Below are 144,179 nucleotides of genomic sequence, written 5' to 3'. Positions count from 1 at the left end.
TCCAGGCATATCCTCATGTTTCCAGGCGAAAACATCTTGGTTTTTCCTTAAGAGGGAAATCATCTTCTTTTTCTCCAAAATTGGGAGTGTTGATCCTGTCTTTAATACCTTTGACAAATCTCCAGGGATGACCTCAACTTCTTGTGGTGTTTCTGATGGTTCGGAGATGGGCTCTAGTTCATTGATCATCCATATGTGATTCTCCCCATATGCTAAGGTAGCTTGGTAGCACTCTCTTGCCAGAACTTGATCTCCTCTGATTTCTCCTACCCCATGGGCTGTTGGAAATTTCACCTTCAAGTAATATGTTGACGTCGCTGCTCTTAGCCTGTTAAGTGTAGGTCTTCCCAAGATGATGTTGTATGTTGAAGGGCAGTTAATTATGAGGAAATCAACTTCCTTGGTGATCTGTGCTAGGTAAGTGCCTGCAATCACGGTTAGAGTGGCGATGGCCCTAGGGATGATTCTATCCCCAATGAAGCTCACTAGAAGAGAGGTGAAAGGCTTGATCCTTCTTTTGTCCAGTTTCATCTGCTGAAACACAGGTAAGTAGATGATATCTGCTGAGCTTTTGTTGTCAATAAGTACCCGGTGAATGTTGAATTCTTTTACTCTGAGCATGATTACCAGTGGATCGTCATGGGGTTGTCTAATGTCGCGACCATCTCTCTCTGAGAAGACGATATCAGGTTCGTCACTCCTTAGCATCTTCACTGGAGAAAGCCGTGAATGGACACTATATATTTCTTTCTCATGGGCTTTTTTTAGGGACTTCAGCGTTCTACTTGCCGTCAATCCTCATGAGATCGTCTTTATCTCTCCTACAGGAGGTTTGTTATCTCCTGCCTCTCGATTTCTATCTTTATCGTCATTTCGTTGGTACCTTTTAGGCTCTGTTTTCCTGACATACTTCTGTAACTTTCCTTTCCGGATTAAAGTCTTCACCTAGTCTTTTAAATGTCTACACTCATTAGTGCGATGCCCATGGTCCTGGTGGAACCTACAGTACTTGTTCTTGTCTTTTCTTTCCGTTGGAGCACTAATTGGCTTCGACCATTGCAGGGAGGGATCGTCCCTTATCTGCATCAACACTTGCTCAATTGACATTATTAGAGGAGTAAAGTTAATGAACTCTGGCCTTCTATCTGGAAGTTCCTTCTTTCTTCTTGTGGTTTGCCCAAAATTTTGTGTCTCCTGCTTCTTATGGTGATTGCTGCTTGTTCCTTCGTCTTTCTTCCTTCTTCCTTTCATTTCTTTTACAAGCACCGCATCTTTTGCATTCATGTACTTCTAAGCTTTTTGAAGCAATTCCACGACTGTTTTTGGTGGGCTTTTGGTGATTGAGAAGAAAAAATCCCTAAGTAGCAGCCTTGCTTGGAAAGTTGTTCGGATGACTTGGTCTTCAGCTTCGTCTACCTGTAGTAGCTCCTTATTGAATTGGGTCACGTACTGTCTTAGTGATTCTTCTTCTGCCTGTTGAATATTGAGGAGATGACCAGTTGGCTTCTTGTGTTTTTGCCCCCCAATGAAATGACGAACAAAACCCTTGCTGAGTTGTTCAAAATTTGCAATAGTTCTTGGGGGTATCTTGCTGAGCCATACTCTGGCTACTTCTTTCAGCGTCATTGGGAATGCCCTGCACATCACCTCGTCTGGGGTCATCTGCAATAGTATCAGTGTCTTGAATGATTCAATGTGATCCAAGGGATCCTTGGAACTGTCATATGATTCCAGCTATGGGAGATGGAATTTCGGTGGGAGGGGACAGTTCAGCACTGCAGTGGTGAATGGTGAATTTGTTCTTCAAATCATCCTATCCAAATTCTCCCCGCCTTTGTCCTTCATGGCACTTCTTAATTCGTCTATCTCCTTCCTTATGTTGCAAAGCTCATTCTCCATCTTGGAGGAATCTCCCCCTGAGGTCCTGTCTCACCTGTTGGCTTGGGAGTTTGATTATTCTTTATTATGGTTTTCAACTATTCGCTGACGTTCTAAGTTTTGGGATTCCATTGTCTTTCACAGCTCTTCATTCTGGTGAGTTAGCTCTTCCACATTAGCTAGAAGGGTCTGGATTTGTTGCTGTTGTACAACTTCTGGTTGTTATGCAGCCTCTGACTCCATCTTGTATTTCAAGGAACTCTTTTGTCATTGGGAAAGATGGCTTTGAATGATTAGCAATTCCCACAGACAGTGCCAAACTGATGATGCAAAAAATCAGCAGTTGAGCTCCTCGTCATAGTGGATGGACAAAGCTGTGATTGGGGTCGTCTCTGTTGGAGGAAAACCTGCAAAAATGAATTGGGTAGAAAAGTAATATGCCAGTGTGGCGTTAGTCAAACCACCTCCGATGCTTAAGTCACTAAGGGAGAAAGATTTTAGAGAGAATTGACTGAAAAGTTATTTTCGTAGAGTATTTGCATGTACCTTTAACTTCTGTTGTCTTCTTTTTTATAGTTGTGTGCCTAATTAATGGGCAATGAATTGCTGTATTTATGTTCAACGGCTAGTGTATTACACAATCTTTGTCTGAAGTTCATAGATCGTTGCTCCGTCTGTTACGCTTTGTCATCAATGAGCGTAATAAATGCGTAACGTCTTTTTTTGGTTAATGACAATCTTAGTTTAATGATGATCATAAATTTCCGACTCATCAACATCCATTTTCAAAACCATCCATACACCCATGTGTTAACTTATTAGCAGATTACAACTTACGTACTCCACACACACTCACACACACAATGTTCCTTTGATTGAGATTTAATTGTTTGATTTCCCTATTATTTTATTTTCATTTTTCTTTCCTTTTACCTTACGGTTTCTCAGCAACCAAACAACTATGGAAGAGAGCAATTATATTATTGAACAGACTAGGCACAATTTAGTCCTTTTCAAAAAAAAAAAAAAAAAGCACGTGTATATTTTTTTCTGTTAAAATTAACAATTTAAGTGATATGAAGATATTGAAATAAAGTTATAATATTGAGGGGTCAACTGTGCATTTCAATAATTCACGATGTTAAGTGTAATTGAACTCCTAGTTTTTTTGAAAACAATTGAATTCCTAGTTTAGATAATTGGAAAAGTATAATTTTCCTCTTTTTTTTCTGGAGCAGGGACCAACTAATGTGTATATCCGGGGTGGATTTGCTGTTATGAAGATGTTCATTGTCTTGATTTCTTGTATTCACTTTTGACCAAGTGGGCTGATTTTCTCCGCATTGTAATGGAGACATTTTCCTTTACACATTTGTGCATAAGTTCACTTCCTCATACTTCCATGATACATAGATTTTGACCCAAACATTAGGGAAAAAAACTTGGAATGTGCTACCAACCAAAGGAGCACTAAAGATTCCCAATCGATGCAATCACTTGTCCACTTTGCAGTGGTGAGCCAGAGACACTCTCATCTTATGCCCAATAGGTAGCATTCAAGTAATGCCCTTTGATTTCACCTGTTTCAGCCTGCGCTTTATCAATTGCTTCGGCAATAGCAAAGTGGCCATTAAGATTCTCCTTCTACAGCTTTAGAAACTCTAGTGATTGGGTGAGTAAAACTTTTGAATGCTAGCAATATCTTACACACAGAATAAAGAATTCCGTCACTTTTTTTTATTATTTGGATGACTCACAACTCTCTTGTTAAGGAGCCTGACCAAACTAATGGGGTTTGTTATGAGCATGGAATTGTGGATTCATTAAATATGTGTAGAACAAATTTGAGATTAAATTGCTAAAATTTAATAGAATTTGAAATGACTTTGAGATTTATATTTTTTAATAAACTTGGATTTAGAATAGATACTTTTAACTCAAACCTGTCTTTTTCTATTTTTTATTACGTGCATTGAAATGAATCAAAGTAGAACGAATGGACCAAAGTGGACCGAAATGTTAAGCTAATGTGGTTGTAGACTTGTAAAAGCGTAGCAATAATAAATGTTACACTTTAACATTTAGATATTAATAGATATATAGATTAAAGTTATTCAAGAAAAAAATAAAATAAAACAAAAGATATAAGGAGAGAGGAATAGAAGATGAATAGAATATATGGTAAAGTGGTTGTAGGAGTGTCAATTCTGGTGAATGCATATCAAGAACTAGAATACAAAGAAAAATACTTCTTCGGTTCCTGGCATCACATATTTGGATTAGATGAAGGTTCTCAGTCACTGTATGTACAGTTATTTGGTTTGTTATTTATGATTAGTGACAAAGAAAGTTGACTATTGTTGGGATGCTTCACAATTATTTGTTTATCTAGATGCAAATATTAGAAGTTTCCGAACTGTAGATATCTTAACTATGAAACAAGCCGTTGATCTCAAACCACATGACTATATGAGTCATCTTTCCATTAATGCTTTTCTAGAAACAAAATAGTGATTCTTTAAACTTAGTTGTTTCAAGTATAAATCAAGATTCTTATGAGTGACAACACAAAGTATGACAATCTGTTCATCTTTGCTTTAACTATTTATCTAAAGATCTAAATATTCTACCTATTTGCATTTAGAGCTCATTAAGATACATGCAAAACAAGTTGAATTTCAATGGCTTACCCAAAAAACTAAAAGATGATATTCAATGTCACAGGATTCCCCAGGTGCATGTAGGCATCTTTGTACATAAGCTGTTGCTTTCTTCTTTACTCTACAACACTCACTTTTCCAATATTTTCTTTCTAACTTGTGTGAAGTGAGCATCCTCGGATTTTCAATGCAAAACGTGCATTCAATGTTTGTGTCACACGTTGCTGTGCATAAAATCTACAAACTATAAAATATGTTCTCTCCTACATATCTCATATATATATATATATGGTTATCATTATCAGTCCTGAAATTTTGAAACAGAAAATTTGGATAAATACTCACCCAGTGCTGGAACACAGGTTTTACATTGAAGTTGAATTTGTCATGAACTCCAACTAATCATTTCTCAAAAAAAAAAAAAAAAACCCCTCCAACTAATCCTAATATTATTCCCAAGGAGATACTCAATTTTTTGCCACCTTAACAAGTACATGTAAAAACTTTAAGCTCAATCAAAGAACTATACCACAATATACAGTAAACTCTGAATTCTGAAACCACAAGCCTTATTGATAAATAAGGAGCAAGGTGTATCTATGGATTTCGGGCAACTTCCACAGATCAGAAAAACAAACCATCTCTCACTTACGTTTGACTATCAATGGGGGGCCGGGGGCTGCAGAGAGTAGTTCTAACACTATTAATTGATCATTTAAAATTTAATTTCACATCAACAGGGAGGGTTGGGCAGCATTAACCACAAAGAAGAAGTTGACCACATTACCATCACTGAGGCTTTCGAAGTTTGACATTGCAGATAACCATCCTAGTCCCTACTCCCTAGATTAGCTCCATCTGTTCCAACATATGACACAGTGATGGCAAGGATGAGTCTCAACACTATTACTTTTTCTCTCCCAGTGGAAGGACTTAATATTCTGTAAATATTGTTACCAATTAAACATTGGGATTTTGTAGATTTTCTGTTAAGTTCTATGGATGAGTTTATCAGAACAATTTATATTATGCAAACTTTATTTGAAGCATCCAAATTCCCTGCTGGGTTAACTTGATCCCAATGAGTTCTTGCTGTGAACCAAATCCTCTGTTCAAAAAAATCATTATCCCTTTAACAAATATGTTACCTTCACTCATAAAAACACTACACTCAGCCACCACCAAACTGGGTTCTGTTTGAACTTGCAGTAAATTACCTTTAGTCACCATTAGGCACTTCTTATTATAACCCCAGAGAAGAAAACATCAAGCAAATTCAGTCCCAGAAGCTCATGTGGGCGATCTGCAGGAGCTGCAATATCAGCAGTCCAGGAGGTTTTTTTTTTTTTAATAAGTAAAAATGTTATATATACGAAAGGCTACTCTATGCATGAAAAACATAGAGCAAACCCAGAAAAGACAAGAAGAAAAAAAACTGAAAAAACAAAAAAGAAAGCCAAACAACAGAATAATTACAAAAGAGAAAGAGAGCTAAGAAAAGAGGGGAGAGAATCACTAGTCGTGAGTCCCCAAGCCCGAGAGACCAATCAAAAAGAATCCCACTAAAAGAGGCAATCATCTGAACACCGGAACTATCCAAATCCTTAAAAGTCCTCCGATTCCGTTCCTTCCAAATACACCATAGGATGCACAATGGAACTAAGTTCCAAATTTGAGAAGAATGCTTCCCCAACCAATTCCACCAGCCAAAAAGCAAATCTGGGATCGATCTAGGCATGACCCAAAACAAACTAAAAGTTTTTAAGACAAAACTCCACAACTGATAAGCCATCTCACAATGAAGAAGTAAGTGATCTACCGTCCCAGGAGGTATATTTTCAAAGCCTAGATTAGGTCTTTTAGCTTTCTCAGGGACCATCCATACATCAAGACCCAACTTTGCAAATCAATCAGGATATTCTCCACACAGCTTTTAGCAGATTCAAAGAAAAGTAGAAGACCCTTCTGCGCAAACTTAAAGTTTTTCCAGTCCATTGTCTTTGAGAACTACAATGTGCTAGGATTATCACTTCATGCCCAGCCCAATTAAGAATCAGCCTTAGTAATCAATTTATTCCCTATACAACTACAATCATTGCTGTATGTTTACACTTTACATACCCCTGAGCAAAAAAGTACACAAACAAACAAATAATGCATGAAACTAACAATAGTCTATTAAAGATCAATGATTCGAGTTCAATAATATCATGTATCCTGTAAAAGGGATCATCCAACCAGGCAGAAATATCATATCAATCAAACCAGAAAACTTAAGCGTTAATATCCACAAAATGAATACCAAAAAAAGTTGAAGCCACAAACTCTGCAAGTTTAAGAATGCACCCAAAGACAGTAAATTACCATTATCAAAGTAGATCACCAGGTTGAGTTTAACTACATATCTAAAAGAAAAAGGAGATACATGATTAGATAAAGAAGTTCTCAAGATTCTAGAATGCAACTATTTCTCTTTCTTTTCTGAGGATGAACTATGGACATATTGCAGGTTGACTAGAAGAAGAATTTGCAGGAAGAAGAGTGCCTTGAGACCTGTGTCTTCAGCATTTAGCAATAATCAAAATAGATGCCATAAGCTCAGGACACAAATACAAAATAAAATGACTTTGGAGTCGAGCTAAGATATGAGATATCCAATAGTACTTAAAAAGGTTGTAAGCAGAAACACAAAAAATAAAAAGTCATGATATTAATAACAAGGAGTCTCCTATTTATTTATTTTTCCCTTACTCATGGGGGTATTGGACACAAACGTAAAATATAAACATGAATCCCGTTTAAAATTAAGAATCCCTTGTCACAGATCAATAACTGAGATTGTTGTCTTGGAGATCACATATCCAAGTGAGAATGGTACATGATAATGGAAATGCTTTATCCAATAAGTGTAAAATGTTAAACTAGCAATTGAATAAAATGTCAAGAACTAAATTTAAGTTGGAACAAAATGTTACAATCGTTCAGCATACCTTCTCAGATTGATGCCCTACCTCTAGATGATATGTCTTACAGCGATACACATTCCATAATTGAGGAACCTTGTCCTGAAATTTAATCACAAACTTCTCCAGAAAACACCTCTCACTAGGTAGTATGAAAGTTGATAGGGACAAATCATTCTTCAGCAATCCCTTAGCTTGCAACAACTGAATAACTGAACATCTAGGAATAATCCTCTTCTCCAAACTTAAAAATAGAACTGAAGGACTTCTGGCAATATCAGCCGATGGCCAACCCGATTTATTCACAAGGAAGTCCATTGCTTTTGTGATCTTATCTTCTGATATAAGCATACAATTTGGCTGTCTTTTAAAAGCTAAGAGAGCAACATTCTCGGACCAACCCCATCTCTTATAAAGCTCCAATTTTGAGTCCAGCATTGGTTTACTCATACTCAAAACCACATGGATTGCTTGGACAAACAATGTTTTCGAGGGATCAAATCCCATTTCCTTAACCTCTTGTACAGCACTAACAAATCTAGTATGCTCAACGAACGCTGTACGTGTCAGATTAGTTACATGGAAAGAGATAACAGATTGAGGCGATCCGAGTCGTCTCAAAAGTTAAATGTTTGGAACCATATTATTAGTGACATTATAACGGGGTGATCTCTTCAAAGTTGTAAGTACTTTCTCGTCAACAAGTAGTACACTCTTGAGGAAATCATAGCAGGGAATAATGTGGTTCTTCAAACTATTTCCTAGTAGAGATGGGTTTGCACAGAGGACCCTAGTGAGATCAGAACTTGAAACCCCCTTGGAAAGGAAAAACTCAATTTTGGGCAAAAGGGTCTTCTCAGGTTTAATTGTAAGCACCTGTGGGATTGACCTGACAAGTTGGGAGATCTGGGTATTGCTGAAACCATTCTCTCTGAGAAGATTAAGCACAGAGTCTGGTTTATCTGGTTTTTCAAAGTGTACCTTTTGGGATGCTAAAAGAGCAGACTTTGGGGACAACCCACATGAGTTTATGAGGTAAGACGCAGTAAAAGAGTGTTTTTGTCTGATTATCAGTTGTTGAGTAGAATCAGATAAATTTATTGATGTGAATGATTTGGCAACAAAGTAAGCATTTTGGTGAAGAAAACCCAGTTGGGTTGTCGTACGTTTGAGTAATAAACCAAACATAATTGAATTGAATTGACTCACCGAGTTTGCCCAATCCAGCAAATGATGGCCTCTGAATTATTCTTCATGTGCTTCAGCTTCAAAGTTCAAACCAACTGTTTCTCAGCAACAAAAAAATTGTTCAAACCAACTTTCACAAAATCTAATAAGGTTCTCAAGAATCTCTTCTTCTTCTTCTTCTTCTTCTTCTTTTTTGTTTTTGTAAGATCTGAAGCATTGAGGGCGAAAGAAAGAAGTGGATGACTGACTGTACGGGCCTGCGGGGTATATGAAGTGAGCGTTGTGCCGTTTTCTTTATTAAACGGTAAGTCGTTTTGTCCTGGGAGAGAGGGTGTGTCAATATATATATATATTTTAGCAAAGTCATTTCTCTTTTGTTAAATCACTGTATCTAGTGAAATAGTTTTAAAAACTGGTATGTCAAAAAACCGGAAAAGTATCAAATTTCTGGTTTTTTGGCCAGTTTTTGACTAGTTTTAGGGTTTTTTACCTATTGAATTGGTATCTAGTTTTCGGTTGTTCGTTCGATCTTTAAAATTATGCAATCTAGTTTTACACCCTATCCTATCTACCATCTGAACTCCGCAACTAAAATTAAAAAAAAAAAAAAAAATGCTTGGATCAAAATAAGATCTTATGTTGATTGTGGTGTACGCATTGTGTGAAAGTTTTGTAAGAGGTTGGTTAAGAATGATTAGATTGTAATAATATGTTATATCTTTGGTTCCAAGAAAGAGTTGTGTTCGATGACCATATTATGTTGTCAAATCTGATTCACTAATTAATATTCTCAGAATTTTTTTGTTCACATTGTAACTTTTTTGTTTATGCATTAAGGTTGGTTGTCTATCTGCTATCTCTTATGGTTTGTCTGCATCATATTGATCAGCATCCGAGGACAATTTTCTAGCTTTTGAATTTCAAGACAATTAGTACACATGGTTATTTTGGATAGGGGATCACCCACTGCTGCCTCATCTTGCATTCTATAAGCTTATGGGATTCTATCAGGAAATTTTTTTTTTGAGCCATATGTGGATTCATTGGGAGATAACCAAGCAAATTTGGAAATTGGGCTTTCATAGGCTCCTCAATTACACAAATTTACAGGATCATTTTGTTTTTTTGTTTTGATGCATGTATTGTCACCATTAGGCTCCTCTCATTATAGGCCCAGAGAGAACGCATAAAGCAAATTCAATCCCCAGAAACTCGTGGACACACTGCAGAATCTGCAAGATCAGCAGCCAAGGAGGTACATTTTCAAAGCCCAGATTAGGTCTTTAGATTTCGCTGGGACCATAAAGTACACTTCTCAGGGACATGCATCAAGACCCAACTTTGCAGACTAGTCATAATATTCTCTACACTGCTTTTAGCAGATTCGAAGAAAATTAGAAGACCCTTTGCCCATACTATAGCTTTTCCAGCCTATAGTCTTTGAGAACTAGAATGTGCTAGGATTATCACTTCATGCTCGGCCCAACCGGAAATCAGCTTTTGGAGTTATCTTATTCCCTATTCTACTACAATCATTGCTTATGTTTGCGTACCCCTGAGCCAAAAAGTACACAAACAAACAACTAATGCATGAAATCTATAGAATATTAACAATTCAAGTAGTTGAAGAATATCACGCATCCCGTTTAGTGCTGATATTGGCAATGAAGAGGCCAATATATGACCAATGAGTTAGTGATCATGTCAATCGCACCAGAAAGCTGAAGTGTTTAATCTTCTAATACAAGTTGAAGCCACAACCTCTGCAACTTTAAGAGTGCACCCTAAGACAGTAAATTACCATTATCAAAATAGATCACCAAGAGTGAAATTGAGTTTAACTACATATCTAGAGAAAAAGGAGAAAATGAGTTATAAAAAGAAGTTCTCAAGATTCAAGAATGTGACTATTTGTCTATATGTTTTGAGTTCTGACAATGAACTTAAGAGAAATCAACAATGTCTAAGGCATCCTCCTATTCAAAATCTCATAAATGACATATTGCAAATTAACTGGAATGTGAATTTTGTAGGAACTTGTGTACTGTGTCTTCAGCATATAGCAACTATCACAGTAGGTGCCTTATAGAAAATAACTTCGGAGTCGAGCTAAGATATTAGATATCCAATAGCACTTCAAAAGGTTGCAAACAGAGAAGCAATAAAAATTGAAAATAATCTAGCCATTAACAAGGAGATTCCTTCTTCTTTTTTCTCCCTATTTTTGCGGGTATTGGGCACAAGTAGAAAAATATAAATGTGAATCGGGACTTTTGTTTGAAATTAAGAATCCATGTTACAGATCAATAACTGAGATTGTTGTCTTGGAAATCACTTATCCAGGTGAATACAATACAGTATAATGCAAATGTTTTATCCAATAAGTATTAAGTGTTAAGGTAGTAACTGAATAAAAAGTTAAGAACTAAATTTAAGTTGAAAGTCAAAAAGTTACAATTGTTTAGCCCCACATAACTACTCAGATTCGTGTCCTACCTCTGGAAGATCTGTCTTACCCCAATACGCATTCCACAATTGAGGAACGTCATCCTGAAACTTGATAACAAATTTCTCCAGAAAATATCTTTCAATAGTTTGTATGAAAGTCAATACGCAAATCATTCTTCAGCAAACCCTTGGCAAGCAAACTTTGAATAACTAAATATTAGGGATAATCCTCTTCTCCAAATTGAATAAGATTATTATAGGATTTCTAGCAATAACTGCAGATGGAAAAATTGCGATCTTCTCTCCTGATAAAAGCATACAATGTGGCCGCCTTTTAAAAGCCAAGCGAGCAACATCCTTGGACCAACCCCACCTCTTATAAAGCTCCAATTTTGATTCCTGCATTGGTTGTCTCATAATAAAAACTACTTGGATTGCCTCGACAAACACTGTTTTCAAGGGATCAACTCCCATTTCCTTAACCTTGTGTACAGCCTCAACAAATCTAGTATGCTTATTCAATGCTACACGTGGATAATTTGTTACAAAAATAAGAGATAGCAGACTGAGGCACTCCAAATTGCCTCAAAATTGAAACGTTTGGAACCATATTATTGTGGCATCAACAATTGTTGAGCGCTTGAAAGTTTTAAGGACTTTCTTGTCAGCAAGTAGTACACTCTTGAGGAAATCATAGCAGGGAATAAGATGTTTCTCTACCTACTCAACAGTACTGGGTTTAAAGAGAGCATCCTAGGGAGCTCAGAGACTGAAGACCCCTTTTAGAGTGGAAAAATTCAATTTTTGGCAAGAGGGTCTTCTCAACATCCCATAAAAGCAACTGTGGGCATGACCTGACAAATTTGGAGATCTGGGTATTGGTGAAACCATTCTCTCTAAGAAGATTAAGCACTGAATCTGGTTTCTCTGGGTTTTCAAAGTGTACTCTCCGGGACACTGAAATAGCAGATTTTGGGGACAACCCACAAGAGTTTATGTGGTAAGAAACTGTAAAAGAATGTTTTTCTTCTTGACCTTGTTGTGGTTGACTAGAATTATCAGGTGATTTCAATGATGTGAATGATTTGACAATAAAGTAAGCATTTTGGTGAAGAAAACCCAGTTGGGTTGTCCTATGTTTGAGTAGTACGAGTCGTGTTGAACAGAGAAAACCAAACATAACTGAATTGAATAGACTCACAGTTACTGACTTTGCCTGATACAGCAAACCTTCATGGAATGATGGCCTCTGAGCTACTCTTCATGTGCTTCTGAGTTTCACAAGTGCTTGAGCTTCACAAAGAGAACAAAGTTCAACCAAACATTCACAAAATTCAATTCAATGGTATGTCGTTTGGTCCTGGGAGAGAGAATGCACTGTTTCTCTTTTTGCTAAAATCACAGGAACCAGGTTCTCTTTGACAAATAACAAACATCTACGAAAGTGTGATTAACCTGAGCAAAAACTCTTTCTTGCAGATACACCAGGGTTTTTCAGGATCTTAAGACAAGTCAAGCACATCTGTGTAGCAAAGAAAAACATCAAAGAATATTATGCAGAGAGGTGCCAGGATGGAGCACACTACTGCTTCTAGAGGGGGTTTAGAACAGAAACAGGAAATGGTGAGGAATTGCAATAGTGGCAAAGTCAAGAGAAGGCAAAAGGTTTTTTGCTAGATGCTTTTAGTGTGTTGACATAGGGTAAGCTTGAGGTGAGACGTCTAGCAATCAGAGAAGCACCCTTGAAAGCAACCCACCTAAACATCAACTCACTCATCATCCTAATTCGGAGCAAGGAAATAGAAGAAATGATCAGAAGCAACAGAATCAGCAAGTGGAGAGCAGAGTGCATAGTTGCAGAAATACGAAGCATTTTGCAGACTTTCTGTGACTACATGCACGCTCTAGGTGGCCTCCACTGGATGTTTTTGTTGAAATTATTGACTCTCTCTTTGTGATTGTATTCTTTGAAAAGGGATAGTACACATCTTACTATGTGTCTTTCTCTTTTCCTTTTCTAATAATATTATTTTACTTATAAAAAAAAAAAGGAAAGATAAATGCTACCATCTTTGCTGTGCATCAAGCTGCACTGCAAGAATGCCAATGTTTAGCTAATCTTGCCTTTAAAAATTTCATGAGCATTTTCTGGATATGTATGACTGTAGTACTGGCTAGAACTCTCAGTTCCGTTATTTTATCCTTTTGTTGTATAAAAAAAAAGAGGGATCCTTTTTCTGTTTTTCATGTATGTATTCTCATCTTGATTTCAAATTTTCTATAAAAACAAACAAAGATAACTATCCTTGGACTTAAACAGATATGTTAAAATGGTGTTAGACACAGCAAACCAGCACACATACATATATGTATATGGACAGCAAAGCAGGGATCTTTAAGTTGAACCAGGATCCACAATATGAGACAGTAACAGCAAAGATAAGTCTTAATTTCTCTCTCGCATTTGAAGGACATGATGTTCCCTAAACATTGGGTTATTGGGTTGTGTAGATTTTCAATTAAATTATATGGATGAGAGTTTATCAGAACAAAAAATCATATGCAAACAATAGATGTGAAACATCCCAAATTCCTAGCTGAGTTAACTCAATCCAAATGAGCTCCTGCTAGGAACCAAATCCTCCATCCAATATGTTATTGTAGCTTTAACAAAAATATTAGGTTCACTCAATAAAACACTATTCTCAGCCACAACCAAACTAGGTTCTTTTCAAACTAGCTTTACATCACCTATGATAATCATTGGGCACTTATTATTATAATACCAGAGAGAGCAGATAATGCAAATTCTGTCCCCAGAAGCTGCAATCCGGAAGGTACATTTTAAATCCCAGAAAGCCTAGATGGTCATTAGATTTCTCAGGGACCTAAAGTTCACCAAACGCCAACTTTGCAGATCAGTTAGGATAATCTCCATGGTCCTTTTAGCAGATTCAAAAAAGACACTTTTGCCCAAACTTGAGTTTTTTCATTCAATTAGGCTTTAAGGCTTAGAATATGCTAGGAGTATACATCATGTGCAGCTCCATTTGGAAACAACCTTGGGAATCATCTCACTTAGAGTATGATCATTGCTATATCTTTGTAGACTCCTGAGCTACAGAGTACACAAACATAAACAAACAAATAATGAATGAAAATTAAAGACTGTACATGGAAGATCAACAAGTCAAGTTGAAAATTATGATGCATCCACTGAATAGGATCATCCAACCAGGTAGAAACAATGAAGAGGCCAGTATAGGAGAGATGGGTATTTGATCAAATCAGAAAACTTGAGTGCTAATATCCACAGAACAAAATCCAAAGAAAGTTGAAGCCACAAACTCAGCAAGTTTAAGAATACATAGAAAGGCAGTATATTACTCTCATCAAATTTAAATTACTCACTGTGAAGTTGAGATTAACTTAATACATAAAGATAAAGGAGAAACATAATTTATAAACCCAAGTTCACAAGGTTTAAGATGCAAGAAGCACCAAAATCATTTAAGATTTTATTTTATTTTAATTTAGTTTGTCATGTTGAGGGTATTAAAAAATTTAATTAGGTATTTTCCATATTGGTTTAGTCCTTGAACCCCACATAACTAATGCTATTGTAATGGTGAAAGACATTAGAATTTGAATAAGAAATTGATGAGTTGGGAATATGTGTTTATCTTTGTTTGGTGGTGATGCCAAACACCCTTAAGTGGTGATGCCTAGGGTTTAGGCAGCTTCTAGGTGGTGAAGCCTAGGGTTTTTATTTTTATTTTTATTTTTAATTTTTTTCTTGTTTATCTCTATTTTCCTGCACTTTCCTACATCAGTTCAAGAATGCAACAATTTCTCTATCTATTCTGAGGATGACTTGTTAAATGAAATAAGAAGTGTTTTAAGGCATCCATTTATTTTAAGTGGCATATTGTAGGTTGACTAGAAGGTGAATTGGCAAGAAGTATAGTGTCTAGAGACCTGTGTCTACAACATATAGACATATCCCATTTATTACAAGGATACTCCTATTAAAGTTTTTCTTTTCTTCCTTTTCGCTCCCTATTTTTTAGGGTGTTGAAAACAGCTACACAAATAGTAAACTATGTGACCATGTTAGTCAGGACATCTGTTTGAAATTAAGAATCCATGTTTCATAATTCATACCAACCACTGAGATTGTTATCTTGGAGAACATGTATCTAGTACAAGATAACGCAAATGCTTTATCCAATAAGTAGAAAATGTTAAAATAGCTACTGAATAAAAAGACTGAATTAAAATTTAACTTGAAGTCGAAATGTTACAATTGTTCAGCCCCACATACCTTCTCAGATTGGCTTCCTACCTCAAGATCTTTCTTACCCTGATACACATTCAACAATTGAGGAACATCGTCCTGAAGCTTGATCACAAACCTCTCCAGAAAACTCCTCTCACTAGGTATTATGAATCTTGCTAGACCCAAATCTTTCTTCACCAAACCCTTGGCTAGTAAAATTTGAATAACTGAACATCTAGGGATAATCCTCTTCTCCAAACTTAAAAATAGAATCGTAGGATTTTTAGCAATATGTGCTGATGGCCAACCCATTTTGTTCACAAGGAGGTCCATTGCTTTTGTGATCTTCTCTTCTGATAAAGCCATACAATTTGGGTTCCTTTTAAAGGCCAAGAGGGCGACGTCCTTGGACCAACCCCATTTCTTATAAAGCTCCAATTTTGATTCCAGCTTTTCTTTACTCATCTTTAAAACCACTTGGACTGCTAGAACAAACACAGTTTTCAAGGGATCAAATCCCATTTCCTTAACCTCGAGTACAGCCTCAACAAACTTTGTATGATTTAAGAACGCTATACGGGGAAAATTAGTTACAAACAAAGAGATTTTAGAATGAGGCACTCCATGTTGTCTCAAAAGTTCAATGTTTGGGACCATATTATTTGCAACATCAGCCCCTGGGGATCCCTTGAAAGTTGTAAGGACTTTCTCATTGACAAGTAGTACGCTCTTGAGGAAATCATAGCAGGGGATTAGATGATTGTTCAAGCTACTTCCTAACAGAGATGGGTTTGAAGATATGATGGTAGTGAGGTCAGAGCTTGAAACCCCTTTAGAGCGGAAAAACTCAATTTTGGGGAAAAGGGTCTTCTCAGGACAAGATAAAAGCACCTTTGGTCGTATCCTGACAAGTTTGGAGATCTGGGTATTGGTGAATCCATTCTCTTTGAGAAGATTAAGCACTGAGTCTGGTCTCTCTGGGTTTTCAAAGTGTACCCATTTGGATGCTAAAAGAGCAGATTTTGATGATAACCCACAAGAGTTTATGAGGTAAGACACTGTAAAAGAATGTTCTTCTTCTTGACCTTCTTGTTGTTGGTGACTAGAATCAGATAATGTTATTGATGCGAACGATTTAACAATAAAGAAAGCATTTTGGTGAAGAAAACCCAGTTGGGTCGTTCTACGTTTGAGTAATAGTAGACGTGTTGAACAAAGAAAACCAAACATAATGGAATAGACTCACTGACTTTGCCCGTTGGTTGTCTGATTAATCCTTCAGGGAATGGTGTCCTCTGAGCTATCCTTGTATTCGGTATTCCAGAAGAGCTTGAGCTTCACAGTTTGAGAGTTAAATCAAACATTCACAGAATCCAACTAAAAAATAAAGCTTCTCAAAATCAAGTCTCGTGTAACACAGAAGAGAGAGAGAGAGAGAGATTGTGCTGTTTCCCCCCATTTGTTTTCGCAGGTACTGTTGGACTCTTGAGAAGAGTCTGAAACTCACGCTTTATAACACTTATCTGTAATGCTTATTTTTTCGAATTCATTAGCTAAGGCAAAATTAAATAGTGATTTGCTCTCATTTGCCAAAAATTTTCTTGCAATGACAAGCATCATGTTAATTTGTGTCTGTGTCTATATATATATATATATATATATATATATATATATTTATAAAGATTTTAAGTTAACTCTACTCAATCATATTGTATGTAATCAAACTAGATAAAAATAAATGAGGTAGAGTGTTATCTATCATTAAGGGTGGTGGTCTAGTGATCAAGGGACCTACTCTGACATGGTTTGGAGAGTGAAGGTCCAGGATTGAAATTCCAAGATAGAAGCCCTAATGGAAAAACTTCACATCTCCAACTCTTCGTCGACTGGTGATCTTATGGGGCTGGATGGAAAATAAATCTTTGCTTGTAAGCTCGATAACAAGTAAAATGTTATTAACTCTAGTTGCCCTTAACTACTTTATTTTTTTATTTTTCAGTAGGGTTGGGGAATTTGTATAAGTTGGGATAACTCGCTTTTTGTTTGCACTTGGAATAAAATGTTAGTTTTAGTTTCATGGTCAAGGTCTCATGTAGTGTTAAGAGCGTTTCAAAGACAATAACATTCAACTGATAGTGACAAGTAACCTATTTTGTATGACAGTTTCTGAATGTAGCGGATCTCATGCTGGTTGTGGTGTACGCACCATGTAGAAGTTTTATAAAAGCCTGATTGAGGATTGATTAGATTGTAACTGGTTACATCACTCTTTTTTGGCTAGGAATTCTTGACACTCTTAAACTAAGAATTTACATGCTTAAGCAACCTTGGGCTTAAACAATACATGTTAAAGTATTGTTAGAGACAGCAATACAGGAAGTAGCCAAGGAACCAAAAAAAGAGACATCAAAGTTGATATCTTTGAGTACGACCAGGATTCACAATGTCACATAATCACATTCAACAAAGAAAACAACTAAGCTTCATATGCATTTGAACGAATAGAAAGGTAATTCTGCTGTCTGCAATAACCAATAACACAAAGGAGGATTTTTTTTTATTTTCTATCTTCAATTTGCCTAATTCCATGAACAGGGGTAATTCAATCTTAAGGAGTAACATACTTGCTAGTTCATTAAATAAAACCTCCTCTTTCTCCCAAGAAAAAAAAATCTTGAGTATCAAGAAATTCCAACAATATAAGTTCAATTAAATTTTCTGTAGTTTCACTTGAAAGCAGCAATCCCATGAACGCGAGGTCTTTGTGATTACATTGTCCTACAATTCAGTACCACTAATATTTCATCTAATTTTATACTCATAATTTGAAGGACACCCATTAGACGACATTGGGCACCACAGAATTATAGTGCTCACCAAGCCCAAATGCATGCTTATGGTATGATAGTATGATACTTGAATTTGATGAACCATTCCCATCATCGGATTTGTACTCCTTCCCCATCTCTACATCAGGGAAGGACCCCGATAATATCATGATATGTTTTCTAAGGCAGTGAGTTAAAGCACCGAGCTCTAGTTGGCCTCCCCATGCCGCAGTAGATTCCACTTCTTTGCAGTAATTCTCAAATCTCTCTGTAACTGAATTATCAGAATCACCCTCTAACACATTCTCTGACAGGAAAAATGGGATGAAATCGGATGCATGTTTCCTCATATAAGCAGCCACCATTTCTCGAAGCTCTTTGTATGTATAAGGAGATGAACCACCAGAGAGGAGGGCTAACTGGTCCTCAACAGCTCGGTAGAGGCAGTGCCCATCTGGCTTTATTTCAGTAACAGTCAAACCAAGGGGTTCAAGCTTTCTTTCCAGTTTCTCATTTTCAACAATTCGATCACTTGTAACGTTGCTCTGCTCTTCTTGGATTCTTTGCTCTCTTGCTGCTTCTTCCTGAGCTCTTTTTTCTCGCCTCTTTGCACTCTTACTGGGCTTTGAATCCCTTGATTGGTCAGGTTGACTGGTAACAGAAACCCCAGCAATTGCCTTCACCAAAGTGTCAATAGTGCCTTTTCCATTTCCACTACTGCCACTATAGCCTAATGAGGCAAGTTCTTTGGCATGGTTTTCTTTAAGCTTAGCAGAAAGTTGAGAAACCTCTTCCTCCACCTGCTTCTTCTTAGCTTTCTGTTCAGCCTTGCTACCTTTGGCTGCTGCCTTTTTCAGCCCAATTTCCTTGTTCTGCAGCTGTGATATCTCTTTCCTGCACACAAACGATAGTCATTTGTGCAAAAACACGAGAATTTCAAAAGGCTGAAACACAAAATACAACAATTCTGAGGGACAAGCCTCAATCACACAAAAGGAATAATAAATAAGAAAAAGAACATTCCTTTCAACCACTGATTTGCAGAGCAGGGAACAGTTGAGGCATACTATGCTCAAATCCACCACCATTGTATTTTTTTTTTACTTTATATCAGGACTGCATTTCATATTATAAGGCTTAGTAGCACTGCCTTATTCTCATAAAGGCCCTCTTCTACTTTTTAATTTAGTAACAGGGATGAGTAAATTAAGCTCATAAGTGTCAAGTTCACTTAGCAAAATTCATCTTTGGATTAGAATCCAACTGTGCCAATCCAATTTAATTATTTCTTCTCCACAATCTTTTAGAAAGGGAAACAAGACATTGGTAACACTGCCTCTTTCAACAAGGCTATGTCTTCTTATTAAACTACCACTTGTATGCTGGAAAACTAGGAATAAACCAGAAGCAGCAAGAAACCATCATTGTTGCAGAATAGTTAAAGGCGTAAATGCACTTTTAGTCCCTACATTTTGACCCGATTTCTATTTTGGTCCCTACATTTTAATTTTACCATTTTTAGTCCCTAAACCAATTAACGCGTTCCATTTTGGTCATTTCCGTCAGTCAACCAACGGAAATTGCTGAGCTGGCTACCGGAAGAATTAAGAAATTATAAAAAATGTCACGTCACCACGACACATCAGCATATATTTTTTTTAAAAAAATTGTCAATTTTAATTAAATAATAAAAATAAAAATAGAATTAAAAACTAAAATTCACATTAATTAAGATTGTTCTTCAAATTATTCTTCATTTTACAACTTGTTCTTCATATTCTTCCCAAATCAAACCCAGCAACCAAGAACTCAAACCTAGCTCAAGAACACAAACCCAGCAACCCAAGAACTCAAACCCAGATCACTAGGACATAAATGAAAATAAGAAGAAAAAACTCAACCCACCATTGCAACCCAACCACCACCACCACCACCTCTGAAATTCCACTTAAACATCAAATCAAACCCCAAAACCCAAACTGAAATTCAAAAACCAAACCCAACCAAATCCGAACCCATAGAACAATCACAGCCAAATACCCATCACCTGCAACCCCCACATCCACCAACAGCAACAACAACCCACCAACACCAACACCAACCCACAACACACACAAGACCCACAACCCCACGACTACCCACGCCCATGGTGAGCAAAACCACCCACCCATGGCTACCCACGACCCCACAGTGTACAAAACCACCCACCTATGGCTACCCCCGCCCCCACGAACCCACGCCTACCCACAGCACAACCCCACACCGATCTGAAGCCCACCCACCCAAAGCCGATCTTGAGAAGAGAGAAGCTTCACCGAGAAGCTTCACGAACCCACACCTACCCACAGCCACCCACAACCCCAACGACCCCAGCCGGCTCACAACCCACCCACCTCAACCCAACCTCAAACCCAGCCACCCCAAACTCAACCCACCCCACCCTAATCTCAACCCGTCCACCCCAAACCCAATCTCAACCCACCCAAACAGCTTAAGGATCACAAATCCCACCCCCGAAAACATCAGAAAATTCAACAAAACCCACCTCTTCTCAAATCCAAACCCATCATTAGAGAGACCCACAAACAGAAAACCACCACCACTAATTCCAAAAAAAGAGAACCCACACAGAAAATATCAAATTTAAACCTTGCAACCAAACCTACCCCAAGCCAAACCTCAAATACAGTAGCGGGAAACTCAGATTAACCGTTGATTGGTGGGTGTAGGTCTCAATGATGATGTTTCGGTGGTTATAGTGGTGATTTGAGAGAGAAGAGAGGTTTGAGATATGAGTGAGAAGAGAGAAGAGAGGTTTAAGTCAGAAAGGAGATAAGAGAAGGGAGAGTTAAAAATTAAGTAACGTCCAGAGAGAGTAAAGATACTTTTTGATCTTAATTTTAGTAATTTTTTTGTTTTATTTCTGTTTTTTATTTAATTAAAATTGAAAATTAAAAAAAAAAAAATAGATGCTGATGTGTCATGGTGACGTGGCATTTTTTATAATTTTTTAATTCCTCCGGCAGCCAGCTCAGCAATTTCCGTCGGTTGACTGACGGAAAGGACCAAAATGAAACGTGTTAATTAGTTTAGGGACTAAAAGTGGTAAAATTAAAATGTAGAAACCAAAATAGAAATTGGGCCAAAATGTAGGAACTAAAAGTGCATTTACGCCATAGTGGCAAATCAAGAAATAAACAAAATGAAAAGCAGTGAAGTGATAGTTTAGATTTGTGATAAATAAATGACCTGTGTCTAGCAAGCATTTCATCACGAGTTTCCTCTTTCTTTTGTGATGCATTATCTGAAATTGCTTCAGTAGTTTTATCCTCTATTTCTTGAGTGTCCTCCATTTGAGCAACCCTGCAATCAAGGTAGACAACAATGCAGAGCACAGGGTGAAAACCTTCCAATGCAAATAACTAGTATTTTAGATCTTTTGAACTACAATAAACACCATCTGGGGAGAGGGGAAAAGGCAGAGAGAGGGGGTACAAAAAGATGATAAAAAACAGGCATCTCTTTAAATTAAAAACTGAGGAGATCTAAGTTCGATGAACAACTTTAGAAGATTACAGAAGCTATCTTCAATTTTAGCTTGCTAGTATGTACACAGTTATTTAAGCTCTAACATGTATCAAATACATACAATATAGTTTCTAAGAGTCAGCAAAATTTTTCTACCTACATAAACTGTCTAAATATATGGTTCAACTTATGACTTGTTGACATACAAATTAAACTAATTCCTGGTATAACCAGTGTCAGACTGTCACAAATTAAAATCATTTGGTTCATGCAAATATTGAGCCACTTATACCTATACAATTGAAACATTGTTGCAAACATGTGGTGATATAAAGAAGGTTAAATATGGTGGCATGGAAAGCAACATCGTGAGTAACGACCTCCGATGGCTACATTAAGATGGTCTACAGTTCTTTTTTTGATAAATTAAGATCCTCTAGAGTTCTTAAGTAAACTCCACCATGAAATCCTAAAATCCTAACTATCCATTTTGAAATGAATGGATTGGATTTTAAAAAGTCATCAATAATCTACATAGATACCAAATAGTCATAGTCAAACTTTCACTTAAGGTATCAACATTAACATCAACAACAATGCATCATACAACAGATTCACGTACATACTGAACAGTAAAAACATAAACCAAAATCAATTTAAAATTCCCAAAAAATACAATCTTTTGCTAGAACCCATTCTAAAAATCACAACGCAAAGAGAGATATATAAAAAATAAAAACTGAGTCATAATTTTCTCAAAAGAAGGAATCAGATAATAACCCACAAAGCAAAACAGTCTTAAACATACATACAAGATACTATACTAGGAACTAGATAGTTTCTAAATTTACATTCTTTGAATAACAAGAAAAACACAAAAACTACTAAAGTTTGAAATTTTATAAAAATATAGAAAATGTTTTAATAAGATTTCTTACCAAGCAATCAAAGGGTTTGAGGAAGAAGAGCCTCAAGTATCGATAATGAGAGAGAGACAACATAGAATAATATTTGAGGTTAGGGTTTACCGTTTACGCGTGAGAGTGAGACAACCAAGAATTCTCTGAAACCATATGCTGAGTTTAAGTACTGTTACTTAAATACCCTTTTTAAAATTCAGACCCTGGTTCACTTATTTCACTGACAGACCAAACGGCGTTAAAAGTTAAAAGTTAAAACCCTTTTTTTCTGTTGGAACTTAGATGCACAGAAGATACTGCCATGAATATGATACCGTAACAGTAACACGACAAGACACGGAAAATAGGATACTATTACAATTAGAAATATGGGTATGCTACTCAAATAAAATGTCCTCGTTAAAACCCCATTTAGAAAAGCTGGAGAAAACCTTAAACCCATCATGTGATGTCTTCTACTACTTCTGCGTAGCACATTATACGCTATTCAAATAAAATATCCTCATTAAAACCCATTTAGAAAAGCTTAAGAAAACCCCAAACCCATCTTCTCCTATGAAATACAGATACGGCAGATACGACAACGTTACAACACATGATGCGCTACCCAAATAAAATGTCCTCATTAAAAACCATTTAGAAGGGCTGGAGAAAAGCTCCTTGTTATTGTAAGATTAATCTATCTGGTGAGTGTGAGATGTTTACCTTTTGCTTGGTTGGTTGGTTGTATCACTTGTATGATATCAATCAGATCAACAGCTTTCAGATGGATGATTCATTCAGGGCTCAAGAGACTGGTTCCATCCCAGATCAGAGAGATATGAGGTTTGCCTTTTTCTCTGGGTTTTAACAGGGGTAACTAAAAAAAGAGAAAGGTGTATACGGTTTTAACGTCGTTTGCTCTTTGAAATAACTAAGGGTCAAATTATCCGAATACTCTTAAAGATATTTATTAATAATTTTTTTTTTTAAATTAATACTACGGAAAACATAAAAAAATTATTTAAAAAAAAGTTAGTTTTTTTAGCTATAACTTTTTTAAAATATAAGTAGTTTATTAATTGATACTTGTTAGAAATTTGTTAAAATGGGTTACAGATAGCTTAATTGGCAAAATCTTTTATAGTTGTATAAAAGATGGGTTCAATCCTCCGTCTACATCAAAAATTGATTGGTTGTATAAGAGATTTGAGATTTAATTCTTGCTTACACCAGTTTTTAGTAGTATAAGAGATTTGTGATTCAATTCTTGCTACACTAAAAACTGATTAGTGTATTGATCTGATAATAAAAAGTTATCATTAGAAGTGAATGTTATACATTAAAACTCTCTAAAAAACCAAAATAGAAATGTTAAATTTTCATATAGAATTTTAAAATGGTAAATAATTATATCTAAGTTTTACCCGTTCTATTTTATATTTTGTAACTTCAAAGAAGAATGTTAGGGCATGGTTAAGAATTAGGCGGAGCCTTCTGCTTTCTCTTTGTTGATTTGCTTTTCCCACCAAGTACAATGAGGGCCTTATTGGGCATCAATAAGGCCCAAATCGTAATTTAATTCAAGAACTTTTTAAAGACTAAGCATCCATATCAGTTGGTGGATAATCATCTATAATACAAAAATTCCTCCATTTTACACATTTTGGCCAAAAAATAACTCACATCAGTGGATGCAAAGCTGTGCAAAATTGTGGAAACTCATCCATGAGCTACAGTAACCGTGTAAATAAACACGGCTACTGTAGCTCGTTCATTTATTTTTTTATCAATTTCCGGTTCGCTCGTTTTTTTCTCTCTCTTCTCCGAACTCAACAAACTCAGAAACATCTCTCCTCATCTTCTTCTTTTTCCTCAGATGCACACAAACACACCCACACACAAACACATCCACACAGACAAATCAACACAGAGATACACTTGCTCAGAAAAAAAAACACAGAGATACACAAACACAGATCGGAGCTTGATCGGAACGATCGGTGCTTGTGGAACAATCGTGGGTCTTGCTTGATCGGAGCTAGGGAGATCTCGGATCTGATCGGCGCTTGTGGATTGGAGCTAGGGAGATCAGTGCTTGTCGCTTGGGGGTGGGAGGTGAAGGCTCTGTGGTGGAGGAGAGAGGGAGGGGTGAAGGAAAAAGGGAGGCCGAATCGGTGGAGGGCTGAGGCGGCGAGTTGGATCGGCGGCAAGGCGGGCTAGGTGAGGCGGCTGTGATGGAGAGAGTGAGGGAAGGAGAGAAACGGGTGAGACTTGAGAGCTGAAAATGTAAAATGGTAAAGGAACTGGTGAGAGTGAGTATTAATAAAAAATAATAAAAATAAATAAATAATATTATTTAATTAGAATAGAGATGTAAAATAGATAAACTGATGTGAGTGTTTTGAAAATATGATAGTATAAAATAGAAAAAGTAGGTTTTTAGTGTAAAATAGACGAAATTTTTAAACGGACTGATGTGGTTGCTCTAATAAGTTAGCAACAACCCAAGCAGGGACGGACCTACAGGGGGGCCAAGGGGGCCCAGGCCCCCCTGGCCCAAAGAATAAAAAGGAAAAAAAATTGGGCCCCCTAGCCCAAAGAATTTTTTTTTTTTTTTAATGGTTAGATTTTTTTATTTCTAACCTCACTCTTCCAAAAACTTAGACCCCTCCCTTTTAATTAGCATAGCCAGTTAACAACTACCCAACTCAAAAACTTAACAAAAATAAAAAATAAAAAATCTTAGTCAACCCAGTATTAAAGTAGCAAAAGTAAGTTTTGGTTTGTGAAAAAAATATATATATATATATATATATTTTTTGCAACAGTTGATACTCTTAAGAAATAATATTATTTTGTGGTTTTTTGTGTTTATTGGTAGATGACTACATCTTAATGTATTAAGAAACAATGATTTTGTGTATTGATCTTGGTTGATAGTTTGTTAGTACTATATGGATAACTATTTGGATATTTTTTTTCTTCTTATATTTCGGCCCCCTAGCTTGAAATCCTAGGTCCGCCCCTAAACCCAAGGCAACTATTAAGCCCTAATTTTAAAATTTTGGATTCAGATACTCAACACATTAGGTATAGATTGTATAGTGAAAATAGAGGCTATCCCAACATGTATTTGCAACTAGATCCATTCATAATAAAATGAATAGATTTTATTTCCGCCATCAGCTAAGGATCAACGGTAAAATATATGGCACTTAATTACAAACACATGTAGTTTTTACATAATAAGTTAGTAATTCCTTCATCCTTGTAACCTCTTAGGTTGGTTGGTTCTAACTTCTTTGATTTCACATGATCTATGAGGTTATGTATTAAAGTTTACTAGCTAACATGTTGGAGTCATCCTAATAATTTTTCTCTCCATGACTATACATATATAAAGAAAAAAAAAGTTTAAATTTGGGGCCCAAAATTATATTTGACCCCTAAGAAATAACAGTTAATCAAAAAAAAATATAATGATCAATTAACCCATATTTGTAGCCCCTCCCCTTAAAAAGAGAGAAAGAGAGAGGAGATTTTACCTTTAATCCTTTTAAGTTTGATACCCAACATGAAGAATAATCTCTAGTCTATAAGTGCCACACAGAGATGGATCCAAGATTTTAAGCTAGTAGGGGCCGGAGTATAAAGAAAAAAAAAAAAAAAAAAAACCTCCAAATAGGCATCTATATAATATTAAAAATTTATAAATACTCAAAATCATTGTTTTTAAATACATTAAGATACAATCATTTACCAATAAAGACAAACAAAAACAAAATAATGTCTTTTTTTTGCGGGTGACCTAGCGGTAAATAATGTCTTTTTTTAATATCAGGCTAGCTAGGATTTTTTTTTTTTTTGTTGAAGTTAGAGCATTCACATTGGCGGTGCTAAAAATGTTAGTTTTTAGCACCTTAAAAAGTTACTTTATCTATCTTACCACATCACTTTACAATACACTCAATATCAAATGTTTTATTTTTTTTAATATAATTTCATTTAAAATAATAGAAAAAATTCATTAAAATAATAAAGGAAGCGAGAGAATTTGAGTTTTTTAATTGAAGGAAGCGATATAATCTTAATAAAATATTTTATTTTATTTTTAACAACTTGTTACAGTCAACTGGTATTTATACTAGTTAATTGTAGTTGCAAAAAATTTAGCTTTAACTTCTCCAAGAACACATGATTTTTTGGTTCTTTGGTGATAAAATAGTTTTCTTTTTTGTTGCTAAAATGCAATCACCATTGTGAATATTTTTATTAAGTTTTTTGGTTGGATAGTTGTTATTTAAATGGGGCTAATTAGGCTTATTGTGGAGAAAGGGGCCTAACTACAAAAATGAAAAATATTATAACTATAAAAAAAAAAAAAAAATTGGACCCAGGAGGCCTGGGCCCCTTAGACCCCCACCTGGGTTTGTCCTCGGTGCTACAGTTGGTGTATGTCACCACTCATTAGCTCGTCCACAGTTGATCATTAATCATGAACCAATTACAATATATGAGTATTTTGAAAAGAAAAGAAAAGAATGCAAATAATTTTAAATCTAGTGTTGGTGATTGAACATTGTCTGCTAATATTGTTGATATACCAATTTTTTGAAAATTTTAATACAAAATCTTGACAAATTGAAGTAAATAAATAAAAATTGATATTAGTTCATTAAAATATATTTTAGATTGCATATGCAAATATATATGAGATTATCATATAATCAACATGATAAATGTATTCGGACCCCTTTATTAGTTTATCTTTCCTTAATACCAAATAGATGTTTGCTTTATTTTTCATCTGTTCATTTAATTTTGAATCTCAATACATGAATAATGAAAAAGAAAACATTAATTCAAACTTAAACCCCAAAGATGTAGCCCTAGTTCCATCCCTATTGTTCACTATCATTGCCCACCATTTTGCTCATCATCCCAATTATCATTGCCTCCATGTTTGACTCATATATATTCGCAATTTTTTCATTTGGTGTAGCTTAATAGCATCTTGTCAGCTATTGAGAGATTAATCAAAGAGAAACTTATTTAGTTGGAGGTCTTATGAGATCGTCTCATGAGCTCTAACCAAAAGATTGTTGTAGTAAATAAAGGGTCTAAGGACATGTCGAAAAGGTTGATGGTTATCTTTAACCTTCTTTGTGTTATATTCAATGAGATCATCTTCATTGCGGTATGAAGGAGAAGAGGAAAGAGGGGGGATTGGGGGGGGGGGGGGGAGGGGACTTATGGGATTCTACAACTTAGCTTATGAGAGAGCAATATATTACTATTGATTAAAAACACAAAGAACAAGAAAAAATGCAGATACTTAAGGTTGCTTTTTTGAATAAATAAGAAAATTCCACTTTCCCTTTTCCACCACCCCTCTAAGATCATTATCATCAAGTGTGCCAAATGCCAAATATTTGGCATTTGGCACACTAAACACCAAAAACAGACTATCATGAGGTGTGTTAAATGCCAAAAATTTTTGAAACATGTTACAGTACACTCTCATCTTTTGAAAATGACATTTGGTGTTTATTATTTTTTATTCAACTTTCTCTCTCATCTCAATTAAAATATCCCCTCATCTTCACGTTCAGCCACACATTCACTGCTTCTCCATCTCTACTCTCCTAGACTCTTTTTGTTCTCCCCTCTCCATTTTACTCTCTTCTCTTCCCATTCATGAATCATGAGCCACCACCAATTTCCTCTCTACTATCTCACAAATTCCATCATCACTAATCTATAAAATCTCCTTCACCGGTTTTTTTCCCCCTTTTGTTCGCTCTCTCCTCTCTATTCTATCTCATACATCGAATCTACTTAGTTCAGTTTAGTTCATCTCAGAGCAAAGCATTACTGTTTCGTCTAGCATCTGAGCTTATTGGGTTTGTATTTTGGAGTCACTGATTCGCTAAAGGTATTGCCAATTCAATCTTGGTATCGCCGATTCTCTAAAGGTTTCATCAATTCGCTGTTTCTTTGAAGGTTTCATCAATTTGTTCTACTTTTACTGCGTACAGGTAAGTTCTCCGTCTTCTTTGTGATCCTCTCAGTATTTCGGTGTCTATTCTCTCTATCTTCTTAGTTCATATGTGCTGTGTTATTTTTTTTTTCAATTCTTTTGCATTACCAAATAATTACTTGGATGCAAACTATGAGACACTACGAATTCTAAATTCTAATTCCAGCATTTATAATGATAATCTATTTGCTTCATTAATTCCAGCGTTTAGGCTAAAATCATATCTCTCACAAATGGTTTTACATTTAGGAATTTAATCCTGAGAATAAAACCATATGTACCAAAGATCTAATTCCAACATTTAGAATGATAATAAATCTTTTGCAATAATTCCTATTTTTGTGCATTCAGATATGCATTTGATTTTTATTTTTATTTTTGGGGGCTCTCTTTGGACTACTTTTTTTTTTTTTTTTTTTTTTTTTTTTTTTTTTTTATCTACATATCTATTTAGAGTATGAATTTTAAGAGATTATTCATGGTACATTGATGTCTTATGGGGAGATATTAATCTTGAAGAGCAACTTTTCGGTGTATCTAAAAATAGTCCCATGTTAGTCCAAGATTCTCCATTGAATGATGAAGTTGCCACTTTTAAGAAAAAAACAACACGTGGTATCAACTTCAGTCTTGAGGAAGACAAGCTGCTTGTAGCAACATGGCTCAATACTAGTGTCGATCCTGTGTATGGTAATGAGTAACATAAAACAACATTTTATGGTAAAGTTGCAAAAAACTTCAAGGACCACAAGACTGATTCTACACATAGTATTTCATCCCTAACAAGCCGATGGGGAGAGATTAATAGGAAAATAGTTAAATTTTGTGGGTCCTTAGCTAAATTGAAGCGAAGAATGAAAGTGGAACCATTGCTGAAATGAAGGTACAAATTTTGCAATGGTCTTTATTTTTTTTAGATTTACAACACAAATGGATTGTTTGAAGAAGCTAATTATGTTATATTTATTTAATTTTTTTAGATTGAGAAAGCAAGAGAATTGTTTAAAGGAATTCACGGTTACTTTTTTCAATATGAACATTGTTGTCTATTGTTGAAGGATTTTTCCAAGTGGGCACATAATATGCCTAGGGAAGATTCAAGAAAAGAAATGTCTCAAACTCCAAATTCAATAGATCAAGGAGGGAGGGTCGATGACACTATGGATTTCGAGAGGCCAAAAGGTAGAAAAGCTAAAAAGGCTAATCAAAAGAGAAAAGATGATGGGAAAGATTTCGCAATGGAATATTTGAAAAAGAAAAAGAAAATTGTTGAAGAATCTTGTGCACATGAAAAAGAGAAAGTACGTATCAAAGCGGAAAAGGTTCACTTGCAAAGTTGAAAGAGAATGAAAGAATTATGAAGCTAGACACAAGTGTCATGAACGAAGACCAAAGAACTTTTTATGATGGACTCCAAAAGGAAATCCTTGCCAAACAAAGATCAAGTCTTTCATTAAAATGTTGGTGATGTCTTGTTTCAACTTTATTTTGGTAGTAGCTTATTTTAGGCCTTGATATGTATTTTGTGGTCTTAGCAAAAATTTTTGACTCTTTTATTATGTGATTTCATTGTAGATTCTATTAGGCCACTGCCATCTAAGTAATCCTAACATTTTAGCTTATATAAAAATGTCGTGTATTTTCTATGTTTGATTTTATATTACTATAGAATTTGTGTTGCCTATAATTGTGTATTTGCTAGTTATAAATCTTAAATTATCATTAATAAGTATTCCGAGTACTTGTAAAATGAGGAAATTTTGGCCTTGTTTGGTTTAATAATAATGAATCATTATTATTGGTGTGTGCATTGAAAAATGGAAGTGTTAGTCTGAGCAAGTTCGAGGGTTCCAATCTTGAAGCATATGCATGAAATTGTGATTGTGCAGACAATGGATGCACTATATCAGTATTATGGAATATATCTATGTGAGCATTGAATAAGAGATAATCTTAAAGATAATTTTATATCACTAAAGGCTAAGCTAGGTCTTGATAAGTCTTTTCTAGATCAATTATTAAGCTAGCGAGCTAAGGCTTTGTGGATTATAATATATTGAGAACAACACAGTTATCTTTTTGGAAGCTATTATTGTTCATCTATTGTTAGTTGCAGGTTTCTGTTCCATAAATGCATGTTTGCAAAGTATACACCTACATAGATTATATACTATATACATTTTTTTTGGTTATATTTTCTTATAGTTTCAATGCTTGTCTTGACTATTGGGCTCTTCTAATTGTTTCTAAAATGTATTAATTGGTTTACAATTCTTAGTGCTAGAAGAAGATAGGAGACAATCTCATCTTAGGTCATGTTTTTTTATTTAAAGAAAATTTTATATTTTGTACATAATGATCAAATCTTCTTTTAAAGTTATCCATTTCATTTCATATTATGTTTCTTGCATCTATATTGATAATTGCTTTCCAATATTTTCTTCTAATTTATTTTCATGGGTTGTTGTTTTTTTTTTTTTTTTTTTTTTTTTTTTTTTTTTTTTTTTTTTTTTTTTTTTTTTTTCGTGAATTGCTTGATGATGACTCAAATGAAGATGAAATAATTATACAACTTCTCACGGGTTGGACATCACAACGTAAGCGTTGTCGGTATATTGACTGTAATCATTTGACAGGCTATAAAAGACTTTATGATGACTACTTTGTTGAAGTACGTGTATATCCTTCTAAAGTATTTTGAAGGAGATTTCGAATGAGACGTTCTCTTTTTCTCCGAATCCTATCTACGATAGAAGCTCATGAACCTTACTTTATCCAAAAAAGAAATAATGCCAAAAAACTTAGTCTATCTCCCATTCAAAAGATGACCGCTGCACTTAGGATGCTTGCTTATGAAGTAACAGCTAATTTTAGAATATATAGTAGAAAGCACTGCAATGATGAGTCTGAAAAAATTTGTTGTAGTAGTGGTTTCTATTTTCTCAGAGGAATACTTGAGGTTACCAAACAATGAAGACATCGCTAGATTGTTAACCCATGGCCAAAATTGTGGATTTCCAAGCATGTTGGAAAGTATTGATTGCATGCATTGGAAATGGAAAAATTGTCTAGCTGCATGGAAAGGGATGTATTGTGGTCATATTTGTGAGCCAACTATTATTTTGGAAGCAATGGCTTCATATGATATTTAGATATGACACTCATTTTTTGGGTTACTTGGATCAAATAATGATATTAACGTGTTGGAGCGATCTCATATATTTTCTGAGCTTGCACAAGGACGTGTTCTTGCAGTTAATTACTCAATCAATGGTCATAATTACACAATGAGATACTATCTTGCCGATGACATATATCCAAAGCGGTCAACATTTGTGAAAACAATCCCAGCTCCATTAGAACAAAAAAGAAAATTATTTGCAAAAGCTTAGGAGGCATATAAGAAGGATATATAGCGTGCATTTGGAGTGCTTCAAGCACGATTTGCAATTGTACGTGAGCCTGCACAGTTTTTTTTTTTTTTTTTTTAATATCATGAAACACTACAAGATATTATGAAAGCATATATAATTTTTCATAACATGATTATTGAAGATGAGCGAGATAACGCTAAAGTAGTGGATTTAGATTATGAACAAATTGATGAGATTTCATGTACACGAATGTCACATGAGCCAACAGATGAATTTATGGAGTTCATTCAAGTTCATCAATGCATTAGGGGCCAAGAAGTTCATTCTCAACTCCAAATGAATCTTGTTGAACATTTATGGCAATTACAAGGAGAGTTGTGAAAACTTTTTGTTTTGTTTATTTGTTTCCTCTTCTTTATGAAGTTGCCATTAAAACTTTTGATTTGGTTTATTTGTTTCATTTTGTTTATGAAGCTACCATTAAAACTCATTGGGAATGTTTTTTTTGTTGTGTTAAGTTTAAGTACCAGCCAATTGTTTTTTTGTGTTGAGTTTAAGTACCATTTGTCATCAAGGAAGTGACAAGCTTAACTTTGTTGAATTCAGTGGGTTTTTTGTGTGAGTTAATTTTATTGGATATGAGTTATGCGTGTAAGTTTTCTATGGACAACATTGGTCATTTAGTTCAATTGAAACAACTTCAACTTGATAGGTTGGCTTTTAGATTGCATTTATAAATATGTTTTTGGCTTTTGATATGAGTCATGACAGGTTCAAAGTTTTTTTTTTCTTGAAGGTGTGATTGGTTCATAGTTTAGTTTATATTTTATGTATATAGTTTTTGACAGATTGATAGTTTAGTTCAATTAAAGTGGATATGAATTTCCATTGCATCTATCATTCTCATCAAAAAATTCATGTGATCATTAAGGAAAAAAAATCCAAAAATATGGTTCTCACGAAAAATGGATTTCTAGAAGTATGACCATTAGAATAATTTTTTTAAAATGCTTGTTAAGAATATATGGATTTTTAAAAATATGACCGTTAGAATAAGACGATTATTTGAAAATGTTACTGTTAGAATGAGAAGAATATTTGAAAATATGACTGTTAGGAAGAAATAATAACATAAAAATAAAAAAGAATTAAGAAAGAATATTTAAATGAAGTGGTAATGTAAGGACTGGATTTGGCTCCTGAGCCCAGATGACAGGAGGACCTAAGCTCAAATAGCTCAACACAATTAATTTGTTAGAGAGTGGACTCTAAGACTAGGCTTTTATGGGTGAGATAACACTTACTATGGGCCAAAAATAACAAGGAGACAAGGAAAAACAGAAAGCAACCACAGCGTTATGAAGGATAATTCTCCTTGGCCAAGTCCGAGGAGATTTGTTCTTGATTATATCACCACGAGATTTGTTTACAGTTTTAGTTTTTTGTGCTACACAGTTTTTCTCTGCTATTTTTCCGATCCCCTCTCTCCAAGGGACCTTTTATCTTATATAGACCCTTTTAGATGATCCTGGCCTTCCATTTGTTGATCCTGGCAACCACAACGTCATGAAGGATAATTCTCCTCGGCCAAGTTCGAGGAGATTTGTTCTTGATTATATCACCATGAGATTTGTTTACAGTTTCAGTTCTTTGTGCTACATAGTTTTTCTCTGTTATTTTTCCGATCCTCTCTCTCCAAGGGACCTTTTATCTTATATAGACCCTTTTAGATGATCCTTACCTTCCATTTGTTGATCATGCAGGCCACCACTCAAGTACTAGTCCCATCGGATACCTTTCCTGAATCCCTGTGAGATGTGGCAACCAAGACAGCACTGTTCAAGGTTCTTCTTCACATAAATGCGGCCAGGAGATTTAGTGGGATGCATTAAATGTGATGGCAACCCTCAGTTCATCAATCAAATCAGTGCTGGTCCCCTCCCCAAAGCTCCTTCTGTACTGTAAGGTCTCTTTTGATAATATATTGATGACGTGATCATAGAATCCGAGGACGTAGATTCCTCGGCACAGCAACTGCCCTTCTTGGCCATGCCATGACACGTGGCGCAATTGCTAGTACCCCACAGGTAAAAAAATAGAACATCTAATATATGGTGTATTGTAAAGTGGTTGTTAAAATAGAAAAAGTAACTTTTTGATATATCAAAATAACATTATTTTACAACGCCTGATGGGAATGCTCTTGCTCTAAGAAAAGAAAAAAAAAAAAAGAACTAAATATTCTCTTTAATCCGAATCTTTGCTTTGTTTAATGAACTGGAAATTTTAGGATGATATTGGGAGGAAAAGATAACTACTTAAGGTAATCGATTCTTGGAAAAACCTCTATTATGAACATATATTTATAAAAAAAAAATATTAATATTACTATTGCAAATAATATGCAGAATCAAGCATAGAATCTTAGGTCATTGACATTGAATGCATCTTCTCTAAAGTTGACATTCCTTCCCCACACCCCCCCCCCCCCCCTCTTTCTTTTCCCCTAACTGTAATAGAGTAGATTCTCTCTCCAGTGCTCACTTTGCTGTCAAGTGTGAAGAAGAGACACATGACATAGGTATACGTCTAGGTGCACCATATGTTACAGTGATTGTGATCTGTGACGAATGGTGGGATGTGATTCAAAAAATTGAAAAGCTAGAAGAATCGAATAATGACTAATGAGTGAGCAAGGGGCTACACTATTGATGAATACATGCATGTATGTTGTATCTATCAATGACTAATTAATGGGCAAGGGGCTATAGTACTGATGTATACATGTATGCTATATTTTCATGTTGACCATGCATTAAGCTTATAATAATTAATGGCCATGTCACGTACCATGGATAGCTACTAGGCTGTGCTACTGGTCGGTAATATTCTCTGACATGCATGTTGTGAGGTCGTGGCAGATTCTCAACTTTAGTTTCAAGGATTCTTGTATATCGAAGAAGATCATGTAAAAAGAAGAAGAAGATGCATAGATTTGATTGGCAAAAAGACAAGTAAATATTCATTCTTCTATTCCTACTTTTCTCCTTTCTTTTTCATTGGAAGAATAAGTTTTAGCATTTTGACCAGTATCAATGGTCTTGTTTTGGAAGAGTAAGTATTAGCATTTGTGAATACATAAAACAATACTACATAGGATTTGGGATTGATAACAGGATGTTATGTTTTTCTGTCAATAAAAACCGGTGAGAGAATATGTTTCTTGAAGAACCCAGAATTGAAAATTAAAATTTGAAAAAAAAGAAAGAAAGATCGATCGAATTGCTACTTTCATGACATTCTAACAAATCTAGAGGCATTGGAACAAAAAGTTACAGTAGTTAGAATGTCCATTTCCTCCATAGAAATGGAATTACTTTCCACTATGTTACTGTTGCCTTGCCAATTTGCTGATCTTCTTATCCAATTACATTATATTCATATACTGTGAATTTGATGCGGGGACCAATGCACAGAAAGTGGAAATGATTTGGATAAACTCTATCTTTCTCCACATCAGCTAAATGATTCTACCATGACAGATTACCAAATATAGCAATATTCAACCAAAAAATTTATAAGTTCCAAGTTCATCATTCAACTTAAAGAAAAAAAAGAAATCAAGGTAATGTATTTTGCAAATTACATTACCATGCATGAAAAATAAGTCAAATTATCAGCTGGCACTTGAACATAAAATTGATTAAGCATTATTTCATATGAGAGTAAAATATCAGTGATGGTTGAGGCACCTATATTATTATGGTTTTGATGCCATTACATCGTATTATTAAAGTATTTGGCTATTTGCACATTAAATGAATGAGATTCAGATACTAAGCCTTTCTAGGACCTTGACATTCTCTGGTAACTGTAACGAATTATTTAATTCCATTTCATGTTGGAGGATAATGTTGTCTCTTATCAAGAAAATTCTTCTTGTCACCCTTGCTCCATTTTAATACTATTCTTTCCATAAATAATGCTACCATCCAGTGCCGAAAGCTCTTCTGTGACTATTTACAAATCCTTTTATTCCAAAACTTTTTAATAGCAAAGACATTCCACAAGATTTCAATTATCGTTACAGTGTGATACTACATGCGACTTGTTTATTAGGTCACTGTCAGCAAATCATAGGGGGCATTTTCTCTTATCCAAACAAATATCTGAAAGAACTCTCTCTTTTTTATCCATTTAAAAAGTTTTAGACTGTTTTTCCTTTTTTGGATTAAACAGTGCAATCCATATCCTCCACAGCCTTATAAATAAGGGGCAATGAAATCTCAAAGTCCATAGCCAAGCCTCAGTACACAAACAAGCTTCCTACATTACAAACCCTGCTCACTTGCGTAGCTTTTCCCAAAACCCTTTAGCTTTCAATTGCATTTCAATTTGCAGTTAGCTGCATTGCAAGTTATTTCTCTGCTCTTCATATAGAACTTGTTCCTTTTCTTTGCAAAAGCAGACAAAGCTATTTGATATGGATAGAGTAAGAGATTTGGCATCAAAGAAGGCAGCTGTGATCTTCACCAAGAGCTCCTGCTTCATGTGCCACAGCATCAAACAACTCTTTTATGAACTTGGCGCGAGCCCTGAAATTCATGAGCTTGACCAAGATGCCAATGGGAGGGAAATGGAGTATGCTCTACGAGGGCTGGGATGTACTCCCTCTGTCCCAGCTGTGTTCATAGGAGGAAAGTATGTAGGCTCAGCAAAAGATATCATATCCCTCCATGTTGACGGGTCTCTCAAACAAATGCTCATAGATGCAAGGGCCATCTGGTTCTAGCAACTCCAAAACAAGCCTCATACTATGTTAGTTACTGCAGTAGAAATGTGATCAAAGCTCTAATACCACATGTAGAGGAAAAAGTAGTTTAATTTTCTTGAGTTTTCAAGCTAATTGTATGATAAAAGTTACACAATATGAAAATAGGCTTCAGAGTTTTGATAAAAAAAACTCTGACAATTGCTTTCAATTGTACGGATCACAAAATCAAATAAAAAGTATACTTGTGGATCCAGTGAAGTTTTAAATTTCCAGGATTCCTTCCTATCAACCAAAGCATAGACCAGACAAATATCAAATTAAAGTCTCAAATGAATGTCTTGATCATACAACATTCCGGAGAATTCAATGGAGAATAATAAGCAACAGTACTCCCATGCAAGATAAATTGCCTTAGAATAAAGCTACATTGCATTGCTTTTTGATGAGTAATCAGAAATGTTCCAACTGAAAAACTTATCCACTTACTAACAGTGAGCCCTGTATATGAATAGACAATAGCATTAGTCATATAAGATGCTTATAGTTTGATGCACTTGAACATTAGATTGTTTATGTATATATATAATATATGAGATATGCATATATTAATTACTAGAATGAGACCTACTTAATGGTTGGTTCTTAACTGTATGGCTCAAATTTGATTCTTAACTGTTTGGCTCTGTCACTTAAATTGGACCCGTGGTGCAAGAGATATCAACACCATTTAGCAGGCTACTTGGTAAATTTTATAGTAATGGCACGTGCATGGCTCCTTTGCTTAAAGGGGGGGACAAAAAGTGGATGCTGCAACTTTTTATGCCTCCCTAGTATTCCTTCATATCCAGAAAGAGAAACTTTAAACCTCTGCCTATATAAACTAAGTACAGATTCCTCAATGAAAACATGGAGATGCCAGTTAGTGTAGTCGGTAAAAGTTTCTTGACAGCATAATAAAACCTGGATTCTCACCTTCATTGAGGATGGAGGGTTCAAGGAATAGAATGCAGCTATTGCTTATTGTGTAGCTCATAGGCTACACTAACTTCTAATGAACTTAAAAATAGAAAACAAACTGTGCAAAATCATACATAAATCATATATAAACATGTACAATCATATATGTAAATATAAATGTTCTGTCCATAACATATAGACATGTGTTTCCATATCCAAGAAAATACAACCATATGTGATAAGCTGCATGTGTGTTGCTAGTGCTACATACCCCATGGCTGAGCATGAATGCTATGCAGTTAAAGTAATGGGGATGACATCAATTTTGTGGCCCATTAGCTTGTTCAAATACTTATGAATTATGCGGTTCATTACCTCATCTAAAGACAAGAATTCTGTCCCGTTTGGCTCGAAGGGAAAAGTTCACACATGTGGCCATTCATGACATGGTCATCAACACGTGAGAACTGTACCAAGCACAGAAATACGAATACCACATATATGAACCTTTGCCCTGTGTGGTTGCGTGTGAGAAGGAATCACACAAGGTGGTGGGCGCAACGCAAAGAATCAGAGCCACCGAAAGCTAGCCCATCTCACTCGCAAACTTTATGCATATAAACTACAAGAAGTGATCATAAGAATCTGGTTTAAATTGACCAGCCCCATATAATTTTATACTTTTGTTATGTCATGATAGAGAGTATTCTTGTTTCCAAAAAATCTGCAAAAGCTGAAGAAATGGTCAACAGGATGAACACGTCTCCCATATTTGATTGTACAGTTTTCGTCCATATATCTTGGAAGGAGTAATAATAGTCTACATATCAGATGGTTACACACTCAAAGCTAGTCTAATAAATTGAGTTATATGAATGTGGAAAATATGTCCGCCAACTTGTTAGGCCCATTAGAAACACAGTAGTCTTTGTCTTAGAAAGTTTCTTTATTGGTTTGGGCATCTTAATAAGCACATTCTCTTTTGAAATGTTCTTGTTTAAAGAAAGCAGTCCACTCTAAGCTGTCCCTATAAATAGACTAGCATAAGAGCTCAAATTCAAACAACCTAAAGCTTCAAACTCTTTTCTCCATAACCCAATTCTCCTTCCCCGAAAGCCACCATAACCATTGGATCGAATTCAGTTTGAATTCGATCCTTGGTTTTAAGAATTTACAAAACAACCTGCAAACTTCTCTAAATTAGACATCCAATTATCCTGTATTGCTTATTAAGTAGACAGGATTGTCAAGATGGACAAGGTGACAAGATTGGCAACAGAGAAGGGGGTAGTGATATTCAGCAAGAGCTCATGTTGCCTGTGTTATGCAGTCCACATTCTATTTCAGGAACTAGGGGTGAACCCCGTGGTTCATGAGATTGACCAAGACCCTGAAGGCAGGGACATAGAGAAAGCTCTCATGAGGATGGGATGTAATGGGCCTGTTCCAGCTGTGTTCATTGGAGGAAAGCTGATAGGATCCACTAACGAAGTCATGTCCCTTCATCTAAGTGGCCACTTGATCCCAATGCTGAAGCCTTATCAGCCTTTATCTTAAATATTTTACTCCAATATCTTTTTAGAAGAATAAATCGGGCTCAAATTAGTAGTATCTTCATATTGAATAGTCTATATATATAGTGTCTATGTGTGAACTGTGAAGTGCTTTGTAGCATTTGATTATTAGTAGCTATAGTTTGTAATCTGTTTGCTATTCTTAATGAAGTTGGCTTTAAATACTATGTTTACACGTGTTAAAGAAATTTAACTAAATTTGGTGATTTTTTTTTTTAATTCTGAAAAAGCTTCAGAGCTGCTCACTGTTCCTATCATTAACTTCAACCAGTAATTTCGGTTAAAACTGTGTCCAGCAGAATAATCTTACTTAGGATATAATCCCATATCAAATTCCACACCCAATCAATGTGAAACTTCAAGACCTTCTCTCATGTGAACCAACAAATAAATAAATCAGGCACTGATACCATGTTAGAGCATCCGACTGAAAAGTTTAAGTTATTAAGAGGAGGTCCAACTAGCATTAATCCATACCAAAGTTAACACCTTGCTGGCATGGGAAACTTCAATATGAAGTCACAGTCCTTATAAAAGTGAACTTTTGAGATTTACCATCACTGAAAATTGCACCATTGATAGGACAGTAAACATCTCTCTCTCTGCATGTGAACACATATTCATTCTCATGCATGCCATGCACAATACCTCATTATCATATTTTTACAGAGAATTGTCTCCACATCCTTTTTAATAAATATTAAAATTTCCAATAGGATGAAAGCCGTAGGGAATTTGAATTATCGATTTTTGACAAATAACAAGTGAAATTGGTTTGAGCATGTTCCCAAGTGATCCTGCAATCCCAGATACCCTAATGTGCGTTTGGCTATTTTAATTGGAGCATCATCTTAAAATATAGTAAGATTAATTGTTTAACATCAGTGTCTTTAGGACATAAAATGGGTACTTAAGTGGAAGAAAACAGTGTTACTTTACCAACTTTCATAAAATAAAAGCATTATTTCTGTGAGGGAGAGAATCCAACTTTTGAAATCCCTATATTGCATTCTCCATATGCAAAAATTTCAAAAAGGAAAATTCTTAACTTTCTAATATGTGCTGCCCACTGATTCTTCTACTTTTGTAGAAAGAATGGTATTACATTCCCATTTTGGGTAAGTATGGTATTACATTCCTCACCTTTTTCTTTTTAAATTGTTTTTCTTTTGTACCCTTTGTTATGGGAAGGTAGTCAAGTGGTTATAGTAATTAGTAAGTGAAAAACCAAGTTCGACCAACATTCGGGTGGCCTAGTTGGTAAGATACTAGGCCAACAAGTCTCAGAACTTGGGTTCGAATCTCAATAACTAGCTGTGTGTTGCTCTTTATATCTTATCTTCATCCCAAACAGTCCAAAGAATTATAAGTGAGTTTTTCATAAATCGAAAATATAGTCTCACCCGAAAGCGGGTAAGGTGTTATTATAGTCACACTTAAGTAGAGAAGCCACACTAGTTGTACCCTCTACTTTTTTTTTTAATACCAAAAAAAAAAAAAGTATAAACCCCCTCTCCCCCCCCTCATGAACCTGGACCATCCTTGCTGGATATCATCGTGGAGCTAGCTAGAATCTTTATTAAATATTTAAATTCCTTTCTCAGTGCACCTGTCACTCTAGCAAAGCAAACTATGAATAACAGAATTATGCAAAAGCCAATATAAAAGGCAGTGTAAAAGTCATACATATATAGTTTTTATATATATATATATACACACACACACATATACCGAATAGAGATTATCTTGCACATTATCTCAAAACCTTGCATTTAGGGCCACAAACTATGAGGTGCTGCTTCAGCCACTAGTTTCTTTTGAAAAAACAACGATTAAATTTGAAATTTACCAAAGTTTTGAAAACATAGTCCCTTCTTATTACTTTGAAATTTAAGTTCGAATTAAAATTTTTTCTTAGCAGTACAAATATACCTTTTTGATTTAGTCTGTAGTCAGTCAACAGAAAAAAAAAAAAAAATTATAGGTAACTGCAGTTAGTTGATTTGATAAATTGGTAGGTAATATATTTTAGCTATTTAGCTTAACTATAGGATTGTATTCCTATTAGCTATTGACATGTTGAATATTATTGTCATAACCTGAGGACACTTCTATATAAATTACTACACGTACAATTTGGCGGAGTCAAGAATTTTGAGGTGGGTGGTGAACTATATTAAGATAAATTCAAATCACAAATAGACATTACCCTAAAAAAACTAGATAATTTTTTTTTTTAGAGTTTCCACTTATAACGTTCGCTCCTAATGATAATTTTTTATCATCAGACCAAAAAACCAATCGGTTTTTGGTGTAGGCGAGGATTGAAGTTCAAAGATAAAAATTTTTACCAATTGAGCTAACTAGAGTCCACCCACATAATATGTGTGTATGAAAGTATAAATTTTAATTATTTTTCTTATTCTAAAGTAAGTTATATATATATATATACACACACACACACATTGAAAATTATCAACTTTAACATGTATATATACATACCTAGACACAAGATCTTCTTTATAAGAGAAATTTATAATCTTCTTAAACTCTAATAAGTATACAAACATTTTATAATTGGGTATACAACATACAAATATATAGAGCCCCAAAAAAAAAAAAAAAAAAACGAATATAGTATCTTCCATCAAAGTCATGTTCAACAATAATACTTCACGTAATAAACTCATCAATTATTATTTTTATAACAAAATTATTCATAATTTCCTTTTTAATATATAAATTGTTTGCAAAACTTCATCCATGTTTAACAAATCAAAACCATAATGTTATAATTGAAGTCTCATATGAGCTTTTTTTTTCCTTGATCAAATCTTGAGAATAGAAAATTTCAATCAAAATGCATATAGTATCCATGTTGAATGATTTGAAAGCATTAATAGGATTTGAAATTGAGCTAAAAATTAAGGGTTCCACTATTTACTCACAAATTAAAACTTATTACCTAATTATTTCATTCTAATGCAATTGTATATCAACTCTAAACTCTCTTTTTTTGGGAAGGGTTATTAGATTAGTTGATCAATGTTTTTTTTTGGGGGGCCAACTCTTTTTTTTTTTTTTTCACATAAACCTTTAAATATTTATAAAATATACCTATATTGTTAAAGAAAATTAAAAATATTGGGGGCGCCCCCCCCCCCCCCCCCCCCAAAAAAAAAGCATGCATGTGTTTCCGCCACCTACAAAGGCAAACTATATTAATATGAGCTTGAGTACTCATGTAAATATTAGGTTTGAGATTAGGACAGGTTTGGCTTCACAGACACTGAATAGTCAAAAGAATTGGTCCTCTCCACTTTATGTGATCCAGGAGAAGATTTTGGTATTTTCAGGCTGGTTTAGGGGTTTGGTATTTCTGCTGTAAACATCTGAGGTACTACATTATGTTATCAATTCCAACAATGAAAGCAAATTATATACAGAAGTGATAAACAGATTCTTAAATGGTAAATGGAGACAAGCATATAAGTGTTTCTTAGGAATGAAAGAAAGGGATATCATCTATATGCTGTCTGACCCAAAGAATCGCATAATATCAAATTTTCTTAGCTTTTTTGGATCAATCACCATCAATCTTAATCAAGAATTTTCAACGAAGATGATATTAAAAAAAGGCAAAAATTGGTGTGACCTTTGGATTGTTCTGGTGATATAGAAGAAAGGAGGAAGAAGTGACCAGTTTGTACTTCCTGTGATCTGCCTAAGCCCCCAACCTGAACTGATGCAAATCTGCATTACTATGTATTTGTACTCTTCATCAAATCCTAAGGTTTAATCTTTTTTCTACTACTAAAAGACCTCAAAAAACATTAATATTTTTGCATTTACCATGACAGATGTTAGGATTGCAGAAGAGCTGGGACCTAGCAGACAATCTGCCCTGGCCCTCTCTTTTCTTTTTTTATTTCCTTCGATCATTCCTATTCTACATGAAAAGTTCAAAATTTTTTGCATTAGGAAAAATGTTTTAGCCAATATGCCCATGAAGTAAAAACAGAATCACATTCACATGTCATAGCATGCATATTATATGGCTTTTCTTCATGTACCCTCTTTTTTTTTTTAAATAGTACATTTGTATTATGCTTGATGCACCTTGAAGCAAAATGGCCAAAAAAGATTAGCCAACCTCAAACATGAGGAATTTTAGACTCTGTTGAGTGTCGCACTTTTTCTTAGACTATATATGTAGCCTTTGTCCCATCAATATGTGTGTGTATATATATATATATATATATATATATAGCCTTTAGCCTCACCTTCTAGCCTTTCCTTTCTCTTTACTGGCCTTTTGTTTTTCCCTGGAATTAGATTCTAATAAATCTATAACAAATAGTTATATTTTGGATAAACTCCCTTAGAAAATTCTATGATATAATCTCTAAGCTATAATATAATAACATCTTATAGTAGGCAAAGAGTGAAGATTCCAATTAATTATATTAACCTTGTGACAAAAGTGAGGCAAAGTGCTAATTATATTAATCTGGTGACAGAAGTAAAGTGCTAATAATTGTGAAACCACGCCGCCTTGCAGAACAATCGAAAGCAGCCTGCATTTTGTAGTCTGTTAATTTGTTTAGCGGTCACTATCAATCCAGAACCTCAATGGTGATACACTGTGACTGGATGAAAACAAATATTTTGTGGAAATTGGCATAGCCTATCAAGGACCAATGTATTATGTACAGGATCAAATCCAGCCTGGTTCTAAAATATCATTATTTTGCATATCTACCAATGACCATACATCATAATCTCACAAGTAAATTATTTGTAAATAATAATACAAAGAACCTTTTCAAGCAATTGATAATAGTTTTATTGCAGATGCATGCATTGAAAGGTCTATTGCATCTTCCCTCTATTATATTCTTTGTTTTGAGAATCATATCTACCACTTGTATAGAATATATTACCAACTATCCACTTAGATTGCAGACTTCCTTTATCTCCAAAGATGGCCTCCGAGGAAGCAAGTGCGAATGTTTGCATTGATGTCCGTAATTACTCCAGCATCCTTGGAGTAAAGTTAACTTGTTGACTTGGTCAACAAGGACCTGAGAGGAAAAGAAGTATTTTAGAGACCATGTGGATTCTTGGTGCTCAGCTTATTACTTGACAGTTGGTTTCATATAAAAAGCAAGACACCTATCTTCATGTAAATCATTACATGGCCTGAAACAAATCATTGCGTGTCAGAACATATATTCTTGATGATCACATGCCATGAAAGAGTTTAAAGGTTAGCTGACTCATTACATGCTATGATTAACGATTAGTTTGTAATCTAGGAGACGGCATCATTAGAAATTGGAGAACAGGAATACATGACCTAATAATTGGGAGGCAGTTTTCTGGAACAAATATCACTTCCCCTTCCCCAACTCAATTGGCTTCCATTTATATATACATCCATCACTTCATACTCATAGCACATATATGTAGCTGTTTCTCTCTTGCATATTCCCTCATGGTGATGGCATGAGCTAGAAGGATTACATTGATAATATAATACTTCAGATTGAGTGGATTTGTTTATTAATTTGTATTATGAAAGTGTTGTGCAGATGTGTATTGAATTTTGCATCAAACGTGTACCAAATCCCACATTAAAAGCGTAATCCTACACTAAGTGAGATAAATAAGCAATTATGGATAGTTCAAATTATGACTAATCATTTTGAGTTATAATATAGATATTTTGTTAATGTTTGTTGTATACTGTCTTGAAAATCATGTATTCAAAACGCGATTTTAGTTATAATTTTGAAAAAAGTAAAATGGTGTCTTGAAAACAAGATTTTAGTTGATGTGGCTCACACACACAATACACATCAATTTGTAATTAAACTAGCTTTAGATATTTTATATTGGTTTATGCCATTCACCTCATCTCTCATAAGGATGGCCGCCACTCATAGATCCTATGTGAGAAGGAGGGTGGGCTCCACCTCTTCTCCATTTTTTTTTTTTTTTTTTGGGTTGAGTTAAAAGGGTGCATTACTGCATTAGATTAACAAGACAACATCAAGAACAAAATAGTGTGAGCATCTACCAATATTAAGGAGGGAAGATCATAACATAAAGAAAGTATCTAACATACACCTTCACTTTGTTAATCAGTCCACACAACGATCGCTTCTTCTGTGGGAGTGAACCAGGTTATTTGTACTAAACTTACTCATCGGAGCCCTGCAATAAAAGATTCATAACCCTTTAAAGACTGAGAGTTTTCAAATTGTTTGAAACTATCTTTGACCAAATTGAGTACAGCCTGGGCATCTACCTCCAACGAGAAATGTCAATATCAAAGGCAAGGGTATCTACTCCCTTCACTAATAAAACACTAGTAGAGCATTAGCTTCTTCCTCCAATACTTCTTTACCCGGATAATATATATTTCATGTATCGAATATATGCATTTTTCTATCTCATATCATATATTAGGTATCTCACATCAAGATCAAAGGGAATAATATCCACCTCTCTTCACAAATAATACAATATTTATTCTTTCACCCTGAAAATGTATCTTATGTGTCGGATATATGCATGGTGTCTTAGAAAGACCAAAGAGGAGAGAGTTTTAATATTAGGGAAGAGCTTGTGTATAGTGCACTAATACACTGGACATGTGTTTGTATCTCACTGTGTCTAGTACACTTATGTACTAGACATAATTCGTATTTAGGTGGTATTTGGTACAAGGGAATCCACATTACCATCAATATCCAGATTTCTTAGAATGTGATGTCTTGTAACATGGATGCCTTGGATGTAACTATTCTCATTTTTGGTTTATTTATAAGAATCTTAAAATAATTATTTATTTTTCTCATACTATCCTTAAATTTATAAACCCAATATCATTTTTTTTAATCTTCGTCTAAATAAATAATAACAAACAAAATATAAACTATAAATTAAGACAAATTCATTAGAACTATAGTCTAACATTTCAAAATGACATGTATAATAGAAAAATAACTATTTAAATTATTATTCTTTATGAAAATCATAACATTATGTTTTGTTAATAAATATAAATATTTTATTTTATTTTAGTAGATAACCAATCCCAAATAGGAGATATAAATATTGCATTTTATTTTAGCTTTTATATTGTTGGGGCAGGAAGAGATAAAAATAAATGAATAGATATTGATAATTTGTTTTATATTTTGTCTCCAATTTTTTTTTTGATAAGTATGTTTTATCTCCATTGGTTAAATGATAAGTGAAAAATGGTAAAATTGTCAATTTATAACAAATGTGATTTTTTTAGGCTTGGGAATTTAGATACCCACCTGTTTTAAAGGGAATCCACATTCCTAAAAGAATGGATTTAAGTGGGAATCCAGATACTCTTGGCATCTAATTCCCTTGTGGATTTGCAACCGTGGGAATCTTTCAACATTCCTGATAATTCTAAAACATTACCTCTTACCAAACACACCTAATATTATATTAGCATCTGAGCACGTGTTTACGTGCGTGTTCAGATGCTCTTCTATTTTTTTGGGTAAATGTTTAATAATTTGCAACAATTATAATTTGGGTAAACATTTTTTTTTTGTGATTTTTTTACACAATTTGATACTTATCCAAATTGCATAGTTTGTGTTCTAAATTCGGTCAGTGCTTTACTGTAATAATAATCAAAGAAAAGCATCGTACTATTGTAATAAAAGAAAAGCAACGAGTAAGCTTTAACCCACAAACGCATATTTACAAAAAATGATAATCATAAGAAAATAGAGAAATGAAGAAGGCTCAAAGTCCAAATAATTAGAAGGCTGTTGATTTTTATAAAAAAAAAATAGAAAAGAGCAGTGTACATTGACATACTTGTTGAACTGGAACAATTAGAATTGCATTTTTTTTTTTTGTAAGTAAAGTTTTTTTCTTTGGATTTTGAATTTAGAAAAGATGATGATGATAGTGTAGAGAAAAAGAACATAGAATTGAGAGGAATTGAGGAAGAAATAGATTGAAGAAGTTGGGTAACTAATATGACAGTTGCCCTATTTTGTAGGCAGAGTTTTACATGAGAGTTAGAGATTATTTTTAGCATGTTATCCTTAAGTTTTATCTCTATTTTTTAGTATATTTTTCCCTTCAAAAATCAAAACAAGGAGATTTGAGGGGAGGAGGGGGGAACCAAACATGAGATGAGATTAAGGAGCAAGGGAAATTGGGTATTAAAAAAAAAGTTAAGCTTTTTTTTATCCAAAAAAAAGAAAAGAAAAAAGAAAGAGTTAAGTCTTCATAAAGGAAAAAAGGAAAAAAAAAAAAAAAAAGGAAAAAGAAAAGCGAAAATGTGGAGTGATGCTTAGGTTGAAAAACAACTAGAGTTAAACGTGAGAGTTAAACTTAAACATTGCCTATTTTGTAGGCAAAGTTACTATGTGGGGGTTAAAGATATATTTTTACTATGTTATTCTCAAGCTTTATCTCTAGTTAAATTTAGGTTATAGGGGTATTTTGAAAAAAAAAAAAATCAGTCCAAACAAGAAAAATTCTTTAAATAGTAGTATAGATGAATATACAAAATATTAAGAATTATATATATTTGTTAGTTACTACTTATTATTCGGTCTGATCCGGTCCAAAATTTAGGACTGGATTGGATTGAACAGTAACTTTATAATTTTACAGTCCTTGTATGTACCCACGAAGTTACAATTCTACCCTTAGAAATTAATATCTTATTTTTATAAAAAAAATTATTGACGAAATTGTAATTTTTTTAATGAAAGAAAAGAAAATCCATTGACAAAAAAAAAAGTGTAATAAAAAAACAAAAATCTCACGTATCTTATCTCAGTGAGATTTGTTCAGACAAAAATTGGAATCTACAAAAAAAAGAAATACAAAAGTTAACCCCAAACCCCCAAAAAAAAGAAAAAAGAAAAAAAAAGCAATAAATCATTAAAATCTCTCTGACTCACTGTGATTCTTAAACGAAAAATCAATAGCTGACAGACAGTGAATAGAATCTCTGACATCTGACTGATGATCCTCCATTCATGGCTTCTTGACCAGGTATCTATGATCTCTCTGTTCTTCTCTGTTTGGTTCCTGAGAAAATGGAAAAAAAAAACCCAGTATGATCTCGGACTCTTTTTATTTGTATAATGAAATTTTACATAATGGGTTGCTTTTATTTTTATTTTTGATTAATTATATTTCTCCTTCTGGGAAAAGGGGTTGTGTGAAAATTACATAAAAATAAAGTTTTGGGGATTATTTTGTAGGTGGGTTGGGCAAGACTAGTAGATTCTTTGACTGGAGGTGTATTTTGGGTGTCGCACTTATATTTTGGTTTCAAGCTTGAGAAAGGAAGACAAGGGCTAGTATCATGGGTGAAGGAGAGGAGACTATTGAGCTTAGATTCAGGATTTATGATGGTACAGATATAGGCCAGGGTTCTTATGCATTATCATTGACAGCTGCAACTCTTAAGCAAAAGCTTGTTGCTGAGTGGCCTAGAGGTTTGTCATTTGCCTTTTTTTCTTTTTCTTTTTCTTTTGGGTTTAATTCTTTCTTGACTTCATTTATATTGTAATACTTGTGGTACCCTGATTGTGTTGATTTGATTGGGATTGGATTGTGTGAGGATTTGATTTTGTTGGATTGCACAAGTGTGTATTGTGCAAGCGTGTGCTAAGTCTTACATCAGGTGTTTAATATGTGGATCTCGGCTATAAAGCCATTACAAGAAGTTTTTATTTTAACTTTTACTAGTCCTTTTGGGTATAACACAGATATAGCTAGCGCTTTTCTTGGTTACGACACTAGACATAATGAAAGTAAGTTAATTTATCTCTGTATGTTTCTCGAGTTTGCTTTGAGTTCCTATCCATTGATTGTCAAGTACCCAACTCACCTTTGTGAATTGATGTTATGTGGTGGTTGATTGACAAAATTTGAAGACAGCAACTCTTCACTGCATGGGTGGATATGCTGTCCCAAGCTTTTTTTGAGTCACATTGCATTTAGCTGGGAAATTGCTTTAGAAAGGACCTGCAGTAGTCCTCCAAGTATAAAGTGGTTTCCCTGATGTAATGCGTTCCAAGAAAAAAATATCATTTGTTCCTGGACAAAATATCTTTTTTGTTGAGTTAAAGAGATTGAATAACTTCAAAATCTATTTTAAGTTTAAACACCCTCATGAGGTGGAACTTCGTACTAATTAGATGAATTATGTTCTAAACAAAGTTCTGAATTTATAAATAACAATCAGTGTAGGTTCAGAAATATTGAAAGTGTGTTGGAATTTCTGGGTTGATTGGATGCTTGTGACATTTTTTAATTACCAAAAAAAAAAAAAGAAAAAAAAAGAGAGAGAAAGATAATGAGAGCAGCACCCGAAAGTACATGAATACAAATGAAGTTAATGCGGATGCCTTGCATGAAAAGAAAGAACCGGAAAGGGGGGGGGGGGGTTGGATAGAAGCACCATGATTAAATTTTTTTTCGTGTCTTCAATAGTTTTTGTCACATTGCCAAACTGCAGAGAGCTTGTTCTGTATTTAGTTTTGTCTCTCAAATTATGTTTTTGATTAGATTGAAAGAATTAATCTTACATGAACATTGTGCTGAATAAATAATAGCTCTCTCTCTCTCTCTCTCTCTCTCTCTCTCTCTCTCTCTCGTCTTCTTCAATATGATTGCTTTTGTCCTAAAAAGAAGTGTGGAATTTCTAATGACTATGATGGAGACAAAATACTCTCTCAATTGCATTTGGACTAATGCACATACACCTGCCTTCATCTGCATGAGTGTATATCTTTCGATTTGGTTTGTTCTATGGAGTTATGTCTTCATCTGAGTTTCTTAATGATATTTTATATTTACAGACAAAACAGTCACACCCAAGTCAGTAAATGATGTAAAACTCATACATGCTGGTAAAATTTTGGAAGATAACAAGACACTTGCTGATTCCAAAATAACCATTGGCGACCTTCCTGGTGGGGTTGTTACCATGCATGTGGTAGTACAGCCTCCTGTAGCCAAGAAGAAGACAGGTATGTGCAGTTTCTATTTCTTTATAACTGGGGACTAGGATTTGTCCGTAATTCATGCAATCTCTTGGGTTTTGAAACTGCCCCCAAAAGTTCCTTTTCTAATTGTTCATTTTTCACAACAAGGAATGTCAATTTTAGTAATCTTTATTGAATTTGAACTTTGTATGTCTATTTTATCTTTTGTTCTTGGACGATTTGCTGAGTTTATGGTATTCTAGATGCTAATCTGACTACCAATAAACCTTGGAAAAAGTGGGTGTCATGATACATAATGCTGAAGCTGTTTTGAGGGGCTTGTGGTAGGCTTGTATGGTATCATAGATGTATAGTGCAGTATGATGTAGAATGCGTTTCAAGACTTGGTACTTTAATAAAATTCCATAAAGGATGTGATCATCCCCTGAATATAATGCGAGATGATCAATTCTTCTACATGAAGCTTGTTATAAATCAGTAAGTTCTAGGTAGTATATGGGTCTGAAACTGTCACGATACATAATGCTGAAGCTGTTTTGAGGGGCTTGTGGTAGGCTTGTATGGTATCATAGATGTATAGTGCAGTATGATATAGAATGTGTTTCAAGACTTGGTACTTTAGAAAAATTCCGTAAAGGATGTGATCATCCCCTGAATATAATGCGAGATGATCAATTCCTCTACATGAAGCTTGTTATAAATCAGTAAGTTCTAGGTAGTATATGGGTCTGAAACTGTCAGTCAGTGACAGCTAACACTTCAAATAGATGTGTAGAAAACTAATTTGGTAAAAGTAATTTTATTTTTAAAATTGTGCCTTATGTAGTTGCTGCCATACTCAACTGCCATAAATAATCAAAAAAATATACTCTGAAAATCTGCAACCTTGTATTTAAAATTACTTTTATCTGTAAGTTATGTTAACTAATTTGTCATGTAAAAAGGGTTTTTTTTTTATTATTATTATTTTTACATCATTTGGATTTTGGTTATCATGTAACTCTTTGTACATGATTTGGATTTGGCTATTTAGGATGGAGGAGAGGAGAAACTTCATATTGTAGACAATTTTATGATGTTTAGTTATTGAATTGTCAAGAATATATATTTTTGGTTAGACATTGTCGATAAATTCCTAGTTTTCTGAAATTTTTATTGCATAGTTACTATCATAGGGTCTACTTTCTACCTTTCATTGTATCTTTTCTTGGGGTACTCTGCAGAAAAAAATGAGGAGCAGATGCAAAAGATGAATGCATGCACATGTAATATCCTTTAATTTGGGAAGCATGCCCTGTGGCAGCTGTTGCAGATAGAATCACACCCTTCCTACATTTTTGCTTTCCTTCATGAGACGAGTGTAATATAACATTGTCTATGATCATATGCGGGTTGCCTTTTTTCTTCTTCTTCTTCTTCTTCTTGTAATTGCTTCCATTGTTGTTCATTTTGTGGTCCATTCTCTTTGAAGTGAAATCAGAATATCAACCATGACTGTCCTTTTTGGCATGGTAAAGTTGTCTTGTATGGTCCTTGAGAGAGAAAGTGCGAAAGTGAAAGAGAGCAACATACATCAATGTTGGCTTTCATATATACCATATTTTCTTTCTTTTTAGTATTGAATAACTCAAGTGATGTAATTTTCTTTCTTGTGAATTATTATTATTTTTAATTTTTGTGAGGAAATCTGTCTTGTGAAATATGGTTCTTGATGTCCATTTTTCTTTCACCTTAGAACTGACAAAGCAGCAAGGACTTGATTTTGGTCTCCAATAGAAAATGTCACTGGGAGATTGTTAGATCATAATACATAGAAGCATACGTAATCAGGATTAGATAATGAAATTTATTCCAAAAAAATATAGAAAGTATGATGATGAAATTGATTTCATCACCTAAGCTTTGGCAGTGAACAACTTGTTACATGTCTAGGACTAATTCATTTTAATACTAGGCTAATACTGAATCATCATTATATATGGTCCAACAGAACTTTATGTTTTTCACCTCTCTCTTTTACCATATTGGGTTGGTTTTGTTGACACAAAAAAAAAAAAAAAGGGTAGCCGCCATTAACACCTTTCACTGTATAAATAAATCTGCATCCCTTTGGACACAAAGATCTTGGATATCTTCTACAAAAATTTCTTTCTTCCAAAACTTGAACCCTACTTTGACAGCTGCAAAATTGAGAGAAAAACATACTAGAAAATTCCAATTGCCTTTCAACCTCTTCATTGAATATCCTTGAGAGTCTTTTCAATCACTGAAACATAGAGACAACTTCAAATCTTCAAGAAGCTCTTAGAGTAGATACCGGAGATGGAGAGCTCGAATAATCTAATTGCCTGAGATTCAATGGCTTTAGATTCACTTAATGCAAAATTTGTCATCATATTTTATGTTAGACCAAAACTTTGTTGTTATAATGGTTGAACATGTTCTTAACAAAGAGTCTCATTTGTAAAAACATAATTGTAAAATTATCACATGAAATGGTCTATTCATTTTTGTTTTTATTTTATTAAAGGTAAAAAAAAAATTGCAAAACATAGAATAGAATTCAAACCATAAATCTACATTTATTTTTGCAACTTTCAAAAAATTAACAGACACAAATTTTCGAAATTCATCATACATGCTGTGAGTGAATATAGGTCCGTTTCGTTGTAGAGAATTCGTGAGTCACGAGGAATTTCCTTTTGGCTAGAGGATTCACATTGTTTGTCAAAGTCTACTAGATGACCTGAAAACAGAGCAGTTGTTAATGGAGTGTTTCAATAGAACATCCCATTTTGCTGAAACAAATTGTATATTTTATGTCAAATACAGCTGCTCATGTTCTTCCTAAAGACTCCCTCTTTTTTTCCTCTTCTTAGTCCTTATGTTACCGATTTTGTATAATTGCTTCTTTAATTCAGGCAATCAAATAAAATTGCCTTTTCTTCTCCAAAAAAAAAAAAAAAATACTATTGCATTTATAGAAGAAAAAAAAAATGCCCATAGGTTACTTTTCAAACTGTTTCTGTTTGTGATTTGGAATGGTAAGAAACTTTTTTTTTTTTTTGGAGGAACTGGCAGTTGTTTGTTGAGTATCTTGGTTTTTTTTTTTTCCTCTTAATTTTTATGAAGTTTGTGGAGAGTCGATGGAGCCTATTTTGCGGATTAATCAATAAATCTATTGAAATCCACCAAATTGCATGCTCTTTTCTTCTTCTTCTTCTTCTTCTTCTTTTTTTTTTTTTTTTTTTTTTTTTTTTTTTTTTTTTTTGCGTAAATATATGGAGGATATATTAGATAAACATAAACAGTACAAGTGCAACTTGACTACAGTACATACAACAACACCGAAACACTAAACCAGGCTAAAACAAGACATACACATTCTGCCAAATCAAAAAGGTAATGACAGAACACCTATTACCACAAACTACAAACCAACCCGATGAGAGGTAATAGCTGGAACCAAAACAAAACACCAGACAACTGGACCATTAGTGACTGCAACGACTTTGGGATGAAACAAAACCCATGGAGTCCCAATATAGACATTGCCACAAAAAGTTGGGGCATGTATCATACAAAATTTCCCTCTCAGACTGAGAGGCACCTCTCTTTGCCAGTAAGTCCGCACAGCTATTTGCCTTTCTCCATATGTGCTTAACACGTGCCTCCCAGTCCCTGTTGAGGAGCCACCTGCACTCCAAAATCAAGTTAGAAAACTTCATAGAGTAAACCTCATTAGTATTCAACCATTTAGAAGCAAGAAGAGAATCTATTTGAAAACAAACTCGGCGGTGATTGTTGTCCCATGCTTGAAGCAAAGCTTCCCTAATACCCCAAAGTTCTGCCATGGTATTGTTAGTGACTCCCAGGTGCAAGGAGAAACCGCACAACCATTTGCTAGTGGCAGAACGTGCCACGCCACCCACGCCGGACATACCGGGGTTACCTTTCAAGCTTCCATTTGTGTTGATAGTAACATAAGGTAGAGGGGCCGGGCTCCACCTAGTGAAATTAGATGAGGTTAGGGATGAGTGCCACGCTGGAATGGCACTGAGGAAGAAGAACTCCGTGGCATGTGACATAGCATTTTGTTTTAAAATGTGATGTGGTATGAGCTTCCTTGTAAAGATCAAAGAGTTTCGACCCAACCAGATAGCCCAAATGGTAAAAGCGAATATAGTGTTCCATGGGATATAGCAAGAAGGTGAAGTAAGTTTGGAATTATTTTTACACCAATCATGAAGCTCAAGCCTAAAAAAGTAAAAAATAAGTAAGTGCAATGGGAAGGAGGACCAAATGTGTCATGCAAAATGACAATCACGAAGAACATGAATCGGCATTTCAATAGCGGTGCAACGGGGACACAATCAGTCATTCAAGGCAACATGAGGGAAGATGATTGATTTGGTAGGAATGTGATGGTGAGTGCACTTCCAAACAAATAGTTTAATTTTAGTAAGTATCTTTAACTTCTAAATCCAAGAATATGTTTCAGTTGTCCTCCATGCTCCACCATTAGATAATGGCAAAAGAGAATGGTAAGCGGATTTTACTGAGCAGATACCAGTGTGATGGTCCTAGACACGGTCATCAGCAAGAGAAAGTGTGGATTGAGAACTAGGGATGGGCAGTGGCTGAGCATAGATATATCGAGTTATTGTTGGTGGCAAGACCATACTAAGTGGTGTGAAATCCCATTGTTGATTGTCATTAATCATTCTAGCAACCGTAAACTCATATTCTTGTGGAAGAAGCAGGCCGTGAATGAGACCTCGGATTGGTCTAGGGGGAAGCCAATGGTCCGTCCAAAAATTTATGCTATGGCCATTACGAACTACCCATTACAGGCCACCCCACAAGAGGTCCTGCCCTCACAAGAGAGCCTTCCACGAGTGAGATCCAGTATGTGGAGTGGTTCGTAGAAAATCAGATGTTCGACAATGTTTTTGAGAAAGAAAGTTGGCTAATAGAGTATGCGGGTTCCGCCATAGTCGCCACTCTTGATTCATAAGAAAGGCATCATTGGTAGTTTTGGAGTCCCTAATGCCTAGACTGCCAAAGACTTTAGACTTGGTAAGCGTCTCCCAATTAATGAGGTGCACATGCCGTTGTGTTGGAGTGTCGCCCCATAAAAAGTTACGTATGGATTTATCTATACTGCTCGTAATACTTCTAGGAATAATAATTGTTTGAATTTGATAATAAGTGAGGGGAGAGAGAATGGATTTAATCAACGTTATCCTACCCTCCTGTGAAAGAAGTTTGGATTGCTAGGCTTGAATGCGGGTGTGGATTTTGTCAAGTAAGGACTGAAATGCAGTTATTGTTTTCCTTTTAGTTAGAAGTGGCATGCCTAGATACTTACCGAGGTCTTGAACAATAGGCATGTTAGTGAGTGAGGCTATACTATGTTGGATCTCTGAAGATGTTTTGCATGAGAAGAATAACTTAGATTTAGTAGTACTACAAATCTGGCCTGACACCTCACAAAAGTGCAAAAAAATATTGAAGAAGAGGGTTGTGCGATCCTGAATATTTGCCCTCAAGAAAAGGAAAATATCATTCACAAACAGGATATGATTAAAATCAATAGGTCGACGTCCAACCCGAATAGGAGAGAGTTGTTTAGTATGAATAGCCTGATTTAAGGATAAAGATAAGTGATTAAGGCAAATGATGAAAATGTAAGGAGATAATGGATCTCCTTGCCTAATGCCTCTGGATGGATGGAAGGGTGCGCCCGTCACGCCATTCCATAAGATAGACATCAAGGAGGAAGAGATGCACGCCATGATTAAATCAATAATAGGAGTGAGAAAATGGTAGAAAAACAAAGTATATTTTATGAAAGACCATTCTAATTTATCATACGCTTTCTCAAGGTCAATTTTGGCTGCCAATAGATTGGTTTTCCGCTGCCGTTGGTGGATAAAATGAAGAAGCTCTTGAGCAAGGATGTTATTATCTATAGCTCGTCTACCTGGGACAAAAGTGGATTGGGCTGGATGAATCATGGCCGGAAGAAACGCTTTAAGCTTATTGACTAGAAGTCAGCAATTTGTATAAAGTATTACACAAACTAATAGGCCGTAGCTAAGAAACTGTTCGGGATTGGGAACTTTAGGAATGAGCACCAGTTTCACATTTTATACAGATATAAATTTAAATTTTTTTATAAGACAGGTGGTTGGTTTGAATTCTCTGGACAACATTTGAAACCACCCATGACAATTAGTCACAACCTACGTTTAAAATAGTGACCTAGTTTGTGTGACTAGAATTATGGTCGCCAATTCGGCATTCTAGTCGGTAACAAAGGTCAAGGAAGAAACTGAAAAAAGACATGTAAAAGTAACAGAGAATAAAGTTTGGTCAATTAAGAAGTCTTATGCACCAACGTTCAAGCGACATGTGTAGTGAAAACACTTTGCTTTCTTCATTCGGGATATTTAGGTTGAAAAGTGGACCTTTTGGTAATGTTATTCTAGTAAATTCTAGTAACGTTGTTTGTATTTTTTTAAAAATATGTGTGGGTGAAAAAATTTGTAAAAATGCGTATAATGTTGTTTAAAAACTGATAACATGTTGTTAAACTACTCTACCAAACGAGGCCTGGTATATCTAATTGTTAAGATCACACGAAATTATTTGATTTTTCTTGACTTATGGACCATACGGTCACTAGCATATTTTATTTTTCTTTTAGTATCCTAATTTAAATAAATAAAAATTTGCACAGTATGAATCAAGCATAGACTACCAAGAACCTTATAATTCATTGCCATCACATTTTTTCTTAGGGCCCATTTGGTTGAAGAGATTTTAAGGAGGATGAAAAATAAAAGAAAGAAAAGTGAAGAGAAAATATTTTTAGTGGCCATTTGGTAGAAGGGAGGAGGGGAGATAAAATTGGTAGGCCAGACCTACCAAAAAATTATCTCTTCAAAATAAGAAGAAAACTGAGAAAAAAATGCTCAATGTATTTAATTGACGAAATTGCCCATGTGCACTTGCACATGGGATTCTTTCCCAGGTCGTCATTTTTTCTACCTTTTATTTTTGTTTTTGTCTCTCCGTCGTTCTATTTGTTTTTTTTTTTTTTTTTTGGTTTTGCCTTTTGTTTTGGTCTTTTCTAGTCTTTCTAAATAGTGATTTTTTTTTGGTTGTCGTGCTCACCTTCCTTTGACTTGTGCTCTTTTTAAAATCAAAAAAAAAAAAAAAAAATTGAAGTGTCCATATAGTGTGTTACCTTTTTGTTTTTATTTTAATAGATATATAATTGTAAATTTATATCAACTTCATTTTTCATTTTCTCATTTTTTTTAACCAAATAAGTAAGTTTTCCATTTCTCTATTTTTCCATCTCTTCTATTTTTCCACTTTTCTATATATCTCTTCCTCATTTTCTATCCTTTCACTTTTTCATACCCCTCCAACTAAATAGACCCTTAGGATTCAAATTTGCTTCCCTTATTGTAATAGCTATTGAGTTATCAAAAAGTATAGATGGTACATCTATGCTCAATTTCTTTTAATTAATCATCATAATATGTTAGTACATTATTATTAATTATGAGAAGAAAAAAAAATTAATAGAAACACAATATATAAAATCTGGGCATGTTATTGCTTCTCAGTTGTGGATTCTAAATCATTTTTGTGTTTTAATTTGCAAGTAATGTAATATTATTGGTAAGAGTAGAATTATTTTCCAGAAAATTTATCTACCCAAAGGCCCAAAGGGATAAATTATTCAAAAACTATAATTCTTATAAATTAGTTGGATTATTGTGGAGAGTTACCTTATAGCAAGTTACAATCTCAATATCTATTCAAAGGGGAGTTTATGTTTTGCACCTAAGACTCTTGAAATGATGCTTAATGGAGGTTATATATGACTAAAATTATTGCCATATAAGGGGCGGAGGTATGTATAAGGGTGGGGGACCATGGCCCCCAACATTATGATATTTTTAAAAATATATATACAATTATTTAATGTTTTCAAAATTTAGTCTACAAAAATAAGAGTCCCCCCCCAAATATTTGAATTAGTCCAATAATGCTCTTAAAAAAAATAATTGGTCTAATAGTTACAAAGATATAACTTTATTTTTCGCAATTCTATTTTTTATTGTAAAATGTGCTCTTATATCTATTAAATGTTTGATAAAATTTGGTATTAAACATTTTTGAATATATTTTTTCAACCCATTATGTGACGATTAACAAGTCATTGACTCATTAATAAAATTTTTGTCACTAAAACTACACATGAAATATGTCTTTAGTTGCCATATAATGGGTTAAAGCAAGGTAGCTTTAAATATGTTTGGAGCCTAACTTATTCCTCCAAGTTTTGGATCATTTATGTTTTCAAAAATTTCATTAGTTCAATTGAAAGATTTTTTACTTACTTTAGCATAAAATTTGATAATTTGTATCTAAAATGAAACTTTTCAAGAATTTGACTATGAAAATGGAAAAAGTGAATTTTATTTTATGAAAGATCGCCGTCAAAAATAATTTTGATTGAAAATACTAAGCTTTTTTTGTTTTTGTTGGGTGTGTATATATATAACTTATCAAATAAAAAAGCGTGTGTACATATAATAAAAAAGCACGTGTGTGTGGAAGTTTTCTTGATAAATATATTAGGGTCGCAACTTGGCCCCTCAAACAAAATTTTTTGGCTCTGCCCCTGGCCATACTGTAAAATTGATATTACGATGTTGTCATCATTACTCTTAAAACACTTGTGTGTTCATTGTTAATAATTAAACACCTGCCATTGTGACTCTAATCAGAGACGTTTTAGATATATATAACAATATTTGTCTCATAATTGTGAATATATACATGATTGATTACAGTTATGAATAAAGTATAATGGTTAAAAATCATATATTTGGTATTTTTATTTTTTGAATAATGTGAACTATGATAATTATATGCTTCCCTATTGGGAAACATTTTTCCATCCTTGTACACTGAATTGGCAAAGCCGCAGTAAACCCAAAAGGTTCCCACTAGCTTTCAATCTTCCTTTTCCTAAGAAAACGTTTATAATTGACTGAAGTGATGCACTTGGTTGGTTCAGAACTCATATATATATATATATATATATATAGTTGTAGTCTCTCACTTTTCTTTGTTATCCTCTCACGTCCCTAATTACTTCCTTTAGCAACCCTTAATTACTGTAGCCGTTAATGTCTTCGTTTTTGTATCGAGTAGCCAGTGGGTTCACATCACACCTCCACTGGAGAAACTCACTACTGCGTTTTCCAGTCCCTGCTTCTACCAAACATGCCATCTTTGCATCTACAACCGCTGCCCTTGTGTCCTTCATACAAATGAAGTATGAAAACAAAAGTTTTACTCCTTTTGATACACACCCAAAAACCATGAACGCTTCTATTTTCAACTTGCTTCTTTACTGTGTCTCTTCTATAGCTGAAGCCAATACTCTCAATAATGGTGCAGTTACAGTTGATGACACATATGTAGTGCTTGTTTGCGGTCACATCAGTGATCTCTCAGCTGCTCTTGTAGTGGCATTGCTAGCTTCTATCAGAATGTAAAGCATGATGAGCAAGACAGAGATAAAGGCTTGATAGAATCAGAACCAAGGCAAAACTGCAGGACTGAAGAAATAAAAAAAAAGAAGCAAGTGTAAAACGATAAGTAGCTTAAGATGTTAAAGCTGTATGTAGTTTAGTCTATATTTATCAGTTGTAGATGTTAGTTGAGACACGTGAGAATGTTAGTTGTTTTGTAAATTCACACGTGTATAGTTGGTTAGTTAGTTAGTTAGCTCTTGGCAGTTATTCTATTTTTCCTTTCCTTTAGACTCTCATAGTATATAAGTCATGTACAGTTCATTAATCAATCAATACAATTGAGAGAAAGTTTTTTTCCTTCCCTGTTTTCTGATATGGTATCAGAGCAATTTCCCCAATTTTTCTAGGGTTTGCACTTCCTCATCACAGGGCTTGCGCTTTCTCACAATTTTCTCGAGAAATTTTTTTTCTTGCTAAGAATTTACTTCTTTCAATAATGGCTTCCGCTGCTACTACAAATGGTTCTACATCAGAGAGTGTACCTGCTTCTTCTTCGCAAGAATCACCAATGGATGTTCCTCTGTTCTTGCACCACGCAGAGAATCCAAGCACAGTTCTTGTCACACAACCCTTGACTGGAGGAGAAAATTACTCAGCATGGGCTCGAGCTGTGAGGAAAGCTTTGCTTACTAAGAACAAATTAGGTTTCATTGATGGTACTCTTACTCTCTCTTCGCCATTAGTGTCTTCTCCCTCAAATGTACAAGCTTGAATCAGATGTGACAACATGGTGGGTACATGGCTCACCAATTCAGTCTCACCCAAACTTCAATCAAGCATTATCTATGAAGACACGGCTCTGGAAATTTGGAATGATCTGAGGAATAGGTTTGCTCAAACAAATGGTCCAAGGGTCTTCAATCTTCAAAAGGAGATTTCTGAGCTTCATCAAGGTGAGGTGACTATAACAGATTTCTTTACTCAATTAAAAGCACTTTGGGATCAATTACAGAATCTTAGTCCTTTTCCCTCTTGCACCTGTGGAAAATGTGTCTGTAATATCAATAAACGACTTAATGATGTGCAAGCAAGAGAGTTAGTAATGAAATTTTTAATGGGAGTGAATGAAACATTTTCCCAAGTTAGGACTCAAGTCTTGTTAATGGATCCAATTCCCTCTCTTAGTAAGGTTTACTCTTTGATGATTCAAGAAGAAACACAAAAAGCAGTCACTAATCCATCCACTGTTAAGGTTGATTCTACTACTTTAGTTGCCAAAATTCCCAATCTTGGTAACAATCTTGTTGGGAATAGTGCTGGTACTAAGGGTAAAGAAAAACCAATCTGCACTCATTGTGGGAAGACTGATCACACAGCAGACAAATGCTATAGATTACATGGTTTCCCCCCTGGTTTCAAGTTCAAGAACAAGACTGCAATGGCTCATCAAGTTTCACTCCCTCATGCACAAGACTTGGTCTCCAACACAAGCACTGGCAACATCACCTTTACTACTGAGCAATATCAACAACTTCTAGCCTTGATTGCTCCCTCTTCTCCACTTGTTTCTGTAGTGCAAGGAAGAGAACCACCTCAGTCCAATGTAGCCACTATGGTGTCTTCCAATGCTATGACAGGTATCAATTTGTCTCATTCTGTTTTCTCAGCTAAGGTAGTGAACAGAAGGGCTTTTAATTCAGATACTTGGGTCATAGATACTGGGGCTACTGACCATATTGTGTGTTCAGTAAGTGCATTATCTTCTATTACTGTTGTTACTAATGCCATTGTTGAACTGCCTAATGGGGAAACTGCTTCAGTCACACACATTGGCACCATTATTTTGTCCTCTTCCCTCACCCTTCATAATGATTTGTGTGTACCCTCCTTTACTTTTAATCTTTTATCTGTTAGTACCATCATTAAGATCCAACCATGCTGCCTTGTTTTTCTTTCTACTCTCTGTTTTGTTCAGGACCTTGCCTCTTGGAGAACGATTGGAGTGGGTCAACAAGTTGATGGATTATACTTGTTGTAATTTGGTAATCTTCAGCAGACATCTCTAAATGCACTAGCTGAATTTCTTACCAATCACAAGCTTACCTCAGCTTTTACTTCTGTTTCAGCTGCTACTGCTTCTCATTGTAATCTTTCTTCTCTTTGGCACTTTAGATTAGGTCACCCCTCAGATTCTAGGTTACATACTTTGTCCACTATTTTTCCTTTCTTGAAGAATTCATGTAGTGCTACCTGTGACATTTGTCCTTTAGCTAAACAAAAACGTTTGCCATTCCCCTTTAATAATAAGATGAGTAATTCAGCTTTTGATCTCTTACATATGGATGTTTGGGGCCCTTACTCTACACCTACCTTGGATGGTTGTAAATACTTCTTAACTATTGTTGATGATGCCACTAAAGCAACTTGGGTTTATTTGATGAAAACCAAGTTTGCTGTTCAGTCTCTCATTATTTCCTTTCATGCCATGATCACTACTCAATTCAATGTCAAAATCAAACAAATCAGAACTGACAATGCCTTAGAATTTAATATGCCTACCTTCTTTAGCTCTAATGGTATTATACATCAACAATCTTGTGTGTATACTCCACAACAGAATTCTATTGTGGAGAGAAAGCATTAACATCTTCTCTCCATTGCTAGGGCTTTACAATTCCAATCCAATGTTCCTCTTCCTTTTTGGGGAGAGTGTGTCTTAACTGCTGCATATTTGATAAACAGGTTGCCTTCTCCCTTATTGAACAATAAGACTCCTTTTGAGCTCTTATTTCATAAGCCACCTTCTTATGATCATTTATGAGTTTTTGGTTGTGAATGTTTTGTATCTACCATTGCAGCAACTAGAACTAAATTTGATCCTAGGTCTAGGAGGTGTATCTTCCTTGGTTATCCTTTTAATGTTAAAGGGTACAAGGTCTTTGATTTAGCTTCTCATTTAGTTTTCATTTCAAGGGATGTTACCTTTCATGAGTCTATTTTTCCTTACAAATCTACCATTTCTACATCTCTTCCATCTACTGCACCTGATGTTCCTTTACCTTGTACTTCATCTCTTCCTTTTGATGATCTTCTTTCTTCCTCTCAATCTATCACTCCTACTCCTGTTTCTTCTACTCTAGATGACACAATTCTTCAGGTTCATCATCAAATTGATGATGATTTTCTTCTTAATGTTCCTGCTGCACCTCCTGAGCCACTTGCTGATCCTATTCCCACTAGACAGTCCTCTAGAGCTCATAAGAAGCCCTCCTATCTTCTAGATTACCATTGTAACATGGTTACTTCATCTCCCACTGCTCCTGTTCTCCAATCAGGTACTGCTCACCCCTTATCTTCTTTCCTTTCCTATAAGTCCTTATCTTCTTCCTATAAAACCTTTTGTTGTTCCATCTCCTCTATTGTTGAGCCTACTTACTATTATTAAGTAGTTAATGACCCTAAGTGGCAGGAGGCAATGGCTGCTGAAATTGCAGCTCTAGAAGCTAATAATACATGGACCTTGATTACCCTACCCGTTGGCAAGAAGCCTATAGGATGTAAGTGGGTCTATAGGGTCAAATACAGATCTGATGGCTCTGTGGAAAGGTATAAGGCACGCCTTGTTGCCAAGGGTTTTACTCAGAAAGAAGGTGTTGATTACATTGAAACCTTTTCCCCAGTGGCCAAAATGGTTTCTGTTAAATGTTTGTTGGCTGTGGCTGCTGTTAAGGGTTGGTTCCTTGCCCAACTTGATGTCAACAATGCTTTCCTACATGGGGATTTGTCTGAGGAAGTTTATATGGCTATTCCACCAGGTTTTCATAGCCAGGGGGAGCAAGTTTGTAGGTTGAACAAGTCTCTTTATGGACTTAAGCAAGCCTTTAGGCAGTGGTTTGCTAAGTTCTTAACTACCTTAATTCAAGAGTTGGGTTTTACTCAATCTAAGGCTGATTACTCACTGTTCACTAGGCAAACAGATCAGGCTTTCTTAATCCTATTGGTTTATGTAGATGATGTGTTAGTGGCTAGTGACAATAAAGATGAGATTGCAAGATTCAAGCTGCTACTAGATCATAAGTTCAAATTGAAGGATTTAGGAGACTTGAAATATTTCCTTGGCCTTGAAGTTGCTAAATCAGATCAAGGAATATCCTTATGCCAAAGGAAGTATGTTCTTGAGCTGCTACATGATGCGGGATATCTAGGGTGCAAGCCATCAAAAACACCAATGGAGCAAAACCTCAAGTTGAGTAAGTATGAGGGAGAAGAACTCAAGGATCCTAGTCTTTATAGAAGGATGATTGGCAAATTGTTGTATTTGACAATTACCAGGCCAGATATTACCTATGCAGTTCATAGGTTAAGTCAATACATGGTTAAGCCTAGAAAGCCTCACTTAGATGCTGTATACAGAGTATTGCAATATTTGAAGAGTGAGCCAGGGAAAGGTATCTTGTTTTCTTCAAAATCAGAATTGATGTGAAGGGATTTGCAGATTCTGACTGGGCTGCATGTCCTGATACAAGAAGATCAGTGACTGGCTATAGTGTATTCATTGGTGATTCATTGGTGATTCATTGGTTTCATGGAAATCAAAGAAGCAGTGCACTATCTCAAGGTCTTCAGCAGAGGCAGAATATCGGGGCATGGTTGTGGCTACATGTGAAATAGTTTGGATGTTGTATTTTCTAAGGGATATTGGAGTGCAACACAACAGAGAGGCTTTATTGTTTTGTGATAGTCAGGCTGCACTGCACATTGGATCAAATCCAGTGTTTCATGAAAGAACCAAACATATAGAGATAGATTGCCATGTAGTGAGGGACAAAGTGCTTGAAAGAGTCATCAAATTGATTCATGTTAGAACACATTGTCAATTGGCTGATCTGCTGACCAAGGCACTCAATTTCAATCAATTTTCCAACTTGATTTGCAAAATGGGGATGATTAATATTCATTCTGCAGTTTCCCTTGAGGGGGAGTATCAGAATGTAAAGCATGATGAGCAAGACAGAGATAAAGGCTTGACAGAATCAGAACCAAGGCAAAACTGCAGAACTGAAGAAAAAAAAAAAAAGAAGCAAGTGTAAAACGATAAGTAGCTTAAGATGTTAAAGCTGTATGTAGTTTAGTCTATATTTATCAGTTGTAGATGTTAGTTGAGACACGTGAGAATGTTAGTTGTTTTGTAAATTCACACGTGTATAGTTGGTTAGTTAGTTAGCTCTTGGCAGTTATTCTATTTTTCCTTTCCTTTAGACTCTCATAGTATATAAGTCATGTACAGTTCATTAATCAATCAATACAATTGAGAGAGTTTTTTTTCTTCCCTGTTTTCTGATAGCTTCTATAGTTTTACCTGTTCTACTTAAATGGTTTGGTTTCATTGTTTTCGTTTACATAATGGTGCGTGTGTTTTTCTGGTTACTTCCAATTGGTTATTTGAAACGGTTGGTTTCTACTTCAAATGATTAATGACATGCATCTCTAGGACTTTTCTTGAGCTTCACCACCTGAATTAATCAACCTTCTTGCAACCCCATCTCCTCTGCTAGCTACTATATAGTAAGGGAAATTGATAGAAATTTTTTTTCATTAGTCAATAGTAACACATCCTAGAAAGTTTCATCAACCTAAGCCCGATCAAGTTTCCTCATCAATTTATAAAGTGAGACATAGAAGACAAGAAAAAAAGAAAAAGAAGGATTTAATTAAGTTAATCGAACTGAGCTATTCTTGATTCAAGCTCCATTTGAAAACCGATCACTTGCCATATATATAATAGGAGTCAAGGTTAACCTTCTATTTTTATGTAATAGCTAGAAGACCCAAAAAAACCTGTAATTTTTTATTTTATGGTTGGAGGTCTATCGGGCCAAGGAATCTAGTTTTCTGAAGGTTTCTCTGCATAGTTACTATAATACCATCATATGTAGGGTCTGCATTCTACCTTCATTGTATCTTTTCTTTTCTTAGGGTGCTCTGCAGACAAAAATGAGGAGGAGATGCAAAAGATGAATTCAAGCTCATGTACCATCCTTTAATATATGGGAAGCATACCCTATGGTTGTTGTTGCAGATAGAATCACCCTTTTTACATTTTCTGCTGTCATTCATGATGCAAGTGTAATAAAACAGTGTGTTCATGATCATATTTATGCGGCTTGCCTTTCTTTCTAGTAATTAATTGCCTCCATTATTGTTCATCCTGTGGTCGCTTCTCTTTAAAGTGAAATCAGAATATCAATCATGATCGTCCTTTTTGTCATGGTAAAGTGATGTTATACTTTTCTCTCTTGTTGAATTCTTGATGTCCATTTTTATTTCACCTTCAACTGACAAAGGACATGATTTTGGGCTCCAATAGAAGACATAATTGGAGATTGCTAGATCATAACAAGTAGAAGTACTGTGGGAGAGGACAGGGGAGAACATAGAAATAATTCGGCATACATCCACAAAAGAAGCCATTTGATGGCTACAGTTGTTATAGGGGTGGCAAATTTTGACACGACCCGCGAACCCAACACGACACGACACGAAATTAACAGGTTATGGGTTGAGGCTTAACGGGTTTGTGTCATATTCAAGTTGACACGGCTGACCTGTTTAATAAATGAGTTGGGTTAGTTTTGAACACATAGAATCCGTTTGACCCGTTTAATTAAATGACATTTTACCAATATACCCTTCAAACTCTAAGTATATAAACTTATTAGTTGTTGTGATTTGTTTTCTTTGATATATTGTGATTGATTATTTGTGATATTGGGATATGCTTTAGTTTTGAATGATTATTTGTGATGTAGTTACTCGTTAGTTCTGAATTTTATATTAAAATTTTTTTTTTTTTTCATAATTTTTTTTTTCATTTTGATAAAATCTAATAAACAGGTCGACACGACTAACCCGTTTAATAAATGGGTCGTGTTAGGGTTGAAGAATCTTGACCCGTTTAATAAACATGTCGGGTTAGTGTTGACCTATGTTATCGAATACTCATGACTTGACACGACACGAACCCGACACGTGAACACGAATTGCCACCCCTAGTTGTTTATATACAAAGAATCTCTATCATTTCTTTATTTTTTTTTCCTCATTTTTTATTTTATTTTTTGAAAAGTATTACGTTCACAATATTTTTATAACAAATCTTAAGTGATAAGTTGTTGTTGGTTTTAATTTAAACCTACTACTTAAATTAGTTTTTTTTCCTCATTAGTAACTGCCAATACTAACCTATCATTTAGATTTTTTTGTGAAAATATTGTAAAAATTTTGTGACATATTATTTTTCCTTTTTTATAATATTTTTACATCTTTTTTTTATTGGTACAAGAATCATCTTTATTTTCTTCTTTTTTCTTTTTCTTTTTTCCTTCTTGTTTTTTCTCCTCCACACACGTACCCACCTCTTCTCCTATGTATCTACTTTTTTGGTTTCTCTTCCACACATGCACAATAAACCCTAGTAGGGTATATACAGAAACTACAAGAGCTAAAATTAGATTTTCATTGACTTGTTACGTAACTGGGCCTCTTACACCAAGGCATTAAATAATATAAGCTCAATGTGAAAGTGTAGGGAATCAAGATGAAATAATGTATGATACTGAAATTTATCAAAAAATACAATTAAGCGTGCGTTTGAGAGCTAAGTTTTGCGCATTGAAGTTGCGTTTGCATTTTTTGGCTGGTCCCATGGCATTGTTCATGAACCAGCCAAAGCACAAAAACGCGTGAACAGTATTTTTCATTTTAAAAAATATTTTGCTATAATATTTTTAACAATAAGTTTTTAATTTTCAGTAAATAAGCAATATCTAAATAGACTCTAAGGCTGAGTTTGGATACAGTGGCCAGCGTCCAGCGTCCACGATTCTGCGTTTTTTTTTTTTTTTTTCCTTCCCAGCCGCAGATGTTGACCAAGTCTTCCGTAAACAGTGCATTTTTGCACTGTTTACAGACCCACAAATTTTACTTTTCAGCCACTTTTTCATTAAAAATGGGTCCCGCGGTACTATTCACACATTTTAAAATTATTTTGCTACAGTATTTTCAGTTTTCAATTTTCAGTTTTCAGCAATAAGCTCTATCCAAACAGACCCTAAGTTTGGTAATGAAATTGCCTTCATCAGCGCAACATATTTACAGGGCCAGGCCTAGCTATTTCATTTTAATTATAAAATTATTACTAGCTAGGCTAGTACAAAAATATCTATGGTCCGACTAGATATTGGGTTGGTTTTGTCAGGCCTCATCCGGCCCATTTTGGCCCTCATTTAACCAACCTATGCAATTGAAAGCCTTTCTTTTTGGGTGATAAGAGCTTAAGTCCGTGCATTTTTTTTTTATTGATACATTAACAACAAAACCCAGTAATATTGCAATTGGAATAACTCAAAAGAATAAGAACACATTAAAAACAATATATGAGAAAATCATAGAGACAACCAATTTAAGAGTTTTGAAAGGTTTTACAATAGAAAACTCGAATTAAACAATCTCTTAAGGAACTCTTAGGGCCTCTTAAAATTGGAAAATTGAAAAAGTGTGAGGATAAAAAATAGGAAAAAGATGAGAAAGTGGGAGGATAGAAGAAATTTTAATTTCCTTTACTTGTGTTTGGCCTAGAGGGGTGGAAAACTGAAGGAATCAAAAACTGTTTTGTTTGGTTGAGAAGAAAATTGAGATGATAGAAAATAGAGTTTGTATAAATTTACCATTGTTAGGGATGTTTTTGCGACAAGGGCCAAAAATGTGATATTAGCCCAAATCTCCCATTGGGTTCTTTAAAAGTGTTTATTGTGGAGAATCAAGCCCAAAAATCCAAATGTATAATGAACAAAAGGCTAATGGTGCTTTGACAAGAGAGAATCAAAATGCTAATAACAAAAGTGCAGAAAAAACATAAAAACATAATAGGTTTGAAACTTCGACCCATAGTCACCGAGAAGAGGAAATTGAGAGAGGTTGTGAGGAAGAGAGGGAAGGTTCCCTTGTACTCATATTTCCAAGTCTAAGGTTTAGAATTGTGAGAATGTTTCCTGACTTATTGGATTTTTGCTCTCAAGTTTTAGCTCTATAGGGAAAACGTGGCTCAACAGATCTGAAACTTCAACCCATAGTCACCGAAAAGAGGAAATTGAGAGAGGTTGTGAGAAAGAGAGAAAATGTTTCCCTGTACCCATATTTCCACCCCCAAGTTTCGGAATTGTGAGATTATTGACTGGCTGAATAGGCTCTTGCTCTGAAGTTTCAGGTTTGTGGGTAGAACGTTGTTAGTTGATTTTGAATCTGATTGGGCCCTTTTGTATTGAATTTAGGGTGCTCTAAGTCACTGTTTTTGGTTAATAGAAGAGGCTTTGAAAACTAAGTTATGAATCAAAGAAGTTCTGGTCAAATTTGATTTAATTAGGTAAGAGGGATGCCTTGCTTTTTGCATAATTTGGGAAATAAAGTAGCCTAAATTCATGGGCTGATGTTTCTTAGACATGGCAGGTCCTTGGAGATTGCATTTGGTTGCTGCAGCCGACAAGGCCAACCACTTAGGATCAACTATGTGTTTTAGGCAAAAAATGGTATAGCAGAAAAGTTAGGCTACAATCACCCAGAGTTTAAAAACTATTTTGGGGTGGAAATTTCGGGTACAAGTCCTCTTCTATGAGCCTGAGGTGCTACTAGTGTCCCTTGTCCACTTGGTAGCACGCATGGGCTGGGCTCATGCAAAAGGTCCAAAAGGAACCGGCCTATACCTTCTAAATCATACTTCCTCAATTTCCCCCATAAGTCACATGGGCTTAAGCTATGCTTAAAAGAGTAAAATGTAATATAATATATGAATTGAGTCCACAATGAAATTGGGCTTGTAAAAAATGTGTCGCGAAAATGAGTATTAACAACCATCATATCCCCATTAGATAATTTTTTTTATTTAAAGTAACATTATATATATATATATATATATATATATATATATATATATATATTTTAATAAAATTAGTTCAAAATAAAAACTCTCACACACCAAGAGATGGCAATGGCAGCCATGCTTGGCAGAGTCGATCGCCCTTTCCATCAAGAACCCGATTTCTTAATTAACCACATGGTACTTTTCACATTCATTTCATTTACATCATTCGTCCAACACACACTTCTTTTCTATTTTACCCGCAATGCATATCCTTCTTGTTGGAGAAATGCAAGAAATACAATTCTGAAAATGTCAAAAAGTTGAAATTTAGTTGGAATCTTCGAAAAGACTGATTTGATGTCAAGCCGCACGGAAAGAAAATGAGAAAAGCAACTATTCTCTTATGATTTACCATTGTTAGAAAAATCTGGCAGAAGACCTTTGACTCACAATATAAATATGTTAAAAGCTTTTTTTAATTAAATAAATAATTTAAGCTTATCTTCTGTTTTTTTTTTCTTTATAGTTTTATGTTTTTTCTTATTATAAATATGTTAAGTTTTTTTTAATTATATATTAGTTTCAAAAAGTTGTCATTATCTACCCGAGATATCTTGAAAACCCTATGGACCAATAGTATAGTAGAGAATTTAGAATCTATAAATTTACAAATACATATCCTTCACATCCATTTAACTAAACACTCAGGTGTTTGTGAAGGAACCATGTAAACCAAAATTTGGTTATTATCATTGATGAATTTGGTTGTTATCATTGATGAATAGGGACAGAATCAGAATTATATATCTTTGACTCTTTAAAGGACAAGAACATTAAAAAAAAAATTTAATTTAAAAAAAAAACCGTTGGAGAAAATATGAATATTTCAAATTTTAAAATAAATAAATGTACATTAGAAATAAAGTTAGCCTATATTCAATATTAGCAAAATATAAATTAGGTTCCTCAAAAAAAAAAAAAAAAAAAAAATATATATATATATATATATATATAAATTAGAGAAAAGACACAAATTCAACTCATTCATTCATAATATATCAAGATAGAACCCACCTTTCTTTAAGTCCCTAAAATAGTTTATGATCAAAATTTGTACTAAATTTGTTCATAATTTATTTTGATTATACAAGATCAAAGATTTCATTCGAAAATCATATATAATCCATATTGTTATGAAATCTAATTCTAACAATGTTTATGCATGGTTGAGTGATCGGTTTATAGTTGTAGTAGAAACTTAAATAGTAAGTAGAAGGACAACCACTCTATAAGTATAAACAAGTTGGTAAGCAATTAATTTTCTAACCCTTACTTACACTTTGCATAACTCAAAAAAGGATTAAGTACTTTTTGAAGTTAAGATAAAATAGCTAACTTTCAATTAAAAAAATAAAAATAAATTTTTACGATATATAAAGTAATATGGATGAGACTTTTTTTTTTCTCATAGTTGGACTATTTATTTTTATTTTTATTTTATTAAGAGAAAAAAATTATAAACATAAAGAGAGCTTAGATTATAAATCTAAATTTACTTCATAACCTTTTTAAAAAAACTACAAATATAAATTATCAAATTCATTGTACTTTGTTAAAAATTTTCATGCACATGGTATGGGCTTTGCTACTACTAATAATATGTGAGTAGATATAGCTTTGTCTCGTTATTGATGTGACCGCTCATGGGTGGGTCATCGCCGTCGGAGAATTTAAGCATATTGCGACTTTCCGCTGAAAATTATATCCTGGGGTGGTGTCCTCTCCCTTTCATAGGGGGTATTTGTTGATTAATTCGATTCTACTTGTGGAAAATTATATCCTTGGGTGGTGTCCTCTCCCTTTCATAGGGGGTATTTGTTGATTAATTCGTTTCTACTTGTGGAATTGTGTTCCACACACGAGCCCACCCGCCGTGAAAGGAGGAAAGAGACCGAGGTACGGGTCATGGACCAATCAGTCTATAGACAATAAAATTGACGACAAATTTTACACAAACGTGAGGCAATAGTTGACAAGTAGTTATCTTGATTATTATTTTTTATTTAAGATAGAATTTGATTTTAATTTAATCTAAGTGTATATATATATCTACCAATTTAGCGGGTGTGAAATTTGTTGTGAAAACTGTCATATCTTTATCATTACTCTATTCACTCTCGGTGTGTATTGGACAAAAATTAAAAAGTCAGTTTATTTTACTATTCAGCTTGTTTTTGTTATTATTCATAGATTTCATTGCACTTTTTGATACTATTAATGAATCCAACTATACTATTTTAATTAAATTTTACTTTTATTTACAATACTTACAATAAAAAAAATTTTAATTACAACAAATTAAATAAGTGTGGAATTCCAAATTGCAGAAACCCTTAGTCGACAAACCCTTAGTCGACAACTTCCTTTTATGAATTCGAAGAAACTAAACCTAGAAGAAACCAAATTCTCTGCAGCCGGCAACAGACAGGTGAATGAAAACGAAAGCTAAAAATAGGTTCCCTACAAATTGCAGATAGGTCACTGTTCATTCATTTTTCAGCTCAAGAATTGGAGGTATTCTTTTTCTCATTTGTAAAATGTTAAGAAGTTATTATATGACGTGTATTACGTGTTTGAATTTTGATTAATTAAATTCATCATTCTTCTAATAATTTAATATGAAGTATGTAAATTAAAAATGATTAATGAATTTAAAAACAAAATAATTAAATCATTTTTTTACTAGTGACAAATTTTTAATTTTTTTTTGTGAAAAAAGACCACTGACAATTCAATTTGCAAAAATTATGTATATATAGTAAATTTATAATATGCCGAAATGCGCTATTGGTTTATAAAGTTTATATACTGAGCTCTTTTGCACCTAAAAATTAACCTAGTCTTATTAAAACAAAGGAAATGCTAATGAATGTTCTTAGGGCATTGGTTAATAATCTATTTAAAGAAAATTTTTATAGGAAAAGAAAAAAAAAAGCAATTAATGTTTTGACAGTTTTTTTCATTTCTCATAAAAATAATGTTAAAACTTTCTTAAAATGGACTGTTAACCAATGCCATAAGGGCACTCGTTAGTATGACCCTTAAAACAAAACACATATGCCAGTCTGAACCCAAACCTGTTTCTATTTGGCTCTTTTAGTCAATGCAAATATCAAAATCAAAGCCAAAAGAATTTTGATGCATTCCCAAATTGAGAGAGAGAGAGAGAGAGAGAGAGAGAGGTACATTGAACAAGTTCGTAGCAGAAAGTTTGAAGTAAACTTAATTAGGAAAGAGAAGAATGATATGTTTAGTAAATAATAGTATAATACCAAGCATTCATATATGGAGAATGTTAGCAGCATCGCTAGGTGCATGTTAAGTGCAGAAAAGACAAAATTTGTCTGAAAAGGTCAAAAAAAAAAAAAAAAAATCTCAAACAGTAATTACAAAATTGAAAAATTGACTTAAATTAAAAAAAAGACAAAAATTTGTCAGAAAAAAGAAAAAAAAAAAAGTGTTTAACACAATCCTTCATATATATAGATAGTGTCTGGGAAATCACAACAAACACAGATATGCACTCAGCCCAAGCAGCTGACAGGATCTACATTTAGGACTAGCGTGATAGAGTTTGATCTAAGATAATAAATTAATTTATTTGAGTCTTTTTTATTATTTAAATATCAATTATATAAAGAGCTTAAATTCAGTTTGGAGGTGGCGTAAAAGATGGTTTTACACCAGCCAATGAAAAGGCACCACGTCAACATCTTACAAAACCTCTATTTCCACACCAAAAAAAAAAAAAAAAATCACATAACAGTTTCAGAGAAAACAATATACCCAAACGCCAAAACCAAACGTTGTCCACCTCTGTTTAGAACCAATCCTCCACGCCACACCTGGATTTGGTGCTGGAACCTGGAATCTGTTTGCAGGTCTTCCTAGCTAGTCTTCTTACTTCATTGCTATGATGTTTCCTTGGTGTCAAAGCCGAGAACACCCACTTCAACTTTATTTAATGACATGTATATACTGCTTTGACTCAGAATGGAAAGTAACTTTAGTTATTCTAGAAGCAGAAGTAGAATCCATATATTTCAATAATTTTACTAGGAAGATGATGTTAAAATGATGATGTGGTGCCTCGTCAATAATTTTATTGTTATAATAATCAAATTATAATTTTTTATTAAAAAAAGACAATAATTCTATATCTCAATTAGTATCTTTTAATATTTTTAGAAATAAGATGTTTAAGATTTCAATCCACAACTTGCAATTACTCTTATCTTTATGGTTTATAAAATAAATAAAAAAAACACATAAAAGTCTATATATATATATATATATATATATATATATCTTGAAGCTATTTTATTCTAACCCATTATGTGGAATTAAAAACTCATTTCATGTGTAGTTTTAGTAACAAGATTTTTTTTAATGAGTTAATGACTTGTTAATTGCCACATAACAAATTAAAAAAGATAGAAACAAACATGTTTGATGTCAAATTTTATCAAGTATTTAACAGATATAATAGCACATTTTATAATAAAAAATAGAATTGCGAAAAATAAAGTTATATTCTTATAAATATTAGAACAATTTTTTTTTAAAGAGCATCATTAGACTAATTCAAATATTTGGGAAACTCTTATTTTTGCATACTAAATTTTGAAAACGTTAAAATAATTTTATATATATATATATAAATTTAAAATTTTGGGGGAGCCATGGCCCCATTACATAGCTCCGTCCCTGACAGCAAGGAAAGCACTGCAATATATGCCTATCAATGTTTCTACTTCAAATGTTTCATGCCTGCCAATATATTCATTGTAGTTTCCTTTCCCATGGACTAGAGCCCAATGACTAGAACATAAAATTTTCTAATAGTGACATTTAGGATTCAAATATTTATTTCTTAATGTTTCCTATTTGGTTAAATTTTTAACATTTTACGCGTACTAAAATATCCTCACGCAAATTCTTAAACTCTCTAAAATACCCTTATTTTTTAGTTAAATAATTTTAAATTAAAAAACACAAACGGATTAAAAGAGTAATTTACTGTTTGGTTAAATGAGTAATCTGCTGTTCCCAATTTTTAGACTTTTTTTCTTTATTTTCTCCATTCATGATGCTTGTTAATAACAATTTTTTTGACTTTTTTTTTGGCATTTTTTTTTGCAGCTTTATCTCTATATATTAAAAGGATTTAGAAAGTTAGTTATGACTTTATAAAATGTCTAAAATACCTCTAATTTAATTAAATAATCCTTATCCTTAGAAAATAAAAAATAGGGTTGAAATTGTAATTAAAAAAAAAAACTACCAGAGATACTTTTTTTCTAAAAGTTAGCACACTTTCTATCTAAATATATCTCAAGTACGTTTGATACATTTTTTTCCTAAAAACTAGTACACACTAAGACTAATTTACTCAATTTCAAATCTTAAATTTTAGTTTTCTAAAAATCATTTATTATGTAACCTCACTAACAATAGATAAATTCAAATTAAAAAATTATATTAAACTTAAAATAAGAACAGAGCATCATCGCACGTGCAAAGTGCGTGTGATGAGGCTAGTGTCATTTATTCACCTTTATAAGCTATGGGACTAATTTCATAGAGAGAAAATAATATTAAAATAAATTGTGGGCTACTTTTATGTTTTTTTTGCTTTTATTTATTTAATTTTTTTATTACATAAGACTTACATTAGGAAATCTTAATAAACACCACACGACATTACCTTAACTCTTTCTTAAAAAAATAAAAATTCAAATAATTGTTTATATATCACTTTTAAACATTATAACACTAAACTAAAAATTAAAAAAAAAACATAAAAGAAGTATTATTGCACTCGTAAAGCACATGTGATCGATTGATTCTAGTAATAATAATGATAAGTCAATGGCCTTTAGAACACTTAAAATGTGTTACTTTTTAATATAGTCCTTTTTAAAGCTTTTGTGCATGGACAGCGATTTTGGAAAAAAAAGAAAAAGAAAAGAAAAGAAGTAATTACATTGACCAAGTAAAAATTGAAGGTTTCACGTAGCTTCCATTACTAAAAAATATGTTACTCTTTTCGTTTTCCAATTCTACAAAACGTTCGGTATTGCTTTTGGTTCCCAGAACTCTTGGGTCAGTAGGAATAATGTTATCGCTTTTGTATCAAAGAAATTTTTTACATCGACTAACCAATGGCAGAGTAAGCTTCTCCTTACTCCGTTCCACCTAACATGCCATCTTTGCATCTACGACCTCTGTACTTGTGTCCTTCATACAAATGAAGTATGAAAACAAAGATTTTACTCCTTTTGATATGCACCCGAAAACCATGAGAACACTTCCATTTTCAGCTTGCTTCTTTACTGTGTCTCTTCTATGGCTGAAGCCACAGCTAATTGATAACATATATGTGCTTGTTTGTGGTCTGGTCACATTGGTGATTTCTCAGCTGCTCTTGTGGTGGCATTGCTAGCATCTATAATTTTGCCGGATCAATTTGGATGGTTTGGTTACGTTGTTTTCATGTACATGTTAGTGCGTGTGTTTCTCGGCTTGTTTGGTTGGTTGAAACAGTGGGTTTTTGAGACAGCGAGGAAAGCAATGCAATGTGTACTAAAGTTTTTAGTTCTACTACTTCCATGTCTCATGACACGAATTTTAAGAAGAAATCTTGGACTTCAGCGCCTGGATTAAATCAAACTTGTTGCCCCATTTTGTTTTATAAATAAATTTATTCAACCTTTTTGCTCCACAGATTGTCCACCAAAGATTGTTAGATTTTTCTAGTAGTTGGGTCACACGGATTTATTTAATTGTTCTTATATAACTTATGGGCCTTCGTCATTACTCATTAGCATGGATTTAACACTATAATTTAAGTATGGATAGTCAAGAGCAATGTACTTCGGTAGTGTTGTATATTCTTCTAGGATTGGAATCTTCCTTTCCTATTATAGTAATAATCAGTAAATTGTTTATGCGATGCACAAATAATATTATAATGTTTTATGTAAGATGGTTTTAGAAAAATGTTATACATATATTATAGTATAATTGTTATAGAACTTTGTTAGTAATGAGTTCATTGTAAGAAGTAATAAAAAAAATAAAAAATAAAAACCGTAGGGGTTTCGGTGGCTTGATGACGGTGGGAGACCAGCATGACGATGGTGACAGCCACTCAGATTCCTCTTTTTCTCTCTTACAAATACTTTTTCAATCTTAGATCTTTTATTTTAGTAACAATACATTTTATTTAACAATCCACAAATTTTTCGTGTCTTTCTATCTCACCCCAGGCCTTATCTGGTTAGTTATATTAGTCTTTAATTATTATTATTTTTTTTAAATACTAAAATGGTAGGTATACTAAAAGATATGAAGATGGGAGAAAGGTGTGTAAGCTTATGCAATTAATGAGAGATTAATGAGATAACAATAAAAATAAGTTAATGTGATCTTTTGAGTAACTGTAAAAAAAATTAATGAAAAGAGGTAAAAAAAAAAAACTAAATGCATAATTAGAATGCCATATGGTAGGACCTCATACACTCTTACATGATAGGGGTGTAACCGGTTTGCTTTGGCCGGTTTTCTTAGTGCTGCCAACTGAAATTTTCAGTTTATGAATTTCTCAACCAAAACCGACCGAAGTAATTGGAAATCAATTGGTTTCAATTGGATTTTGATTTTTGATTGGTTTTTGATTTTCTGTGCCTTGGGTTTGGGCCGGTAGGGCCTTTGGTTTTTTTTTTTTTTCAAAATTTTTATGTTTGGGCTTTAAAAAAATACAGCATTCAAGCCCATTTGTTTCTTGTCCTATTTGGGCCTTTTATGCTCTTTGTTATTAGGCATTTTCTAGAAACTTGTTTTGGCCCTGTTTTGGGCCTTTTCTATTTTGACCATTTTTAGGAATCTGTTTTGGCCATTTTTGGGCCTTACTACACATCAATAATTTATGAACCTACTTAACCTGTCAACAATACATTTGCACAACCTGTCAACACAGATTCAAAAATCCAAAAATAATCCAGAGCAAAAAATTTGCTCCGGTGCTCAAACTAATCTGTAACTTGTTACAAGTGCCCATCAAATACAAACAAGATTAAAAAATAACCTGTACAAGAACAAAAAAAATAACTTGTGCAAATTTCATTACTTCATTAGTAATATGTCAATGTCCACATATTGTCCATATATAAATACCTACATAATAGCATTATAGCCAAAGACTCAATAAATTGGCCATATGTCATTGTCTATTGCCTAATACCATATACTGTCTATATATAGGCCACTGTAAAGACTCAAACTAAAATCCCACATCTAGATGTAGGCCACTGTCTATTAGTGTCTTATAACAAAAAGTCCACATATCAATATGTCAAGTCCATACATCAATATGTTGTCAAAATAAAAACCAACAAAACCCAATATGTCATCATCAATACCACCCTTCCAAAGAGCAAAGAGCAATAATCAATCATCAACTTCAATCGGTGTTGGTGTGGACATGTCTAGTTCCGATGTTAACGTAGCATCACTCACAAGTTCTGCAAACAAAAGATAAAAAATAAAAAGCAAAAAACAAAAAAGTCACTTGTAAAATAAAACAATAAATATGCCAAGAATTCAAGACATTCAGTTTTTTTTTTTTTTTTAACAAAGAAAGAAATAGACATGCAGAATTTTTTTTAACAAATAAAGAAATAGACATTCATTTTTTTTAATATGAAAAATAATAGACATACCTCCATCAAGCTTTTCAAACTCTTCAACATCATTTATGGTAGCTCGAAGGCTAATTGGAGCCGATGAAAAACGGATCAAGAACACGGCCAGCCGTACTAAATGCAGATTCTGAGTTCTTTGCTTTTATATTGAATATTGATTATCAAGTTATCAAGCTTATTGTCAAAAAAAATATCAAGTTATCAAAAAGTACAAATATTAAATTCATATCTCCTAAGTTTCATTTAATGAGATATTAGTTTTATATTGATATCAATTATGAGGTAGGTAATCATGGTTGAAGATATTAATTTGCCATTAATTTAAAAATGGTTATATAATTGATCCATTTTTTTTATATTATTCATGTTCTTATTATATATTAGTACATTATTAATTATGAAAAAACAGGAACCTAAAAAATAAAGTGTGGGCATGTTCAAAGGGCAGAGGGTGATGCCCTTGACTTTTCAAAAATCCTCCCCCCCTCTTGTATTTCTTCTGGTAAATATCCTTCCATCCTCATATTCTCACTCTTCTTGTTATCCTCACGTCCTTAATTTAATTATTTAGCAACCTTTAATTACTGTAGCCATTAATGTCTTCGTTTTTGGATAGAGTATTTTCTTTTCTAGCATTGGCACAATACAAATTGAAATCAGAAAAATAAATGTCAAAGTCTTTTTCCCCTGAACACTATCTACTCGCTGGGAAGCATAACTCATGCAAAGGGGAGCGCTGGCTGTTGGGGTTAGGGGAGGCAAGTCCTCCGTTCAATTTTCAAATTAATTGACATCCTTTGGAATCTTTTTACTGAATATATTGTATTAAAGGAAATTCTATTTTACAATCTTGTTTAGGAACTTGATTCAAGGATTAAGAACTTAAGATACCCTTTGGGAGAACCCACAAACAAGACAACCCCTGCCAACTCTTTAAGGTTTATGACTCAATTTTTTTCTAGATACTGCAATTATATAGGTTTGTGAAAGATGGCTTAAGAAATCAGACATGTCATATACATTTTCATGCAAGTAAATTCTTTCTATAAGTCTAATAAAAGTAGTCCTAGAACCACATATTATTTCATAACTTCTTACCACAATTTTGATATGACAGATTGTGAGTGGTTTGTCTATCACTTACACATAAACCCACCATTCTTTTTTTATCACTCACACTTATAATTATGATAAAAAAAGTTGTGTACTAAATTTTCTGGCCTAATAAATCATTCTTAGTTGTGTATACAAAATATTAATAGTTTTCGATGAATAAGTGCAATAAGACCAGCCCAAAAATTGGATCCGCATGTTCAAAATCCAAGAAGGACTTGGACCAGTTGGATTCTTTTAAGTCACATGAGTGTGTGCAGGAAAATGGTGAACAGCTTACGCGGCGTCGAAACATAAAAGTGAGAGCGCCGACTTAATTTGTACACATTAATAAGGTGAGAAATTACTACTTTTTTTTTTGAGAATATTTAAAATTACTACTTTTTTTACTTAGATAGTTAGAACTTAGAATATTTAAAAGTGGGTTACTTTTAAAATTAGTACGTTTTTTAAAATTTAATTCAGCCAAAAAAAAAAGTGGGTTACTTGAACTTCAGCACCTAATAATTTAACCTTGTTGCCACCTATTTTTTTTTTTAATAAATTGACTCGACCTTGGTGCTCAACAAATTGCCCACCAAAGATAGTTTGATTTTTTTTTAATTTTTATAATAGTTAATTTTTTTAAACTGAAGGGCCATCATTGAACTAGGGGTATCCCCCCTCCCAATTTTTTATAAAAATATTATTATATATATGTTTACTACTAATTTTAGTAATTTTATTCTATAAAATTACATTTTTTTTTCCTTAAACAATATCATTGATTCATTTAAAAGTAATATTATTCGCACAAAATTTTTTATAACATTTTTACAAATTGTTTTTGTAGCAAATTCTTATTGGTTTACATATGAACTCACTATTCACATCATTTTTTTACTTACCTGTAACCACTAATCACATCAGTAATTTATAAAATAATTTGTACATCTAGCATTTTTCTTATTTTAGTGACCATAAAAAAATTTATAGATCTAAAATCTAAAACAAAATATAGAAGCCCAAAAAATAGCTCAACAACAAAAATTACAATAGTAAAACTAAAAAAAAAAAAAAAACTCAATTAACCAATTTTATCCAAAATAAACAACCCTGCCTTTTAAAAAAATTTAAACAAAAATAATTTTGTTCTCACAAATACAAAACCAAAAAAAAAAAAAAAAAATCTCAACAGCTAAGTAGTAGTTGAGTCAGAGGTTGAAACCGTCGCATATAGCCAATAGTAAAACTGCCACTCTAAGTCAAAGTTCTAGCTCATTTCCTAGTCATGGTCATTAGTACTCATTAGCATGAATATAACACTTGGAATTACATATGAATAATCAAGATTTGAGAGCCATGTGACTCGATAGCATAATATATTCTTCTAGGGTTTGAATCTTCCTCTCCTAAGTTTCATTTAATGAGAAATTATTTTTGTATTGATATAATTATTAGGTGGATAGTTTTGGTTGACGATGTTAATTTGTCATTAATTTAAAAATGGTTATATATATGATCCATTTTTTATATGTTAGTACATTATTAATTACTAGCCTCAAACCCGTGTGATGCATGGGGAAACTATTGAAATTATACATATATTTGTGTTTTCTCTAATTTATTCAAAATGAGGCATGTGCCTTAAAAAAAAAAAAAGGTAAGTGCCAATATGCCATAATTTTCATTTTATACAAATTATTAAACTTTGTAATAATTATACATATTAAGCATGCAATACCACCATGTCAAATATCCAAGTTTGTATAAGAAAGAATAAGGGAGTCAAAACTCAAAAAAACTATTGGTCACATGGCACATCTGACCTTCATCCTCTAAGACAATTATATCAATGACATTGTAGTGTTGAATTGGTACATCAATTTAAGTCTCTGCATAACATCAAGTTTATGTTATACCCAGTAAATATTTTTGATATGAAACATTGGCTGCACCATATAATCCATCTAGATGAGGAAATAGTTTTAGTAACGGAAATTCACATCACATCCCAATAAATATAAAACTAATCTGCTTCTCCCAATAAAGATAAACTAATCTGCTTCTACCAATAAATATAAACTAATCTGATTATGCATGGCATCCACTTGTCATGAATGACAATGATCATTTATTTTATACATTGTATCACTATATGTTGTAGTCTCTTTTTTCACCACAAGACAGGGCAAAGTTAAATCATGGTCCCAAAGTACAGTAGAAAGTGGTTTCCAAGCTCTTGGCAGAGTTCTTCCTTTCCCATGGTGACTTATATGCTCCCAAAAGTGTAGAGCTCACATGCCTTCGGGGAAAAAAAATCTTATTAATAAATAGAAAAGAAAATTTCCTCTTAATAGATTAAATAATCTCTTTCTCTAGTTTCACCATTCAAAAGTTGAATTTAGTAAAAATGAGTTCATATGCAGTCGTGTGAGCATTTTGGTTGGCATTTGTTTTTGCTACCAAACATCCATTTCAAATACTCATATTTTGCCATTTCATGCATAAATATATTGAGCATACATGACATGCACAAAACATGCTATCGGAATAAATACATATTATGATACAAATTACAAATAATGAGATCACGTAAGAAATTACACCATATGGTTGCACACATCCTCAATAAATAGTATACACTCAATGAAATGCAGCAAACTACAGGGTACAGACTTGCTCATTAGGTAAACTGTGTGATGCCCTCAAACTGTGCAATAAGTGGGAAGAATACCAACAGGGTGGAAACTAATACCTACCTTCATTATGTAAGCAAGAGTATTGCGGACAATAACTCCAGGAACCATGATCTTTTTCTCAATACTAACATACTAATATTCAGAGGAACATTAAACTTTATTGGGCATAGCTAACTAAACAGAGACCAAATCTAACTCTTAATTACTAGTTCAAATTACCCAAAACCATATTAATCCAAATATCCAAAACCAAACCAAATCAAAAGAACTACTCTAAGTAGAAACCAATTCTAACTGAAATACCTTTATTGAAACCACCCAAGATACCTAAAGCACAAATACCCAAATATAAATTATTAATGACACCCAAATTTTAAAAATTAAAAACAAAACTTTACAGGTAACGATTTCGATAATCTTGTTAAAATAGCATTATTAGCAACACTATGTGTTATACCATGATATATGCTAGAGTAAATGCGGAAGTGAAAACATAGAATAGGAACACTGAGAACACGAGGGTTACGTGATTCAGCCTTGTTGGCCTACATCCATAGAGGAATCCCTTAAGGGCTACATCTTGTATAAAAGTGTAGTACAATGAACCCTAACATGAGTATATATAGGCGATTAAACCCTAGACTACTAGTGCAAGTAGAATTGGGCTTGGGCCTATTACATTGAGCTAATTTGTCTAATATATCTCTAACACCCTCCCTCAAACTCAAGGTGGAAACTCGATGAAGGCTTGAGGTTGGATAAGCATGAGAAGATCTCTTGAAGATGCCTTGAAGAATGCCTTTGAAGAAACCACAATGAATAATATGCCAATTGACTAATTTTGGAGCTTCAAATGAAAAAACGGAGTCCAAAATTAGAATCTGCGCGAAAAACTAAGCAAGATAAGCCCTTTCAGAATTTTGACTTTTGGTCATTTGGTCACGCAAAAGTCAAACCCAAAAGGTCAAAGTCAACGGTCAGTGCTCATGGGTCAGATTCGGGTGGTCTGGGTCGGGTCGGTCCGAGTCAACGGTCAGCTAAGTGACGTGGTGTGCTAACGTGGCAAGCTGTGTGGCTGATGACACTAAGGCTGACGTGGACATACTTGCGTGGCTGCTGACGTGTAACGATGACATCATCCGGTGACATTAGCAGGGGTTCTTTGACGCGTGGTGGAGAGTGACGACGTTCATTGACGCATGCTTCTGTTACTAGCGCATGGGGTTGATGGCGAGAATCCAGGAGGCGTGTGAGAGTGCGTGTTGTCTTGTATGGGGATCAGTTGTTTTGTGCTTCATAGATCGGTGCGCGACAAGGCCGCTAGGTCAGTGTGTGTGGCCGATGGATGAGGTGCACATGAGGAAATCGTGGAGGAGCGTGGGAGAATGAGCTGGAGACTCTACCGAAGCGTGGTGGCACATGCGACTTCCTATGGTTGCCAGACTTCTGGGTTTTTCTCGCAAGAGGCCGAGGATGTTGACAATATAAAGTGAGAGAGAAAGACCGAAAGTCTGTATATAGATGTGTAGTACAATAACTTGTGTTACAATGAACCCTAACATGAGTATATATAGGCGATTAAACCCTAGACTACTAGTACAAGTAGAACTGGGCTTGAGCCTATTACATTGGGCTAATATGTCTAATATATCTGTAACATGTTAGAAGTATTGGTTAAATGATTAAATTTACCATATCCCAATAGCTTAAACTTTTGGGACAATCGATAATTTAACATGGTATCAGAGCCAAACTTCGTTCTTGGCATCAAACAAACATCTCTAGCATGCAAAGAAGATTCTCACGTGCACACCACCATTAGAAGTCACACATGCTTGTCTGTTGAATCTAGACTCCACGACATCTCGCAGCCACCATGGCTCACTGCTGTGTCCAAATCCTCAAGCCCAAGCAATCTGTGCCTCTCCCTATAAGATCTGTGCACATCAAGCCTTTGCCTGACGAAACCAACCATACAGACGTAATTGAAATTTGAAACAAACAAAAAAATAAAACTTTAGAACTGGCTGCAATTACTTTTACTATTATACCTTCAAATTTCACAATCTAAACCCATTAAAACTCAACATCAAAAACAACAAAATCAAGTCTTAAAAGTCTTTTTTAAGACTATCAACTAAAGTCTACTAAGTAATAAACTTAGTATAAAGAAAGTTATACTATCAGATTTCAAAATCCCACAATTTCACACACACTTACAAAAAAAGAAAGAAAAAAAAAAGAACAGGTAAGAGGCCATTAAACTCATGTAGGATTTTCATATTGTGAGGATTTTCCCTGATTTTAACAAATAGTGAGGAAAAGGAATATGAATCCAAATTCCTAAATTGACAGCAAACCATAATCGAAGATAATATTAGGAAAAGAAATTAGTACCTTTTTTATTAAATTAAAGACTCTAGATTGTAGAATATTCTACTTCATATTTGCAGAGAAAGGAATTGAATCTTTAAATCCAAAAGAGAAGAATTCAAACAAACCCATTACCAAAAATATTTAATAAAAAATAGTTACATATCATAATTCCGATTTCCTTAACCCTAATTTATGGAACCAAAATCTAATTGCGATTGTATAAGTGGGAGACACAAAGCAAAAATAATTTAACTTTAAATTTGGTGGAAAAAAAGAAGTCAGAGAAAGAATAGGGACCCGTTGGAGGCATTGTTAATCAAAAAGTCAGAGGGAACTCTTTTTACTCGACTTCATCTTCCTTCTTCTTCTGCTTCTTTTTCTGGAAAAATCAAAAAGCAAAAAGGTTGTTTTAGCATAACTGGAAAGAAAGAGTTTTTGAAAGGAACTGGGAAATGGTTTTCTTTTTTCTTGATCGGAAACTATGGGGTATATGTAGTTTTTTTTTTTTTTTTTTTTTTTTCTTCTGATTTCTCATATTTTTCTCTCTCCCAACTCTCTACGCCTAATCCACTCGTTCACACACACACACACACACACACTCTCTCTCTCTCTCTCTCTCTCTCTCTGTTTATTAGACCCACAGTCTCTTTCAATTAACAGTATTTTTGATTTAAACCATGAGGGGTTTCCCTGATTTTAACAAATAGAGAGGAAAAGGGTTATGAATCCAAATTCCTAAATTGACAGTAAAAAAGAAGAAGCAAATATCTATAAACATTTTGATAGAAAACCCTAAAACCGAAAACAAAAACGAATCAAATCTAAACCTACCCAACAAAAAAACTCAATTAAAAGTAACATTTCATACCCAAATCTAAAAAATGGAAAAAGAGAAAATTTACCAGTGTTGTTTCTGATTATTCAAGTGGTTGATCCTAATGGTTTCTTTCTGTGCTTGCTGTTTCGATGGTCTAAGTCTGGCCAATGCAAAATCAAGGGCAAAATCCCTATTGTTACCACCAAAAATAAAGGAGGGTTAATTTGAAACCAAAGCATCCAATGAAAGAGAATCAACCCATCTAATATTTTTTTTTAAAGGGTAAAAGAAGAACCCTAGAAAATTAAGTAAGGGGAACTGCCGGTTTTGAATTCAAAAACATAGAAATTGAAGGTTTAATATTCTAATTCAAATAGGAAAAGCAATGGTAAGGAGTGTCAGTCTTTCAAATTACAAAAACAATATTTGAAGAGGAAGGGAGTACGTTGACCTTTTGTACAAAAAAACAGAGATCATACCGGTGGAGGGTATGGTGGTCTGATGGTGGCAAATCCTGACTTTCTTCTCAGATTTTTCTCTCTCCACCATTTACAACAGATTGATGTTATTCCCCTATCGTTCTCTTTCTCGGTTCTCCTTTTCTTTTTGCAACGTATCTGTTTCGGGAAATATGGCGTTTGCTTCTTTGGGTTTGCAATTATTTTTGGATAAGCGGGTTTGGGTTTTTCTATAAAATTTTGATGAGAAGGAGTCTCCCAAACGCACCGTACGGTATTTTAAAAAAAAAAATTGTATACGTGCTTGTTTTTGAAAAGGTCTTTTTTCCTAACGTGGCAACACCTCCTTAATTGCAGGAAAATGCTTCTGCTTTTATATATAGTATTAGATTAGATTAGATAAGAGAATAGTAATAGGAACACTCAAAATAAAGTATGGGCATGTTATTCTTCTTGGTTATGGGGATACCTATCATCGAAGTGGGTTTTTCATTGAAATTTATAGAGTTTTTTTTTTTTTTTTTAACAAGATAGAATTTCTACTCTAGCATAATCTAAGTGTATATGTGTGTGAAACTTCTTCCTGGAAACTTGAATCCCGGCCCTTGTCCCCCCACACTCCACAAGCATTTATACATGTAGAGTGACCACCGCACCAAGGGTGTGCGGTGGTGAAATTTATAGAGTTATCCATGAATGATTTTGAAGTGTATTTGCTGCTCTAAATGCATGTAATTACTAATTACCTATCCAAAGGGGTTATTATGTGTTTAAATTTGCAAGTAGTGTAATTTATTGGTAATATATAGTATAATTGTCTAGAAGATTTATCCACCTAAAAGGGATAAATTATTCACAAAAAAACCTTTAATTCTTATCAATTGGATTATTAGGGAGATGTACCTTATAACCCAAAAGGGAGTTTGTGATGGTGCACCTAAGAATCTATGATTCTCTTGAAATGCATGTCATATTTAACCAAAATTGTTGCGCATATTTTAAAACTAATATTACTATGTTGTCATCGCTTTTACAATCGCTTATGTGTTCTCTTTTTTATAATCAAACATCTACCATTGAGAATCTCTTCCAAGTTAATTACAAAAGATGGAGAAAATAAGATGTCGAGATGAAATTGACCATAATTTTTTTTTATTTTATAATGTGATACTTGGTATGTAGAGGAGGATTTGTGATAGGCTAAGAATGTATCGACCTCTTGTGATAAATTAATTGATTAATTAACTAAATTTATTAATTAATCAAATTAACATGCAATGTACGTGGCAACACAAATAAATCACCAACTAAAGTATAATGCAGCGGAAAATAAAGTTGACATAGTGATTTGTTTACGAATTGGGAAAAACCTACGAGACAAAAACCCCACCGGGTGATTTTAAGGTCACCACTTTCAAGAATTCACTATTATCATAACAAGCGGTTACAAATAAAGGAATCTCAGTATCTTATACCAACCTATAATTGAACCCTTACCCCAATACCTAATTGGACTTATTCTGTAGTGACAATCTCTCCTTGTATTGCACGGCTCCAAGTACGCAACTAACCAATAGATGCGTGGATCCTAGTACACGACTTTATCACCAACTTGAGAAGGATGTTGGTTGCAAAGTTTTTTAGTTCATCACACGATGAAGATCACGAAGTTGCTTGGTCACAAAACCCTACGGTGTATAAACACAGTAGCTTCTTTAAGATGAACTAGGGCAAACTAGGTTTCCGGTCACAATTTGCATGAAAAACACTTTTCTTCACACATGTGCAATTTGTACTCTTGTGCAACCTGTGACGGCCCTTAAAATAATCCTTATATATGTTTAGGGTTGTGAGAAAAGAAAGTCCAAACATACGTTTACGGATTGGATAAAAATTAGAACTGAAAATCTATTTTTCATAAACCTCGACAGATACCCTATCAATTAAGTGGCTGTCGAGCCTTGGGCTGAAACAGCTTTTTAAGCCTCAAGATATACTAGCTGTTGAGCTTTAATGAAAAACACTTCTTCACTTGTTTCTTGGACAGACTTGCATGGCTTTAACACTTGAACTTGAAACCTTGTTTCTTGAAGCATTAAACACATCCTAGATTTACCCAATTAAAATTAAAGTGCGTTTTGTCAAAAGATTAACCAATTACATAAAATTTTAACATATGTTCCTAATATGAATCACATATATTCTAACAATTTGAATTCCAGATTTTTTGTATTCAAAACACCTTAAGATGCCAACCAAATGAATTAGAATTCTCTTGAGTAATATGTTATGGACTATTTTATGATCGCTATACAAAATATTGTGTAAGTGTTGAAATATTTTAGAGACATGTTTTGTATATTTAATTTCTCATGATAATAAATATATGCATTATGATTGCAATTATAAATAAAATATAAAGATTGAAAGTCATATATTTTTATATTTTCTATTATCTTGTGTAGGGTCATTGGGCCAAAGAATTTATGTAGGATGGCCCAAGAATATCTTTTGGGCTAAATGCCCAATTTGAGGACATCAAATGGTCTGAGGGAGTGTGAATGTTAACTCAAAAGAAAATACTAGGTAAAGAAGTGATAATGTCTAAATAAATATGTCCGAGGAAGATTGTATCCTCGGCTAGGTGAAGCCGAGGTAGGTGAATGGTTGTTTGATATCCACAAGCTATGTTCTAGAAATTCCTATAGGTTAGGGAAGACACGGTACACGTGGAGGATAAGAAGAAGGGCGGTGGAATATCTAAGATAAAGCTGTTACCACCGCTCCCGCATTGAATACTCTGTAATTGATATTCTAGCCGCATAAATGGGGAAGTGAGACCTGAACATCAGGTTTGAAACTTGGCCCCTATCTCCAGAGATTTCAGGGAATATGGATGGGACAAGTATCTAAACTAGCGGTCCAAACCATGAGGTGATAGATGAAAAAGGGAAGAAGGAGGGAGTATAAAAGAGAGAAGGGACCTTCGTTAGAAAGGGAGGATTTTTTGAAGAAGAAAAGAAAAAGTACATTGTAAACCTAACTATCCACAATTGTAATCTATCTTGAGAAGTAGTAATATAAATTATCCTCGGATTGTGTCCGATGAGCAGTTGTATTTACTTAAACAACTCATTGTCAGTGCCATTGTGACCAAAGCCCATCATTTTTTGTTATTTAAACATCATTAAAACCTAGATTCCAAGTCCACTCTCTACAAATTTTATTGTAAAAAGGCTTTTCAGGCCCATTCCTTTCTAATTGTGGGTCCGGGCTTGAATTGTATCCTTACATCTTGTATAATGTGAACTACGATAATTATATTACTTGTTTAGGATATTTAATAATATTTATATCTTATCAATTTTTTCAATTTCTTATAAATAGTTTTTGAAAATAAATGATTTAGGTATGTCTAAAGGGCATACCTTAACTGGACCTTAATAATAAATAAATAAATAAATATGTATATATATATATATATATATATATATATTAATTATTGATTGCAGTTATGAATAAAAATAATATAAGGATAAATTTCCGTTTTATTATTTTTTATTATGTGAACTATGATAAAATTATATGTTTCCCAATGGGGAAAGTCTTTCTGAGTCAACCCAAATGGCAATTAAAGCCGCAATAAACCCAAATGGTTCCCGCTTCCCACTAGGATAGCCACTATAAATTAAGGGTTTGGCTTACTTTCAATACATTTTTGATGGAAGATCTTTTTTTTTTTTTTTTTTTTTTTTTTTAAATACACAATGGTAATAAGTAGTGGGTTTTAATCTTTACACACACAAAAAAAAAAAATTTTAACATTTTATTTAATTAATGGGTGATGTGACAGTTTCTTACTAAAATAAAAAGTCAAATCCATAAATTAAAAGTAATGCCCTTGGTTGGTTCAGAACTCATTCTTTTACTTTCGCACTCTTCTTGTTGTCTTCACTTGGTTGCTTCATTTGTAGGCATTAATGTCTTCGTTTTTGTATAGACTACCCAATAGCTAGGAATTAATGTCTTAATTTTTCCTCCATGCCATCTTTTATGCTTTATGCTTTATAAAATTAGTGTGTAGCTCTATGCCTATACACTGTACAATTAAAAATAATAACAATTATACGGTTCAAATTATACATTTTGTTTAGAAGATGTTTAAATTATAAATGGTATTAGCTTATATTTTTTTAAACCCATACATTTCTAAAATATGTAATAGTTTATCATTATTATATAATTTAAAATATAATTGGTTTTAAAATCTTTAGTTTTTGTACCCAATAATTCACTTGTTATAAAAATTAAATCTTAAATGGACACGTGGCAAAAAATTAGACTCCAATTGAAATCCAATTTAGAATATAATTGAATTTGGACTCTTCGATTTTTACACTTAATAATTCACTTGGCACAAAATTAAAAATTAAAAATTAAATAGGACACGTGGCGCAAAATTGAAAATCCAATTAAAATCTAATTGGATTTTCTCTGAGTGCATGGATGTATTTAAAATTAAACACAATTTTTTTTATAAAAATATAAATAATTAGTCAAATTATTTTAAAAAATTGCATGAAACACATGCATACGTATGGATACATTTAAAATTAAGCACAATTTTTAACATAAAAATATAAATAATTAGTCAAATTATTTTTTTTAAAAAGTAACCGTAATTAGTCACATATTTTAAAATTCTTACCTAAATTAAATACTATTTATGATCATTTTTTTTCTTCTAATTTTTAATAAGATAGAACGTGTGGTGATCTTTGTTATGTAGTGATTTTTATTGAGTATATGTGATTGGTTTTTTCAAAAAAAAAAAAAATTTATAGTTCATTAATATTATATTAGATTTTTAGTATTTTGTATTCACTCATTAACTCATTTGGCGCAAAGATTGAAAAACTTAAGTGGACACATGACCCAAATTTAAGTGGATAATTATGATGTGGTTCACACATAAATTTAAACACATGACACAAATTAGATTCTAATTTCAAATTCTAATTGAACTTTCTCTTTTTTTGCCTATTAATATATAATTAGCTTGTAACTCAATGTCTATGCATGGATACACTTAAAGATATACAATAAGATGTATAATATAATTCCTATATACATAGTTGAAATATTATTGATAGTCATTTTTATATTTTATTAACTCTTTAAAATTTTTTGTAAGGATATTACTAGGTATAAAATATAAATTGTCCATTTTTTTATTTATTGTGAAATACTTTTTTATTTTTTTTTTATGATTCATTTATTTTAGACTTTTTGGTTTTTGTATTTAATAACTTACTTAGATGAATATTTATGATATGGTCTCATATTTGATTATAAAATTAAGAAATAAAACTCTTTAAGAATAGATAATTTAGGACATATGGCGCAAAATTAGAACTTATCTAATTTAGAATTTTAATTTGAGTTTCTCTCAGTTTCACCTATTATTATTATTATTATTATTATTATTATAGATGAAGTATGAAAACAAGAATTTTATTCCTTTTGATACTCACCCAAAAACCAAGACTATTTTCAACTTGCGCTTCAATACACCGTGTATCTTCTATAGCTGAAGCCACAACCAATAATGGTGCAGTTACAGTTAATGACATATATGTATAGTGCTTCTTTTGTGTGTCACATTAGTGATCTTTCAGCTGCTCTTGTGCTACATGCGGTGGATTCAACCTTGTTGCAAGCCCATCTCATTTGCTAGTAGTAAGGGAAATTGATGGATAAATAATTATCTTCCGAAATTTTTTCAATACTCATATATTAACACATTCAAAAAATTTAGTTTCATTAACACCTGGATCAAGTATCCTTAATTATTAAGTGTGACTCAGAAGAAAAAAAAAAAGGAAAATAAATTAAGGATATTGATGATGACGAAAAATCACCAGTAAGCTGTATGGTCCTCACAAGGTTGAAACAATACCTGCACAACAAAAAGAAAAGACCTAATAGAGAGCACCGGTGTGATGCCGGCTAAAAACCCTCCGAAGGTCAAGTTAGAACTTTTTGCAACCTTAGAGTGCCAGAGTTGAGTGAATTATGCGTACCTTGCATTCTGAGGGTTCATGAGTTTTTATATTATAGTCGGCCTCCGTTTCTTGCACATCAAGGTGTTTCCTTCTAAGGAAGATCCTCTTCTAACGAGCGCATATTTCAGAATCCTTTACCCATTAGAATTCTTCTCATATTGGGATTCTTTATAGTTAATCATGAGACGCAAGTTAATTCTATTTAGGAATCCTTGGAACTAAATCAAAACAGATGACTGTCACGTGTCGCTCACATCCATCCACCGTGCGTCTGTGCATCTCGGATCCGTCAACTATTGACCTGCCAGCCTTATGTCGTCGCATTCAGTTAAAACTATCCGTCCTCACGACTCTTTCGTCGCTTTCACCATACCGTTAATCTGTGAGTATTTTCTTTGTTGTCAATTTTTCTTCTTTAATTCGTATGTTGGTCCATCGTTAGTGTAGAACTAGTGTCTTAGGTTTCTTTTATCCGTCATTTGTAGGTGTGAGATGTTTAGTGAGGCGTCAAGTGGTCAGTCCTTTGTCCGCGAGGGAGCGGGCTACAAGGAGGTGTTCCCGTCAGGTCAAGCAGACTTGGGCACCTCCAGCGAAGAGAGGGAACCGTCAGCCAGCTCTCCTTCCAATGTGGATGATGAGGGGCAGGGTGAGAACAGGTCAGGGTATGACTTGAATGACGACTTAGACGGCATAAACCCTCCCATCCAATCCGTCATAGGTCCCGATGGGTTCAGGGAATTCATCATGCTCCCTTTGTGGACGGTGAATGACTTCATCTCGTCCATCAAGCAACCCCACTTTAATACGCTTAGGCAGAAGTATCAGATACCTGATAACATCCCTATCCGTCTACCCTTCAAGTCCGAGAAGTGCTATTACAAGGGCCTTGAAGACGTTGGTGTATATGAGCAGATGCTCAAAGTGGGCCTGTGATTTCCTCTAAGTGCCTTACACTGTCGTCTTCTCCAATACTTGGGTTTGGCTGTCACCCAAATTGCACCAAACGCCTGGAGAGTTTTTCTAGTTGTTGAAGTCTTATATGGAGTGATGTCTGACGGTGCGCGACGGTTAACAGTGGAGGAGTTCTTTCATTGTTATCGTCCGTCCGAGATTATCAAATCAAGGGGTATGTATAGCTTCATGCCGAAGAGTCCAGTGCTTAGGCTAGTGTGCGAGACCCCGGACTCCAATCGTAACTGGAAGGGTCGATATTTTTTCCTTCAAGGGGACGATTGGATGTGTCGCCCTGATGACCATGAATATATGCCTGTGGATAAGACCTGGGGCATAATGCCACCATCCGGTATGTGCCCGTCCTACATAACGTGTTTGTATTTGAACATTGAAGTTATTCTAACCGTTCACTTTTGTAGCTCGGAACCGTCCGCAAATTACCACTGAACAGTTTGGCTTCCTAGAGAGAATCTTCCAGACCACCAGGTTGTCGGAGAGGACTTGGGTAAAACTTGTCACATTGGATACCCTGCATTGGTACTGTGACGGTCCAGAACCCACTATTGCTGCCCGTCGATACGACTTAAGAATACGCAAACGTAAGTCCTTGCTTGTGCTTTTGTATTTTACCACCGTTTTCACCCGTCTACTTCTTGCAGAAATGGAGGATGCCAAGAGAAGGGCCATCATTCAGCAACAAGCTGCTGCTAAGAAGAAACAAGGCGGTGATCTTGCCTCCAAGACGGGTTCAAACATTCCATCTGCTAAGAGACAGCTGTCCGAGAAGATTGATCGTCATAGCAAGAAACAGAGGGTGGTGACGGGGATGCCTGCTAATCAAACTCCTAACGTATTTAAGTTGCCCCCTAAGTTGGGCTTAGGCAAGGGTAAGGGTCTGATGACCAATCCTGACCCCGTAAAGGAGAAACCTCCCGTCTTGCTTTGTGAAGATTCGCAATATGCCCTCAACCAAGTGACCTCCATCATCAAAGAGGAAGACTACGAGGATCTGGGCAATCATGCAACGGAAGCCATAGGGGAGACGACCTTGTTCAGCCTTACCCAGGTTGGTACCGTCACTCCCCTTTACGTTGTATTTTGATATATTAATACTTACTCTTTCATATTGGTGTAGGGGGTCCTTATGGCCAAAGGGTTAATGGACCGTTGCTTTGCCCAAGAGAAGACGCTGGAGCACGTCCGTGCAAAGTCAAAGGCGATGGTGGAGGAACTTGACGAGTTGAAGCTTTGGAAGTTTCGTCATGAAGAGAAGCTAAAATTGTCAAAGCAGGCTCGTGAAAACTTGGAAAAAGAGGTGGAGTTACTAAGGGAGACCATGAAAGCTAATGAAGATAGTCTTCGTCGGGCAAAGGTTGAGGCTGTCCAGGAATATCGAGATTCCACGCCTTTCTGGCTGAACTGGGTACCTCCTTTGCCGACGGGTTCGATGACTGTCTCCGTCAAGTGAAGACCTTGTTCCCTGATTTAAATCTTTCACACATCAACATAAACCCCGAGGGCTAGACCCCTACTTGCCCCGTCGACTCTGAAGCGACGGACAATCTTTTTGGCAAAGATCCCGGTGATGACGAGGCCCTAGAGGATATCACTATGAAGTCTGCTGAAGGCAATGCCCACCAACCGTCAGTCCAGAGAACAGAAGATAAGGAGGATAACCCCATCACCTTGGAGTTGTAGGATGTTTTTATCTTTGTATGAAGAACAATTTTTACTTTTGTCCTGTTTAGGCTTTTTGTACTTATTACATTTTTAATGCACTTTGGTTAAACTGTTTAATGAATCCGTCCATTTCACGGTTGTAGTCTTAATCATTTGATCTGTCTAAATGGCGTTATTTGTAACCGTCCTGTCATCCAATTTTGGACGAAACCGTTCACTTGTATGATCTGTTTACTTTTTCACAAATTTCATCCTTCTTGGGATGATCCGCCTATTTGATGGGCTAAATAATTTTGTCCTTCGAGGGACGATCTGTCCACTATGTGGACTAGTAAATTTCTTCCTTTGAGAAGGATTCATCCATTTGATGGGCTTAGTGGATTTCATCCTACTTGGGACGATCTGTCCAATATGTGGATAGCAATTTTCTTCCTTAAAGGGACGACCCGTCCACTATGTGGTCTTGATAGTTTTCGTCCTTCATGGGACGATCCGTCCCCTATGGGGACTATAATTTTCATCCTTAATAGACGATCCGCCCACTTTGTGGACTTGATAGACCTTCATCCTACTTGGGAGGATCCGTCCACTACGTGGGTAAATTTCATCTTTATTAGGACGATCCGTCCACTATGTGGACAGTAATTTTCGTCCTTAATGGGACGACCCGTCCACTGTGTGGACTTGATAGTTTTCGTCCTTAATGGGTCGATCCGTCCACTGTGTAGACTTGATAGACTTTCATCCTACTTGGGATGAACCGTCCATTACGTGGACTTGGTAACTTTCGTCCTTATCAGGACGATCCGTCCACTATGTGGACTTAATAGATTTCGTTCATTATGGGATCCGTCCACTTTGTGAAGCAATTTCATCCTTTTTGGGATGACCCGCCTAGTATGTGGACTAATAATTTTTATCCTTTATGGGATGATCCGTCTACTATGTGGACTTAAAAGATTTTTATCTTTCTTGGGATGATTCGTCCACTACGTAGTCTTTAATAGAACCTGAGCAAAAAAAAATTCCGTATGCTCTGAATAAACTCCTCTTATTATAATGGATGGGTAGAATATTGTTCATAAAAAATAGAAATTGCCCTTTGGGTCCTAAGAGTAATGTAGAAAGTAAAAATTAGAATTATCTGCTAAAAAAGATAAATTGGAAATAAGGAGGGTGTAATTGTCGTCTTCGGTCATCGTCTACTGGTAGTACTTCTTCAAGTGCTCTGTGTTCCACTGGTGACTCAATTTTTGCCCTTCCAATGTCTCTAGGTGGTATGTTCTCTTCCTATGCCATGAGGTGATCCTATATGGTCCTTCCCAGTTAGGTCTTAGCTTCCCCTAGGAGGCGTCTTTTGTAGCGCTGATTACTCTCCTCAAGACAAAATCTCCAACCTAGAAGTCCATGTGCCTGACCTTAGAGTTGTAATGCTTCCCTATGAGGTTCTGGTACCGCGCTAATCTTTGCTCGACCATCGCTTTGACTTCGTCCACCAGATCGAGTTGTAAGAGCATGGCTTCGTCATTCTTATTCTCGTCGTGGTTCCCAACCTGGTAACTTGTAAGCCCTACTTCTGCTAGGATGACTGCTTCACTACCATAAGCCAATCGAAACGGTGTTTCCCCTGTTGGTGTCCTTGCCGTTGTTCTGTACGCCCATAAAACAGTTGGTAATTCATTCGGCCATATGCCCTTTACCCCCTCGAGCTGAGTCTTGATGATTTTGAGCAAGGATTGGTTCGTGACTTCAATCTGTCCGTTGGCCTGCGGATGGGCAGGTGACAAGTAATGGTTCTTAATCCCTAGCTGGGAACAAAAATCCCTAAATGCTTCATTGTCGAATTGCTTTCCATTGTCTGAAACAAGCACCCTTGGTATACCATACCTGCAAATAATATTTATCCATACAAAGCTTCAAATATTCTTCTTCGTGATAGTGTCCAAAGCCTCTACTTCCACCCATTTAGTGAAGTAGTCAATGCCAACCACTAAGAACTTCAGCTGCCTTACCGCTGTAGGGAACGGGCCCATGATGTCTAACCCCTATTCTGCGAACGGCCATGGGGCCATTATAGGGGTGAGCTCTTTTGTTGGTTACCTAATGAGATTGCTAAACCGTTGGCACTTGTCGTAGGCTCTAACGTATGCGTCGGCATCCTTTTGCATTGTTAGCCAGTAGTATGCTGCCCGTAGTAGCTTGTGCACCAAAGATCTAGACCCAGAGTGGTTGCCGCAAATTCCTTCATAGACCTCCCTCATAACATAGTTTGATTCTTTAGAGGCGAGTCATCTCATGTAAGATCGAGAGAAGCCCTTCTTGTATAGAACGTTTTTAATTAGGACGAACCGGGAGGCTTTAACTTTCAACTTTCTTGCAGCCTCCTTGTCATCTGGCAGTTTGCCGTCCTTTAGATATGCGGCTATAGGAGCCATCCAACAATGTTCATTGCTTACCTTCTGCACGCTAGTACCATTTATCAGTGATGAGAGTTGAACGAAGGATAAGCTGCTTTTGCAAGTCGATCGGCATCTTGGTTCTGTTCCCTAGGTATTTGAACCAACTTGATCTGGAGGTTACTTGCTCGACCCTTCACTTCCTCGAGATACTCTTCATTCTTACATTCTTGCACTCGTAGCTACCATTAACCTGACTGGTCACGATTTGAGAGTCATAGTATACGACCATACTCTTAGCTCCTGTAGCTATTGCGAGGTCCAGTCCTGCTATTAAGGCTTCGTATTCTACTTCATTATTGGTTGTGGAAAAGTCCAGATGGATCATGCACTCGATCTTGTCTCCTTCTGGTGTGTGGAGTACTATGCCGGCTCCACCTGCATGTTTGTTGGAGGATCCGTCTATGTGGATGCTCCACATGGGAGCTTCCTCTGCCCCCTGGTCATCCATGGAGGTGAACTCAGCGATGAAGTCCACTATTACCTGTCCCTTCACAGCAGTTTGTGGTTGGTACCGAACATCGAACTCACTCAGCTTAACCGCCCATAATGCCATTCGTCCTGCAGCTTCAGGGCTACTCATCGCTTTTCGTAAGGGCTTATCCGTCATGACATTTATGGTGTGTGCTTGAAAGTATGGTTTGAGTTTTCGCGCGGCGGTCACTAGTGTGAAGGCTAACTTTTCCATTTGAGGGTACCTTTCTTCTGCTCCTTTGAGCGCTCGGCTTATAAAGTATTCGGGCCTTTGAACCTTATCTTCTTCTCTAATAAAAGTTGCACTGACGACCATTAGGGAGACAGCGAGGTATAGAAACAACTCTTCCCCTGGCTTGGATGGGTTGAGTAACAGTGGAGAAGAAAGATACGCCTTCAAATCTTCAAATGCTTTTTGGCATTCGTCTGTCCATTCAAATGATCTCCTCAGCGTGCGAAAGAAAGGGAGACATTTGTCCGTTGCCCTTGATACGAACCTATTCAGTGCTGCTCTCTTGCCATTCAAGCTTTGTACCTCCTTTATTGTCTTCGGGGGAGCCAATTCCATTATTGCCTTTACCTTCTCCGGGTTGACCTCAATGCCCCTTTGGGACACCATAAACCCCAAAAATTTTCCTGCGGTTACTCCGAACACTCATTTGCTTGGATTCAGTTTCATGTTGTAAGACCGAAGAGTGTTGAAAGTCTCTTGGAGGTCGTTCAAGTGGTCGGATTCTTGAACGCTTTTTATCAGCATGTCGTCTACGTAAACTTGCACATTTCTCCCAATCTGGCGTGTAAACATCTTATTCATCAATCTCTGATATGTAGCTCCTACATTGTTGAGTCCGAAGGGCATTACTTTGTAGCAGAAGAGTCCTTGGCTTGTAACAAATGAGGTTTTTTCTTGACCAGATTCATCTAACTTGATCTGGTTGTAGTTGGAGAACGCATCCATGAAGCTTAAAAGTTCATGTCTTGCGGTCGAGTCTACCAGGGTATCAATACGTGGGAGTGGGTAACTATCCTTAGGGCAGGCCCTATTTAGATCTGTGAAGTCGACACACATTCTCCACTTTCCATTTGTTTTCTTAACCATCACCACATTTGCCAACCAATCCGGATAGTATACTTCACGTATGAAATCTGCATCCTGTAACTTCTGTACTTCCTCAGCTATAGCTTGGTCTCGCTCAAGGGCAAACACTCGCTTTTTTTGTTGGACGAGAGAGAATGAAGGTGACATATTCAACTTGTGGACTATGACTGATGGGTCGATCCTCGGCATGTCTTCATGACTCCATGCAAACACGTCCTTATTTTCTTTTAAGAACGTTGCGAATGCCTGCCATGCTGACTGGCTGGCTAAAGTACCAATCCTCGTGGTTCGTTCGGGTCTTGAGTCATCGAGGGGTACTTCTTCTAACTCTTCCACCGGTTCTGCTACCGTCCGCTATTCCTCGATGTTCATCGTTTGTAGGTGGTCGTCCATCTCCATCATGGCCATGTAGCATTCACGCACGGCTACCTGATTTCCGTGCAGCTTTCCAACTCCATACTCGGTTGGGAACTTGATCATCAAATGGTAAGTCGAGGTTATAGCTTTCCATGCATTTAGGGTTGTTCGTCCAAGGATAGCATTGTAGGCCGATGAACAGTCGACCACAAGAAAAACCACATCCTTAGTGATCTGCTGGGGGTAATCTCCCACCGTTACAGACAGTGTGACAACGCCAAGAGGGTAGACTCTTGTCCCTCCGAAGCAGACGAGTGGAGCGTTTGTTGGAACCAGTCGTTCTCTACTAATCCCCATTTGTTGGAATGCGGGATAGTAGAGAATATCAGCCGAGCTTCCGTTATCAACCAAAACCCGATGCATATTGTAGTCTCCTGCACGTATGTTGACGACAAGCGCATCGTCATGTGGATGGTGAAGGCGTAATGCATCCTCTTCCGAAAACCCAATGATCGGATTATCAATTCGCGCCATCGTAAATAAGTTTTGCGAGCTTTTTTGGACGATCTTGCAGTAGCGGTGCCTCCAACAATCATCCTTATGTCTCCTGTCGGGTGGCCTGATCTTGTGGCGGATTCATCCTTTCTTTGCTGACAAACCTTAGCAACTTTCCTTGTCTGATAAGAGCTTCAATCTGTTGTTTCAGGTTGTAGCAGTCAGTCGTATCGTGGCCGTGGTCATGATGGAAACGGCAATATTTGTCCCTTGACCTTTTGTTTGGATCCCCTATCAATTTGTCGTGAAAGGTCAGGGCTTCTTCATCCTTTATCTGCATTAGCACTTGGTTGATCGAAGCCTTCAGGGGGGTGAAGCTCGTGAACTTCCCTGTAGGTGGTTTGGAACGTCTGTCCTCCCGTTGTTCTCTAGTCCTGGCTACCTTCCGTCCTCTTTCTAGTCGGGTATCTTCTTGTCGCTCCCGTTGCCTAGGTTTTTCTTCCCTGGCTAGTATCGCGTCCTCTACGTTCATGTACTTGGTTGCCCTGTAAAGTAAGTCGGACATAATCTTTGGGTCGTTCTTATACAGAAAGAATGGGAACTTACCCTTTCGCAGCCCGTTGGTGAATGCTGTCACGAGTATCTTGTCGTCCGCTTCGTCTATCGAGAGAGCCTCTTTGTTAAAGCGAGCTATGTATGATCTTAGCATCTCATCTTCTCGTTGCCTGATGCTTATTAGACACGCGGTGGATTTCTTATGCCGGTGACCCCCGATAAAGTGTAACACGAATTGAGCGCCCAACTCCTTGAAAGTGCTAATGGAGTTGGGCGTTAGCCTGCTGTACCAGATCCTCGTAGGTCCCTTCAACATAGAGGGGAAGGCCCTGCACATGATCTCGTCCAGTACCCCCTGAAGGTGCATTATGGTCTTGAAAGATTCCAAGTGGTCTAGGGGGTCCTTGGACCCGTCATAACTCTCCACTTGAGGCATGTGAAATTTTGGGGGAAGGGGGCATGAACTGACAGGCGCTGTGAAAGGCGAATCAGTTCGCTGAACTAGGTCATCAAAGTCGTTGGATACTCGACCTCTGAGGGCGTTCATCATTACGTCCATTCGTTCTCTCATCACCTGCATCTTAGCGGTGATGTGAGGTGGGAAAGTGTCAAAGACAGATGGCCGACTGGTGTCTTGCCGTTCTGGTCTACTCGGAGTGTTGCTACCCTCAGGTCCTTCCAGGTTCCTCCTCTCAGCGCTGGTCCCTTCCTGTTCTTCCTCCTGTGTACTGAGACGTGCATTCTTCTACAGCAACTGCTCCTCCAAATTATGATTCTGCTTTGTTAGGCGTTCAACTGTCGCTGCGAGCATTTAGACTTGTCTCTCCAAGGCCATAGTGTGTGGTTCGTCCCCTTGATTATTGTTGGTTGTTGCCATTGAATGAGTGAGTGCCATACAACTTTTTGTTTCAGGGATAAAACAACGACTGATTATCAATTTCCCATAAACAACGTCAACTGATGATGACGAAAAATCACCAGTAAGCCTCACAGTCCTCACAAGGTTGAAACAATACCTGCACAACAAAAAGAAAAAACCTAACAGAGAGCACCAGTGTGGTGCTGGCCAAAAACCCTCTGAAGGTCAAGTTAGAACTTTTTGCAATCCTAGAGTGCCAGAGTTAAGTGAATTATGCGTACCTTGCATTCTGAGGGTTCATGGGTTTTTATAGTAGAGTCGGCCTCCGTTTCTTGCGCATCAAGGTGTTTCCTTCTAAGGAAGATCCTCTTCTAACGAGCGCATATTCCGGAATCCTTTACTCGTTATAATTCTTCTCATATTGGGATTCTTTTATAGTTAATCGTTAGACGCAAGTTAATTCCATTTAGGAATCCTTGGAACTAAATCAAAACAGATGACTGCCACATGTCGCTCACATCCGTCCACCGTGTTTTCGTGCATCTCGGATCCGTCAACTATTGACCTGCCAATCGTATGTCATCGCATTCAGTTAAAACTATCTGTCGCCCACATTTTTACTCCTTTTCAGATATTAATTAAGTTCACGGAACTGACCCATTCTTGATTCAAGCTCCATTTTTTGGAGCTATTTTTGAACCTTTGTCGATCACTAGCCTTATATATATAAGGAGTTAATGTTCACATCAGGTATACACACACACACACACACATATATATATATAGTGGTTTTTTGTCATTGCTTTCCTGCTAAAAGTAAACTACAATCACACAAGGTAGTCCCTAAGGACCCTAACTCCCTTGCATGCTTCCCTTAGCATTTGTTCGGTTTGAATAACATAAAGATAAAATTGATTTCATGTTGTGTGTTTGTTATCAAGGTGTTCAAAGTGATGATGATGAGCAAGGATGGCCATTGTGAAATGAAAGAAATACAAGTCTAAAAACGTCAAAAAGTTGAAAATAAATAAGATAAGATATCATTGGAATCTTTGAATATATTGATTGAAGTCTGTCTCACTGAAAGAAAAGGAGGGAAACTACCCTTGTAGGAAGAACCCGAACAAGAAGTTTCCGGAATAGGATAGGAACCAAAACACGTGTGTGCAGTAAACCTTTTAAAAGAATTTATTATCATTAAATAAATATGATAAGTTTGTCATTATATATTATGTAAACTAATTTTTATTTATTCAGCAAAAAAAAAAAAAAAACTAATTATTATTTATATATATAAGAAAATTGTATCGCATTCTTTAGTTAGACTATTTTACTGTATCCATGGAATACCTCAAAAATTTCATAAACAGATAATGTAGTGAATAGAATTTAAGACATTTGGGTTTACAACATGCTCTTTAACTTTATTGAGCCCACCCCTCGGATGTCATTGAAGGAACTATATAACCAAAATTTGGTTGCTATATTTGATGAGAGATAGAATCATGATTTTATCTTTAATTGGCCAAAACATGAATAAGATAACTAGTTGTTCAAGAATAAAAGAATATATATATATATATATATATATATATATATATTAATTATCCATTTGGAAATATCTTATTTAATTTTTTTTTTAATTTTTGTAATTTACTGAAAGTACTCTAGAAAATTTTAAAGAGTAAGAAAATAAGTTGATTTTTTTTTTGGTGAAAGTACTGTTGTAAGTGCACAATTGCACCTGGACCCAAAGATAATCACGGGCTCAGGCCCAATGAGCCTTAAACAATGAAATTTGTAGAGTGTGGGTTTGAAATCTAGATTAGAAGTACTGGGAACTTGATAACAGACTAAAAGTTACAAACACTTGTAAATAATAAACGATAATGGCAAATAGACCTCCTCGGACGTGAACCGAGGACTACTTCTGTATTATTTCTCTTTCTTTCTTAAAGGTTACAATTCTTTTTCTTTTCTTTTCTTTTTGTTTCTCGATCCCCCCTCCCTTTGGCCTTCACCCCCTTTAAATACTTCCTTCCTTGATGCCTTTTAGCTAGTGACTAGAAGTTTCAGCCCCACTGTTCAGGGGTCACTTCCCCATTAATGCGGCCAGGAAGGTAGATGCAGAGTTTTTAATGCGGAGGTGGCAACCTTTGCTCTTGATATTTTCTTTAACAGTGGTGCATCGAGAAGGTTCAGGGTTTCCCCCTTTAACCATTAGTCTTTCCAGAGTTGTGCTTTAACCTTCATAATGAAGCTTTGAATTCTCTTAGGCTTGTCCGAGGAGAAGCTCATCCTCGGCTGCACCCTCGGACCCTCGGCGAATGGGCCAATTTGTAAAGTTCAATTCTGGAGCAGGTCGGCCCTCCATGCTACAGTCCAAAGGCCCATATGCCCACTTGGGCCATTTTACTCCTCACAATAGCCCCTCAAAACTCTATTTTTCATCATCTGAGGAGAAAAAATAGGGTTTTGATTCAACGAGAACCTACCCCACACGTTTTGTAAACAGCTGCACGTGTGGAAACCGTTTCGCGTTCCAGAGGATGCCACTTGGCGGTTTGATTTTCAAAAACGCGCGTATTTATTACCATAAGTTACACCTTGTCCCCCACGTTCAACGGTGAGATGAGCATCCAACGGCTCTTGTTACTCCATAAAAATTTGGGCGGGACAAATATAATTTCGAGGCCGCTTCCCGCACGTCGTGTCGCTTCGGAAACCTGCGCCTTCATTTATTTCTCCGGAGGCTAATCCCATCAAAACATCAGCAATCACCTTTTGTCTGCAGAAATCCGTGGAAGTTTGCACAACTTGAAATTTGTAAGTCCTCATCTCTTTTCTCTGAATCCTTTCTCCTCGGACCCTGTCCTCGGCTACCCTTATAACAGTTCTCACTCTTAGAACTTAGTTTTTCGTTTCTTTCTGATGGGAAAGTTTAAATGTCTAGTTGATACCGCCGCTGGGATGGAAGGTTTTAGAGCCAAGTATCGTATTCCCAGCGATGTAGGTTTAGAATACTGCCCGGCGGAAGCCGTGACCGGTTCTAGGAAGGCTGGAGAGGTTATCATCCCAATGGTAGCCTTCGTAGAAGGTGGGATGACCCTCCCAATGAAGCCTGTGACCAGGGAGTACCTCCGCAACCACCGGTTGTGTCCCGATCAGTGCGCCCCAAACGTTTTTAGAGTTTTGGGTAGCGTCGACGCTCTAAACGAGCAAATGGGTCTGAACCTCACCTGACATGATGTCGTCTTTATGTACGAATGCCACAAACTCACTAGAGTAGGTTACTACATCAAATCCCGCTCCAGCGTAGTTAGGTTGATCTCCTGTTTGCCCAAGTCCAATAAAGGCATGAAGGATGACTACCTCATCGTCTCTGGCAACTGGCACGACGGCCCCCACTGCCCAGTTGAGTGGGGAGATCCAGGTGCGACACCTTTAGGATTTAACTTCCCATCCCATAACTCCCTAAATCATCTAGGAATGTGCATTTGTGTTTACTTGAGCGTCTACCTTTAATTTATTATATGTTTTGCGCCTCTGACCATGTTTGTTTATTTGGATGTTTTTCTTTGCAGATAAGCAAAACGTGCGCTCATGCTTGAGCCACTGCAACGTTGCAGATTTGAATAGAGTGCTACGTTCCGAGGTGTTCGTTAGCAGAGACCTACAACTTAGGGCGGCCCACTTGATTTTGGGGTACAATCCCGTCTCCTCGGACTTCCAGGAGATCGAGAACGCGATAATCGCGGGTGACAAAAGGCGTAGGAGAATCCACATAGCCAGACCTCACTTTTTGGCCGATCACGACATCCCTGACGCCCCTCACACCGTATTGTACGCACAGCCCATCGCGGCCATCCCACTTGTCGTGCACTCTCAGGCAATTGCTGTCCCAGAGGAGCGAGTGTCTTTTTCGAACACATTAGACGAGGAGATAGACCAGTTTCGGCTCGAGGACTCCCCACGACCTCGCGGAAACCCATTTGTTATCCTTTTCGACGAGGAAGAAGAAGAAGCTGAGGCCTCTGGGATCGCGGGTCTGGTGATAGCGCGTCCAGACGATAGTTCTGTTGAAGAAGAGATGGACAAGCTAAAGGGCCTTATGACCGATAGAGGCGCCCGAGTGGCAAAGAAGGGAGCAAGAGGGTCCCAAGCTCCCCCTGCCTTGCCACCACCCCCTCCTCCAGCCGAGCCAAAACCTCCCACTGATGATTCTAAGAAGAAACGAAAAGTTGATGCCGAGGGGGCTGGTGGCGAGAAGCCAAAAAAGCTGAAACAGCAGCCACTGCCGGCCCAGCAGCAGAAGCTGGACAAGGGCAAAGGGTGCGCCCGCTCAGTTAAAAGTGGGGAGATCAAGGACGTGGCCGAGGTGCGCCGAGCACCAGCCACCTGATCTCCTGACTTGAGGCTAGACGGCGCCCCAATTCCCTGCCACTCCAGCATTAGGGCAGTCCAACAAGGCCACACCCACCACTTAGCCGAGGTGTTGGAGCGTCCTCTTCTGCTGCCCAGGGATATGGAATCCTTGGAGAAGATGGGCTAGCTGCAGCTGTTCCTCTCGTTAAAAAGGGGCTTAGCTCTGGTAAGTTCCATCTTACACTTATATTCTATATTTATTTGTAAACACTTCACTGCATTTAACCTCCTAACATTTTTGCAGTCCGTCCAAGAGGTTTTCACAGCCGAGAAGTTCGTGGAGGATTCTCGGAAGCGCGCTGGGATGGAGCAAGAGCTAAGACAAGAGGCAGAAAGGTCCCTAGGCCAGGCCTTAGCAGAGAACGGGAAGGTCACGTCAGAGCTGGCCGACTTGAAAAGAGAAAGAGATGGTGACAAGGCCAGCTTGAAGACGATAGAGGGCCAAGTGGAAGGGCAGCGTAAGCTTCTCCACCAAAAGGATGACGAGCTAGCCCAAGTCCAACAGGCACGCTCTGACTTAGAAAAGGAGCTTACGCGTGCGAAGGAGGAAGCTCGCGCCCACAAGCACACCCTGGAGGCCGCGAAGAAGGCCAGTTATCAGGAGGGGGTGACTAGAACACAAGAAGAGCTGATAGAGGCTTTTGCGGCCTTGTGCCGAGAGTACTGTCAGCTGATCTGGGGAGAGGCCATGAATGCGGCAGGGGTTCCTCAAGCTTCCGAGCTGAGGAAGCTCGAGAACATCTGGCTCCCCCTAGACATACAGGAAATTGAAGACCCTCTTGTTGCTGCCTCTCCTGCCCTTCCTCCTGTGGTGCCAGAGCTTGTTCCTGCTCCTACAGAACCTGAAGGTTCCCATAAAGAGAAGGACGAGTGCGGTGGTGCCGAGAAGGAGCAGATCCAAAGCGTGGAGCCCCCCATTCCTTCAACAGACAAAGGGAAACAAGCGTTGTCTACCTTTGAGCTGGAATTGAAGAGTACTGAGGCTGGCAGCAGCACCCTTCAAGACCCCCTTTCCCTAGTTTAGGGCCTAGTATAGGAATTTTCTGTACTCCCCTTCATTGTATATAATTAATGAAGAAAATTTTTATTCAACTTTCGTTCATGTTGTCTTTGTTTTACTTTATTCTTTTTGTGCTTGCCATGAAAGTTTTCAATAACAAATAGTTAAAGGGAAAACAGAATAAATAAGTGTCACTCCACCATGCAAACAACTATGACTTCAAAACAGCCACATAACTTAATTTAGACATCAAATAATGTCACAGTTAGACAACTCACGTGACGGTTAAACCTTTTGTAATCTGACATATTGCTTTTAGTAGGATGTAAGGTCCGTAGACCATTCCTTACAAAAATTTGTTTAACACTTAAAAATGAAGAACTTGAGATCCAAACTAATGAATGGTGAGATAATGATTTCCATAAAACGGGTGATAAAAATACGAACAGTGACAAGATATTAAGAATAGTGACAAGGTTTGTGGTCCGAGGACTATACTTAACCAAGTTTCTGTTTGATTTTTAAGAACAGTAACTTCAAATGTTAATTTTTCCAAAGTAGGAGGTCCGAGGACCTGGCATAACCAAGGTTCTGTTTAACAAATGACAAGACATCAATTTCCACAAGCTTTGTGGTCCGAGGACTACACTTAACCAAGTTTCTGTTTGATTCTTAAGCATAGTAATTTCAAATGTTAATTTCCCCAAAGTAGGAGGTTCGAGGACCCGGCATAACTAAGGTTCTGTTTAACAAATGACAAGACATCAATTTTCACAAGGTTTGTGGTCCGAGGACTACACTTAACCAAGTTTCTGTTCGATTCTTAAGAATAGTAACTTCAAATGTTAATTTCCCCAAAGTAGGAGGTCCGTGGACCCGGCATAACTAAGGTTCTGTTTAACAAATGACAAGACACCAATTTCCACAAGGTTTGTGGTCCGAGGACTACACTTAACCAAGTTTCTGTTTGATTCTTAAGAATAGTAACTTCAAATGTTAATTTCCCCAAAGTAGGAGGTCCGAGGACCCGGCATAACTAAGGTTCTGTTTAACAAATGACAAGACATCAATTTTCACAAGGTTTGTGGTTCGAGGACTACATTTAACCAAGTTTCTGTTTGATTATTAAGAATAGTAACTTCAAATGTTAATTTCTCCAAAGTAGGAGGTCCAAGGACCCGGCATAATTAAGGTTCTGTTTAACAAATGACAAGACATCAATTTTCACAAGGTTTGTGGTCCGAGGACTACACTTAACCAAGTTTCTTTTTGATTCTTAAGAATAGTAACTTCAAATGTTAATTTCCCCAAAGTAGGAGGTCCGAGGACCCGGCATAACTAAGGTTCTGTTTAACAAATGACAAGACATCAATTTCCACAAGGTTTGTGGTCCGAGGACTACACTTAACCAAGTTTCTGTTTGATTCTTAAGAATAGTAACTTCAAATGTTAATTTCCCCAAAGTAGGAGGTCCAAGGACCCGGCATAACTAAGGTTCTGTTTAACAAATGACAAGACATCAATTTCCACAAGGTTTGTGGTCCGAGGACTACACTTAACCAAGTTTCTATTTGATTCTTAAGAATAGTAACTTCAAACGTCAGAGGTACTTATAACTTTGAAATGTTAACTGACAAAAGCACATTTTATTAATAATAATACCTTCTAAGGTTATTTACATTCCATGGGCGTGGTACAATTCTTTCATCTAGGTCAGCTAGTCGATATGACCCTATGCCTGCTACTGAAACAATGCGATAGGGGCCTTCCTAGTTGGGTCCTAGCTTACCCCAAGCTGGGTTCTTAGAAGTGCCTACAACTTTTCTTAGTACAAGATCACCAGGTGCAAGTGGCCTTAGCTTCACGTGGGCATCATATCCGCGTTTTAGCTTCTGTTGATAGTAAGCCAATTGGACCATCGCTGCCTCGCATCGTTCCTTAAGTAAATCAAGACCTTTCTCCAGGAGTCCATTGTTATTCTCCGGGCTAAAAGAGCTCATCTTTAGGGTGGGAAAACTAGATTCCAGAGGTATCACTGCCTCGGCTCCATAAGTCATAGAGAATGGCGTTTCTCCCGTGGACCTGCGTGGTGTGGTCCGATACGTCCACAGAACATGAGGGAGCTCTTCTACCCATCTGCCTTTTGCATCGTCCAACCTTTTCTTAAGCCCACTGACTATGACCTTGTTAACGGCCTCAGCTTGCCCATTTCCCTGAGGATAAGCTGGGGTGGAGTATCTATTTATGATACCCATGTCACCACAATATTGCCTAAAGGCCTTGCTGTCAAATTGAACGCCATTGTCGGAGATAAGTGTGTGTGGTATACCGAATCTAGTGACAATATTTTTCCAGACAAACTTCTTGGAATCAACATCTCTGATATTTGCTAAGGGCTCGGCCTCAACCCATTTAGTGAAATAGTCCGTTCCCACAAGAAGCCATCTTTTGTTTCCTGCTGCTCTCGGAAATGGCCCCACTATGTCCAATCCCCACTGCGCAAAAGGCCAAGGACTGGAGAGAGGGTTAAGAACCCCTCCAGGTTGATGAATATTAGGGGCGAACCTCTAGCATTGATCACATTTTCTGGCATAGTCCTGAGCCTCCCTCTGCATATTGGGCCACCAATAACCCTGAGTCAGAGCCCTATGGGCTAAGGACCTTCCCCCAGTGTGGCTTCCACAAATCCCTTCATGCAGTTCCTCCAGAAGTGCTTCCGTTGATTCAGGGTGCACACACAACAAGTACGGTCCTGAGAAGGATCGTTTGTACAGTTTTTGGTCCTCGGACAACCAGAAACGTGGCGCCTTTCGACGTATCTTATCTGCTTCAGATTTTTCCTCAGGAAGGATGTCGTTCTTAAGAAAAGATACGACCGGGTCCATCCAACTAGGTCCAGGCCTTATTAGATGGATGCGGGCCGCCTTGGCGGGGATAAGAGTTGGCTCTAGCAAATCCTCCACAAGGATAATCCTGGGCAAATCCTGAGCCGAGGACGTTGCTAACGTAGCCAAAGAATCGGCATGGGTGTTTCCACTCTTAGAGATGTGAGCTAAGACAAAGGAGTCAAATTCTGCTTGCTGACGCTTGACCTGGGCCAAATATTCCTGCATTCTTGGGTCCCTAGCCTCCATGGTCCCCATGACCTGGCCGACCACTAACTGAGAGTCCGAGAACGTATGGACTTCCTTTCCACCCATCTTATGTAACATGTTCATGCCTACCAGAACTGCTTCGTACTTGGCTTCATTATTATTAGCCGAGAATGACAATCTTAGAGATTTTTCGAAGACAATTCCCTCAGGGGATATTAGGACAAGTCCGACACCAGACCCTCTCTGATTAGCTGCCCCATCCACATACATTTTCCAAGTTGAAGGCACTGTGACTGTGATCACACCAACTGATTTTCCATCCATGTGTGCTTCTTTTAGAGTTTCTTCTAGCAATGGTTCAGTAAACTCTGCCACCAAGTCAGCGAGGACCTGGCCCTTCACCGAGGTGCGGGGCCTGTATTTAATGTCAAAGGCTCCCAAGATGGTTCCCCACTTTGCCACCCTGCCAGAATAATCGGCGCTGCGTAACACTGCCTTGAGAGGCAATTGGGTCAGGACCACCACCGTGTGGGACTGGAAATAATGAGGGAGCTTCCGCATGGCATGAACTATGGCCAGAAGCGCTTTCTCCAAGAGCAGGTAGCGCACCTCGGCCTCATTCAAAGACTTACTAACATAGTAGACTGGTCTTTGAACCCCGCTTTCATTCCTGATAAGGACCAGGCTGACCGCGTGTACGGCCACTGCCATATAAGCAAACAAGACCTCGTCCGTCTCGGGGCGAGACAAGATGGGTGGCCAAGAAAGATATTGCTTAATCTACTAGAAAGCTAACACGCAGTCCTCGGTCCATTGAAACCCTTTCCACTTATTCAACAATTGGAAGAAAGGACGGCATCGGTCAGGTGACCGAGAGATAAACTTATTCAATGCAGCAATCATTCCGGTCAATTTCTGGATCTCTTTTGGGTTCCGAGGCGGCTGCAAATTCTGAATAGCCTTGACCTGCGCTGGGTTCACCTCTATGCCTCTGTGAGTAATCATGTATCCCAAAAACTTTCCGGACCCCACGCCAAAAGAGCACTTTGAGGCATTAAGGCGCAGCTTGTACTTTCTTAGCACCTGGAAGGTGTCGGCTAGATCTTTGACGTGTGAAGGTATTGTTTTACTCTTCACCACCATATCGTCCACATATATTTCAATAGTCTTCCCCAGTTGCTGTTTGAACATCCTGGTCATCATTCTTTGGTAAGTAGCCCCTACATTTTTCAACCCAAATGGCATGACCTTATAGTGGTAGTTCCCCGTTGGAGTAATGAAAGCAGTCTTCTCTTGATCCTCCAGCGCCAGGGAAATCTGATGGTAACCCTGGAAGGCATCCAAAAAACTCATCCGAGGATGTCCGACAGTGGCATCCACTAGTTGATCAATACGCGGCATTGGGAAAGAATCCTTGGGGCAGGCCTTGTTCAAATCTGTGAAGTCCACACATACTCTCCACGTTCCATTCTTCTTTTTTACCACAACCGTATGCGCCAACCATTCGGGGTAGAAAATTTCTTTAATAGCCCCAGCCCTCTTGAGTTTGAGCACCTCTTCCTTCACAGCCTCAGAATGTTCTTTAGAAGAACGCCGAGGTGGCTGTCTTCTCAAGACAATAGCAGGGTTGATGTTTAAACGATGACAAATGAAGTTCGAATCCACGCCTGGAGCCTCATAGGGGTCCCACGCAAAAACATCAATATTGTCCTTCAGAAACTCCAACAACTCCATCTTCTCCTGGTGTGGCAAACGTATGCCAACTTGGAAGAACCTCTCTAGGTCATCTGTTATAAAAAACTTCTCCAACTCCTCACAAACAGCCTCTTCTCCTGTCACCGCCCCAGGTGCATCCGGAGCTATTAATTGCTATGACTCTTGGATGGGCAAAACTGATGACCCGGCTTCTGTCTGATGAAGCACTGCGGCCGATATGCATTGCCTGGCCACCGATTGGCTGCCGAGGATTTCCTCAACATATTCCCCAGTGGGGAACTTAACCTTAACATGCAAGGTAGAGGAGACGGCCCCCAGAGCGTGCAGCCATGGCCTGGCGAGGATGGCTGTATATGGGGAGTAGGCGTTGACCACAATGAAGTCCACCTCAACCGTTTCTGAGCCAGATTGAACGGGCAAACGGATCTGCCCCTTCGGCACAACAGCTCTCCCTTCGAAGCTTATGAGTGGTGAATCATAGGGAGTGAGATCCGCCAGCTTCAACCTTAGCCCCTTAAACAAATCAGGGTACATGATGTCTACACCGCTGCCCTGATCTATCATCACCCTCCTTACATCATAATTCCCTATCCTTAGAGTGACTACAAGAGCATCGTCATGGGGTTGGATAGTCCCAACCTTATCATCCTTGAAAAATCCCAAGACGGGAAAATTCAGCCTCACCTTCTTCGGCCTGCAACCTGACTCCTCAGCCTGAGGATGTGAAACTGCCATCACCCTGGTGGGACCCGAGCCTGTCCTGCCAGGTGCAGCAAAAATAACATTAATTGTTCCTAACGCCAGCCGAGATGAACTATTCCTTTGATTGTTCGATCCAGATTGGCCGCCCTGTCCACCAGGTTGACACAAGTGCTGCTTTAGTTTCCTTTCACTGACCAGCTGCTCCAAGTGGTTCCAAAGGGTACGACAGTTCTCGGTAGTGTGGCCCACATCCTGGTGGTACTAACAAAAAAGGTTCTGATTCCTCTTTGCAGGGTCTCCTGCCATCTTACCAGGCCATCTGAAGAAGGGCTCCTTACGGACTTTCTCCAGCAGCTGATGTACTGGTTCTCGGAACACAGTGTTCACGGCCTGAGGCGCTACCGAGCCGGACTGCCCAACGTAATCTCACCTCGGCCTGTTGTTGTGGTACCTGTCCGACCTGAAATCCCTTCTCTCCTGCGGGATAACCTTCTCCTTACCCTTTCCTTGTTGTTGGTCTTCCTCCACTCTCTTGTACTCGTCAATACGGTCCATGAGGCGACGTACGCTGCGGACGGGTTTTTTGGTCAAAGACTTTGTCAAGTCGTGATCCGTAGGAAGACCTACTTTAAAGGTATCGAGCGCCACCTCATCAAAATCACCATCTATTTCATTAAACATCTCCCAGTAACGGTCGGAGTATGCTTTCAACGTCTCCCCTTCCCTCATGGTCATGGATAACAGCGAATCCAATGGCCGAGGTACTTTGCTACACGTAATGAACCGCGAAGCGAATGCTCTAGTGAGCTCCCCAAACGAACCTATAGACCCCGATTTAAGGCCGTTGAACCACCTCATAGCTACAGGTCCCAAGCTAGAGGGGAAAACTTTACACATCAGAGGCTCGTTACAAGAGTGCACCTCCATCCTCTGGTTAAAGTGACTCACGTGCTCCACCGGGTCAGTCCGGCCATTGTAGATGGTGAAGGTAGGCTGAGTGAATCTCCTGGGAAGCTTCCCTTTCTCAATCCTTCGCGAAAATGGAGATTTGGAGAGTTGGTGCAACGCCCGACTCATAGCATCGTTCCCTAAGCCCCTAGAAGGAAGCTTCTTACGTCTGCGAGCTGGCTGGTCGTCCTCCTCACAAGAGGACATTGCGCTGGGGGGTGAGTATGACCTTGAGCTGTAACCACCTCCCTGGGCTTCCTCCGAAGAAGGATCAGATGAGGACGGCGAAGGCTTACGTCTGGCGCGGCGTAGCTTTCTTTTCAGACGACCAATCTCCCTCTGCATGGCCCTAGCACCATCCTCGTGGGTGGTGCTACCCCCGCCCTGAGTATGGCTAATCATGGGGTATTCTGTATGGACACTTCCCTCACGATCCCTTTGACGCTCAAGGCGCTCGAAATGATCCTCCGGTTGTGATCCCTGTGATTCTGCATGGTGAGAACCTAGGCCTGCCATGGTATCCCAACCTTTTCTAGACTAGATTTTCCATAGACGGCGCCAATTGTAAGTGCACAATTGCACCTGGACCCAAAGACAATCACGGGCTCAGGCCCAATGAGCCTTAAACAATGAAATTTGTAGAGTGTGGGCTTGAAATCTAGATTAGAAGTACTAGGAACTTGATAACAAACTAAAAGTTACAAACACTTGTAAATAATAAACGATAATGGCAAATAGACCTCCTCGGACGTGAACCGAGGACTACTTTTGTATTATTTCTCTTTCTTTCTTAAAGGTTACAATTCTTTTTTTTTTCTTTTTGTTTCTCGATTCCCCCTCCCTTTGGCCTTCACCCCCTTTAAATACTTCCTTCCTTGATACCTTTTGGCTGGTGACTAGAAGTTTCAGCCCCACTGTTCAGGGGTCACTTCCCCATTAATGCGGCCAGGAAGGTAGATGCAGAGTCTTTAATGCGGAGGTGGCAGCCTTTGCTCTTGATATTTTCTTTAACAGTGGTGCATCGAGAAGGTTCAGGGTTTCCCCCTTTAACCATTAGTCTTTCCAGAGTTATGCTTTGACCTTCATAATGAAGCTTTGAATTCTCTTGGGCTTGTCCGAGGAGAAGCTCGTCCTCGGCTGCACCCTCGGACCCTCGGCGTATGGGCCAATTTGTAAAGTTCAATTCTGGAGCAGGTCGGCCCTCCATGCTACAGTCCAAAGGCCCATATACCCACTTGTGCCATTTTACTCCTCACAACTGTAACCAAAAAAAAAAAAAGCAAAATGAAACCCGCAATAAATAAAAAGGCTCGGTATTTTAAGAAAAAATCATAGAGTGAGATCCACAAATAGTGAATTGTGCTGCAAAAACAATACGTAGTCGATTGAGCAATAAGCCAACTGAAGCAAAAAAAAAACAAAAAAAAACAAAAAACAAAAAAAACAAAAGCTTCTTTTTGCTGGACACAAGTGAGATTCGCAAAAATTAGGGACAAAAAACGAAGAAAAAAGTTCCCTTACACTAGATTATAATTAATTACATCTCAAATGTACACTAAAAGTAATAAATAAATAAATATATCTTTGGTGCAAATACAATAATAATGAAAATAAGACAGAAAAACTGAATAATACTTCTGAATATTATTTATTTGAGATTAGAAAATACACAACACTATTTGGACTGATGTGAGGCATTCGCTCTCTTTAAGGAGATTCAAACCCTTGGTTGGCTAAACTTTGTAACCGATGCATACCTTCTTTGACTTGTCTTCCCCAGGATACAACAGCCCAACAAATGTCATATGACTAGAACAACCTCTGCACAAAATGTTTAAGCCCAAAACTCCACTAGAAAGAACACCTTTCTTTGCCAAGAACCTCTCTATTTGTTTAGTGTATAAGAATGCTTGCAATTGTTAGATTTTTTTTGGTATACTTTGGAATGAGTTTGAATGGGGCTCAATGAGCCTCACGAAATTATTACCCAAATTAATCTAATTAATTAGGTCCATAATTCTGATGTAGTGGGTGTTACAAGATAAATCTGATGAGCTAGAGTTATACAATTAATGGATAAGATAAGGAGTTTTTGAATAATGAAAATGCTCAATTAATCAGCTAGTCCATTAAGTGGGTTAATTGCTCTTTATTTTTCATAATAAAAACTTCATTTACTCACCAACAAATATGGAAAGTATTTTGAATGGTATCTAGCTCACAATTTACTCCAATACATATCAGCCTATTAATCACCAAAATTAAAAAGAATAAAATAGTCTCTCTCATTTTCAATATGAGATTAAATATTTTTGCTAACTCCTTATCTTCCATATTAACTTCCACATCTTTACATTTATATTGTCATATAAATTCATTTTAATTAAATAATATTAAAATGCTTCAACATACATGAGAAATAAAGTTAGACTATATTCAACAATAACAAAATATAAGTTAAAGAAAAGACAAAATTTAATTCATTTATCTATAATATGTCATAATGGAACTCAACTTTTTTCGAAGTCTCTAAAATCATTTATGAATAATTCTATTTTAAATGTAGTCAAAATTTGTCTTTTGCTATACAAAATCAAAGATTCCGTTCAAAAGTTATATGAATTCGGTGTTGTAGTGAAATCTAATTTAAACAATATTTATGGTGAATGTTTGGTTAATAGTTGCAATAGAAATGGAAAGAGTAAGTATAACCACTCTATAATTAATGGTCTATTTGGATTAAGAGGGAAGGAGGGAGAGTAGAGAAATGACCAAAAATTAGTCTAATTTCAGCTTAACTTTACTCTACTTCTCTCTATTTTCCCTCTCTTCCCTCTCAATCCAAACGGGCCCTAAATTGGTAAGCAATTGATTTTTTGACCCTTACTAGCTATTCCCACAATTAAGAAAAAAATTTAACAAAATTTTGAAGTTAAATGTAAAATAGTGAACTTCCATTTTCAAAAAAATAAAATTTTCATGATCTTTGAAATCTTATGGATAAAATTTTTTTTGTTTTTGTTTTTCATTGTTGGCCTATTTATTTTTGCTTTTAAAGAATAACAATTGCAAATATATCTTAAATTATAAATATATGGTTATTTTGTAACTTTAAATATATATACACACGTGTGTTAATGGATATTCTAAAAATATTGGTTTTAGAAATTAAAAAAAAAAAAAATTGAAGGGAAAAAAATAGCTGATTTCTTTTATACATTTATATATTTTTTCTATTAAAGTAGTAACAAATTTTTTTCAAAATAACATATTAATAAATATCCTAGGATGCCGGTTAATTAAACTTTAGGCAATGCATGGTCTTTAACCTTCGTCATTAACACTTACACCTTAAACACTTCAACTGTAAGAGGGCGTGGATCCTACTCATGGGTTCCACACAGGAGCCCACCCTCCACCGGCCGACAAACCTCTAATAATCTCTTGATTTTCGTTAACTTCAGTGGATCCCATTACCCGGAAATGACTCAATAATCAACAATATAGCTATTAAAAAAATCCAACAAAGTTGCATGAAAATTGAAAATTAAGTACCACGAATGGCTTTTCCTTTTCGGCCCAAGAATTTAAGGTATCCTTTCTCATTTGTAAAATAAAAAAGATACTACGTAATGAAATTGATATTTGTAAATTCATCACGTGTTACTAAATATGTGACGTGATGAGTGTGTATTGCTTCTTATTCAAGTAATTTTAGAATACTACAAGAAATTTGGTCTTTAGCGACGGCATATAGTCGTCGTTAATGCTTTAAATATCGTCGCTAATTATATTGGCGACGAAAAATGTCGTCGCTAATTTTCGTTAAACAAAAGTTGTAACAAAAAAGTTTTTTAGTGACGATATTAATGCCGTCGCAAATATAATACTATTAACGATGATAAAGTCGTCGCTAATAGTGACAATTGTTGTCATAAATAACTCGAGACCCCAAGACGAAATGTCGTCGCTACTAGCTCATTAGTAGTGACGAATTTATTTGTCGTCGCTATTAAATTATTATTAACGACGACATTTTTGTTGTCGCTAATATGTCATTACTAGCTAGCGATGACGCTTGCTGTCGTCACAGATAATGACATATAAGTGACCACAAACATGTCATCACTAAAAATTGCATATTAGTGATGATATTGTTTGTCGTCACTAATGATATGATAAAATTTTAGTGATGACAATGTCGTCGCTAATAATATTTTACATTTTTTTTCTTTAAAATTTACATTTTGAAATTTACATGGGTACCTAAATAATAATAAACCATAAACCACAATCCCACACATCACAAATTTTCAATCACAAATACTCATTTAAGCTTAACAATATTGGCTCAATCAGTAACTACTAATAAGGAAAAACAATACCCAAGTTCAATATTATATACATAATTCAAATTCAAATCTACCATCTCAAATACTAATCAAATAATAACAAATTCTTCAAGAAGATATACAACCAAACTTGCAATGAAATGTATCTCCCCTCAACATCATCAGTAGCCCAAGGCATGCGACATTTTAACCTGAAATAAAAAGAATAAACCAATGTAAAGGTCAACTAAAGTAGATGACAAAAATGCATACAAAATTGTTTTAACATCCAAATAAAATTTTTAACATTTTTATTTTTCAAAAATACCATAGCTGAGAAGATATGAAAGCTTTATATATTTAACAAAACTTAACTTGATTCAAAACTTAACTTAATCTTCATCCCAAAGATCTCCAATAGATTCATCATTGCTAGATAAATCTTTTTCTTGATTTAAGCTTAAAACATCATCATCACTATATATTTCTTCTTCATGGTTGGAGTTTGTATCCCATTCCTCCTTAGACAAGTCATCATTGATGAACATACTTTCATCAAGTTGTAAATATATATCATCAACAACTATTAAGGCCCCCAAATTTATTGTTGTCACATCATCTCTATGCAACAAAGTTGAGTCTTCATCATTTTCTTGTTGAATTGTTGCATTAACCCTAATACATTCACTTTCCAGATATACCTCATCACTATTATCTTCTTCATTTTCTTTATGCATCCAACTTTATTTTATCCATTTTCATGTCCCTATCATAATTTCAACAAACCCCTTTTTTACTTGAGATGAAGTGGATCGATGAGTTAAACAAGTTCTCTAACAATTGAATTTAGTAAGTTATATTTTTCATCATTCAAATATTATCAACAAGAGAGTTTACAGACATTAATTTTTCATGTTGTAACAATTAAAACAACTAACAAGATTATTAAAAAGATAAATGATAATTCATAGATGTAATAGAAGTGAACTACTTACCAAGTATAACCCAACTTTCCTCACAAGGTTGCTACTTCTTGTAAACTAGCCCGCTTAATAGGAATACCAGCAATAGCTTTGAGTTGAATACAAATCCAAGTATCAAATGAAAAAGTGGGACAAAATAAAGGATAGGGAACTCTATGGTTGCTCCAAGAACCCAACAGTGAGTTAAAAATATAACATTTTTTAAAAGAAAAATTAAAATAATAAATGATCAAATGACTAAGCAATGAGAAGTGAAAATGAATGAAAAAGTTTGGAAATTTTGGACCACAAGATTTTCAATTCAAACATACCCATTATTTTTAAAAAAAATTACAAGGTAAATAAGCCAATGCCAAGCATCATGAGAGCTCTTATAATAACTACTGAGTATCCCAACCCTAGCGCATAAGTGGATTTCAAACAAAGTAAAATAAAATTATATACTAGTTACTATACAATGCTCTAGTCAATTAATTTATTTGTGACTTTTGATTATATGTTACACATCTAGGAACAAAGTTGTAGCACCATAAAAATGACTTCTTTTATAGAATTAATACACGTAGTAACAAAGTTTTAGCACCATTAAAATGATTTCTTTAATAAAATTAATTTTGAGAGAAACATGATCATACCAAATTGAGATAGTCAAGATGAAGGTTAACCGCAAGAATGAGATTTAGCTATAGCTGAAAAATGTTGCAGATGTCAATGCTAAGCTCTTATAATGTATAAATTTTGAGCTAATGATCCCCTGTAATATTAGTATGTCACTATTTTAGATCCTCATGTAAGTGTGAATTAATTAGGGGAATCAATATAAAAAGAGGATGTATCCAATTACATACCTTAATAGCGCACAAAACAATTGAAAGAGTACTGCCCATGTCAGCTTTGGAATGCTTTTCCTGCCAAGAGTCAAACTATATATTTATAGGTGCATCATAGCACCATGGTTCCAGCCCACACCTTATCAAAGCTCTAAATGAGCTTGTCTTGCAAGCTTGTAGAAAAGTCAGCCTTCCTTAAATGAGACATGACTTGAGGCGTGTGGGACACGTTGGTTTTTGGCTGAAGCAAACAAAGGCCACTCGGCCAGAGTGTGAGAAGAAACACACTGAGAGAGAGCTGAAGTATTGTGAGTTCCACAGAGTAAGCAGGAAACACAAAGAGATATTCAGCCATTTAAGGTGCAGTTCGAAGAAAGAAATAGAGATATACACAGTGAGAGTGTGAGAGAGTGAAAAAGAAAAATGTGACATTTTTCTTTGCTCAAGTTATACACACAAGGAAGATAAATTGATAGAGTTCTCTTGGAGTTTTTAAGTGCTACAACCAGGGAGAGTTGGAGTATTCAGAGGAAGATTTGGTTACTGATTTTGTGGTGAGATTGTATTTAGTCCTTGAGATTTATTTGTTGCATATCCAATTTATTGTGAACTCAAGCTTAGCACAAACTTGAGAGTTGTAATTTCTATTTCACAGTGGATATTTTTTAGAGTTGTCCTGTGATTTTTCCCTCTACAATTGAGGGTATTTCACGTAGAATTTGGTATTCTTTTGTGTATGTGTTTATGTGGTGCTTACCAATTTTTTTTTGTTTTTTTGTTTCAGTAATATTACTATTGCTTGGTAGTCACTCATTTTAATTCACACATAGACATTGAGGGATTTAGAAAATTTTCCCCAATATTTACATTAAGGGTTTTAGATAGTACAAAGGCAGAACCTTTAGTCAAAAAATTGTGCCTTTTTTATAAATAGTTATCAAATTCTAGAGTTTCTTGAAATTTCCACACAGTAATGAATACAAACACATTTTAAAGGACCCTGTCAAACAATATTTTTTTTTTTGGGCGCAATTGTCAAATATATAAGCAATTTGTTTTTTCAGAGTCAATGAAATATATAAGCAGAAGGATTGTCTAGGCTTAAGTTGGAATGAAATGGTACCATAAGCATTAATTACCCAAAAAAGAAAAGAAACCATAAGCAATTAAGGCATATAGTATGGTAGCTAAATCCCAACTCCATCTTTGATTTATTATATTATATATTTATTAATTTAATTACAAAAACAAAATAAAAAAAGAAAAATCATACCTAGGTCCCACTGATTGGAGCAAACTTTAATATCAAATCTGTAAAAAAAATTGAAAAGCGAACCAACTCTACTAACATTAATACGAATAAGAAGAAAAGGAAAAAAAAATCGAAAACACAAATGAGAGAAGAGAGAAAGAGACAATACCTGGAAAGCGGCTAAGAGCATCTATATTCATTTTTCCTAATTTTATCCTATTTTACCATCCAAAAGCTACTTTATCAATTATACAATACCATTCTTTATTACACCCAACATCAAAACTTCTATTTTACTATTCTACTCATTAAAATAATATATTTACGCATTAAAATATATACCCAACAAAATTTCCTCTCAGAGAAACTCTGTTCCAAAAAAGAAAAACCCAGAAATCCACCTTGCCACCACCACGCCACCGGCCAGCAACCACCACCACAACCAAACTCACCACCAACAACAACCACAAAAAACAACCACCAAAAGGGAAAGAAACACAAAAAAATTGCCAAAAACCACCACCACCGATCGAAAAAATTGCCAAGAAACACAAGAAATTGGCAGAAACACGCCAAGAGAAAAAACCACTTCAAACCCACGAGGAAATCACTTCAAACCCACCACGCCGACTAGCCGATCTCCACAAGCCACTGATCAGCAACCCCAAGCCACCAATTAGCAAACCCAAGCCGCCGATCAGAAACCCAAGCCACCAATTAGAAATCCACGCCGCCGATTTGAAACCCACGCCATCACCGCCATGCCTTCATCAGACCTTGCTTCGGCCAACAGCGACTCAACCCAGGCCGTCGAAAATATGCTATCACCGATTTGAAATCCACGCCGCCGATTTTAAACCCACGCCATCACCGCCACGCCTTCATCGGACCTTGCTTCGGCCAACAGCGAGTCAAGAGAGTGAGAGAGGGTAATGAGAAAAGAGAGAGGCTTGATGTGAAAGAGCTACGGAGATGGGTGAGGTGAATCGGTCTGTTTCTGCCAATTTTCGACGAATGGGTGAGGTGAATCAGCATGACAAGAGAGAGGGGATGACAAAGAACCAAGCGGCTTGGTGTGTGATGGAAGAGCTCAGCAATGGAGAGGCAGAGATCAAGTGTAGCGGAGAGATAGAGATAAAGAGACAGAGATAAAATATCAGAGAGAGGAGATGACAAAGAACCAAAGGACTGATATTTTACAATAAATTATTAATATAACGTTTACCATTGAGCTACAGTGCGATTCTATGTTTAGAATCGCACTGTAGCTCATGGTATTTTTTTTTTTTTGCAATTCTTACAAAACCCAACATTCAATGGACCTGTCTTTTGGGCCTCAATACTATCCTATTCTATAATTTGGCATAGAGAATGGGTTTAGCCCATTCAATGCTGGTGCTCTAAGAGATGGTCAAAGGCAGTGGATCTACAGGTTCTGCAGGTGTTAAAGAGATGGTCGGCGGCAGTAGGCCTATAGGTTCAACGGGTGTGTGAGAGGGATGGAGAGAGATGATAAGCGATAAGTGGTAATTGGGTACTGATTGAGAAAGAGTGGGAGATCATGGCTCATGTGACTTTAATTCAGTTATTTATTTTTTATTTTTTTTTATTTACATTTCATGAGTTATTGTGACAAAAAAAACTATATCTATTGTGAGAGACTTTGGTTGCCTTTGTTAAAACACAATATTGGGACAACTATTGTGTTTCTTCATAATATAGTTTAATATTTTACTAATAAAGTTTATGGTGGAGATATAATAATTTATAAATTGACAAAATTGTCTAAACTAATAAATTTTATTTTACTCATGAGAATAACTTAAAATTTAAAAAACCAAGAAACCTCTAAAATACCCCAAAACCACTCAAATGAAAAAAAAAAATATATATCTTTGGAACAACCAAAATGACTAAAATGTACTAAAAATGTCCAAAATACCCCTAAAACCTTCAAAATGACCACAATACCCCCAATTTGTTTTTAAATAACCAAAAAAACCCAAAATCACTAAAATGACCAAAATACTATCAAAATACCCTCAAAACTTCTAAAATGACCAAAATAACTGCGAAAATATAAAATGACCAAAATACCCCTAAACTTCTAAAATGACCAAAATACTCCTGAAACATAAAAAATAATCAAAATTCTTCCGAAACCTCTAAAATAAGCAAAAATACAATGAAACTTCTAAACTACTCCAAAACTACTAAAATGACTAAAATACCCTCAGAACCACAAAAAATGACTAAAATGTATTGTGAATGCAAAAAATACTCCTAAAACCTCCAAAATGACCAAAATACTCTGGAAACAACTAGAATGACCAAAATGCACACAAAACTACTAGAATACCCCAAACCTAAAAATTTACAAAAATAACCTCGAAACCTCTAAAATAACCAAAAATACCCTGAAACCTCTAAAATGACAAAAATGCCCCTGAAACCTCTAAAATGAAAATTTTGGCCTTTTAAGAGTTTAAGGAGTATTTTGGTCATTCTAGAAATTTTAGTAAGTTTTGGTCATTTTAGTAAATTTTGGTCATTTTAGATATTTTAGGGGTATTTGGGTCATTTTAAAGGTTTCGAGGTATTTTGGTCATTTTAAAGATTTCGAGAGTTTTTTTTTTTTTTTTTTTGGGTCAGTTTAGAGGTTTTAGGGAATTTTTAGTTATTTTAGAGATTTCGCAGGTATTTTTAGTCATTTTAGAGATACTGAGAGTATTTTGGTCATTTTAGAGGTTTGGGGGGGTTTTTGGGTCATTTTAGATGTTTCGAGAGTATTTTGGTCATTCTAGTTGTTTTGGGAGTATTTTGATCATTTTAGAATATACTTACATAGCCTTGGGGGCATATGTCTCATGATATCTTACATGCATCAAGAATAAGACGTCTTTAGATTGATGGTTTTGATTTTAGAGGAAAAAACAAAAATAACTTTAGTTTGAAAACCATTTGAAGAACCCACAATTAGTAAGGGTTAATGTCAAGATAAATTGGAAATCTCATGTTTGATCCAAGGGAGCACCAACTAGTATCTTCCCTTTAAAAATGAATTTTTAAAAATTAATATATTTTATGGAAAATATAATTTTAAAGGTAGTGCTTTGAACTAATACTTTTGTCACTCCAATATGTGATTCAAGAGAAAACATAATTGTAAATGAAGTAATTTGGGGAACATAATTTCAATCGGATGGTTAAATTATGAGAACAAGGATAACTGAATCTTCATGGGGCCACATGGCATGTGATCGTCATGCTCCAATTTATATTCAAATATTGATCACTGGATTTCAAGAGTGTGGTGGTGAAATATTGGTGTTGGCGAAATTCGAGACCAATTGGATGGTCAAATTGAGATAACAGAGCCATACAAGTATGCAACACATGTCCATCATGTGCCATAATTAGATCTAGCATCTGATCGTTGGATTTGAAGAGTGTATTGAAAGGTTAATTCAAGTAAATTATGATCACAATCGAACGGTTGGATTTAGAGAAAGGTGCGGTCAAAGTTTAGTTAAAGTTAGTCAAACCCAATCAAATCCAGTCAAACTTAATAGATGGTCTTGATATCGTTGGAGATTTTGAGGGTATTTTGGTCATTTTAGAGGTTTGGAGATATTTGGGTCATTTTAGATGTTTCGAGAGTATTTTGGTCATTTTAGTTGTTTTGGGAGTATTTTGATTATTTTAAAATATACTTACCTAGCCTTGGGGGCATATGTCTCATGATATCTTACATGCATCAAGAATAAAACACGTGTTTAGATATTGATGGTTTTGATTTTAGAGGAAAAACCAAAAATAACTTTATTTTGAAAACCCCACAATTAGTAAGGGTTAATGTCAAGATAAACTAAAAATCTCATGTTTGATCCTAGGGGAGCACCTACTAGTATCTTCCCTTTAAAAATGAATTTTTGAAAATTAGTATATTTTATGGAAAATATAATTTTAAAGGTAGTACTTTGAACTAATACTTCTGTCACTTCCATATGTGATCCAAGGGAAAACATAACTTTAAAGGAAGTAATCTGGAGAACATAATTTTAATCGGATGGTCAAATTATGAGAACAAGGATAACTGAATCTTCATGGGGCCATATGGCATGTGACCATCATGCTCCAATTCATATTCAAATCTTGATCATTGTATTTCAAGAGTATGGTGACATATTGGTGTTGGCGAAATTTGAGACCACTTGCATGGTCAGATTGAGAGAACAGAGCCATACAGATACGCAACGCATGTCCATCATGCGCTATTATTAGATTTGGAATCTGACTGTTGGATTTGATTTGAAGAATGTCATGAAAGATTAATTCTGGTAAATTATGGTCACAATCAAACGGTTAGATTTAGAGAAATGTGTGGTCAAAGTTTAGAACAAGGTTAAACTTGGTCAAACTTAATCGATGATCCCGTGACCGTTGGATTTGGTGAAACTAGGTTCAGTGGGAAGGTTTTTAGTGGATTATTGGGTATTGGAAAAGTTGTTAGAAAATATCAATGAAAAAATAATTTTACAAGATGATGAATATCATGTTAACATTGACTTAGATAAAGTTGATTAGGCAAGACAATGAAAATATTATTATTTTGGCTCATATATCATGTATTATCACTTCTGATTTTAATCAATTGGAATATGTATGTTATAAATAATTTTAATTTGATTTATTTAGTTGGTTTTGGTAAATATTATTACATAATTAATTATTGAATTGGTTATTAGTTGAATATTTTATGAATTTATAATGAATATACCTTTCATATATGTATATCTATAATATTTTTTATAATTTTATTAAGTATTTGTGTATCTTATGACACATGATATACAAAAAATCAAAAATTGATTCACGATACGATTCACATTTTGATAACTATGGGTATTAGTCAGTATTTTGAGTGGAATTAGAACTTTCTCGATTTTTGTTATTTTATCGATTTTGAGTTTCGAATGGGTGAAATTATGATTTGAGAGTATTTTGAAGCAACAAGCCCTCCCTAGTCTCTTTGTTTTTTTTTTTTTAACAAATTGGAGAGTTTTAAATTATTTTAGAGGTTTCAAGGTTATTTTGGTCATGGTATAAGTTTGGGGGTATTTTGGTCATTTTGATGAGGCTAGTGGTATTTTAATCATTTCAAATATTTTAAAGGAATTTATGTCATTTTAAAAATTTTAAGAGGCATTTTGGAGGATTTGATAAAAAAAAAAAATCATATTATATCAAAATTATTTTGGCCACATATTAGTGACGACAATCTTTGTCGTCATTAACAGATCCCTAATAGCGACGACCTAATTCGTCGCTAATATATAATCTGCTTCCCTTAAAATTTTTCCCTCCAATATATTTTGGTAGATATATTTGCGACAACATGTTGTATCGTCGCTAAAAGGCGACTATCAGAGACGACAAATTATATCGTCGCTAATAGCCTTCTATTAGCGATGACCAATGTGTCATTGCTGATAAAGAGAGCATTTATATAATATATTACTATATATTTTTGGCCACATATCAGCGACGACACACAAGGTCATCACTAAAGATGATTATTAGCGACAATAAATGTTGTCATTAAAATAAATCTTATTTTAGCGACACAAATGTTGTCACTATAAAATTTATTGTCATCGCTAAAAGTTTCCCTCCATTTTCCAAAAGCAAATAAAATTCCCTCCATGATGTTAGCGACAACTTATTAGCGACTACCTTAGTGTCGTCGCTACCATGCACTTATTAGCGATGACCATATATTATCGTCGCTAATGTGTGCCTAATAGTGACGACTTTTTGGTCGTCGCTAAAACATTGGTCGCAAAAGGCCAAAATTCTTGTAGTATATATATATATATATATTTCACAATTTTTTTATCATAATTTTAACGTATCAGACTGTAAATAGTTATTTATTATTTATTCAAAAACTCAATTTTTTTTTTCTGCCACTCACACTCTGCCATCTCACAGTTATGGCAAAAAAGTTATGAGATATATGGTACACTTTTCTAGATTTTCTGCTTCTTGTTCTTTCTCCCCTTCTTCTACAGTACTTTTTTTTTTCATTTTGTTTTCTCACTAACCTCAAATCTAATCCTATATATTTGTCAATTTTCCATTTCGTTATCCTATGACCTATCCTACTAAGAAAACGATTATAAATTAAGTCATTATAAGGCGATTGATTCAATATTCATAGTTCTAGTCTTGTCTCTCTTCTTGGTTGTTATCGTCACGTTCTCTCTTCTTGGTTGCTATCGTCACGTTTTTTTTTATTCCTTTAGACGTAAATGTCTTCGTTTTTCTATAGACTAGCTAATGGGTTCACACCATCCCTACCTGTACACTTCCACTGGATAAGAAGCTCACTGCCTAGCCCAGTCCCTGCTTCCACCAAACATGCCATCTTTGCATCAACAATTGCTGTACTTTTGTGCTTTATACAAATGAAGTATGAAAACAAGAATTTTACTCCTTTTGATACTCACCCAAAAACCATGAATGTTTCCATTTTCAATTTGCTTCTTTACTGTATCTCATCTATAGCTGAAGCCACACTCAATCGTGCAATATTTGTGCTTGTTTGTGGTCACACCAGTGATGTCTCGGCTGCTCTTTTAGTGGCTTTGCTAGCATCTATAATCTTGCCGGTTCCACTAAGATGGTTTGGTTACATTGTTTTCATGTATATAATTGGTTGGTTGAAACAGTGGGTCATTGAGACCGCAAGGAAATTAATTAGCAGTGCATGCATGCCTACCAATGTTTCTACTTCAAATGTTTCATGACAATACTCGTCTCTAGGGCCTTTCTTTTGTGCTTCACCACCTGCATTATGAAAGAACAAATTGACACAAAGTTTTAAGACGTTGAATGGAGTTTATAGTATGTCTTTATATTAGAACCTCATTATTTTTCTTTCATTTGTGTTTTTGTTTCACACAAAAAAAAAAAAAAAAATTGTTCCACATTGGTAAAGAGAATATGTTGCGTATAACTCTACATATATATGTCACCATAAAGGATGATTATAATTGGGCTATTACTTTTTTTTAGAGATAGTTTTAATCAACTCCTGATGATCACTTTTTGTATGATCCTTGATAATTATGTAAACTAGTGTTTAACCCACACAATGTGCAGGATCATTTTACGAATTAAAATACTTTGCATTTAACATAAACTTAGTTCTCCCACTTCCACTGCATACATTCAAACTTAAATAATGTAGTATATTTAAACATGTAGTATCAAATATTCCCTAAAAATGTTAAAACATTAGTATCTTCGAATCACTTCATGTGTGTACTTTCCTTCTCAGAGAGGCCACTTGGAGGAACACATGAAATGAGTTCGAACGAAGGGAATTCTCCATAATGCTCCTCTATTTTGCATAAAAAATGCAATATCTTCAAAACCATCTAATATTTCCTATAAAAGAATATTTTCATTTTTATGACACCTAAGAGAAAATAGTGTTTATCCTTAAAAAATAATAATTTCACTTTAAACAAATAAAACTTAACTTACATGTGAGCATCATGTCAAGCTTCTGCAATGCAAGAAGATTTACATAAAAATCTGAACTTGGTGCATTTTTATAGTGAGTTATTTGCCTGTAAACCTCCTTTAACAATCATCTATTTTAGAAAAAAAATAATTTGTTGTTTATTATAATCAAATATACACATCAATATTTATGCCAAATCAAGATCTAATTTCTGTTTCTATTGAAATGAAATTGTTATTTAACTGGAAAAAAAGGGATATCTTTCAAAAATATTATCTGTTTAAACAACATATAAAGTGAAGAAATTGCACCCTAGAACTACATGCATATTTAGTGGAGGACCATAGTCAAACATTATTATGATCCTTAATAGATTTTGAAAAATTGCTCAAGGAAGGCTTCTAAATAAACGACTCTACAAGCAATATTTATCACAAAGATATAGACACCTTCTAAATGTGTACATACTACAGATTTTAAAAGTATGCACTTAGTAGGTACCGTGCCATTAGAACTAAAATCAAATGTCATATCAAAGAACTTCAGTTTCATGTGGAAGCCATAAACCAAGAATAATTCAAGATATAAAAATTACAAAGTAATGTTTTTGTAAATTAATCCAAGGATTTATATACAAATATTTTCTACATTAGATACTCTATCCATATACTTAGCTTAAATTTAGAAATACCCTTTCCCTGCCTCATTATAGGTAATTCGTAAAAGAGGGCAAAGTGAGTTATTTAACCAAACAAATTTAAGTATCATATTGTATAACAGTTGCCCTCGGCCTCATCAATAATAGATAGATAACCAAAACCAACCTAACCCAAATATACCCAAAACATAAGTTTCATGAAAATGGCAATGCCTCATCATATGTAATTAGTAAAACAGGGTAAAAAGAGAGTAATTTTAGAAATATAAAGTTAAGTCTCATTTCATGCCAAAAGTGAGTTTAACATTATAATATGTTTCAAAATTTGTAACATGTTGAAACACAGTGGTGTTCCAATGAATACTTATAAATAAAATAAAAACAGTGGTGTTCCAATGAATACTTATAAAATAAAATAAAAACAGTGGTGTTCCAATGAATCTTATGTAAGATATGGACTTTTGAGCATAGGGAACCATTCAAATTGAACGTGATCTAAGATCTAACAACTAAAAGTGGAATTAATGATATACACTTTGAATAATAACAATTATATGCATACTTAGAACCAATAAAAAAAATCAGCAGGCATTAAATGTTTATATGATGATCAACCTTAACAACGTTTTCAACACACACAAAAAGTAAAAGTAAAAGAAAATAGATTAGAGAATATCAGAAACCTTAAGACATATACCTAAGCCTAAGCCTAAATTAAAATAAATTCAATCACAATTTATATACACATTGCAATCATTGTAGAAGTATAATTTACTGGAACCTTATAATGGTCTTTAATAAGGTTTCAATGAAAATTAATATTGATTGTGGTATTTCCACTATGCGTTTGTTTTACGGTTTTTAGGAAAAGAAATTAGTACTTTGATTTGATGAAATTAGAGACTCTAGATTGTGGAAAGATTCCACTTCATCTCTGGAGAAAAAGAAATTGAATGATTTAATTCCAAAATAAATGAATTGAAAAAATCTATTACCGAAAAATTAAAAAAAGAATAGTCACATATTAAAACATGATTTCCTTAGCCCTAATTTCTGAATTTAAATCTAGAACCAAATTGAAAAAGTTGAAAAGATATAACAGATCTAATTTACCTATAAAAAAAATCAGAAAAAGAATAGAACCATTGGAGATGTTATTTGTGGGCGGAGGGGACTCTTTTTGGTTCTTGACACTAAAGTCAGTATCATCTTCCTTCTTTTGCTTCTTTCTCTGGAAAAATCAAAAGGGTGAATGAACTCTAGCCTTAGTTTTAACGAAAGTGAGTTAAAGATTTTTTGATTGTTGCTAATAAATTCAACCATCTCTATGCAGAAAATTATACAATACTTTGAGACACACTAATGACATATTCTCTTTCCTCTCATGTGAATAGTAGGTAGGTTTTGCCATAAATTTCTTTAATGTGACCTTCTATCATTTGAGAGAGGGGAGTACAGCATCATTCTACTCTTGGAGTTTGTACCATGTACTCACATTAAAATGTCTTACTTCACTAGTTTAGTGGGAGAGAGAAGAGAGAAAGTGAGACAAAAGAGGAGAGAGAATAAAATTGATTTTACACAATGCTACAATTGTTATGTATATTTACTTAATTAACCGAATTGCAAAAATCTATTCAAAATGCCTCGCCAGATATGGGGTATTTTTTGTTTTTTGTTTTTACAACAATTAATATCATGTATTTTGCATTTTGATGGGTTTTAAATTAAGCAATAAGAATGCTCTTAGGACGTGAGTTACTGGATTAGCACTACAAAAAACGCGAGCTATAGCCTCGTTTTTTGGCCGCGTTTATAAAAAAAAGCAGCTATAGCTGATCTATAGCCGCGTTTTTAAGAAACGCAGCTATAGACATAATCTATAGCCGCGTTTTCGAAAAACGCGGCTATAGGTCCCCCTCGAGCTGCGTTTCCAAACGCAGCTCCAGCCGAATAATTTTTTTTAAAAGTGGGGCCTGGAGCTGCGTTTGAAAACGCAACCAGAGGGGGACCTATAGCCGCGTTTTTAAAAAACGCGGCTATAGGTCCCCCTTCTGGCTTAGAGCTGTGCTTAGAAAAGCAGCCATAGGGGGACCTATAGCCGCGTTTTTTAAAAACGCGGCTATAGGCCCCCCTCTGGCCATGTTTTTAGAAACGCGGCTCACAAAAAAAAAAAAAAAAAAAAAAAAACTTCCCATGTGCCCCTTCCTTTCCCACCTACATCCTCACCTACCCCACTCTCAATATAAGCTCCTTTCTTTTTTTTTTTCTTACTTCATTCTTCACTCAGGTTCTTCTCTCTTTCCCCTTTTTTTTTTTTTTTTTTTTTTCCTTTCTTCACTAAATCTTCAGGTTGTTTTTTTTTTTTTCCTTTTCTTTCTTCCTTCTTCACTAACTCTTCAGGTTCTTCTTCTTCTTCTTTTTCTTCTTTTTTTTTCCTTTTTCTTTCTTCCTTCATTTTTCCAACGTAACTCTTTTTTTTTTTTTTTTTTCTTTGTTTCTTTGGAGTTCCTGCATCTTTTTTTCTTCTTCACTCCAGCACAACTCTTTTTTGTTTTTTTTTCTTTGTTTCTTTCCAGCTACTTCTTCTTTTTTTCTTCATCTCAGTCACTGATTTTTCTATAGATCTAGTTTTTTTTTTGTTGTTATTTTATGTTTAGTTAGTAAGAAAATGGAGAAAATGCTAAAAATTTTGAATTTGTGCTATTGTGTCCCTGATATTGTGTTTATGTTTAAATGGGTTTGTGTTTCTGAGCTTGTACTTGAATGGTTTTAGTGTTAGATTTGGGTTGGCTTTGTTGAAGGAAATGAGATTCATGGGTTTGTGTTCTTATATTTTGGAGCAAATTGTGGTTGTATTGTTAGTATGTTATGTTTGATTTTGAATTTTTTGGGTGTGTTTGTATTGTGAGTATGTTGTGTTTGATTTTGAAATTTTTGGGTTTGTATTTGATTTTGAATTTTCTGGGTTTCCTTTTAATTTTGAATTTTATTTTTGGTTTGAATTTTGAATTTCTTGGGGGAAAAAAAACACCCAGAATTTTTATTTTTTTTTGTTTTTAAAAAAACCTATAGCCGCGTTTTTCAAAAACGCGGCTATAGGTCTCAGACTATAGCCGTGGTTAAACAACGCGGCTTTAGGTCCAATCTTTAGCCGCGGTTGTAAAAACACGGCTATAGACCCACAGGGGCTATTGCTGCGCCGCTTAGGCCGCGTTTACAAACGCGGCTATAGGCTGTAGCCGCGTTTTTGGGGTCTATAGCCGCGTTTTTGAAACGCGGCTTTAGACCCCGTTTTTTGTAGTGTGGAGAAATAAAACACTACATATATAGGTTGAGGATGGATAGCTTCCTAATTTGTGTGGCAAACTAAAACCTAATTCCATCACAATAAGGGCTGTCTCGGTGTCCATATAGCTGAAATCAATTAAACGAGGAATGTAAATAACATAGAAAACTTATTCCTATATTGAACATAGAAAACTCTAATGACATATCAATTAAACTTATTCCTATATTGGAAAAAGGAGGAATGTAAATAACAATATATATATATATATATATATATATATATATATATATATATATATACACACACACACAGTATCAGTATCAGAGATAAAGGGAGAGAAGATCCCTATCTTGAAGTAATTGTGGTGTTGGAAGAGAATGGAGCTTTCACTGACTTAGGTGTGGCATGGTGACTAGGGGTGGCAAAATTTGACACGACCCGCAAACCCGACACGAAATTAGCAGGTTATGGATTGAGACTTAACAGGTTCGTGTCATATTTAGGTTGACACGGCTAACCCATTTAATAAATGGGTTGGGTTAGTGTTGAACACATAGAACCCATTTGACCCGTTTAATTAAATGATATTTTACCAATATACCCTTCAAACTCTAGGTATATAAATTTATTAGTTGTTGTGATTTATTTTCTTTGACATATTATGATTGATTATTTGTGATATTGGAATATGCTTTAATTTTGAATGATTATCTGTGATGCAATTACTCGTTAGTTCTGAATTTTATATTAAAAATATTTATTTGTTTGTTTTTTCATTAATTTTTATTTTTCATTTTAATAAAATCTGATAAACAGATCGACACGACTGATCCGTTTAATAAATGGGTCGTGTTAGGGTTGAGGAATCTTGACCCGTTTAATAAACATGTCGGGTTAATGTTGACCTATGTAATCGAATACTCATGACTTGACATGACACGAACCCGACACACGAACAAGAATTGCCACCCCTAATGGTGAACATTCCAAAAATTGGCAAGGTCCCTAATATGGAATTAGTAGATTGAAATAATATATGAAACCTATATAAAATCCAGTAGAAATTCTTGTAATAAAATAACTATAATAATTGTGATAATGGTCAACAAATAAGTTTTTATTTTTTTTTCCTAATAATAAAAAACACAAGCTTTTTTATAATGTACACAAGTCTTTTAGTTCTTGCTATAGCTCTAATTAATTGGTGTGTGTTACTTAAATTAGTATTCTAGACTTAATAGATAAGATGACATTAAAATAATATATGTTTGGTAATGTAAGTCGGTTCGTAGGCTTTCTATTAACTTAGCCAATCAAGGATTCCGATTAGTGAAAGGAAAACAAAGTAAAAACCCTACCAAATACTTTATATATAACTCTCTCTTAACATTAATTCACAAGATCCACATAACTTATTCATCCCAAAAACAAAAAAAACAAAAATCTACATAGTTTCTTTGTTTTTCATTGATTAACTCTCAACGTATTCTATCATGAGTATCAACAAGATTCAAGCCACAGTGCAAGAAAGCCTCCTCCAACACCTTTACAACAAAGCAACAGGAAGAACAGAAATTACAACTCTCAAATTCAATATCCCAGAGTGTGACTTGTACGGTGATGAGCCTTGCAAGATTTGGAGTGATCATTATCGTCATGGGACTAGTAGTACAACAACCACCACAACGTTGTTGTTAACTGGGAACAATAAGAGCAACAAGAACAATATGAAGAAAAACGAAGAGCTTTACGTGTTCACAAAGCTGAAGAAGAAGAGTGTTAAGGGCACACGTTTTGATCGAACGGTAGGGGACAAGGGTGCATGGAAAGGTGAGGACTCCGGCGTCAAGATTTATTGTGACGACAATACTAGTGCTCTTGACACTGAGACGGCAACGCCGCCGATCAGGGTTCATGGGTTGAAGAAAAGGTATCGGTATGAAAGTATTTCAAAGTCGGTGAACGATGATGGGCGTTGGATCATGTACGAGTATAGCCTTGATGCCTCCATGCTTCCTCATGCAAAAGTAAGCAAATTAATTACTACTTCAAAAAATATTTTATTTTATTTTTTGGATGGTTTATTTTCACTATATATTTTAGATGTGCGCAGAGCCTATAATAATAATTATATAGATATATTTGGTTTTGGAGTAGACACAGAATCAATGTTTGGTATCTATTTGATTCAATTGGAATCTTTGGATTTTAAAAAATAATAATAATAACAATAACAATAATAACAATAACAAATATAAATATTGAACCAATTTAATAGTCTTATATAAGAAATAAGAAGATTTTTGGGGGTTAATTAATCATATTTCTTTTGAAAATTTTAGGAAAATTTTAGGGTAAAATTTTAATATTTGAGAAATTTGGGAGGCGACCATTCATCTTTTGAAAATTTTAAGAAAATTAAGGGGTAAATTTTAATATTTGAGAAGTTTGGGTATAGAGTTTATAATATTAAAGAACCCCGGGTTAATCCTAAATTAATTTAGGGTTAGCATGTTTGCTTTACAAGTACATAAATGATAAAACTACAATAAATTTAGGTCTTTTGGGCATAATATTTCTAACAACATGAAATTTTCTCTGGTTGCTTTAGGTTTCTAAACGAGACCATGTCACTAATAAAGTTGGCAGTTGCTAGGTTCTCGCCCTTCTGGTCTGGGTTCTGGAAATTTTTTGGAGTTTAGATCCAACATGGGGCACATTAGAAATTAAGAAATTAGTTTTATGTATATAGTTTTCCGTAATAATATTTTCAAATGGAGCGTCTAAACTTCATATATCAATAGGTTCTACAAAAAGATTATGATTGTAGACAAGAATCACATCGTGACCAAGTTTCAATTCATTTTCTTTTCAATTTTCTTGTAATACAAGTTTATGTACTTAATTGAGAAAAGCAAATCCAATTACTTCTGGCACTGTTGTTTGGCTTTGCCTTTTATCTACTGCATGTATTAGCATTATCCCATTTGAACACTTGTTAAAGACAAACCCATCAGTGATGGTCAACTACTTGGATAGACTCTAACTTGGATACTAATTTGTGTATCTATTGCAGTTCCCAGATTATGTTCTCTGTCGAATTAAAAAGAATGATGAACCAGAAAAGAAGAGAAAAGCAAGAGAAGCAGAGAATGCAAAGAAGATGAAAGAGAATGAAGGTGATCAAGGGAAGAAACCTGAGCATATACACAAGAAAACAAAGGTGGTTTCACTTGAAACACAAGAAAACAAACAATTGGAGCCTATATGCAACAACAACAACAACAATGGCATACCATCAGCAACGACAACCACCACAAATCCTAGTAAGGTTGCAGCTATTGATGCTGAGTTGCAACATGTCAGTAATAGTGTTACTATTGACTTGACCAATGATGATGATCACGGCAATTCCGCTAGTGAAGATGTAGTAGTGATCAACAATATTGGAACTACATTAGTTGGAAAACAATTGGATTCAAAGGACTCACTCCCAGAGAAATTAGCGATTGAATCTCCTAAAGTGGATGAGTCATTGGAGGAGATTGACTGGGATATAGCATTTGCTGAAGAGCTATTGGAAGGTCAATCACAGCCTATGCAAGAGCCAGGGATTGAGATGTTGCTTAATTTGCTATTTCACGAGGATTGGCTCGGTACCAAAGTCTTAAAATGATAGGATAGGATAAAATTCAATTACATAACCATTATGTAACATGCAGTTCAGTAACACTTTGTGTGCAGCATTTATGTTTCTTCACATGTTCAGGGATGTATTCATGGATAATTGGTGACTAGTTGTAAATTTATTTATCAACAAGCAAGAATTTTCTTTTCGTATGTTAGCTTTAACATTTAACCATCCAAGGTTATTCAAGAGACAGAGATTGAGATGTTGTTAAATTCAATTAGTTAACCATCAGTATCTATTGTAACATGCTTGATGTTTTCTTGTTCAGCTTTTATGAACTCTTTGACATGTTCAGGGAAGTTTTTAGAGATTATTGATAACTTGTAAATTTATTCGCAAAAAGCAAGAATTTTCATTTCATACGTTAGCTTTAGCAATATTTAACCATCTAATTAAGCAGAGACATCCAATAAGATAAGTTGCTTGTAAATAGCTAAGATTTATTACTGTATAGTTGCAACTCAAATAAAATCCTTAAAACATGCGTTTTTATTTATCATTTAAATGAGGGTCATATAAAGTTTTCTTAAAATCTTACAGTAGCTTTCTTTTTTTTTCTTTTTTCTTTTTTTTTTTGCATTTTGGCAATACGTGTCTTGTTCACTACATTGTGGGTACTCACACATTTAATTCAATTGCCTCAGTAGGTGCATCATCAATTAATCCCTTTAACTATTTTAGACTCTTGCGTTGGATTCATGGCATTGAGTTTCCCTGGTGTCTCGGTTGTGCTCAATTGGATGCTTGTTATGGTGCCATTTGGTGCATCTTCAACCTTAAATAATGACAACACAACGTTCTTCTTAATAAGGAACTTTTGGTGGGGGCAAAAGAAGGATGAATAGAAAATGACTTGAATTAGTTGGGAAAAACTTTGTACCCTAAATATCAAGGGTATGAGTTTCAAACAACTAATGGCCTGTTTAGATGGAAGGGGAAGGAGGGAGAGTGGAGAGTAGTAGAATAATATTAGCTAAAAATAAACTAATTTTGTGTTATATCTACTCTACTCTACTCTACTCTCCTTTCCTCCCTCTCAATCCAAACTGACCATAAGGCAATTTAATTTAGCCTAACTGGCTAAACAGAGGTGGAGATTGCAATTGGGAGAAGACTCACTGCTATATCAGGTCTTCAAGGCAAAGTACTTCCAATGAGTGAATTTATCCAAGTTAGTTTGGGTGCTAATCCTTCCTGTGGTTGGAGAAGCATTATGGCAGGTCAGAGTGTAGTTAGGAGGGGTGTGCGTTGGCAGGTAGGCAATGGAAGAATCATCGGATTTGGAATGACAAGTGGATTCCTAATCCTTCCACGTTCAAGGTGATTTCTCCTCCTTTTATTCTACCTATGGATGCTCGGGTTAGTGAATTAATTGAGCCAAACTCAGGGACATGGAGAACTGATTTAATCCGGAGAATTTTCCTTCCGCATGAAGCTGATAGGATATGCAGTATTGCTCTGAGCCCTAGTCTACTCGAGGATAAGCTAGTATGGGCTCCAACAACAAATGGCAAATTCAGTGTCCGTAGTGCCTACAAAGTGGCAATGGAATTGGCCTCAGAAGGAACTCTAGGGGCAGCCTCAGATGAGAGTAAGTAGAGGAAATTCTGGAAGTACCTATGGAAAATTAATGCTCCTCATAAAGTTTGTCATTTCGCTTGGAGAGCTTGCAAAGATATCCTCCCTACAAAAGAAAATTTAGTGAAGAGGAAGGTGATAGGGGAAGGAATTTGTGAGGCATGTCAATTGGGACTGGAGACTTTCGGCCATCTCTTTTGGGAGCGTGATTGAGTACGTGAAGTCTGGAGTGTATTGAAGCTCTTCCCTGTTAACAAGAATATCCAGTTCCGTTCTTTCATGGATATGCTTTGCTACGGGATAATGGTGGCAGACTGGGATAACGAGAGGATTGAGAAGATGATTATAGTGGCTTGGGCTGTATAGACAAATCATAACGAGATACAGACTGGAGGAGCAAAGAAGAGTAGCCAAAAGCTTGTAACTGGGGCACTGGAATATATTGCTGAATATCAGGAATATTGTGTTGGGGAACCTGGAAAGCCAAAAACAGTGCTGCCTGTCCACTGGATGCCTCCGCTATTCGAACAAGTTTAAAATTAATATTGATGGTGCGGTGTTCGCTTCGCAGAAAGCTGCTGGAGTTGGTGTATTGGTTCGTGATGCTGCAGGTGGTACAATAGGTGCGTATAGTAAGAAAATCTGGGCACCTCTCGGTGCAGTGGAGGTTGAAGCGAAGACCGTCGAGATTGGACTGCAATTCACGAAAGACTTGCTCATTCAGGACTTTATCCTCGAAGGTGACTCTCGGGTACTGACAAAGTCCTTGAAGAAAATTTCGCCTCCCCCTTCTTCAGTGGCCACCATTATGTATAGCTCCTTATCCGTCATCTGTGGGTTCCGCCAGGTGGAGTTCTCCCATGTACACCGGCGAGGCAATAAACCGGCTCATTTATTTGTAAAATATGCTTAAAGCATAGATGATTTTTCAATATGGATAGAATAGAATCCTTTATTTTATTGAACAAGCTATTCAACATGATATGATCTGTAATTCATTGTTTCAATAAAAGTTTTATAGTATTTCCCATAAAAAAAAAAAATTATTACATAGGTTTTCTAAATTACACAACTTGTAGTACAATACCTCACTTGCTAACGAGCTATCCAAAGGAGCAAACAAAATATGGAGGAAGCTAAGGAAAAAATAATTTGTGGGAAACTGCAAAATATAGAGCAGTTTTTTTTTTTTTGCAAGATACAACTAATTTTATATCAGCTACCTAAAATTAGTGCTTGTGCTACACAGGAAAAGTGAACTTTTGAAATCAATAATTAATTAATAGTCCCAAAATAAAAGCTTTGTTAAAATGGAAGATGTCCACATTGCGTATTTGTATAACTCTTTAAGCTAGAAATAAATGACACATACGAGACATGTAGATAACAGTACAACACAAATAGTGTTATCTTATTAAGGCGAATTAAATTAAGTGTTCGTTTGGGACAAGTTGAAAATTTTAGTTTATTTTTGTTAGTATTTATGGGTTTATTGTATTTTTTGGGTACTATTAATGAGTCTCACTATACTATTCAACTAACTTTTAACTTTATCTACAATACTTTTAACAAAAAAATTTCAATTTCAGCTAAATAAGTTGTTTCCGAATGGACGCTAATATAGTTACACGTTTGAAAGATTCAATACAATGGCCCTAACTTAGTGACTTTTAAATTTTTGCAATACAAAAAAAGTCTAGTATTGTATGGTGGCATGCCTAGTATGAATGGATAGTGAGACCTAATTTGCCAATCAAGGTACATTCCTTAATTTTGCTTTTCTCTTATAATCTAGTGGGGATCCAAGTAAATCCTTATAAACTCGAAGGAATTCCAACGTAGGATATTGATAATTGATTGATATATGAAGAAAGTCGTACCATTTTTTCTTTCTTTCTTTCGGCTATCTCATGCCAATAATTAAACGCAAGGCTGGATGCAGCAACTAGATTCTGTAAAGAATATTACTTTGGTTAAGAAAGGGATCAAACTAACTAACCAATCATGGAGAAATTATTATGTACTTCCGGAGTATCATAAATGTACTCCCTCCTCTCACATGAATGGTAGATCTCACTAATTAAATTCATGGTGGAACCCACCATTCATGTGAGAGAGGAAAACTACGCATTTATGGTATTCTGAGAGTACCTAAAAATTTTTCTCAATCATGACCATGAAGTTCACATCGACTTAGTTAATTTATGTATATGCTATTTTGGTTGAACCATTTCACATGTAAGTTAGATACGAACAAAATTCATATTGTTGTTGATCTCTTAAATGAATGTGATGATGCAAAGAAGATCAGTGGGCTGGATGCTTCGGACTTGAAAGGACTACTGGTTCTCTCTGCGGCCTGAAAAAGAAAGAAAAGCGAATCAAAGGCGACCGGGGCTGCTTGCCAAACACCCTCCGATGGCAAAGTTAGTTTTTCTCTCTATGTTATCTGAGTTCCAACTTTTTTGGAGTAAAAAATGAACATACCTTGGCCTTGTCTGAAACAGCCTTTATATAGTGTTCTTATAGGCGGTTACCAAAATTGGAACTTCTCCTGGATTCAAGGAGAGGTAGAAATCAAACGTAACTTGCATAACCGTTTAGAAGTTATGCTTTTGTCTCCACAACGGATACCTGGCAGTTATGCGTGGGATAAGGAATTACCGCGTTATATTCGGAGATTTTTCTAAGTATGATACTCTCGTCCTAGGATTCCTTAGTCGAGTATGTTTCGGCACAGGCGCAGAGGCTGCCTCGTCTAACAATCACACCTTCAGGACGAGGTTATCCGCGCTTTGGACGAGTGTCTATTTTCTGGTGGTGCCTACCTCGTCCAGAGCTCTTCTTACCTGGACGAGGTAGCTGCAAGTAGGTTTCGAAGGGTGTTTACAATTCCCAACCGGCCACGGACGACCTTTATGGATGACTTGGAGATAGGCAAAATCAGTACCCCATCAGAATGCATAGTAACGTTTGGACGGGGAATTTACCAAAAATGAAAAAAGAAGGTGCAAAGAAACAAGAAATAATAATTATATGGTAAACTACATATTTGGTTTCTAATGTATACACCTGTTTGTCAATTTGGTCTTTAATATTTTAAATGTGTCAATTTAATCCTAACTTTTTAGTATTGCGTCAAAATAGTTATTGCTGTTAGTATTGTATGCCACATCAGATGACATGTGTGCTGCCAGTGCTACATGGAATTAAAAAAAAAAACAGCAGTACCAAAAGACAGCTTACATCGATTGGTAGTTTCTTCTTCATCTAGATCAAAAACAACAACTAAGACTGAAACTGCACTTCGGAGCCCTACGTTTTCTAAAACACAAGTAGTGTGTCCCTTTAATTTCCAAGAATGAACAAAAGAAAAAAAAAAAAAAAAAAAATCTAAAACCACAATAGCATTAAAGCCCAGTAATTCTCTTTTTGTAATTTTCTCACTAAACAAACAGTACATATGCAATCTTTTTTCTAAAATTTAAAAGAAAGAAAACATAAATAAATAAATAAATAAGGCTCTGAAATAATGGTTGGGTCTGTCATTTGTGAATACTTTGAATTGGTCGAAGGAGTGTTGAAATGTAAATCAGACCATTTTAAGATATGTCCTGCTTGTTTAGTGAGAAAACTACGAAGGGAACGATACTGGCCTTTAATGCTGAGGTTTTAGATTTTTTTGTTCCTTTTCTTTTTGTTCGTGTTCTTGGCAATTAAAGGGACACTGTGTTGAGTTTTAGAAAACATAGGGCTCAAAAAAGAGTCCAATTTCAAATCCCAGTTGCTGTTCTTGATCTAGATGGAGAAGAAACTACAAGATGATATAAACTATCTTATGTTACTGCTACTTTTAATAAAAAAAAATATTTTTTTTAAATTTTAGGTCCTAGTACATTTGTCAACTGATATGACATAAAATTAATTTTTTATTTTGGCCGTTAGTTATGTCATTATTTTCCATTTATCACTTAACGGTAGGGACTATTTTAACACAAAATAAAAGGTTGAGAACTAAATTGACATGTTTGAAACATAAAAGACAAAATTGACATATAATGTAAAAGTTGGGAACTAAATATGTAATTTACCCATAATTATATAAACCAAAATACATTTTTATGCCTTTTCACGCTTTAACAATTGGAATTGTTTTTATTTTGATTCTTAACATTGTAAAAGTTTCAATTTGTCCCTTAAAGTTTGGTTTCCTTTTTTTTATTAAAAAAAAAAACTGTTATTATTATCCACTACACTATTAGTAGTTTTTTTTTTTTTGGTTAAATAGACAATGCATTATTAAAAAAAACTAAGGGACTACGTCAGTATCAAGACAAAGCTTGTTCAGATGCATTTCATTGATGTCTTCCTCAAAAACATTCATAATATCCATAGGCAGACATTCAAAATAAATAAAGTCAGAATTCTGCTTAGCAGCCATCCTAGCCAGTACATCAGCACAGTGGTTTGATTGACGATAGCAGTGGTGGAAATGGATCCGGCAAAACGTGGAGATCAACTTTTTGCAATCATCCAAAATAGGGGAGATTATGTTATTTCCATAATGAGGATTCCGAAAAGCACCTACAATGGCTTTTGCATCTAACTCAACAACAAGCGAGGATATATTTAAATTACTACAAAGCATCAACCCATCCCTAAGGCCCCACAGCTCTGCCACAAAGCTAGTAGTTATCCCAATATACCTGGAGAAACCTGCAAGCCAACCACCATGATCATCCCTCACAATACCCCCACATCCTACTAATCCCGAGTTGCCCGAAGCAGCTCCATCAGTGTTCAGCTTACTCCAACCTCATAGTGGCCTTTCCTACCGCACTCTCTTGACTATGTTTCGAGCTGGACCTCTAGGCAAAGAAACACAATACATAAACTCCATTGTTTGGTGAATTATATCTGCAGCCAACCTTGGGTTGACATTAAGCCAATCCTGCAAATTAGTCAACCAAAAGCCTTGATTCGTCAACTTAACTCTCAAGTGGATCCAAAAAGCCTTAACCCGAGAGCAATCTCTGAGAGCATGCAGCACTGTTTCTGGATCTCTTCGACAAATGGTGCAAATATCATCATCAATCACTCCTCTTCGCACAAGACAGTGCTTCACTTCAATACTATCATGAGCACACTTCCACAAAAAAGTTTTGATTTGAGGCCAATTCTTAGACTTCCATATCCAATTGGCAGACAAAGTTTGGCTAAGAGTAGCACTTACTGCAATATTATAGGCACTCTTTAAATCAAAATTTCCTCTTGGACTATCCACCCACGCTAGTCTGTCACAACCTCTATCTGTCATTGATATATAACCCATTTAGTGTAGGGCCTTTAAGAAATTTAACCATTGTTAAGGGTGAAAATGAAACTTTTAAAACATTAAGGGATAAAATAAAAACATCAAACGGTATGGGCCAAAAATTTATTTTAGTCCTTTTTTTTTCCTTATGTCATGGTTGGGAAAAATACTCATACACTCCCTAAACTTTCACCTACTGGCCGAAAGACCACCCTCAACTTTTATATTAGCCAATTTACTCCTTAAACTATTCACAATTGCCAAATCAATACTTTAATTCTTTTTAGTAGATTTGTTTTTTACCTTGAAGATAGCTAGGTTAAATCTTCTACGAGTTTTGGCCCGTAGTTGAAAGTTGTGTATGGGCATTTTTTCCGTCATGGTTTGCTATGGCTTTTGTTTTTATATTTTTGTTTTGTTTTGTCTTTTTTGGTCCAAGCAAATTGGTGATATACCTTGTTACGATAGTTGGCATAAAATGAGTGATGTGTCAAAGCTAATCTGACAATAAGTTGTAAAATTATTAATTGAAATGGAACCAAATGTTAAAGGTCAAATAATGATAACAAGATCAAATATTAAAGATCAAAAGTATATTGTAGTCATTTCTATAAGATCAAAGACAATTAGCATGTTGTAATTATTAATTTTTAAAAAAAAAAAAGACAAGTAGGGATCAATATGGATCACATAAAAGTATAATGTAGTCATTTCTATAAGATCAAAGAAAATTAGATTTTTTTTTTTCTTTTCTCAATCATAAATTTTGTATCAAATCTCATTTTGGCAATACATGTCTTGTTCGCTTCACTGTGGGTACTCACACATTTAATTCAATTGCCTCAGTAGGTGCATCACCAATCCCTTCAACTATTTTAGATTCTTGCGTTTGATTCATGGCATTGAGTTTCCCTGGTGTCTCGGACTCTCGGTTGTGCTCAATTGGATGCTTGTTATGGTGCCATTTGGTGTATCTTCAACCTCAAATTCTGGCAACACAACGTTCTTCTTATCCTTGTAAATGATGTACAGTATCATCTGAGCAATTCCGAATGTGAAGCCTAGTATGTTTGGTGTCTAATAACACAAAACAAGAAGAAACAAATTCATGATTTCTAAGCAAAGAAACTAAGGAAAAGAATAAAGAAATCATCTATCAATAAACTAGCTAAGGCACTTTACCGCAACAAAGAAATCATCTATCAATAAACCATAGGAGAACCACATTGTAGCACAAATCGTCAAGAAAAATGACAGTGAAAAGGGCATGAATTCCACACTCTTTGTTTTTATAACCAGTCTCTGAAAAACACACACAATAGACCCAAAAAAAAAAAGAAAAAAAATCACAACAAATGGTGAAGTTAATGGAATTCTTAAAGCAGAACATATATAATTTGTATTTGTGTAAGAAATTTACCATGATACTAAGAGGAGCAGCAAAAACAGAGACTGAAAAGATTGCACACATCCATCCAACAACTGTGAGCCTCAAATAACTTTGTTTGATTAGCAGGGAGGTGCAAAGCACAATCATCCCAAAAAGTCCTAGGTTAAAAAAGGCAAGCAATTTTGCGGTATAAATCTGTAGAGAAAGAAGCAAATCATATGTCATAAACGTATAATAAAAACAACCATGATTATCATATATGAAAACATGTTAAGAGTAAGAAATAGTACCCTAGCTCTCCCGGGTGCATATATCATGAATA

General features: G+C 35.5%; 8 protein-coding genes, 1 long non-coding RNA gene and 1 pseudogene across 11 annotated transcripts in view; 4 read left to right on the top strand and 6 right to left on the bottom strand.

The window, feature by feature from the left end:
- Window positions 1–708, bottom strand: part of LOC142612237 (uncharacterized) — an 873-nt gene extending 165 nt beyond the window's left edge. The window contains exon 1 of the mRNA XM_075784355.1: window positions 1–708. This exon is cut by the window's left edge and continues 165 nt beyond it. Within this exon, the coding sequence (XP_075640470.1) occupies window positions 1–708 (708 nt within the window).
- Window positions 709–10,961: 10,253 nt separating this feature from the next.
- On the bottom strand, window positions 10,962–17,013 carry LOC142613819 (transcription termination factor MTERF15, mitochondrial-like; annotated as a pseudogene).
- A 1,004-nt stretch (window positions 17,014–18,017) lies between these two features.
- Window positions 18,018–23,574, bottom strand: LOC142613656 (OVARIAN TUMOR DOMAIN-containing deubiquitinating enzyme 5). 3 transcript variants are annotated; one of them, XM_075786096.1, is made up of 3 exons: window positions 23,398–23,574; window positions 21,494–21,607; window positions 18,018–19,138 (listed from the first exon to the last, which is right to left on the bottom strand). In XM_075786096.1, the coding sequence occupies exons 2-3, from the start codon at window positions 21,595–21,597 to the stop codon at window positions 18,256–18,258; spliced, it is 987 nt and encodes a 328-aa protein (XP_075642211.1). In that variant the 5' UTR covers window positions 21,598–21,607; window positions 23,398–23,574; the 3' UTR covers window positions 18,018–18,255. The 3 variants fall into 3 exon arrangements, with proteins under 3 accessions (XP_075642211.1, XP_075642212.1, XP_075642210.1); XM_075786097.1 differs by lacking the exon at window positions 23,398–23,574 and adding an exon at window positions 22,801–22,862; XM_075786095.1 differs by lacking the exon at window positions 23,398–23,574 and adding an exon at window positions 22,711–22,845.
- A 12,826-nt stretch (window positions 23,575–36,400) lies between these two features.
- Window positions 36,401–37,146, top strand: LOC142614188 (glutaredoxin-C11). Its single transcript, XM_075786739.1, has one exon. The coding sequence runs from the start codon at window positions 36,572–36,574 to the stop codon at window positions 36,878–36,880; it is 309 nt and encodes a 102-aa protein (XP_075642854.1). The 5' UTR covers window positions 36,401–36,571; the 3' UTR covers window positions 36,881–37,146.
- A 1,722-nt stretch (window positions 37,147–38,868) lies between these two features.
- LOC142614032 (monothiol glutaredoxin-S11) lies at window positions 38,869–39,581 on the top strand. The gene has a single exon (XM_075786555.1). It carries the CDS (start codon window positions 39,071–39,073, stop codon window positions 39,374–39,376), a length of 306 nt encoding a protein of 101 aa, XP_075642670.1. The 5' UTR covers window positions 38,869–39,070; the 3' UTR covers window positions 39,377–39,581.
- Window positions 39,582–48,245: 8,664 nt separating this feature from the next.
- On the top strand, window positions 48,246–52,115 carry LOC142611598 (membrane-anchored ubiquitin-fold protein 3-like). The gene is made up of 4 exons (XM_075783674.1): window positions 48,246–48,465; window positions 48,678–48,914; window positions 50,283–50,453; window positions 51,653–52,115. Exons 2-4 carry the CDS (start codon window positions 48,782–48,784, stop codon window positions 51,706–51,708), a joined length of 360 nt encoding a protein of 119 aa, XP_075639789.1. The 5' UTR covers window positions 48,246–48,465; window positions 48,678–48,781; the 3' UTR covers window positions 51,709–52,115.
- Window positions 52,116–60,494: 8,379 nt separating this feature from the next.
- LOC142612235 (uncharacterized) lies at window positions 60,495–93,122 on the top strand. Its single transcript, XM_075784354.1, has 8 exons — window positions 60,495–60,714; window positions 60,814–61,907; window positions 62,055–62,142; window positions 62,857–63,333; window positions 63,448–64,446; window positions 64,494–64,616; window positions 64,964–65,042; window positions 92,675–93,122. Exons 1-8 carry the CDS (start codon window positions 60,495–60,497, stop codon window positions 93,120–93,122), a joined length of 3,528 nt encoding a protein of 1,175 aa, XP_075640469.1.
- Window positions 93,123–99,206: 6,084 nt separating this feature from the next.
- Window positions 99,207–99,743, bottom strand: LOC142612234 (uncharacterized). The gene has a single exon (XM_075784353.1). It carries the CDS (start codon window positions 99,741–99,743, stop codon window positions 99,207–99,209), a length of 537 nt encoding a protein of 178 aa, XP_075640468.1.
- Window positions 99,744–117,448: 17,705 nt separating this feature from the next.
- On the bottom strand, window positions 117,449–120,466 carry LOC142612902 (uncharacterized). Its single transcript, XR_012840196.1, has 3 exons — window positions 120,422–120,466; window positions 118,331–118,406; window positions 117,449–117,547 (listed from the first exon to the last, which is right to left on the bottom strand). It is a non-coding gene; the product is annotated as an uncharacterized LOC142612902 (long non-coding RNA).
- A 22,694-nt stretch (window positions 120,467–143,160) lies between these two features.
- LOC142614141 (bidirectional sugar transporter SWEET14-like) overlaps window positions 143,161–144,179 on the bottom strand; it is a 1,546-nt gene continuing 527 nt past the window's right edge. Inside the window, exons 3-6 of the mRNA XM_075786687.1 lie at window positions 144,148–144,179; window positions 143,888–144,052; window positions 143,650–143,769; window positions 143,161–143,544 (exon numbers count right to left, since the gene is read on the bottom strand). The exon at window positions 144,148–144,179 is cut by the window's right edge and continues 179 nt beyond it. Coding sequence (XP_075642802.1) covers window positions 143,362–143,544; window positions 143,650–143,769; window positions 143,888–144,052; window positions 144,148–144,179 — 500 coding nt within the window. The 3' untranslated portion in view covers window positions 143,161–143,361. The remainder of the gene's footprint in view (window positions 143,545–143,649; window positions 143,770–143,887; window positions 144,053–144,147) is intronic.

Source organism: Castanea sativa, chromosome 10 (assembly GCF_040712315.1).
Source record: "Castanea sativa cultivar Marrone di Chiusa Pesio chromosome 10, ASM4071231v1".
NCBI classification, from domain to species: Eukaryota; Viridiplantae; Streptophyta; class Magnoliopsida; order Fagales; family Fagaceae; genus Castanea; species Castanea sativa.
The sequence above is the reverse complement of the archived record's forward strand: the minus strand, read 5'-3'. Positions and strand labels throughout refer to the sequence as shown.

Excerpts from the sequence above, each read along its gene's own strand:
- LOC142613656 (XM_075786096.1), bottom strand. The coding sequence starts at position 21,597 with ATGGAGGACACTCAAGAAATAGAGGATAAAACTACTGAAGCAATTTCA. Across the intron at positions 19,139-21,493 it reads GAAATGCTTGCTAGACACAG|GAAAGAGATATCACAGCTGC; the intron begins GTCATTTATTTA and ends GTTTGTGTGCAG.
- LOC142614188 (XM_075786739.1), top strand. The coding sequence starts at position 36,572 with ATGGATAGAGTAAGAGATTTGGCATCAAAGAAGGCAGCTGTGATCTTC.
- LOC142614032 (XM_075786555.1), top strand. The coding sequence starts at position 39,071 with ATGGACAAGGTGACAAGATTGGCAACAGAGAAGGGGGTAGTGATATTC.
- LOC142611598 (XM_075783674.1), top strand. The coding sequence starts at position 48,782 with ATGGGTGAAGGAGAGGAGACTATTGAGCTTAGATTCAGGATTTATGAT. Across the intron at positions 48,915-50,282 it reads TGTTGCTGAGTGGCCTAGAG|ACAAAACAGTCACACCCAAG; the intron begins GTTTGTCATTTG and ends TTATATTTACAG. Across the intron at positions 50,454-51,652 it reads TGTAGCCAAGAAGAAGACAG|AAAAAAATGAGGAGCAGATG; the intron begins GTATGTGCAGTT and ends GGTACTCTGCAG.
- LOC142612235 (XM_075784354.1), top strand. The coding sequence starts at position 60,495 with ATGGCTTCCGCTGCTACTACAAATGGTTCTACATCAGAGAGTGTACCT. Across the intron at positions 61,908-62,054 it reads TTACTTTTAATCTTTTATCT|ACATCTCTAAATGCACTAGC; the intron begins GTTAGTACCATC and ends AATCTTCAGCAG. Across the intron at positions 64,617-64,963 it reads AAGCAGTGCACTATCTCAAG|TTTCCCTTGAGGGGGAGTAT; the intron begins GTCTTCAGCAGA and ends TTCATTCTGCAG.
- LOC142612234 (XM_075784353.1), bottom strand. The coding sequence starts at position 99,743 with ATGGCGCGAATTGATAATCCGATCATTGGGTTTTCGGAAGAGGATGCA.